Raw genomic sequence first — 144,179 nt, forward strand, 5'->3', positions numbered from 1 at the left:
TCTAAGAGCATACGTTTCAGAAATTGTATGATTACACTTCAGTGAAGACAGTTATATGAATAGCTATGGTCAGTGGTGTTGTTTAACCAAATCTTCCTGGATAACATGTATAGCCCACCATAATTTCTGCTTGAAATAGAAGGAGCCCCTCATCAGAACCATATAAAGTCCTGTGGACTCCATATCTACAGTCCTCGATTACGTAGGGTGCCTCCAAACCTAATTTAAAACATCCAGATTGGTTGGGTTTTTAAGCATCTGGTTTGTCCAGGTTCACCCTGAATGCTTGTCAGTGTGCAGCAGCAATTATGCATACATTTAAATAAATTAACATTTTCAAATGAGCTGTGGACAAGGGCAGATTAGCCATAAAGCACTCCAGGGCAACCTCCACCCCCTCTATTATTTTAAAGGCCCCCATCAGGGGGTCATTCTTTTAAACCAGATCATGCCTTATTGCAGGTAATGAGGACGAGATCTTTTCGGCTCAATTAGGAATCAGCTGAGTATTTATGAGCTTTCTCAATGAGTATTCAGAAAAACCTGTTTCTCCTCTGTTTCTGAGAGTGATCCCTCAGCTTCTGATGTTGACGCATGTGTGATGTTGATGCATGTTACCATGTTACCCCCAGTGCTCACCATGGTTGAGAACCAGGGCTTTTTTCTGGTGGAACGGAGTTCCGGAACTTCTTGAAAATGGCCACATGGCTGGTGGCCCCGCCCCCTGATCTCCAGACAGAGGGGAGTTAAGCTTGGCGGCGTGGAGGGCAATCTCAACTCCCCTCTGTCTGGAGATCAGGGGGCGGGGCCACCAGCCATGTGGCCATTTTCTCCGAGGGCAACCCACTGAGATCCACCACCTCTTTTCCCAGAAAAAAAGCCCTGTTGAGAACTGCCTGGAAAATTCAACTGTTCCTCCTGCAAAAGCAAACTTAGGTGAGAACAAGGAGGAGTTTAGAAGTGGATGGAGACAGCATCACATAAAAGCATTTGCAAGAAACTGAAGTGAGAAATGGTTTACGTCAAGGAGATGTTCCTCAAACTAAAGGCTTCATCGTGGGGTGGTCCGGCCATGCAGTTTGCAGCAGTCCACAGGAATTTCCTCAAAAGTAAGAGCTTCGTATTAAAGGACTTTTGGAGAGGACCTATAAAGATAACTCGTTCACCCTGACAGCTGACTGCATGTGCAGAATCTCAGGGCCAAGCTACAAGTGACGGATTACACTTGAATGGCAAGGGAACAGCTGCACGTGAACAGACCCCCTGTTCACTTGCGCTCCACTTGCAGTCCACTTGATCACAGTGATCGAGTGGAGTGCAAGTGGAGCGCAAGTGAACATGGAGGAATACACGTGAGTCTGTTCACTTGCCATTCAAGTGTTATTTGTCACTTGTGGCTTGGCCCTCATTCTATATCCCGAGCCAAGGGAGAACATCTGAGAGAAATGACCCTCAACTAATAATTCAGGCAAACATTAAGAAATGGACAAATGTGTGATTCCAAACCAGGTAGTTACAAATTTCAATGAACTCTTCATCAGAGAATGCAATTCCTTATTGCAGAAAAACAGCCTCTGCCTGTTGACATTTAAATAGCCACCCAATGCATTTCATTGCCTTTTGACTGGCACCTTGGAAACAGCCTTACCAGGGGATCAATTAGACCAAATGAAGATCACATATTCTGAACTGGTTATAATATTCAGATTGCACGCCTCAGGGCCTTCCTCGTGAGGAAGGTAAGGGATCTTCCATCTTCCAATCACTTTTGCTTACGAAAACTATCTTACTTGTGCTTCTATTTGCATTTTTTAAAAAGATATATCCTTTCAAACCACACATTTTCTTTCATTTAAAATGCAAATTACAAAGTATTTGTTATTTCACATACTGAAACCAAGTGGAGGATGAAGGGTTCAACCACCTCTTCCTACCTTGCATGGCCCCAACGCAAACTGAGGCTTTACACACCTGCAATTCGGATTTTATACTCAGAAGGAAATGTGTGATCATCCTGCCATCTGCGTAAGCCCTGACTTGCTCATAGCTACTAAATATGCCTTAGTGGTTGCTGCACAGACAAAGGGAACCCTGTGGGATGCTGGAACTTCAATATGAATATGATCCCCAGGGAAACTTACCTTGCTCAAGGTCCTCAGTTACACACAAGGAAAGCACTGGACTAGATTTCCTCAGTGATGGTTGTGGAAGTTCACTCTGAGCACCTTTGCATCTGCACAGTAATGTTTGTGTAGCCAGATCGTAAAGACTGGAGCTGTTTTTGCCCAGTTCAAAAAATCTTTTTCTCAGTGATGTTTGAGGCATGTATCCCCCCGCAGTTGATGTATGAGCCACTAAAGCAAACCTACTTGAACTGTAAAGCATTAAATGTCTTGCAGTCCATCCCTTCTTTATAACTGTACTAGCAACAAAGCCCATTGTGGGGAAAAATACAATGGGCTCTTGAAAGGCGAGGACGGGCAGGTGGGCATTGCCTCCTCCTCCGTGACTGATCCTGGCTGGGTGAAGCCAGTGGGGCAGGCATTGTCACCTGCTCTGCGCCTGATCCCAGCCGGGTGAAGGCAGGGGGTAGGCATTGCCACCTGCTCCGCACCTGACCCTGGCTGGGTGAAGGTGGGGCAAGCATTGCCACCTGTTCTGCTCCTCATCCCAGCCGGGTGAATGTGGGGGGAGGGAATTTCCACTTGCTCCCCTCCTCATCACGGCCTGGGCTTCTTGCCGCAGTGCACTCTTTGGAGGGACAGGGTGCCTCACCTGGGCTCCCTCCGCGGCATCATTCTCTGAACCCCATCCATGCCAATGCTAACACTGAACCAATGTTTCATACTGTAACTTGATGTCATATTGTTAATGCCATAACTGTTTCTTTCACAGACTTTGTGCAGGTGCTTATCGAACGGACTGTAGAAACTTTCAGTGTTCATGACCTTGCAGACTACTCACTCCCAGGCACTGCTATGTCTCGACTTTGATCTTTTGCTTTCTCAGTGACTCTACTTGATAGTATAAATATGTGAAACGTTCTCACCCAAAGCGCGCGCCAAAACTCTTGTTTATTGTTGGGAGGGGGAAGGAGCAAACGTGTGAGTTAAGAGGAGGGATTTTCACCCATGTTACTATTCCTGTCAATCTTGCTCTTACTGCTTAGATGCTTACCTTGCTTCTGAGTAATCCTATGGACATATATATGGAAATGATTTGATTTCTGAATAAAACCATTTAACCAAGAGCCTGGACTTCTTGTTGCAATAGGACAGGGATCTGTCTGCCATATCCTGTCACCCACAGCCTGACCCTGGAGGTGCGCCAGGATAAGAGGTGAGTTGTCAGGAATACGGCTTGCCTTTTATATAATAGGATGGTCAAATGCATCCTTTAATGACCAGTATCAGCACTCCTTGTTTTTTAGTTTTGTGTGGTCAAGGGATCTATTCAAGAAGTGATTGCAAGAAAGGATCACAAGATTCACTGGGATACCAAAGCCTCACAGAGATCACTCAGGGATATTTATCTACTTACTCCATTTATACTCCACCTATGTCTTCAATTGGGACCCAAAGCAGCTCACATCATTCTCCCCTCCTCCGTTTTAACCTCACAACAACCCTGAGAGGTAGGTTAGGCTGAGAGTGTGTGGACGGCTCATGGTCACCCAGTGGGCTTGCATGCTGCACAGAGTGGTGATTTGGACCTTGGTCCCCCAGATCTCAGTCCAGCACAGTGGTATAATGTAGTCTAATCTAATTTAATTAAGGCATCTAATTAATTTGACTCTTGTTGGGCGAGCTTCTGTAGCCATTGCTGTATTTTGTAAACCTGTCTTCTTTCCTCCCTCAGAGCTAATTGCAGCTGTTTAAATTATGGGGACTTGGGAAGGAAAGCATCCCTTCCCCCTCAACCTTTCCCCAGTCTTCAAAGCAGCTGCATGGAGATGCTAATTACCTTTTTTTAAAAAAAAACCACTAGAGATCCTAATTACAAATCTCTTGCTTGCCAGCTAGTCTGACCCAGAGTCCCACATGCTGGGGGGGAACAGGAGGGGGCATCTTCCTTTGCCCTGCTTGTGTGGCCCCCTCTCCCCTTGGAATCAGAGCGCTAGAATGGATGGACGGTTTGTCGAGTCCACCAGGGCTCTCTTGTGAACACAGCATGTGAAACTGAGTCAGACTATTGGCCCATCCAGCCCAATGTGATCTACTTGGGACAGCACAGTTCTTCAGACCCTTTTTCCGTCCCAGTTATGGAATTCCTATAACTGGAGATCCAGGGATTGGGACATTCTGCCGCCGAGTGACGGCCCCTTCTGCAGAAGGAGGACTGTTTTTTAAAGAAGTTGAAACCCTTTGAAACCCTTCGCAGTTTGGGACCCTCACATCTCATGGACAACATCTCCCATATGCCAGTCATGTGCCAATCAGATGGCACCGTCCTTGCTGTACAAATCGATCCACTTTTCAGCTCAGACGAGGGAATTTTCAGTTGTAAAACCGAGCCAGTTTGGTGTAGTGGTTAAGAGCGCGGGACTCTAATCTGGAGAACCGGGTTTGATTCCCCCTCCTCCACTTGAAGCCAGCTGGGGGACCTTGGGTCAGTCTCAGCTTCTAGGAGCTCTCTCAGTCCCACCCACCTCACAGGGTGTTTTGTTGTGGGGATGATAATGACATACTTTGTAAACCGCTCTGAGTGGGCATTAAGTTGTCCTGAAGGGCGGTATATAAATCGAATGTTGTTGTTGTTATTGTTATTGTTGTTGTTGTTATGGAACAGTCTTCCAGAAGAGGTGTGGAGGCCATTATCACTCCCTGGTTTTTGTACAGCATATGAAAGAGTCCTATGTTTTATTAACTGAAATTGTTTTTAATTACTTCGTTACCCTGTTTTATATTTTGATGTGATCTGCTCTGAGCCTATTTTATAGGGAGAGCAGAATAAAAATGCAACAAAATAAACAAACAAACAAACAAACAAATAAATAAATAAACAAACATTTCAGATAGCCTTTCAGAGAGGCTGGTGGATCTTTGATAGAGAGCTTACGGTGGTTGTATACAGGAGATTTAGCTTTTCTGTATCTGATGTTGGGACTACTAGTATCTGATTTTATTGTTCTACTGCAGCCTAGTGAGGCATTTGTAAGCTGTGTTGGGTCTTCAAAGAAAGGGAGCGGTATACTTATTTTAATTAATTAATTAATACATTGCATACATTAGGCTGCCGTACCGAGACATACCTCTAGCAGCCGTTCTCCATGGTCCCAGGCAGAAGAGCTTTTCTCAGCCCTGTGATCTGAGATCTTTTCACTGGAGTGGAAACGGAACTTCTACATGCAAAGCATGTGTTCCGTCACTGACGTTACAAAAAGTGTTCCAGCACCATCATTCATCACCAGCTCCCCTCTTCGTACATCAGATGCATGTGCATCAGTTCACTGTGTCATTCTTTGGCAACATACAATTGCAGAGTTGAATATTTCGCTTTCAGAGCAAATCTAATGCATCTAATCTTTACACTCATGCCAGAAAGTACATACGAAGCTTAAAGAAGGGGGAAGAAGTAAATCTATGCCATGGCGACGCAATGTAGAAAGAAGAGAAGAATTTCTCAGAAATCGAAGTCCTGAAAGGTTGAACTGCACATGCAGAACTGAAGAAGAAATTACTTCGGGTTGGAGTAGCAAGCATGTGGGCAGGAAACTAATTGGTGCCTGCACATATTAGGAATCACACAATTAAGGAGGGCTTCGATCGGCCCAGATCAGGCAGTGTGGCCCAGGGGGTTGGCTGCAGGGACGCAGCCAGCCACCCCACCCAGAGCCCCTCTATTCACTCCATTCTGAAAGAGCATCTATTTAGCTACCCAGGAGGTTTTCTGCACCTTCAGTGAATGTATTTTCACTTTGATGGTGATGCTCCGTTCTGCCACTGAGATTTGGGTAATTGCAGGGTGCCTCTTGCGGAATCAAGGTGTTCCATGCCTTTCCATGTAATCAAAATGTTAATGAGGAGCAGGGAAAACGGCTCCGTCCTAGCAGTCATTTGGCTTCTCAGGAATTTGTGCTAGTCAGTTTTTTCCTTTATGTTCTCATAATGAAGATTTGGGGTGCCGTGACAGAGGATGAGGAAGCAGCTGTCGTAGTCTTCATGAACAGACAAAGGGGGATGTTTTACATCCCCCATACTTTCTGACAATTGGAGTATGGAAAAGGGGAGCTTCAGCTTGAGAAACTCTTGGGTGGTATTACTTGGCCCAAGGGCTTTTTTTCTGGGAAAAGAGGTGGTGGAACTCAGTGGGTTGCCCTCGGAGAAAATGGTCACATGGCTGGTGGCTCCGCCCCCTGATCTCCAGACAGAGGGGAGTTGAGATGAGGGCAATCTGAACTCCCCTCTGTCTGGAGATCAGGGGGCGGGGCCACCAGCCATGTGACCATTTTCAAGAGGTTCCGGAACTCCGTTCCACCGTGTTCCTGCTGAAAAAAAGCCCTGCTTGGCCCTATGACCACCCAACATCTCCAACCTTCAAGGACTATAGAACTCCTTCAATGACTATAGAACAGCTATGTCTCTGCATTCCAAGGCTTAAAAGGATAAGAACGGTTAGAATACCCAGGTAAAATAAGCACATGTGATTTTATTGAGATCATTGAAGGCAACAGAAATAGGCACAATGTTAAATCACTAAAAGACATTTAAAAATGGGCATTGGCTGGGAAGTAAACTCTGGCAAGCCGTTGAAACAAACAGGCAATGAAAAGCTTCCTCGTCTGGAGTAGAGATCTGGGTCAGCAAGCTGGGGCTTCCAGGTCATCATATCATGGATGCAGGAGGCTTTGCCTTTCCAACTTAGACTCATCTCAGGCAGGGACAAGTTTGGAAACATTCTGACTGTGAGAGGGCGAAAGTGAGGAAGCAGGATGGTACACCTTGTGTGATGGGCCGCTGGAAGTCCATGCACTGCATGTATACATTTTTAAAGAAACAGATTGTGTATTCATGAAGAGGACTACAGAAGTTTCCACTGCACTCTCCTCCCAAAGAAACCAACCCGGCTGAGGCAATTCTCATGCCTCAGGAAAAAATACAATTATTTGCCACAGTGTTAAATAACAATCATTGGCAAGGCTGTAGTCCCACTGGGCTTGCTCATAAAGGGCAGCAAATATTCACCACATCAGGCCTATAATAAAGTGGTGTTAAGATGTTAGTTTGCCAGTTCGCTGTGTCTCAGGCCCTCATTTGTTCTAAGCTTAAGGCCAATGAAAATAGTTTAAGTCGTCCACTAATTGACCATCATAAGTGACAGTTTTAGAATCTTTCTGTCCCATAGAAATGTGAGACTCATTGAATACCTCAGAGAGAAAACTACTCCCTTGGCAATGGTAACAAGGCATCAACTCCCCTGTCTGGCAGCCAGTCCAGAGCTTTTATTGCAACTTTCCTCACAGAAATAAAATCACCTCACATTTACTTCATAACTTTACAGTCTCTTAATATTCAATATCATATTTTTATATAGAACTATTATTTCCACTCTTTATATATATTTCTTTATATAACTTTCTATGCAGGATTTTAGCTGTTTCTCTAAAGAATCAAGCTGGGTAGCCATGTTAGTCTGTCTGTAGCAGTAGAAAAGAGCAAGAGTCCAGTAGCACCTATAAGTCTAACAAAATTTGTGGTAGGGTATGAGCTTTCGTGAGTCACATCTCACTTCTTCAGCACAGCTCACTTCTTCAGCTACAGCTGAAGAAGTGAGCTGTGATTCACGAAAGCTCATACCCTACTACACATTTTGTTAGTCTTATAGGTGCTACTGGACTCTTGCTCATCTCCAAAGAATGTTTGCCCAGCTCTGATTTCTTTGTGTGTCAAAGGCGTTTATGGCATGAATAAAGAAGAGACCAAAAGGAGAGAGTTCCTAAAGCACCCAGTTTCTTGTTATCAAGGAGAACCTCAGAAAAGGAGCAGTTGTGAAAACAATGCGCCTGTTTTGTCTGTTCAAATGGACTTGTCTTCTCCACCTTGAACTTTGGGCTCAGGAGCTGCTTGCTGTTCATGTAGCTTCCAGAGCTCAAAGGGCCAGATGTGGCTCTTCATTTATTGCAAGCCTGGGACGTCTTTGCCAGTGATTTGTGGCTTTGCACTTATCTGTTCCTACGGCAGGAACTTTTTTTTAATAGCAAATACTGCTGCTTTCGATTCTAACCGCCTCAGGGGAGGAATTTCAGTTCAGCACGGCCATAACTACTCTGTGCAGCATAAAGTATATCTTTGCCGTGTGGAAGCTGTTGGTTTCCCTCAAAATCCTGGCCATCTCCTCATTTTTTTAGCTTCAGCTGATAAACTGCATGACTTAAAGGAATGGATGAAATAAGCAGTCTCTGCATGTGTTCATGCACACACGCCTAGTGAATGTTCAGAAGCAAGAAGTGAAGCACCTGAGACACCTCTCCTACACTCTCCTACACCTCTCCTACACCTCTCCTACACTCCAAAGCAGGGCTTTTTTTCTGGGAAAAGAGGTGGTGGAACTCAGTGGTGGAACTCAAGACCACACAATGATGTCACTTTGGGTCCGCTGGAACAAGGGGGGAGTTTTTTAAAGTTCAAATCGCCCTTGGCGAAAATGGTCACATGGCTGGTGGCCCCGCCCCCTGACCTCCAGACAGAGGGGAGTTGAGATTGCCCTCCGCGCCGCTCAGCGCGGAGGGCAATCTCAACTCCCCTCTGTCTGGAGGTCAGGGGGCGGGGCCACCAGCCATGTGACCATTTTCAAGAGGTTCCGGAACTCCGTTCCACCACGTTCCTGCTGAAAAAAAGCCCTGCTTGGCCCGATGACCACCCAACATCTCAAACCTTCAAGGACTATAGAACTCCTTCAATGACTATAGAACAGCTATGTCTCTGCATTCGAAGGCTTAAAAGGATCAGAATGGTTAGAATACCCAGGTAAAATAAGCATGTGTGATTTTATTGAGATCATTGAAGGCAACAGAAATAGGCACAATGTTAAATCACTAAAAGACATTTAAAAATGGGCATTGGCTGGGAAGTAAACTCTGGCAAGCCGTTGAAACAAACATGCAATGAAAAGCTTCCTCGTCTGGAGTAGAGATCTGGGTCAGCAAGCTGGGGCTTCCAGGTCATAACTAAAATGCATGTGTACGACTAAAAAAAATATCCCAGGCAGTAGACTTGCCTTTTCTAGACAGAGACCCGCTTTTCCTGAAAACATTGGTCTGCAGTCTGGGATTGTTCCTAGATGCCGCCTTTCCTATAGCATCAGCTGTAACCTGGAGCATTTTCAGATTTGCAGGGGTGCATGTGTTTGTTCATACCACATGCTGGCTGAAACCGTTTCCTTGGCTTATCAAGAACTGCTTCTCGATGCACTGCAGCTGCCTCTGAACCTGAACCGCTCGGCACCAAGAGCAGAAGAGTCTCTCAAGAAGGAAGGCACGTTCCCCGGAGACTGCCCCATGCCAACAGTGGGGAAATGATCTTGCGGGCTGTATGCCAGAGCCAGGGAGGGGCTGCCGCAAAACATGTTGCTGTTAGCAGCCTCCCTGCAGGCACGGAGTGCTTGGGGAGAAGGCCCAAGCCAACATGTCTGAGCAAAAACCTCTTCGTAAGGCCACAATGGAAAACAAACATTCTTGATGGAAATACTGGTGCCTAATTCCATGTTGCATGCTGGACTTAGACCATGGAGAGCTGGCATAAAATTCCTGCTCTGCTCAGAGTGTGGTCGTCAGCAAATCTCCTACCTCAAAGGGCTGTTGTGAGGGCAAAAGAGGATGTGCACAGGTGTTGCTCCAAGTTCCATGGGCACAGGAGTGATGGATGAGCACCAACACATTCTCTTCTGCTCCACTTTGTGCTGTTCTGGCAGTTTGTTGATTTCTGCCTCCCCCCATTTTGGTACTTCTGGAGATCCAGGCTTCTCTTTCCGCTTAGTGGGATCTTCGTGAGTGAGAAATAACTCCAAGAACACAAAGCATACCGGGAAGATTCACCAGGCCAGGCTTCCTCGGAGGAAATGAGGGTGTGAGGGAAGGCTCAGTAGCCTCTGTGCCCTGAGACATCCAGCAGAGAGAGGGGCACACGCTACAACCAATCATGCATCTGTCAGAATCTATAACCCTGTTTCTGTACCACCCGAGTCTTTCCATCAAGCATCAAGCCAGACACATATCCATATAAAATCTAGTAAAAACGTTCAGTGATTTTTTTTTATTGAGTGTTAAAGGTATGTTTTATTGGCATTTGATACTGCTATTTCCAGCTTCATGTCACGAGCCGCTGGACGGAGTGGCTGGGCAGAAAGGACAGCTACAACTAATATAATACATAAATAAAGGATGTGGATGCAGTCATGTGACCAAAGCCAAATTACAACCTGGCCAGTGACTGGCCCGATTGTTTTCTGAAGGAATGGATCCCATGCTAGATATGTGATCATTCAAAATTAAGTGAAAAATCTTGCCCTCCTAGAAGTAGTGCTGTTGGTACAATTGCCTAAATCATCCACCAGTTCAGCTCACCCTCTGATCACCAGTTGGGATCAGGGAGCCAATTTTTTAGATAGATTGTTGGGCTGTCTGTGCCTGTTCAGTATGATCAGGGATCTTCTGGCTACATCTCAGCCTTGCAGGGACTCAGGAAAAATTGGTGTTTGTGCGAGATTCCATGCCAATTGAATGAGTTACCAATGAGACACAGTGTCAGGGCTGGGGTTACAGTGTGGGCACAAACACAAAGAGAGAATTATTACAGTAAGAGAACTGGATGTGCAGTTTGCCCTGGGAAATCCATCCATTTCCATCTGAAATACCTGCGGGATGGAGGCAGCCTTGCTCCTGGCAACAACAAAAATGTCCCCATATGGTGGATGTGGTGCATGCTGTGAACCTGGCATTGACACGGCACCTGTGACCAGACCTGATTCCAGGCTATTTGCCCTAAATAAGGGCCTCATGTGCTTCCCCCAAGAGAGAGCTCACAACTTACATGTTTCAAAGTTCTTGTGGTGGACGAGATGTGACCCGAAGGTTTTGTAATGTACAGGCAGACCCTAAGAGGCAGGTGTGGATTGCCCAAGAAGACCCTCTTCCTGTATTCAGGATACAGGCTCAAGGGATTGCCCTGGTCAGATTCAGTGCTTCCTCTTAGAATGCATATGCCCACTACAGTCTTTCACCCCTGTGACTTTCTACCAACACTGGTTGTTTGGTGAACTGGCAATAAAAAAGCTGCCCACGTTTGTTTCGCAGGCAAAGTCTTGAGCACTGAACAACAGCAACAGGCGAGTCACTGTCGGTGCAAGCTTCAATGAAGGTGCTTCATCGCTCTGAATGATAACATACTGCAAAGAAATGCCAGCCCCTATGGATGTAAATAGGCAGCCTCGGGGCTTTTTTTCAGCTGGAGCGCAGTGGAACGGAGTTCCGGAACCTCTTGAAAATGGTCACATGGCTGGTGGCCCCGCCCCCTGATCTCCAGGCAGAGGGGAGCTTAGATTGCCCTCCCCGCCGCTGAGTGGCATTGAGGGCAGCTCCCCTCTGTCTGGAGATCAGGGGGCGGGGCCACCAGCCACGTGACCATTTTCTCCAAGGGCAACCCACTGAGTTCCACCACCTCTTTTCCCAGAAAAAAAGCCCTGCTCCCAAGTGTTTGGAAACACAGAACATTACTTCAGTGTATGGAATGCCATTTATCCCTGTGCTTAAGCGGACTGTATGTATCTTGCAGCAAAATAAAATAAAATTTCTGTCCTAGGGCTGCCCTGACTCACTACTCAGAGAACGTGCATTTGACACCCTGCATACCTTTTTGCAATTTGAGGAGGTGTGTGAATTTATTGCAGGAAGAGGAAAGAACAGGGAGAGCTGCAAAGCAATTAAGTCCTAACCTCTATTGGAAACATCTTTGAGGCTTCACCATGCATTTACCACACCAGCTCATCCTAGCTATTGTTACAGGGGGCCATTCTCTGCTCTTCAGAACTTGAAAAGATTCATAGAATAGACCAGGGTTGGACTGGCCCTTTCAGCTGGCAAGAACTCCCCCAGTAGTCTGCCGTTCTAAAGGGCCACCAGTTAGCAGGAGCAAGCTAGCAATGCCATCTGAATAGTAGAGTCCAGTAGCACCTTTAAGAATAACCAACTTCATTGTACCATAAGCTTTTGAGAACCACAGCTCTCTTCATCCGACGATGCACCTCACGAAGAGAGCTGTGGTGTCTTCACCTAATGTTTTCACGGGCAAGTTTCAATACAATTTTCTGTTACGGGTTCATGAGGTTCTCTTATTAGATGCAAACATTTCTAAGTGTCCACTACGATAATTTCTCCCAGGGGAAAAAAAAAACTGATTTAAACCCATGTCATACTGAAGTTGACCAAATTTTTTTTGCTCTGAATAATGTGATTTGGTGGAGGTGATATCAAAATGGGAACAATTTTATTGGAAGAAAGTGCTGGGAAGGCCAAAGGAGGGCTGGGGACTCTTTCTACAGGCAAAGGGCAGCCAAGGCCCAAGGCCCCGAGGAACTCCATGGCCGATTCCAGATGGCCAGAAATTGCGGTTTTTCTGTGGAAATAATCGCTTACCGGCCACACGTTCAGTTTCGTCTCCATCCGCTTTGTCTCGCAGCGTGCCGTGCCATCCCGCTTCCGGATGTTCGCACGGCCAACTGAGGTACCCGGGATTGGTTGTTTCCTCCCCGTCACAGTTGACGTCGGCGGCCTTCATTGGTTCGCATTTCAGTTTAAAAAAAAAAATTTTTTTTTACGTGTTTTGCGCAAATGCACAAATGTGCAGGTATGCAAATATGCAGCGTCAACTTTTGTGCATTTGTGCATTTGTACGCATTTGCGCAGTTCGATGTGCGCAAACGTGCAACTGCGCAAATGGTGCCCGGTTTAAAAAAAAAAATTAAGGGAATATTGTTGCCAGCCAGCCGGCAAAGGAAGGAGGGAAAGGGGAGGGCCTCTCCATGGCGACGAAGCGTCCAGAAGTGTGCAAACCCGCAATACGACGTTCACACCATCCGCTTCTGGAGCGCAACACAGCGCCATGAACCGGAGGTAAGCAGGGACGGGACATTACGGGTTTTTATGAGTGAGGTCGCTGAAAAAGCTAAAGCACTCGCTTTATTTGTGCCCGTCTGGAATCGGCCCATGACGGCAGCCTTGAGAAAGTTGAAGCCTCACAGCATTTCTTTCCAAACCCATTGCATTTCCAGTGCCATCTGACAGTATCAATAAAGTCAATGTTCAATTCAACATGGAACACTTTGGAGCTCACGTGGTATGTCCCAGGATAGTGGAAGTCTACAAGTATGTCCTATTCAACTGTCTTTCCTGTTAAAGCAAGCATTGCATTTATTAACTGCTTTGGTCAGCTTGTTTTTAAGTTCAGGCTACTAAGAAAGCTGTACCAGTGTCAGAGTAGGTTCACTGTGAGCCAAGCCTTAAGTGATGCCTGACACAGGTTGGACACTTGTCAGCTTCCCTCAATTTTTGATGGGAAATGTAGGCGTCCTGGTTTTACAGCTTGGCTCTCCATTACAGCTGCAAGACCAGGATGCCTACATTTCCCATCAAAACTTGAGGGAAGCTGACAAGTGTCCAACCTGTGTCAGGCATCACTTGTGGCTTGGCTCTAAATCTTTGGTGAATATGTGTTGTTCAGCTAACCAGTAACATATGCAGATGGGCCAGGCAAACTGGCACTATTACGTTACTGTTATCATTCTCGTGTTATAAAAAATGAAGAACTAAAAGGCTAGCACTGGCTCCTGACCTCCACAGACTTCGCTTACGAAGGCACGATAAAACAGTTTACCCCCTCGCCCCCCCCCCCCCCCCGGCTGCAATGTGAACCCTCTTAAAAGGCAAACCTCAAAAATCCTCGTGGAATGAACCAAAGTCTCCAAAAGCTCCCAAACCACTGCGTGCAACCACAATGGACAGAATAATAGAGGTGTAAACCATGACACAAAACATGCTTTCATTTTTATTCACAAAACAGCCTGAATTGCTAGAACATTACAAACAGCCTTTCAGTTTAGTGGTGGTGAGAAAGCAGGAGACGGACGAGGGCTTCGAACAGAAAGAGAAAGAAAAAAGACTCGTTGCAAATGTTTTTCAGCACAGGTCCTGCAATAGCTTGTTATCTGAATTCCAGTAACATTTTTCAAATGGTTTCTAAAAGAGAATCGTTGCAATTAGTTCCAGGGTTTGTTTTTAGTGTGTAGCTTTGTTTTTCTTGTTTCTAAACTTAATAGATATTTTTATTTTGCTTTAAAATCTTGCCTGTTTGGCAGTATGCTTCCACTTTTTAATACCAAACATCTTGCTGATTAAACCTTATCTTATGTGTATGGTTAGGGAAAGGGAAACTACTTTATTTTAAACATATTCTCATTTATAAACATGAAATTGAGGCATTCTAGAAACTATCCACGCTATTTTTCTTTAATGATGGAAATTAATCAAGTAAAAAAACGAATGAGTAAACAGCTGTGCTAATTACAGTAGTGCTTATTAGTAACTAGATTTTAAAAGGTTACTGTAAATTTACATTCTCTACACAAGAACTGCATCTTCCACATATAAACCACATCAACACCAAAACACAGGAAAATAAAATCGATTGATTGTCCATACTCTATTACGTCTCGGTACTTTATGGATTCCTTTTTTAAAAATTATTTGAAAAGCAGTTAATGTTTGTTTTACTAGTACTTGGAGATGTTAAAACAAATGCAAAAAAAAAATTATAAAAACAGGAATGAAATCTGCGAGAAAATATTTTTGGTTCTAAAGGAGACACAGGCGCATCCATTCATTTCCGCCAAAAAAATTCCTTGCCTGAGACAACACAAGCAAGCAGTGACGTGGCCCTGGGAGGCCAAGCTTTGGATTCTTGTTCCTACTGAAACCATCGGAAGGCCGCACCTGTAGGAAGCATCACTTTCTGTGGAGACAGAAGAGGACAGAAGAAGGACAAATGATGAGCAGGCCAGAGGAAACAGAAGAATCAGCCCTGAGCAGGGGACCGTCCAGAGCGACACGCAACAGCGATTTGCCAGCCTGGCACATTTGGAATTCCAAACGCAGCATATTCTCCCCTCCAAAACCAATCTTTCACTTCCCCTTTGTGCTGGAGATCTCTCTACTGCTCCTAACAGTCAGATCTTCTCTCCTAGCAACTTGCAGGGATTGGGTGACATCACTGGGCATTTGGGCTGTGGCCATAATCGCTCACCTCTCAGACCTTCTCCTGTCTCCTGTCCAGGTAAAGCCTGGAGGAGACTTGTTCTAATAGCCCAATGCTCAATAATGTGTCCATCCAGGGCTTTTTTGGGGGGAAAAGAGGTGGTGGAACTCAGTGGGTTGCCCTCGGAGAAAATGGTCATATGGCTGGTGGCCCTGCCCCCTGATCTCCAGACAGAGGGGAGTTGAGATTGCCCTCCGTGCCGCTCAGCAGCGCGGAGGGCAATCTCAACTCCCCTCTGTCTGGAGATCAGGGGGCGGGGCCACCAGCCATGTGACCATTTTCAAGAGGTTCCGGAACTCCGTTCCCCCGCGTTCCCCCTGAAAAAAAGCCCTGTGTCCATCGGCCATTTTGTCTCACAGGACCCATCAACTCCTTGCACAGACTCACAGACCCTTTGAGTAATGCTTTCTCTTGCAAGCGGTTTGAAATGTGCCCCTAAACTGCTCTTTCTACACTTTCGGAGGGAGGGAGGGCTGCAATTGGAAGTCTCTTCATATAAATCAAAATTTAAGTCCTAATGCAGTGACTGAGCTCAGGAACTTAAAACACAGCACTGGGCTTATGACTTTCTTTGCCTGGTAAGCTTGTGTCTTGAGGCCTGCCGCTTTAAATGGAGATACGTGGAGCTTATGCTTTGGACTGGAATCCCTCCATGGTTTGGCAAGACCATAGCAGAGAGGCTGCAGGATTAGACTGGAGAAGGTCCTTGGGAAATGGGCATTAAAGGTATGCAAGACACAAAGGTCCATTTCCCACGAAGTGTGCATTCCCAACCACATTGTCCGTATGGCTTTGACACAATGCAGGGTGCTGCTCTTGGGTCCCCTTAACAAGGATGGCATTTTGAGCAATCCAGCAGCATACCTGTGAAGATAGGGGGTGGCTCCAACCCTTCTCCCTCCAGCCTGAGAAGCCATCCTCCATCCTGAGCGGCTGTTCTTCCAAAGGAAGGGCCACTTTAAGTTGGAGGAAGGCTTCAAACTTAGCTGAGCTGAGAGTATGGAGAGGAACTTCTCACTAAGGAGACACATATATAAGATTAGAGGTTTACTGGGCTGGCATGCTTGCAGAGACACATATATACATACCCCTAGCTTTGGGAGAATGGGGGGCTTCTGGCAAGCTAAGCTCCTCCAGGAGTTGTGTAATAAAATGAGGGAAGGCGTTAAGAGTGGTGATTTAACAATACGGGAGGGGAAGTGGGAATGAGGGAGATGGGACGGAGTTAACCTGGTCTTCCACTCTTGACTACTTTAACCACACAACGCCAAAAAAACAAGTCAAAAGAGTTTCAAACTCCTGGAGTTTGGCTTCAGAAGAACAGGCTTTGCAAGGATGGACCGCTTTGCTCGTGTCAAATTACTCAAAGCATCTTTTTTAGAGGTCCACTTTCACTGGTTGCAATTTAAATTTTTAGTAGGGTGCATCTCATGACCAAAGCAGAGGGGGACTCCATCAAAGTCTAAGCAGGAACTTCTTCCAAGAGCAGTTGCCAAGCACCCTTCTGGAGTATCAGTTTTGGGATTTTAGCGGAGATTTGAACCTACCAATTTTTATTCTATTTTAAATGGGTTTTAAAGTGTAGCACTGGCTGATACATTGTCCCATTTGACTTCCCAACTTCCCAAAACCAAGCCGGCCTCCTGAGCATGGGTGCTCTTCCTTGGCTTGTTTCTATTCAATAATACTTCAGCAAGGGCTGATGAAACAGCCGACATCCCATAAAGCCATATCATGGTTTCAGCGTGCCAGGATTTTAAAGAGTTTGGTTCTACCGGTATGGCTTGTCAAAAGGGAAAGGAGTTTAGAGTTTCCATGAGCCCACAGCTCAGCCCAACCCTTCCCACAGTCATTCCAAAGGGCTTTGACAGTTATTTGTGTCTTCAGAACATTATAGAGAAGATTATAACATAGACTAGTAACTAGAGATGAGCACGAACTGAAATATGAACCAAAGTTCATCACGAACCAAGCTGGCCCATGGTTCACGAACCAGAGGTTTGTTGGAGTGCACGTCTGATGTCCTGTGACGAACTGCTATGATTTTTAGCCTGGTTCATTTGGTTTGTTTTTCAGTTCATCACTGCAGACAGCCCGGCACCGATTAATCAGTTTCCTAGGCAATAGGGGGGAGATGGGTTTTCTGCAGACCTTCTGCTGCCCCAGAAGAGACATTTTTACGAAACAACCAAACCGGGTTCATGGGGTTCGTGGTTTGTGAAACGTGACAAACCACGAACCGCAACGAAGGGCCATTTACCCGGTTCATGCCCATCTCTACTAGTCACTAATACTTGTTACTATTACTTGCTACACAGCCAAACTTTAAGCAAACTTCCAACAGAAATAACTTCTCGGGAGAACGTATCAGGTGCACCCTCAAAATCCCCGTTCTGCTTTATGGTGCATACTTTGCTTTTCTATCCCCCCCTTTTAAATAATTAGGATGGAAGAAAGTCTAAAAAATAAAAACAACCCCTTAAAGAGCAATCTTAAATATTTAGTATTTTAAAATTTACACATAATTGAAAATTTATTTATTTATTTATTTGATTTTCATACTGCCTCTCCCTCGAACGAGGCCCGAAGCAGTTTACCACCTTAAAAACAATAAATATTATATATTAAAACTAAAAACACTACAGTTAAGGGGTCCCGCAAAGACAATCAACAGTAAAAAAAAAACACCCGGTGGCAAAGATTTCAATAGTAATTTAGTCAATGAGGTATTGGGGGAGGGAAATAAAGGTATAAGAATTATCTGTTTCCCTCGGAAACATCAGTCAGTTTTAAGAAACTTCTACCTTGTGGGTTTTGAGGACCATGTTTCCAGTAAGAAGGGTGCTTTCCCCTGGTGGAAGGTGCCTCTGCCAGTGGAACAGATGCACAGGATTCAACCCATATGACATCCCAATTCCATGTGCAGCTATGTGATATCTATGAATTGTCACATGCAGCACAGTGGATAACATTTCAAAAATAAAATTAGGACAAAGACAGATGGACATTCTAAGTGGTGTAGACCGAACACACAAATATTCTCCTCTTTGAAAATAAATGCCTCAAAATGCAGATGTTGTGCGTTCAAATGACCTCCACCACATTTTAAAAGATGCTTGCTAAAGTGATAGGAAAACAACCATGGAAACGTTCATGTTATCATTGTGAGCATATTTCACAATCCCCTTTGGCTTGGGAAAGCCTGTAGCCTAATCCTGTGTAGGTTTACTTGGAAGCAAACTAAGCTAAAACCCACTTCTCTCAAGGACCTGATTGTCCAAAATCCACTTCTCTGTCACACATCTTAAATAGTAAAGAGTCCAGTAGCACTTTAAGACTAACCAACTTTATTGTAGCATAAGCTTTCGAGAACCACAGATCATCAGGTGCAGCTGTGCAGCTGTGACTGGCATCTTCAGAGGTGTAGCACTGGAAGTCTTTCAGTGCTACACCTCTGAAGATGCCAGCCACAGCTGCTGGCGAAATGTCAGGAACTACAATGTCAAGACCACGGCCAGACAGCCCGGAAAATCCACAACTACCAGAGCTGTGGTTCTCAAAAGCTTATGCTACAATAAAATTGTTTAGTCTGACGATGCATCTGACAAAGAGAGCTGTGGTTCTCAAAAGGTTATGCTACAATAAAGTTGGTTAGTCTTAAAGGTGCTACTGGACTCTTTACTATTTTGCAACTACAGACTAACATGGCTAACTCTTCTGGATCTATGACACACCTTAAAGAAGCCCCTAATAAGTGACATTCAAGTGATTATTTACTACGATAGTTCTGGTTGAAAACAGGCAGCTCTGCATCCCAACAGATCTAACTCAGAACTTTCCCCATAAACCTTTGCGGTGACGAGGAATTTATTTCTGGGGGAGAGCAGAAGAGGGCTTCCTGTTGCCCAAAGCCCTCAGGCAGGATTGCAATGTGGACATGCCTCTTGGATCATCACCTGAGACTCTACAAGCTCCTTCTGTCTCCCAGGGTTAGCCCATCCTGTGTCCGTGGTATTTTTTGCAACTGTATTAAAAAAGGATTGCAGTTCAATGTTTAAGCACTCGCCTTAGAGCGAAGGGGAGAGGAAGCAAAGCTGAGGTCACGCTAAAAAAAACTACCGAAAGCAATGTGGAAGAGGTACTCTTCTCCTTGTTCTCCTCATTCTCTCCCCCCCCCCCCCCGTTCCAGACACCATGCATCCTGCTTCCCCGCTCCTTCCCTGTCTGATGGAGATTACAATGTCTGACATCCACAGACTTGAACACAGGAGTGGCTGAGCCGTTTGACTGGCCGAGCAGTGCTGATTTCCTTGACAAAGATCCCTGGGCCTCCTGCTGCCTGTCCCTGTCCGCCCCCTCACTTCATCACCGGGCAAATGAACTAGGCCAGAGTGCTGCACAAACCACAATGTGACCAAATAAATAAAATCTGAGATCTGGCAACAGAAAGTGGGATCACCCACTGAGCACTTCCATTTATCTGTGGATCACAGATAAATGCAACATTTAACTTGGAGGGCTGCAAATACTTTTAATCTGTTTGCGTTGCTCTTAGCATGCTGGTTAACATCCGCTGTGTGTTTATGGAAACAGCCAGCCCCCCTCCAAGATGGCGCTAAAAGAGACAAAACGCATAAAAGGGAGGTCTAGCCACAGCTATTACCCCTCAAAGCGAAATGGAGCCTCCATGTACAGGGGCAATATACTTCAGTGGACCGGGTGCTGAATACCTCAATGCGCCGCTTGTGAGATCCCGGGGGCATCTGGCTGACTGGAAACAGAGTTCTGGGTTCGACGGACCTTGGGCTGATCCAACATGGCCATTCTTATGTTCTTGGGATCGGGAAGCAGGAGAAAGAGATTACAGGATGAAGAAATTCAGTGGCTGATTTATCACCCTCAGGCCTCAGCTCCTGGATACTCAGACCTCAGCAGCCGGGGCTCATGGCCTTCTTCCGGCATAGCAGGCCTCTGAAAGAGCATCACCTGCCCCTCCCAGCCGCCCTCCTCTAAAACCACTTAAATGTATCAAAAGGAACAGAACTGTTCAAAACCCCAACTCTGGTTCAGCCCCACCGATCTCAATGGGGTTACCCCAGGACATACTCTACAAAAGAGGGATTTGCTGCGATAGTGACTGGAAGAGAGGTGGCATAAGCGCTCCAGGCTGCTACACACAAGAAGACCCAGCAATGATAGCACCAGACGCAGTTGGTGAGGCATCACGATTTGTATTCGTCCTCCGCACTAAGCAGCGTCAATCCCCCCTGTGCACACTTGCACGACTGAACATCATGCAGCCTTGCACAGAACAGTGAGTATCATCCTCAGGCATCTTTTAAGTCACGTGCAGCCCTCTGAACTCTTCTCTATCGCTATCAATGTGCCTCCCACAGACTGCTTCTTCTGGAGATTTGGCCTGCCTGGGTGTCGTGCTTTGAGGAGTTCTGCTGATCTGTGGCCGCATCAAAAGCACCCTGTCTGCAATGACCCCCAAAGGGGATTCCAGACAGCCATGATAGATGGTGGCTGAAACAGGGGACAGTTCTGGTCCTGTGATTTGGTTCAGAAACAGCCTGTTAACTGGTCTCCGTTTTTGATTGACAGAGTTCTGCCAAAACACAACTGAATTCTGTGTGTAAGAAAACAAGAACCTTCTCCGCTCAATCATATCCAAGCCTAAAAACACTGTACAGCAGAGGTTTGCAAACAAAGTGCATAAGGCTTGGTTTTTAAAGTCCCATAGCAGCAGAAGTAGCAGCGTAATAATAATATATGTAATGATCAATTATAACAACATGGTCTCTTGCTACCCAATAATTGTCCACAAAGCCATGCAATATTGGGGTGAATGGAGGAGGACTGTAATTAGGTTTAGGAGGTTTGGGATGTTTTTCTGCCCAACAATCTAAAGACAAGATACCATTTTTCTGTTCAATTGGTCTGGCTGTCACAGGCCTTTTAAAAAAGAAGCATTTCAGATTCCACATGGCACAGAAAAAAAAGGTTCAGACAAAATTAAAGTCTGAAACTCTGACTTCTGTTTAAATGTGTTGACTTTTGAGAATCCTTTATACAAACACCTGCTTCTCGGCATTTGAATCTGACTCCTAAAAATGAGTTGTTTCATCTCACCGAGGGATACAGGGTGCTTTACACTCAAGGGTAGAGAATCGGATGAGGAGGAATGGGAAGGGAGAGTGAAGTCTCAATACAGGAATTAAGAAGAAGATTTGCAGGATAAAGTAAATACTTGCTCTTCTTGCATCTCTGGCTTATATAGCCGGCACATGCTACAACCGAGCCTAGTTGTCTCCCAATATTTTCTAGAATGTGCAATCCAGTCACTGCAATGCAAAAGAGGAGAAACTCTGGGAAGTGACCTTCTTGCCTCATCAGTAATGCAAACTCTGGAATGACCTCCCCAAGACTGTCAACCACACCAGCCGTTAACATAAAGCCTGCAAAACACAGAGGCAGCTGAAAGCCAGCTGCCCACTCCTGGCCACTGTCATCTTTTTGCTGCAAACGCTTGGGGGAAAGCCCTGCTCTAGCACTGTGGCCAAGATTTCCCCAGGGACTTCACCCCTTGTCATGGGCTGCAGCATTCTGAATCACGGACACTGGTCCAGGGAGAAACAGCCTAAGCCCACAAAATGGTGGCAGTTTTTGACACAGCATTCTCTAATAGGGAGAACACCGGCTAGCCTTCAACTCTACACAGCACAAGAAAAGCCACCAAATTCAGCATTTCTATCGCTCCCAGTTTCTAGCCCTGAAGGGTATGGAGATGGGCTTGGAAGGAGGGAGGTGAAGTCAGGGCAAGTCTCACCGCCATGTGATTTCCATGCCCTGCGCAGCGCTCTCCTCCCGGAGCAGAATAACTTATGCAAATAACCCCAATCAATGTGTACGTGCTAAATTTCCACAATTTATAATGGGGTCACAGAAATCAGCATTTTTTGTTCGCACAGAATACTGCTATTTCCTAACACATATCGGTAGGTCAGCAAGCTGAACAAAACTATTATTTTCACACTACCAGCCGATTCCTGTCTACAAGACTTAAGTTATTCCATGTGAATCTCGGTAAAAAACTGAAAAGAGGGATACTTTGGAAGAAGTATTGTCTGAAATGAGTGGCATGCATGAAATTCTAGATGTCTGAGAATACCATTATCACAATTATGACCAATTATTGATTTATTTAAAAGGCAGGCAGGCCCTGTTCCCCCTTGAGGAGTTTACAAGGAGAGAATGAGAAGATGACAGAGAGCAGGAAGAGAGAGAAAAGGTGTGCCCAAGGACGACAGCAAGCAAATTTAGTAAGATGTACTTGCATTTAATTACAATGGACATGACGATTAAGAGTTCAACCCACGGTGGAAAAGATGAGGTTTGAGGAAGAGTTCACTGGCACATTTGAGGGTGTGTTTATTTCAGTGATTTGAATGTCAGGCTTCCGAGGTTGTCAGCAGTATTAAATCTAATGCCAACACTTAAAAATAGCCAACAAACCAATTCAAACACAAGAACAAAACAAATCAGCAGCCATCAAAAATGGTGGAAGAGAAGCAAAACCATAATCCATTTCCCGAGGGAGAGCAGAAAGAAAGAAAAAAACTATTAAAACCCCACCATGAACAACGGAGGCCAAAAGAATCAGCACAGCACCAGGCTAAATTTTAAAAATGGCCTTACCTGGCACCTGATCAAGCATCAGGTGAGGGGCCATCCCAAACTGGAAGGAGGGAACAGAGAGTGGTAGGGTTGCCAGCCTCTAGATGCTGGCTGGAGATGTCCCAGAATTACAACTGATCACGCGACAGAGATCAGTTCCCTGGAGGGTGGACTCTATGGCATTATACCGTTCTGAGGCTCCTCCCTCCCCAAACCTCGCCGTCTCTGGGCTCCACCCCCCAAATCTCCAGAAGTTTCCCATCCTGGACCTGGCAACCCTATGCCCCACATACATGTCCTGGGCAGGACACAGAGGCCTACTGGACACAGGGGGGGTGGGCAGAGTTGTGATCAAGAAAGCTGGAGTCACAGAGGTCGTGAGGCAGGTATATGATGGGAAATAACAGCTGAGAGATGGTGGGAGAAGGACATGGAGAACCTCAAACAGAAAGCCAAGGAGCCTGCACAGGAAATGGGTTGGGAGAGGAAGCCAGTGAAGGTGTCGGTGAAGAGGGGCGTCACATGGCCTGACCAGCAAGGGAGATGATGACAATTAAAAGCAACTGAGATCTGGCTGGAGAAGGACCAAGGCACACCAGAGGATGTCCAGGAGGTTGCAGAAAGGCAGGGAACAGCCAGAGTACCGAGTGAAAGGCGCATATTATGTTTGTTTTGTATGAGAAGTGACAGACTCAACGTGGGGAGCAAAGGATCAAAGATAAGGCCAAGGCTGCACAGACTGTTGACAGGGGGTGAAACGGGATGATGTTGACAGGACAGGAGAGTGAGCGATCAAAGGACTGCTTGGGAGGAAAGGTAAGTAGGTGAGCCCTTGAGAAGTTGAAATGCTGGTGAGATATCCAAGTGGCCAGGGGAGGTAAGGGTCTGGACAGAGGGGAAGAGGTTTGGAGGAGGAGATTATGGCGGGGCGGGGTGGGGGAGTGTCATCTGCAGAAAGTCCTTCAGTTGCCTAAGGCTACCCAGGAGAGGCCCAAGAAGAGAATCTGGAGCAGCCCCACAAGGGGGCAGGGGCTGAGGAGCCATTTCCCTGGTAAAATGTTACAGAAGGGATCCGATAGGTACCAGCTGAAAAAATATCACAGAAACCATGGCTTTTTTTCAGCAGGAATGCGGTGGAACGGAATTCCAGAACTTCTTGAAAATGGTCACATGGCTGGTGGCCCCGCCCCCTGATCTCCCCTCTGTCTGGAGATCAGGGGGCGGGGCCACCAGCCATGTGACCATTTTCTCCGAGGGCGATTTAAACTTTAAAAAACTTCCCCCTTGTTCCAGCTGACCCAAAGTGACGTCATTGTGTGGTCCTGGGAGCATGTGTGCACTTTGCGCACATGCATGTGGTACCAGGGGTACTACCTCCCGCCAAGAGTTGCCCCCTGTGCTAGCAACCCACTGAGTTCCATCACCTCTTTTTCCAGAAAAAAAAGCCCTGACAGAAAGCCAAGACACCGAGCAGCTCAAGGGGAAAGAGATTTGACTGTATCAAAGTCATGGAGGACAAAGGCAGAGCGGAGGAGGCCTGTAGACTTGGCAGAGATTTTAGAGGAAACGGAGGGAAATGAAACCGCAGTCAATGGATGGTGGATTGCGGAGGGTCAAGGGTGGCGCTGGGACAGAAAAATCCAAGCACAGCACTCCTGGAACTGCACATTCCAGGTGTCTGCAGGCACAGGGGGGAATGAGACTGGCTGGTAATTCAGAGGGTGGAGATGAGTCCAGGGAAGATCTGGAGATGGAAAGAACACTGACAGTATTTGAACATAGTAGGGAAGGAGCCAGAGACACGTGGGCTGATGACGTGGTGGAAGGCAAAGGGGATAACAGCAGGGGAGATGCTGCCCGGCAGTTGGGCTCATTTAGCTCCTACGACATATATGGACGGGCGCAGGGAGCTGACCATTTCAGGAGGAAGGGATGAGCACCAGTTTTGACTAAAGCTCTGGAAAGTTCCAAGACTAGCCCTGTGCCAGCATAGATCCCATGCATGTGATTGCACAGAGATCATGAAGACCTCTGGTTGCAGAACAGAAGATAAGAGGAGCATTTTAAGCAAACAAAACTGAATGGGGTGGGGGGCGCTTAGCAAAATATCAAAGATTTTTTAAAAACTCCTTGGGCTGTTATTGGGTGTGCCACCAGAGCGGTGGAGTAATATTGCTCGTCCAGAGAGACAGCAAAAGAGGAGAACATGGATGTATTTTGGGTTCCTCAAAGGTGTTGAGCAGCCTGAGCATTAAGGACCAGAGGGGGAAAGCCAAGCCAGGTTCCACGTGCCGAACTGTCCACTGAGGCAGAAGTAGAAGTTGTGAGTTGTGGTCGCAGAAGAGTTGACGGCTGAAACGTCAGGGTCCGATTGGGAAGAAGTGACAGAGGAGGCAAAGACAGGTCAATGCTTTTGAGAAGCCACAACCACGAGCAGACAGCAAGTGGCACACGAACACTCATAAAGTATCAGACCTTTGGTCCATCCAGGTCTGTGTTGTCTACTCAGAATGACAACGGCTTCCCAGGGCCTCAGGCAGAGGTCTTTCACAGCACCTCCTACACAATCCTTTAAGCTGGAGATGATACACCTGGAACCTTCGGCATGCGAAGCCGAGGTTCTTTCCCTGAGCCACAGCCCTCCCCAAGTCGTGGAAGAAGTGAAACACACGGCTGAAGAGAAGGTGGGGAAAGAGGTTATGGATGGAGAGAAGGAATTCCATAGAGAACAGGGCCATTTCCACACACGTTAAATAATCCACTTTCAATACGCTTTAGTGCACATTTGTAACTGATTTTCCATGTGTGGAACAAAAAATCCACTTCTAAAGGATAACTAAAGTGCATTGAAAGTGCATTATTCAATGTGTGTGAAAACGGCCCCTGTCTGGTTTAGGATTAAGTGGGGGGGGGGCAGTGATGAGGGAGAGGACTCGATCCAAAGACACAGGCCAGAAGCAATCAGTGGTTATGAAGAGAATGGCCAAGACACCTGATAATCAGCAAGATTATCAACATGAATTTAAAGGAGAAAGAAGTTATGGAGAAAGGGGGAAGGCAGCTAGGGCAACCCTTTGAGAGAAGAGACATCTGCCAAGCCTTTGTCAACGTGAACTACAGCTGTGTACGAATTTTGCATTTGCCCAATTCTGCATAGCATGTGCAAAGCAACCATGTATCTTTTCACGGCTCTTTGCCCAAGCCCACTCTGAAAATTCACAGTTCTACAGATAAAAATACTCATGTCTGGAATTATGTCGATTTGCCTGGCTTATTGGTTGACCTTTGTTGGCTGACATTTTCTCTATTTTCAGATGAAGAAATGTGTGAGTCTGATAGCATCTTTGCAAAATCTCTCATAGGGTCTCCACTGCCAGCTGTAAGGGTATTTTTGTTCTACCTTCCTTCCAAAACTTATTCCATTTACAATTTCTTTTAACTTTGGCTATTTTTAAAAAGCAAAACAATGTCTAAAAATATGAGCAGATTTGGGGGGGGGGGGCTTTGCAACATGTAGTATTCATGCCTGTTGTGACATTAGCATTGCCAGCGTTTCTGGAAAAGGGAGCTTTGTGCAAAGACGGAGCTTGTGGCTTTGGGCTCAGAGCATACAACCGGCCCTGCTCAGCCTCCTGTCTCTGAAAACAGAACCACGTTCCTTCTGGAGTCCCTGCAAGAGTTCAGATATTCGAGGTGTGTATGTCAGGGGTGTACGTGTGTGTGAAAGAGCCGTTTCCAGTGGAAGGGATTCCCAAAAACGAGGGGCTGTGGCCACCAGGGCTTTTTTTCAGCGGGAGCACGGTGGAACGGAGTTCCGGAACCTCTTGAAAATGGTCACATGGCTGGTGGCCCCACCCCCTGATCTCCAGACAGAGGGGAGTTGAGATTGCCCTCGCAGAGGGCAATCTCAACTCCCCTCTGTCTGGAGATCAGGGGGCGGAGCCACCAGCCATGTGACCATTTTCTTCGAGGGCAACCCACTGAGCTCCACCACCTCTTTCCCCAGAAAAAAAAGCTCTGGTGGCCACCTTTCTCTTCCCTGCATATGAGGCAAGGAAGAAGTGGCCATGACCAAGCAAGCCGTCCCCGTTGTTCTCTCTTGACGTAGTGGCTCATTTGGTCAAAAAAGAGCTTCTAGCAAAACAGTATTGGCATCGTTGTGATCTTGTTCTATTTTAATTGCCTTGGAGAACAGGGAGCTTTCGCAAGGGCTCATGCCCCATGGTTTTATCAGCCAAAAAATCCTTTAGATTCCTTGAGAAACAGGTGGCCGCAGTGGACAAAAGACCTCTCCCATCCCCGCCTCACAGGAAGACACTTTCCTCTCCGGCAGGGCTGGGTCTCGTCATGCTGAACCATGTGCTGGGGGGCCTCCTGGGCACGACTGCTGCAATGCGCTCTGAGTGGGAGTGCAAAATGTAAGTGAGAAATGCAGCTGCCACCTTCTTTTTACAGCAGGGTGCTGGATTATATTCAGCCCATAGTACAGCAGTCGCATGAGCTACAAGCTTGCTTCTAGTTTCAAATTAAAGGGTTTGCCTTGAGACCTTTCCGCAGTCCGGGATCTCCCTAGGAAAAGGCCCGCTTCTCTGACAGAGAGATCCCACTGACGGCTACTAAGGAGGATTCTTTCCATCTCTGGACTAATCCAGTATTGTGAAGGAACTGGAGACTTTCTGTGGCTACAGCTACCATGTGAGACCACATGTCTACAGAGGGGGGAGGAGCAGGCTCTTTGGCAAGAGTGGTGGTAAAACCTCCTTTTCTAAATCAAGGTTTTAATCTTTGAAGTAGCTGTGGAGGTTTGCAGGGTGCAGGTTTCGCCTGAGGTGTGTACTTCTTACTATTGTTTTTACCTGCAAGATTATTTAAGTCACAATCGCCGTTTTTATTCCTGAAGGTACTCTTAGCTTAATAAACAAACAATTACGCACAAGTTGCACCGACAGCACTCCACGGGGGCCAGCATTTGTCTCTGCATCCTTTGCTGTAGATGTTGTGCACGCACACGCTCCGCAGGTAAGGGAAGGAGCAAGTGACCAGGCCAGGGGATCAACTCCAGGTCAGTTGCTAGGCAACACTGCAGAGGAGGATTACTGGAGCAGGAAGCAGCCACACCTGCAAAGAGGGCTGGAGGGGGGAGGCTGCTGGGAGCCTTCCTCTTCCCAGATGCCTTTGTCTCTCCTGGCCTTTTGTCTTAAGCCCTTTTTGTCACATTGCCAGAAAAGCCGGGCTCTTTTGCACCTCTGAAGCCTCAACGGCACGTACCGCACCCCACACTAAAGAGATGCAAAAAAAAAAATATATTCAGTCTGTCCCTAGCCCAGATGAACAGCTCTGCTGGCGCCTGTGCCCCCTCAGGCCCATCGTCCGTGGTTGGCACTCTTGCACCTCAACCCTACAAGCAGTGGCACTCCCCCCCCCCCCCCAAAAAAACCCTGAGACAACGGGAACGTCAAAAGCAATCTTGAGTTTGGAACGGAAGGGTTGCAGACTTCCAAAGACCTTTCCAAAAAAAACTCCTGACCGAGCAGAGCAAAAAGAGTGCTCCACTCGTCCCCCAGGTGCCCCCAGGCAGACACGGGCACAACATTTAGGCAGGAAGCGCAGTCCACCAGTGTTCTCTCTGCCTGGCCCCTTTGACACATAGCTGTAGGCCCCTGGCGTTTGCCGCCCTCCTGGAAGTTAGAGGGCTCTCCTAGCTCACACTGACGAAAGCAGAGTGGAAGGTCTGGGATGGAGTCCTTTCATCTAGCTCCTTTGCATCCTGGACCTTGGCAGCGGAAGAGGCGCTGCATGGATGTAGCACCCGGGAACGATTTATTTTAAATCGAGAGTTTTTAAAAACTCCATTTAAATCAAATTTTCTTTTTGCATATTTCATACTAAATGATGGCAACAATCACTTAAATATAACGCTTTGCCACAACGTAACGGTCTTCTTGTGACCTGGGAACATAACACAAAGCCCTGCATCATGCAGCCCGTTTCAACACAAAAAATGAAGCAACTGGCATCTTTTTGGTTCTCTGTACGCAAGCAAGGAGACAAAGGATGGGGTGTGTGTGTGTAACTAAATACCAGTTTTCCAGACACAGGAGGCAGAAGAGTGCATTGTTTTGAAGACTTTTCCCCTCACCAACAACTCATCAGGCACAGGGTAAGGAGCAGAGATGGGCATGGTGCAGGAAAATGGCACGGACTATTGGTCCATGGTGCATCGATTGTCACGGACCACGATCCACGAACTTTCCACGGACCAACCCAGTTCACGGACCAGTTTGTCTGTCCATGGTCTGTCACTCCCAGCAGCCCTGGCTCCACCCCCTTCACCCCCAGAGAGCCCAAACTTTCAGAGAATCTTCAGCAGCCTCTCCTCCAGCCACCTTCCAGGTTTCGTCAAGATTGCATTTTGGATGTCCGAGTTACAGGCCCCTAAAGCGGCTGCCCCCAGGAAACTTCCAGTAAATTCTAGGAGTCGCAAATGCCAACTGATTTGCACTGGCTAGCAGCACCCAAAAGTTGTAATGAAAACGTGGGATGGAGTAGGAGAATCTTCCTCTGAGAACAGAAGGTCAGTTCCCAATGTGGAATGATGCTTCCTGGAAGCAGAAAACCTGCTCTGCGGCTGGGATGGGGAGGAAGAGAAGTACTCTTAGAGGGGACAGTCAAGGAGATGTTTGGCGGGGGGCAGCAGAAGGAAGACTCTTTGAAAGGACGTGAGAACAGAGACCATCTAGGAGAGGAGGTTGAATTTGGGGGAGGGAGTGGATTTCTTTGGGCAGACAGGAATAGCCCTGGACAGGACAGGGGCGATCCTGGGAAGGAGGAGAGTCTCCTGGGGGAATAGAAGTCTCCCCATCGGGCTGCCCCGAGGGGAGGCCGGAAGTGACGACTCTGGGAGGGAGAACTATCATCTCGAGGAGGCAGACCTGGGCGTGGGGAGACTAAAAGACAGGAGGACTCTTGGGGGGGGCAGACATCTTGAGGGGACACACGTGGAAAGGAGGATGAAAGTGAGGATTTGGTGGGGGACAGACCACAATTGGCAGGAGGCAGATGTGGACAGCCAGGCATTGGAAGGTCTCCATTGTCACCTAAGTGACGGGTGGCCATGTAGTGTCCAAACCCGGCCGGAGTTTGACTTAGCAGTCCGAAGATCCCATCTGTCCAACACAGTGGAAAGGAACAGACAGACAGATGCCTTCCCCAAGTTTGGGGGAAGGCCACTGTGAGTCCCGCTTGGGGGGGCATTCCCCCCCCTGGGGAGCGGCAGAAGGGACAGAAACCAGAGAGAAAGTTGTCCCCAAAATGTTGTGCCACCAGACCCACAGACTGGAAGCAAGGGGATCCTTCCACACCCCTGGGGAAACAGAGTAAGAAGTACCTGCTGCCGCACTTTCAGGGATGTACCTGTTGGGTCCCCAGAACCAACCGCAACAAGGTGGGCAACCTGGAAGCCTTCCCCTGGCGGACCCAAGGGGGGTCCGCCCCCAGAGCTGAAATTGCTCTGGCTGTCCAGCAACTGCTGTAGCAGACCGCTGGAACCCATCTCCGCAACAGCTGCCTGCGACAGATTGCAACGGTCCCCTTCCCCACCTTGGGGTAAGGCGACTCCTCCGGGGGGCTTCACCTCCCAAACTGACTGGAAACCCCAAGATAGTTGTCCCCTCTGTCTGGCATTGGCAAAGAGACTGTCAAGGGGTCAGAGCAGCGTTCTGGACAAGCGACTGCCTCAGAAACCTGTCCACTTGGCTTTCAGTGGGATGTGGTCATGGACGACGGGCACTGCTGTAGCAGGGGAAGGGAGGACCCAGGGAGAAGGGACCTGGAATTGCCACCACTTTCCAAAGAACCCACCTCAACAAGACGATTGCTTCGACACAAAAGAAGGAAGCAAAAACTGCATGTTGAAGTGACAACCGATGAAATCTGTTGTCTGAAGGAGTGCAGCCTGACACCGTACGTGTTTACTGAGAAGGAAGTTGCACTGCACAAGACAGGATGTGTTTCTTAGCAAGCGTGTTCAGGATTGCAAGTGGCATCTTATCACCATCTATGGTACAAGTTCAAGGCTTCATTCCAGAACTGACTACATAGGACACCGCACTCAGGGCACGGTATGTTTGGTCCACGTTTCCTTTTGCCAATTAGAGACATAACAGTGCTAGGGGAGCATTATGGCTTGAGCCCTGACTCCAGCCATAAGATCCCAGGAAACTGGGGTACAGAGCCATGAGGGAGTCCTAGCAGGGGTGGGGTAAAGAGCTGTTCCCCACCGCATGAACCCCCATGCAGGAGAGATGAACAAAGCAGGGCCGTTTCCAGATGGCTTACCTGAAGCCGCTCCAGGCCGCAATGTTGTGGATCGTGCCGGGGAAAACGCGAAATATCATGTTTTCTCAAAACGTGATATTTCGCATTTTCCCCGGCACGATCCACAACATTGCAGCCTGGAGCGACTTCAGGTAAGCCATCTGGAAATGGCCCAGGACAAAAACAAATACATAAATTAAATAGAAGAAGGCGACAAAGAAGTCAGGAGCCCACAGAGCCTTTGGTTCCCCCAGAGCCTAATTGCTCAGGGAAAGCGCTTAAAACTCCTATTGGAAGGGGAGGGCAGGCGCCTCCCCCCAGAGAACATCATGGAGACGAGGAGCTGTCCCCTCCTGCCGAGGAGCAGTGAACTCTGTCAGATCCCAGCTCGCCAACAATAACAACATTCGATTTATATACTGCCCTTCAAGATGACTGAACACCCACTCAGAGCGAATGAGGGACAAGTGCTAAAAATAAGAAGCTTCCCCCCCGCCCCCCGTCCCGTGCACCAAAAGCCACCTCAGCAATGTGATGGGAAAGGGAATGGATGAATGCCTTCCACACCGATGTCTGTCCCTGACAGTCCCTGTGGCAGAGCCAACCTCTGGGGCCAAGCTTAGCATGTCTCTCCACTGGGGAAGGACACTTGTTAAAAATAAGGTTTCCCTCCTTACACCAGCCAAAACCGACCTCGGCAACGTGACGCCTGCAATGGAAAAGGGAAAGGATGGGGGCCTTCCCCACGTTCAGAGCAGGCGACTCAATGGCCACCCGATGGGAGATACGGAGTAGGGGAGGACGCCTCCCCGCCTGTTGAGAAAAGGCGGCCATTGTCAGACCCACCTCTTGGACAGTGTGGCTGCGATGGCCCGGAAAGGAAAGGATGGATGCCTTCCCTGCCACGAAAAGGCCCCATAGAGGAGGGAGACTGTTCCCACTCAGGAAACGAGATGGTGATGGATCTCCTCCTCCGGTTTGGAAGCGGTACCCGTTGACAGAACCCACCTGGATGACGGGGTGTCTGCAGAAGCAGCGGCACAAGACCCAGAAAAAGAAACGGTCTCACCCACAGGGTGGACACCAAAGATGCCTTTTCCCAGCAGACTCATGGACAAGGACATCAAAATGACCCTCAGATCATGGGCTCCTGCTCTTCTCTGCTGCTAGAGACCGGAGAACACGGCATTCGTCCTCAAGGAAGCGGGGGTGGCCCAGAGCCTGACTGTAGGCGACTGTGCCTGGCAGTGGCACAGATGCTGGGGTCGCTCAGAGCAAACCACCCCAAGGTCAAGGGAGGGGTAGCCCAGCAGGGGGAGGTTGATCATGAAGAAGGCCAACTGATCCACCAGGTCCAGGCACAAGCAGCGCAGACAAGAGGATGCCTCCCAGGTGGGAGAACACCCGCTCCCTCTGGACACTGGTGGGGGGGGGGGGGGAGAGGACATTCATGGCCACGGACGACAGGTCGGGCCAGATGGCAGCTTTACATGTCCAATACTCCAGGGGATTGGAATCAGGGGACTCGGGGGGTCGACAAGGTACTCTCACACCATCACTTCCGCTGAGTCCTCCGCGAGGGCAACCCTTTCCCTCCTGATGCTGGCAACCTCCCAGTTCAGCAGAGGACCAGTAGTGGGGGTGGTCCTTGTTGGGTGGGCTCTCAGAGGCTGGGCCACTGGTCTCACCAACCATCGCTGCTACCTCCTCCTCCTCCTCCAGCTCCTCCAGCAACAACCCCTGTTCTGTGCCCTCTTCCCTCTGGCCACATCTGTTGTCCTGAAACCTGTGGACCTCTCTGTGGAGCTCCTTCTACCAGCACTGGAGCTCACATTGGTGCATGAAGATGGTGCCCTCTACGCAGGGGTTGCACATGCAGGCCATTCTGTATGCCCGCAGCTTGCAGATGGGATGCAAGTGGGCGGCCATGCCTGCCTGCAACCTCTTCACCAACTCCCTGACACTGGGGAGAAGACCTTCCTCCCCATTCCAGCTCTTTGGCCAGCACCCGGTCCAGCCCATGGATCAAGGGAATGGCTTGCCCCAGGCTGGACTTGTAGGAGCAGAGGAGATTGTGGTGTCCTGAAATGGCTTCAAGACACAGGCCATTTGGGAGAGGGCTAGCCAGTCCATGGAGCTGATGCTGAGCACCCTTCCCACCTGAGGAATGGGTGTGGAGGTCATGATGTCCTCCAACACGTGTCTTTGCTCCGCCAGCTGCACTATCATGCCCACCCCTTCCAACGGGTGGACATGTCCTGGAACAGCTCGTGCTCTTGGGATCTCCCCGCTCCCTCCTGTGCAGCTGGTGGGAAGACTTAATGCTGCAGGAAAAGTGGGCTCTGAGACGACAAAAGCTGCCCAACAACTCAGTCCCATCCTGGCTTGATGACCCACTGCCCCCAAAGCAAAAAAGAATGGGAATGTTTTTTTTAAATCAGAACAGCCCTTGGCAGAGGAAGCTTGCCTTACACCCCGAGAGACTGAGTGCAGCTTAGTGACTGAAATGGAGCACAGCCCTACACTAGCCCACCGCCCCAAAAGCAAAGAAGAATGGAAAGGAAAATAATTTAAACAGAAGATTGGGCCCCCTCAGCTGAGGAAACCCTAGAACTAAGCTTGCTCCCCGGCCTTGCTGCAGCACAAGCCCCAAGCCTCCCTCCCTCTCATGCCGCACAATCCCAAAAGAGCTCCCGCAGCAAGCAGTTCATCACTCAGTAACTGCGAGCTGGAAGTGAAAGCACAGCTCCACAGCTCTGTCTTATATAGTAAACGCTCACATAGAGAATAATGGGAGCTCTCGGGTTGGCAGCCAGAGCTGTCTATTAAGGTTTTCAAGGCTAAGATTGGTGTGTTTCAAGGGTGGTTCTGATGTTGCCTAACGAATTGATTGCTCGGCGCAGAGATGTCTGGTTTCATGGACCGGCAGGCTGGCCAAATTTCGTTGCATTCATGAAAAACGGCATGTCCCATGATCCGCCGGCTTGCAAACACTGAACCAGAGCGCACCGTGCAAAATTTTGGTCCGTTTTCCAGACCATGCCCATCTCTAGTAAGGAGAGATATGCCATCTGAGGTGGGCCCGGATCACCTGAAGGAGTCTTTGCTGCATTCCAAAGCATTTGCTTCTACGACAGCAAAGGCGTTTGAACAACTTGCCCAGCATGCTGAATACTGCTCCGTCTTCACCTGCAAACGCCAGGAAAGGGGCTCCTACCGGGGGTGGCAAGGGGTGCAGAATGGAACCTTCTCTTTTCTCTCACCAGGCTGCAGCTTCTAATTTTATTCCCAGCCCTCCAGGGAAGCAGCCAGCCAAAATGCAAGACCCCATTTCACCCCATATTATGGTGGCAGTGACCAAAAGGAAAACAGCTGTGGTTTCCTCTGTGGGGCTGCCCCATTTTGTCCAAACTAGGGTTCCTGCACATTGCAGAGGGCATAGGAAGGGACCAAGCCGGGAGACGCAATGGCAAGAGACAAGGCCACTTGCCCTATCTTCTCTATCATGCCACTTTTTGAGGCCTGGGAACCCTGCAAGACTAAAGAAATGGCACTCCCCACTCCCCTGCAATGAACTCCCTCCTCAACAGGTACACCTACAACTGGTGAGACTGGGGTGGGGGGATGTTCTTTTTTTCATTTTGGAAATGAGAAAACAAGTTGCAATTATGCGTGAATTAACATCTATTCATGTAAATTAGCCTCATCTTGAGTGCCTTCCTTCCAGTGGTCACTGATGGTGGCCATTAGATCCAACAAGATGTAGGCTTATGTGTTCCTCCTCCTTCACTGAGCTAACTGGCTGGGCAGATGTGGCTTCTGGCTGTGGCTCCAGTCCCTTGCCTTGACAAATACCTCCCACTCCTGTATTGTCGAAGGCTTTCACGGCCGGAGAACGATGGTTGTTGTGGATTTTCCGGGCTGTATAGCCGTGGAAAGAAGAGACTTTATGAATGAATAGAGCATGGCTTCCAGCCCTGCAAAACACCAGGCTAACGAAATACTCCACATTCCACAATAGCCCGGCAGAGAAGATTAGCATATCAAGCACCAATCCATATGCAAAAGAACCTCCTCAGGATACAGTGACGCCTCCCTCCATTAGCATTCCACACTCTGGAAAACTCCTACAGGATGACTTAGCCCAAACCCACGTTCCTGAGTAGATATAAATTACCTGCCAACATCTTCTCCACACTGTGACACTGAGAGATCTCTGTCTTTTGGTGCTACACCTCTGAAGATGCCAGCCACAGCTGCTGGTGAAACGTCAGGAACTACAACGCCAAGACCACGGCTATACAGCCCGGAAAATCCACAACAACCTCCCACTCCCTTGCAAATCAGTTTTATGCAGCACAATCAACCTAACCAGCACGCAGCAAGGCTCCAGGCCTTCCCCTGGAAAGCCTTTGGGTTTCACCCTCCATGGAAGGCCTCTGACAGCAGAGAGGGCCATTGGCTGCTCCTGGGCATGTGCTTGCACACTGTGTGCATATATCTCAGTGTTTGTACTTTCTCAGGTGATGCTGTTGTGGGACTCCTGCTGTTGGGAGTGGCTGGGGCTTTCTATGCATGGCTAATGTTGACGGCCTCCTGACAAATGCTGGGGCTACCGAGGCTGCAAGCGTCTCTCGTTTCTACAGCTCTTGCTGTGCATTTTCTTTTGCTGCAGAGAATACATATTGATTGCAGCAGCAACCACTAGGACAGCTGGCCTGGAAGATGACCTAAGCTGCTTGCTTATTACTCATCCCATCTGAGGGCTTAAAATGAGGCTGGAAAATACAGAGAGATCTTGGCAATGGGAGAAGAGCCCACCATTAAGTCAGAGAACCTCCTTCCCATGTTCTACCTTGCAAAGTGGAAACAAAAATAACTGCAAGCTGAATGTGCATTTCTCCATTCAGCAAGAGCCACATGTATCTGCAGAGGAACAAGCCAGTCTAAGTACTCTAGTCTAAGCTCATTGACTTGAATGGGCTTGGAGTGGAGTAACTCTTCTCAGGATCACACAGTAAGTTCCTTTTTACATTATGAAATGCAGAAATGCAAGTCCAATTGTCCTTACTTGTTGCAATGCCATGAGAGGGCAAAGTGTGGCGCTCAGGATCATGACCACTGATCCGGGACATAAAGGCTGAAGCTAAATTGGTGGCCCTGATTAGGCAGAAAAATGGGATATAAAGATAGGATATAAAATCTCACTATATAATTGAGTAAGCGTGTTTCAGACGACTCACTTTATACCCTGGTGCACCACCAGAGGGCGCTGCCACAGAGGAAAGCCCAGGTAACTCACCAGATCACTCCAGAAAACATGCCATGGTAGAAAGCCCAGGCAGGGAACCGGAGGTGAGCAGGTGGCAATGCCCTCCCCGTGCCTTAACTCGGCTGATATTAGGTGTGGAGCAGGTGTCAATGCCCACCCCCATCTTAACCCAGGTGGTGTTAGGAGTAGAGCAGGTGGCAATGCCCATCCGACCCTTAAGCCAGCTAGGATCAGGAGCAGAGCAGGTGGCAATGCCCGCCCGTGCCTTCAACGAGCTGGGATCAGGAGCAGAGCAAGTAAATATGTCCACTCTCTGCCTTATCCTAGCCGGTATTAAGAGCGGAGCAGGTGCCAATGCCCACCCCGCTTCTCCCAGGTGGTTTCAGGAGCAGAGCAGATGGCAATGCCCACCCCCTTCACCGAGCTGGAATCAAGAGTGGAGCAGGTGCCAATGCCTGCCCAGCGTCTTCACCTGGGTGGGATCAGGCACAGAGCAGGAGGCAATTCCCTTCTTCCCTTCTCCCAGCCAGGACAAGAAGTGGAGCAGGTGGCAATGCCCACCCCCCTCCTTCACCGGCCGGGGTCAGTGACAGAAGAGGAGGGGATGCCGGCATGCCTGCTCTCCCCTTTCTAGAGCCTGTTGTATTTTTTCCTACAAGGGGCTTTGTTTTTAGTAAATATATACATCAGCAACTGGGCAGACACCGGCTGCTGCTGAAAATTGCAGGTTCGTATCAGCTGCCTTGCTGACAGTCGGTGATGCAAAATGGGTGACGCTGTCATCACCCCACCAATTTCTTCATCCTCACAAGCAGCACCCAGTGATACAGAGAAGGGTGAGGAATCTCAGAGCACGAAGACTTCACTCTGCCCTGCATTTTGCATCTATAAATGTCACAGGGGAGAGAGAGACCGGCTGTTCTAGGAAGCCCCAGGACTGCAGCAAGGTCTTACTTCAGCCTCAGAGATTAAAAAAAAAAAGAGGGCAAGGAAACTGGCACAAAATGTGATAGTGCCGTGTGTGTGGTGTGGTGTGGTGTGTGTGTGTGGTGCCAGAGCAGCTCCTGGGGACCTGTGATGAGCTTACCCACTAGGCCCTGAAGCCAACCTCTCTCTCTCTCTCAGCCTCAATTGCCCCTCTGAGTGGCCTTAAAGCTCCAAGAATCCCCAGTGATCCTGCCCCCACCCACCCTGCAGTGAAGGACAAACACCCATGTGCTTATTGGCCCCAAGGGAGCTAAGGAGACTAGTGATACCCTGGTGGGAACGGTCTAAAATTGGGCCGCTTCATCTTAAAAGCTGGCTGCCAGAGCATCTGTACAAGTTAAAAGCTGTCTCTAAAGCTCTCCTCTGCCGCTCCCTCTATTACCCAACTGAGCTTATTTTACAGCAAAAAAGGGGCTTTTCTTCCTCTTCTAACTTGCAACAAACCAAACTGAAAGTACTGGTTTTTCCTATCCACTGTAGCAATTATGGGACAGGGGAGCGCTTTCCATCAACTTAAGGAGCATCATCTTCAGCACACCGACCCAGAGGCGCCCCACTGCTTTGCACTGATACGTATACACAAGTTTGGAAGCTGTTATTTAATATATCCACGCCGATAAATTTATGTATGTATTTAAATATTTATATTCCAACTCAAAGCCTTCCTCCAAAGTAAGGTGCCTTCCTTCAACTTGTGGCTCTTCTACTGGAGGAAGAGCTGGGCCGATTCCAGACGACTAACCTGAAGGCGCTGCATGCCGCCATGTTCCGGATCGCGACGGGGAAAACGCGATTATTTCGCGTTTTCCCCGTCGCGATCCGGAACACGGCGGCATGCAGCGCCTTCAGGTTAGTCGTCTGGAATCGGCCCTGGTTAAGTTGGAGGAAAGCTACCAGGAAGATGACTGGATCTAGCAGAGTTTCTTATCTTCTTACATTTTTCACTTACGTTTTTTTTTTTTTTACAAAAACTTCTCTTACCTAAACACAGCAGCCCACTTCTTTTTAGCACACAGCGGTCCTTAGCCCCCGCCTCCTTTAACTGGCCGCCTGCCAGGAGGGGGCATTCCCTCCCCTCTGGTCAGTATAACATCTCATAGTTTGCTTCCCCCCTATGGGTTTCGGTTGTTGAGGGACTGCGCAATACGAATGTTGCCAAGTTTTAAAAGATGGAATTGTTTCATCTGTTTTGCTAACTTGTTTTTATACTCAGATGTGATCCACTCTGAGCCTGACTGCAGGGAGAGCGGAATATAAGTGCAATAATTAAATTAAATTAAATTAAATTAGAGAGACGCTTGTCTTAACACATGCTCACACCCAAATTATGGCAGGCCTGTTCCAACTGGGAATGACCCTTTGAATAATCCTTTTTGTCCAGTTTAAACCATTCCAGTTTCCCAGCCGAGGAAACCAATCAAAGGACAGAAACTTTCATGGCTTTGCAACGTCATTCAACTTCTCCCAAATTTCAATAATGCAGGGAGAAAACGAGAAATAATTTAGCCTAGCATGCATTGTGGAATCAATTTCCCTACTTTGGGCTTCTTTAGGAAAGATGGACTTTTCCCTTTCCCCTTTTCCAGATCACTGACTCAGCAAATTAGAACAAGAATATAATTTAGCAATACAGCAGTTTTTGAAAGCTACCAATCCCTCCTACTGCCACCCCCCCCCCCACAGATCGATTCCCCCCCTCCTAAAGTATTCATTCCAATCTGATGCTAATTGAAAAACTCTGAATGTGGCTAATAAGACAGCAAGTTATCTGATCCTTGGAGTAATGTATCGCTGTCTCCACCAGGACTGGGACTTTTATAAACTTCACCAACTTCACAGATAATATTTGAAGGAAGAAGGGGAAGCACAGGCAGGCAACACAAGGTTGTCCCTTCGACAATCAAATACAGATTAACTGGAATCAAGGGGACTTTTTCGGAAACTGCAGCTGCTTGGAAATTAGCCAGTTGGCCAAATTACAGACTAGTCACCCACAGCTCAATGGAGACTTCAGGTTGCAGACTAGCAGGGGGCCCGTGCCCTTCCTCCACAGTTGCTGCAGAGGCCCGTGTGGCACCTCAACATCATACCATGACTAGGAGAGAGGCCAGCCAAGATGTGCCCCCCCCCCTCCAGCAGAGAAGCTGGAACATGGCCGTTTTCACACGGCTTACCGGCCACGGAACATTACACGAAGCTCCCGAAATGACAGCGTCTTCCCGGCGCGAAATCGTGCCAGGAAGACGCTGTCGTTCCGGGAGCGTTGTGCCCTGTTCCGTGGCCGGTAAGCAGTGTGAAAACGGCCCATGTCTCTGCAGACTGCTAGATACACATTCTGGGTCCAAACGGCAATTCCCACTGAGCACTGGCAGGGGAGACATACAGCAGTAGGGCTGCCAGCTCCAAGTTGGGAAATTCCTGGAGATCTGGGAGGTGAAACCTGGAAAAAGTAGGATTTGGGGAGGGAAAGGATCTTGGCATGGCATAATTCCATAGCGTCTACCCCCCAAAGTACCCATTTTCTCCAGGTGAACTGATCTCCGTGGCCTGGAGACCAGTTGTAATTCCGGGAGATCTCCAGCCACCACCTGGAGGCTGGCAACCCTATACGACAGCCAACTCTATAACCACCAGCGAGCTCAGCTTTTGAAGGGTACAGGCCCCTTCTGAAGATCATGACTTCTTTGCAACTAAGAATTCATTAGTTGCCAACTCTAGCTTGGGAAATTCCTGGAGATTTGGGACAGAGCCTGGGGAGTGGAGAGTTTGGAGACAGGAAGGAGCTCAGCCGGGATGTGATTCCAGAGGGTCTGCCCTCCAAAGCTGCTGCTTTCTCCAGGAAGCCTGGAGATAACCTGTAATTCTGAGAGAACTTCAGGCTCCACTTGGAGAAGAGCAACTCTAGAAACCTAGTTGGCGTGGAGATTTAATCCATGACTACGCAACAATCTTAGCTCAAAGCTGCACTGCTTATATGCATGCACATTAAACACAAACGCATCAACCATACTGCAGCTTCTATGGAAAAGCAGGATGGTGGTGGTGGAACAATATGGAGTGGCGAAGTGACAGAGGAGGAAGTGTTTAACCTTCCACAGCTCGGTGCACCTCCCTTGGCTTCCAGATGCATGTTTACCCTTGCAAACAGGAATCCAGAATCCAGGGTTGGAAAAAAAAACGGAGACTTTGCAAGGTCCTCAGTTCCATCCCCAACATGGCCAATTTAAAAATCTTAAGATCCAGGAGTTAGCTGCATTTGTCTGTAGTTGCAAAACAGTAAAGAGTCCAGTAGCACTTTTAAGATTAACCAACTTTATTGTAGCATAAGCTTTCGAGAACCACAGCTCTCTTCATCAGATGCATCTCATGATGCATCTGACGAAGAGAGCTGTGGTTCTCGAAAGCTTATGCTACAATAAAGTTGGTTAATCTTAAAAGTGCTGCTGGACTCTTTACTATTTAAAAATCTTAAGAAAGACCCCTTCTTGACTCCTGCTTGCAGCAGACAGCAACCCTGCTCACATTACAGTGAACGCACGTACATCTTTAAACTTCTTATTTGGGTGGTATTCTTGCGTACTGACTACTGGCACCTTTGGGGGGGTGGGCTCTCCCAATTCCTGGGGAGGGAATTGGTGGGAAGCACTGCACTTTCTATATGAGTACCAGCACCTTTTTTAATTTACAAAAATTGCCACTGTGCTTAGTACTCCTGAACGTTTGTGTATACATTTGTTTGTAAGAAAAGAGCCAATGCACTTCCACGTCACTAATGAAACCTGGCACCAGTTTCTGGATAAATGCAGAGTTTAAACCGTCCATTCAGCTGTACATGCAAACAATCTAACACACAAATCAAAACAGTGCACGGACCGTATGTGAGTTCACTGTAACTTGTGAACAGGGCAAATGTAGGGCGTTCTCGCATGCTCAGATGCTAAGCCTAAAAAGCTGGACTTCATAATTGATCTGTGGAGGTCACTAGAAAGATCCACTGTGTTCAGTGTGATTCTGGGGAGAGGCCAATGGAGGCTGCATTTTGCTTCTAATACTCAGCAGTTGTCGTCTCCTACATCAAGCTGACAAATAATTTGGAAAGATTAATATATTTTTAAATAAATGATCCTTGCTCACAAGAAGAGACTGAAGTAAAGGAGGGGCAAGTATCTAGTAAGGAGAGACGTTTCCTCTCCCACGTTATAACCGCATGAGCATTAATGAGACCAGATAAGGTGCTAGATCTATATCTGAGCCATACCACTTCAGACTGGACTGTACCACTTCTTTTTTTTTTGAAGTGGACTGTACCACTTCAGAGTGCAGGTGGAGTCTCACATGATGTGATCTTGCCCTGCCTTGAGACTTGGGGGTGGGGAAGTTCCAGAACATTTCTACACATTACAAGCTGGTGCATCACTGTGGCAGAGACTGAGCTATGAGCTGAGAAATTCTCCAGGTCAGATACTACCACAGCTACAAACTCAGTGGCTGAATCTGCAATAACAGCACTGATTGACCTTACAGGATTAAAACAAACCAATGTTTGGGAAGCGCTCTCCTTGCTCTAAATACAAAATAAAAGTACTACATATGATTTGTTATTATGTAGAAAGCCAGCATTTTCATTCAGGGAGACAGCTAGGCTAGAGCCCTTTGTCCTAGTATGCTATTTTCTTTGGGGGGGGGGGATATTATTTACGTGTAGGAGCACTCCATCATATGACACCCCCTCCCATCAACTGTCTGAAGCAGCATCACCCAAAGCCGTTCTCACAAATATTGTCTGGTGGTTGTGAGAACCAGGTCTAAGTCTCAAAAGATTGAAGAGAAGTCATGAAAAGGGTAAAGAGAACCCGCCCCCCCCTCTGCTGTCTCAAGGAAGGCAGGCCCCTCTAGAGATGGCTTCCCTTCAGGTGACCAGTCAGACGAGCATGCATATGTAATGGGTGAGAAGACTGGAGTACCATGTGCAATGCCAAACATAAGAACTGCTAACAGCTACGAACCCCCGGCCACTCCACTTCCATTCCTCATCAACGGGTATTCTGGTTCCATACAGAGGGCTGAGGGAGACCTAGAAAGCTGCTCGACCACACCCAATTACCTCCAGTGCAGCAGAAGGCTTCTTTTTAAGTTCCTCACATTTTCGGAATTTGCAAATCTGGTGCCCAGTTTTACGGTTCCTACAACTGCTGCACTGCTCACAGTTTATCCGTCTTCTGCACGGAGGGCACATGCCACATCGTTTCCGTTTCTTTTTCCCTGAATTGATGGCAGATGTCAATTCATTCTGCATTGGGTACTCTGCTAAGCCAGCCATATGGAGCGCGCTTTCTGCCAGAAACACACCAGCAGGGGTCATAATGAAAAGGCCGGGGTTGATCGGGAAAGCCCCCAGGTAAGGAAAATCTGACGGGCTGTTCATCGCCTCCACTGCCGAGACGGCTTCCATGTCGGAGATGCCCGTCCCGTGGTCGTTAGGAAGAGGGATGTGCTCCTGGACCACTCTCTTGAGCAGCTCCGTCGACTGAGCAAACTGCTGCAAGATGCTCTGTCCTTCTGAAGAAAGATCTGATTTGCTCAGCAGGTCGGCGATGTTTTTGTGCTTTGAGGTAGAATTGCTTTTATCCAGAACGGCTTCGTTGCCATTGGCCAGGGGGGCACCTTTCTCGGAATGTTCGCTTAACGAGCTGGTGCTCCCAAAAGTGGAGTAGTGGGAAAGCGGGCGGGACTTCTTAAGACTTTTGTTCAAAGGTTCGCTGATTATACCACTTTTATTCCTCCTTTCTGAATTGACCAAGGGTTGAGAGTCATCCAGGCTGTTTTCTTCCAAAGCGCCTGGCTTGATCCCAGGGGACTGATGAGAGCTAGGATCAGCCATCTTTTCAACAAAGGGAGAGACCAGCGAAAGTTACAACCCCCACTGGCTGCGTTAAAACAACCAAGCAACAGAGTAATAATCCTAAAACACAAAAAGTTTTGGAAGGAACCAGGTCTGTCTTCAGTGCAATTCCAGGGCCATAATTGTATCTTGCAGGTGTCCTATATAACCCACACGGCTCTGGAAGTAAAAAAGGGGGAAAGTTAGTCAATGGCATCTGTGAAAGCAAAGAAGCTCTTGGCCGTGGGTATTCACAGCCTCTCTTCTAGCAAATGACATCAGGTCTGCTCCCCCACACCCACACCCACTCCCAAAGTAAGAGGCTTAAATGCAGATAGTTGTTTATGACTGGGGGGGGGGGATCAGCTGACTTAATCATGTGGTTGGCCACGGCCTGGGCAGGCAACCACGTGGGGAGAGCAGCTACTACACACAAACAACTACAAAGGCAGGGATCGAAGCCGTGGGGCCAGGCAGCTTCCTGGGCTACAGACTTCCCCCTCCTCCCCTTACAGAGAGACCCCTCTTTCCCCATTTCCTTTGTCAATATTTGCATACCTGGTTAGGACAATAAGCAGGCCTCATCCTGAAGCAATGTGAAGCAGCTGCTTTAGACAGCCTGTTCCTGGAAGGGCTTTTCTTGTCTCCCACCTCCTTTTCTATGTATCATTACAAAGAGAAAATCTAATGCACAGGGCAGGCCGGGGGGGGGGGGGATGGCACGGAAATGCCCAAGGACCACTGCTGAATTAAACTGATTTTTAATTCCATGGGCATACTATTTATTAAGGTTCATTTATTATTTAAGTGACAAACACTTGCTACGGCTGCTACAGAAAGGAAAGGATCACGTCACACACCGTGTGGTGGACAAAATGCAGAAACAAAAACGTGCCACCAGCCACAACGCCAGCTCCTAATGTTCAAACAGTTCGTTCTCTGACATTAACAGGTATGAAAGAGCAGCAAAATCTTACATAAACCCTTTGAGGGTCCTAGGCAGGGATGGAGGCCATTAAAATTTGCGAGTTTCCCTTCCTTAAGGAAAGACAAGATAATTGCTATTGTGGCTAACTGGTCCAAACCATCAGCGGGTTTGTGAATAATGTTGTTGGATCCATGCAAAAGGGGGGCATGCCACGATGACAGAGGTTTGCATTCATTTTTTTCTCCCATCCGTCCTTCAGAACTTGGAACAGGATGTGCAATGGAGTGAAATGTTCTTGCAACGAGCAGCAATTCAGCTCTGGACTAGCCCCTGAACAAGTTTCCAGACTGTGGAGAGTCTGTTATTGGGTATATCCAAGAAGGAACACACTAGGCAACACGATTCCCCCCAAGTAACATGGGTTGTGGCTGCACATGACATACCTTCTGATCCAGTGGTGGTTGCCATGCCAATGCAAGGATCCTACTCCAAGATGCTCAGATTTGTTTGATTTAATTATGTAAATGCCTCCATTTAAAGTCCATTTTATGGAGTTCAAAAATGTCAAGCTATGCAGAAACTGTCCTGAAATTCAGTTATCTCTCTAGCCACTTGCAGAACTGGTGTCCAAAGACCGAGTGGTTATGGAGATAAAGCCATTTTAAAAATGTTCATTTCAAATCTTTTACTCGCCCTGTGGACAAATGACAAGGGCCTGTCTCCCCGTTCCTCCATCTCTTCTGCCCATGCTGGCACTCAGGAAGCCATAAAACAGGCTGGGGGGAGGGGGAGAGCGGATCTGAGTAAGCCTCGGAGGCTGCTTGGCACCTGAGCGGACTCTGTGATCATGCAGATAATGACAGGTTGGCAGGCTGGCCCATACTGACGCTTCCCCTTCGTGTGGCTCGCTCACCCAGCCGCCTGCCTATGCCAGTTTGCAGCCCTGCTGGCACACTCTGCTCAAACACTTTAGAGAGGACTGAAAAAGCAAACCAGCTAGACTGACGTGGAGAAGAATCGCCATGTTGGATTTTTGTTTTGATGCCTGGAACTAAGAAGGTGCTGCAGCAGCAGCTTTGAGTGGGCAGCTTTCAAGCCATAGCCAGTGGCCGCCTGCTCTTTTCCTTCTTCTTGATCAAGACCCTCCCCTGCTCCCACAGGTATCTCCCCTAGAAAGGCTTCCTTGGGGAAGGAATGGCAACAGAGACACAGACAGTGAACACACCCAGTGCAACTGGCTCAGCGGAAAGACTCTTTGCTCTCTTCAAATATTCTAAGCCAATGATTTGAAGGGCCACGCCAGCCTCACTGGGGGCAAACCTCTCTGGTGCCCTAGTGAAGGCTTCTAGTCCAGCTCAACAGAGAGGCGCTCTGATTTGTGGTAGGGTGGAAGGGTTTCTCCTGTCACTCTGCTGAGCTTTGGAGTGATTCTGGTCTCCCAGGGTATGATAAATGCCCCTTCCCCACAATTATCTGGGCTTGAAAAATAGATGGCCAGTGACGACTAGAGATGGGTACGAACCGAATTACGACCCAAAAAAACACATGAACCAGGCCGGTTCATGGTTCGCAAACCAGTGGTTCGTGGAAGCTCCTTTCCACGAATTTCCACGAACGGGTCTACTGGTTCATTTGGGTCGTAAAGGGGCATTTTAAATGGCCATTTCCCCAACAAAATGGCCATATAAACTTTTCCTGCAGCTTGCAAGGGACAGGTCCCTTTAAACTATCAGCTGGCAAGCAGCAGAGGGGGATCCGCTGTGGTGGCCATTTGAGGGACGGGAAGGCTGTTTTCGGCATCCTCTGCCACCGAAAATGGCCTCCCTGCCCCTCAAATGGCAGCTGCAGCAGCCATTTGAGGGGCAGGGAGGCCGTTTTTGGCTTCCTCTGCCACCGCATGAGCCCACGCAATGGCAGAAGAGGCCAAAAACGGCCTTCCCACCCCTCGGGGAAGGAGGGGGAGAATGCTGCGGTCCTGCAGGGCAAGGTAAGTATAGGGCTGGGGCTGGGCAGTTTAAAGGGCCCTGTGGCTTGCAAGCAGCAGGTCCCTTTAAACTATCAACTGGCAGGCGGCAAGGGGGGGATCCCCCTTGCCATCTGCCAGCTGATAGTTTAAAGGGACCTGCCACTTACAAGGCAGGAAAGGGCCCGTTAAACTGTCAAATGCTCCTTTCCCTGCCACTGCTAAGCAGCTGGAAAGGGGCATTTAAACCCCACAAACCATGAACCACGAACTGGTTCATAAACTGGCCCCAGTTCGTGCCAGTTCGTGCCAGTTCGTGGTTCGTGAAAATCCACGAACCATAAACCTCATGGTTCAGTTTTTTTGTGGTTCGTGCCCATCTCTAGGGACGACTGCAAATTATAGCTTGATTAGGAAGGGAAGGGGAAACATGCAGACGTCTCCTCTAGTCTATCAAAAAATCTCACCTGAATTATGATACTGGGCCTCTCTCTGACCAGCTCATCCCCCTCCCCCCTCCTCTTCTGCAAAAAAGCAAAGTAAAGGAGTCTCTTCCCATTGCACCTAAAGAAGTGAACTCTTTCACATGGAAACTTATACTGAGATAAATATTAGACTTTTAAGGGTTTTTCTTTTGTTTCGCAATGACAGATCAATAGCCGCCCCACTGGAATTGTCATATGAGTCCCGCACACCGTCCTTCCTCACCGTACATGGCCCAGAGCAACCTGCAGGCTCTACCTTTTGGCCCAAATCAGAGTCAAAGCCAGAAATCTAGTGGGCTGGATCTCAGAGATCCATTTTGTATGTTTGTGTGGGTGGATCCTCTGGCAGAAGGAGCCATTGCCTGATGCCACACACTTGGAAGCTGGCAAAGGAAAAAGCCTCTGCAAGAGAAATGAGTCTATTGGATCCAACCCATTTGATTTAACAGGCACTACGAAGGAAGTTTTAATGTAGTTCCCCAACAGACAATCTTGCTAATCCCAAAAGATGTCTCAGAGACATCCAAAAACAACTAGCTATTACAGAGCTGCTGCAGCAGAGTGGTTACGTGGTTGGGTTGCAAGTCAGCACTCTGCCGGTTCAAGCCCCACTACTGCCATGAGCTCAGGAGGTGAGGCCATCTCAGGTCAGGAAAACAGGTGAATGTTGCATTTCCTGCTCCACGTGCTGTAGTACAGTGGTTAAGTGGTTGGGTTGGGAATCAGCACTCTGCTGGTTTGACTCCCACTACTGCCACACGCTCAGCAGGTGGCCTTGGGTCAGCCACTCCTCTCAGCCCCAGCTGTATTGCAGGTATAATAACAAAAATGACTTTGTTCACTGCTCTGAACGGGGCACTCATCTGTCTAAAACAGTGGTATATAAGCATACTATAGATACACTTTTGCTTAGATTAATGGATAATCCTTGGCCATGGGATTCCTGATTACCTGGTGGTGGAGACTGCCCTCAAGTCACAGCTGACTTATGGTGACTCCTGGTGGGGTTTTCATGGGAAGAGACTAACAAGGGTGGTTTGCCATTGCCTGTCTCTGTAACCCTGGCCTTCACTGGAGTTCTCCCATCCAATTACGAACCAAGGCCGACCCTGCTTAGCTTCCGAGATCTAATGATAGCAAGCTTGTCTGGGCTCTCCAGGCCAGGGCTACTGGTTACATAGCTGTTATTTATTTGTTTTAGAGTCACACAGGAAGCTGCCTTATACTGAATCAGGCCATCAGCACTGCCTATGTGGACTAGCAGTGGCTCTCCAGGTCTCAGACAGAGACGTCGTTACCTGATCTTCTTAACTGGAGATACTAAGGACTGAACCTAGGTCTTTCTGCAAACGAAGCAAAGACGTTTCCACTGAGGAATCGCCTCTCTCCTAGCCACAGCCCTCAACATATACAAACAGGACAGTGTGGCACTTTTGCCTCTCGCCATCTGGAATGATACCGGAACGTTCCGTATGTCAGCGGCCGAAAGAGGTTTGCAGCTAAGCAACAGGACTGGCTCCACAGCCAACATTTACGGCCACGGTCACAGACTCTTCCTTGAAGAGGGGAGCGAACAGACAGCCTTCTCCTCACGCCTGGCTGTTCAGCAGCTTCCTTCCATCAAGCTTGACAGGGAAATGTCAATACTCAAATCACAGCAACTCCACTGGATTTGCTGCAAATGCCATGAAAAAGAAATAGGGCAGAACAGGGGGTGCGTTTGGGGTGAGGGGACATCCAAAATTTCCTAGGAATAACGCGTGTACCAACTTCATCCCGATGCTTCGGGAAGAAGGGTCGCCTGCAGGATGTAGGACAGTGACTTGGGGGTTTAAGTGCTTCCTATAACTAAAGCCAAAGTTCGTTCTTACAAAGGCCTCTACAGACATGGTAAGTGGATGATCCACCAACATCTGAACACAAGAACAACTGCTGGGTCACACCTCTGGTCCATCTAGTTAAGAGCGTTTGACTGAGACACAGATTCAAAGCCAGGAAGCTCGCTGGGCGACCCTGAGCCAATCGCTTGGATCTAACCTGTCATGAGGACAAAATGAAAGCTGGAAAACCTTATACTCTTAAGGTCCTCCTTGGACAAAGGAGTGGATATGCCTCAGACCAGGGCTTTTTTTCTGGGAAAAGAGGTGGTGGAACTCAGAGGGTTGCCCTCGGAGAAAATGGTCACATGGCTGGTGGCCCCGCCCCCTGATCTCCAGACAGAGGGGAGTTTAGAATCTAAACTCCCCTCTGCCTGGAAATCAGGGGGCGGAGCCACCAGCCATGTGACCATTTCCAAGAGGTTCCAGAACTCCGTTCCACTGCGTTCCAGCTGAAAAAAAGCCCTGCCTTAGACAAAAGAATGGATAAAAATATCTACTTATAAACATATCCTGTTTCTCACTGGCCCCAGAAATCCCACAAGAAAGGCACAGAGACTAAAGCAGCCCTCAGAATTAGTATCCAGAGGGTTGCTACTTTCCATGATTTCCTATGGGTGGTAGGGAGGCCAGGCATAGCTTTCCTCTGGCACCTGAAACCGGAAGCTCTCCTGAAACTGCAGGAGATAAATTTTCAGCACTTGGGAGTGTTTGGGTATCCCTGCGCCAACATAAAACAGCTAACTCCAGGTTTATTTCCAGTTTGGGTATATCTAAGTACCCCCCGCCCACTTGTTACTATTTTGAATAATCCGGAGTCATCTGCAAACCTGGCCCCCTCCCCCACCTTAGCAGCCTTCCTATACTCCAGCAGAGAGCCCAGTTTTAGTGCCAGGACACATATCTTTGTTCAGAGATCAACCATTTTCTATTGGGGGCTCTTAAGGACCCCCAGGTATGTGCCCACCCGATCTGGTCACCTGTTCATTTTTAACTTGTCCTTTGGTACGGATTTCATCTTTCCTCACCTCTGTTTTTCCAATTCCCTTCTTGAAAACAGAAGCCCCGGTGTGGGCAACTATCCCAAATTTTCCCAGAGTGAAAACCAATGCAAAGAATGCCTTCGTTTTTCCTGCAAACAGCCCATCTTGCATTAGCAAGAAGATGTCGTGCAAAGTTCCCATTACCTCATTGGCCAGTTTTCTGCTTTGGGTGCATATAAAGACATTCTTACTGCCTTAAAAGTGTGTAGCACTATGCTCCTCATAATCGGTTTTCATCTACCTGATCAACTTGCATTTGGTTTGTTCATGCTCCTTCATGCCCACCTCATTTCAGCAAGACTTCCACTTTTTAAAGGACCGTTCCTGACTTTGCTCATTAGTCATGCTGGCCTCCTCTTAGATTTGGGGGCGCCCTTCCTAATCTGCAGCATGCGTTTCATCTGAACCGCCCCAATGTGTATTAAAACAACCTGCAACCTGAATGGACGTGACCCTCTTTAACCCCATCATTTTAGAAGCATTTCCTTTTCTGAAACCCAAGAGTCATATAAATGTGGAATGTGGCATCACCATGCTCAACGTTTCCAACTGGTGCAGAGGCGCCTGTTTCCCACACTAGATCCTGAGCATCACTTAGAACCCTGGCCAGGGCCACCTTTTCAGACAGAATTTGTGGGCCTCAGATGAAATACTGGGAAGTTGCACGACGCTGACATTTCACTTCACTGTTCCAAAGTAGAAGCCATGTGGAGCGCCACAAAATGCAGTGCTGGGATCTGCTGCGCTGCCAAGCGAGAACAGCCAGAAACCCCCAAAGCATACCCTTTCCCCCAGCAAAGCTTCTGGACAACAAAACTGTGATTCCATTTTTGGCCTTCCACTCCTCTTCCCGAGGCAGGCATCCCAAAAGCCGTTCTCCTGGGATTTCCCATGCACCTTCTACAACTTATCATCTGAACCACCTTGTGACCTTCAGCCGTGGCAGCTGCGGAGCTCCAAGCGGCTCAGCCACACTCCTGGAGCCAGCCGTTTGAAAAGCTGCCACTGGAAAGGAAAGACAGCGCCCCATCATTCTTCCTGTCCAGGAGGAACCACGCACACACAGGAAAACATGCCTTGTATTCTACTGGCAGGGCCCGGCCTGCTCCCTGCCTCTCAAGTGCTGCTTTCTGCATTGAGAGAGGAATTAAATCTTGAAACACACCCACACAGACCATGGCAAGAGAGCCTGCGTTTGATCAGACAAGACAGAGTGCAGCTCCCTGGAGGTGCACTTGGCTCAGAGGCACAATGACACCATGCTAGCCCGTACCCACAGTGCGCTGGAAATCAAAGGACAAGGAGAAAGGGAAAGGGGCCTGTAAGGTTAGAGGCAACTGGCCCATTCTCCACCGCTGCCAGCGAGACAAAATCTCACCAGTTCCATCAGCTACCAGCGTATGGATCTACATGCTGGGGTCAAACTGGGAATTAGATACAAGATGCGATCTGTTTAGGGATATTTATTGTTGTGAGCTGCCTCAAGCTCTTTGGAGGAACAGCAGTCTACAAATATGATAAGCAAACAATAACTGTGATGAAAGCTGGGATAGCTGATGTCCTGGAAGGGGTAAGCTTATCAGAACATGCAAAGCTTTATGGGGTACTTCTGGATCTGCTAAAGAGAAAGCAGGTGGGCCCTGTTGCTAAGAGCACTTCCTTTCCATTACATCTTCCGTATAAATTGCCTCCTTATACAATTTAGCTGTATTGACCCAGGCTCCTGTAACTCCTAGACTAGACTACCCCAGTATGCTTTACATGGAGCTGCCCTTGGTGGTGGAGAGTGCCCTCAAGTCATAGCTGACTTTGTAAACAGAAGATGTTGCCATTATCTATGTCTATACTACAGAGAAAGCAAGTTCAGTTTGAAAACTGCGATAACATCCAGTTATCCACTACATAGTTAACCTCTCCCTTCATCCACGAAACTTAAGAGTAGTGTACATGGTCTCTCTGTTCCCTCTTTTCATTCTAACAACCCTGAGAGGGGTACATAAAGTCACAGTGACAGAAACAAGGGCACCGGCTTCCAAGTGCAGGTCTTCTTAGTTGGACCAGTAATGACCACCAACCAGCAGTGACTATCAGCCAAGGATGTAAAAGGGCCAGGTTTGGAATTCTAGTTCTGCCATGGAAGCTTGTTGGCTGATTGCGGGCCAATCACGCACTCTCAGCCCAGCCTACCTCACAAGGTTGTTGCAAGGATAAAGCAGAGGGAAAGTGATGGCTGACAAGAGGAGCTCAGCTCATGTACCGCGCTATGGGAGAAGTGGGTTTCCAGTTGTGAATGGCTTGAAAGCCAAGAGGCAACTCCTTAAATTGACTCTGGAAGCAAGTAGGACAGCCAGTGAGTTAGTTCCAAAACAGGTGTTACATGTTCAAAGGGATTTACCAGTCAAAAAGTGGATGCTGTACTACTTGAATATTTTAGTTGTCCTTAAGGGCAGCTCTGCCCTGACCTGGATGGCCCAGGTGAGCCTGATCTCGTCAGATCTCAGAAGCTAAGCAGGGTTGGCCTTGGTTAGTAATTGGATGGGAGACCTCCGAGGAAGACCAGGGTTGCAGAGCCAGGCAATGGCAAACCACCTCTGTTAGCCTCTTGCCATGAAAACCCCACCAGGGGTTGCCAAAAGTGCCCTCCCATAGATCTGAGCACAGCCAACCTGCTTGGATGAACCCTGCAGAACAAGTTTGCCAGAGAGACCTCATCGTTTTAAAAAGGTACGCAAAGCCATTCTACTGCAGAGGGATTTTAGCTGAGGTGGTGTGTTCTATGAGGTCTGCTTGAGGACATTAGTAGGATTCAAAAGAATTTGTACTCATCGGCCGTTTTCACACTGCTTACCGGCCACAGAATATCGCGCCAAGCTCCCAGAACAACAGTGTCTTCCTGGTGCGATTTTATGCGAGAACCGCTGTCGTTCCAGGAGCTTGCTGTGATGTTCCATGGCCGGTAAGCAGTGTGAAAATGGTCATCATTTGTTACAAATTGTTTTAAACCGTGCAATTTTATTATTTTTTTCTTGGCATTCTGTTATCCACCCTGAATCTTTAGGGAAAGGCAGGCTAGAAATATTTTAATGTGATTAAGTAAACTGTAAATTTATCTGCAAGATTTGAGGATTTTTTGCAGCGTTTTGTGGTGCTGGGTGCAAATCTTGATTTCCTTCTACAGAAATCTCGACCCCAGCCTTCTCTATTTCGCTCCCCTCCCCCAATCATTATATAGATATCACTATATAATTTTTTTAGCATGTGTGTTCAAGTCGCAGGGTTCTACTTGTGCACAAAAATTATCATGTTTGGTGATGCAATTTGAGCTTTGTGCATTTTCACAGCTGGATATTCTTGTCGCTGGAATCCATGCATCTTCCTCAACGTAAATTCTGCTAAGCTCAGTGGAACTTACTCCAAAGGCTGTCAGGCACAGGACTGCCACTAGAATCCACTAATGCCACAAATACGACTATATTTATTTTACTTCAATTATACCCCGTTGGGATTGCCTGCACAATCTGCTCCTCCCAGCCCAGCACCGCTGCCCCAGCAGCTACCAGAAGGGCTGATGCCGGTGGGATTTCCTGCTTTTATGTGGGCACTGAAAGTGCAATATGAAGATCCTTGGGAGCAGGAAAGGGCAAGAACTAAATTGAAGTGCATACGGCAGGGGAAGCGGCCTGTACGCGAGAACGCCACCGAGTTTAGCGCATACGCTGCTAAAGTCCCGGAATGGTCTGAATCAGTGAAAGTGGAATTCTTTTGTGCTGGAATAAACCTGGACTTAGTAGCTAAAGCAATGATCCAGGATGATCCACGAATCCTGCTAGGGTGGATCCAGTAGGCTTGTGAGATCGAGAATCAGGAGCAAGCGGTGAAGCTGCTCCGACTTCAGCATCAAGCCGGGCAGCCTCAGGGAGCAGCAGAGACCCAAAAGAGTTACAATCCAGGAGGGAGAGAATTGCTCCGCTCAGCCGAGAGGGAGAGGAGGCTGGAACAAGGGCACTGTTTAAGATGTGGTGGGTCTGGCCACTTCGCTACAGAATACTCTAGCAGGAGAAAGGCACCCAGGGAAGCAGCTCCGGTGCCCAGGGGCAGGAGTAGGAGTGAGATGAGCCATCCCAAACGGAGGGGGTAGCACCATCGGCTAATGAGCCTGGGATCTCCAGGTATGGCAGCAGCGAGGAGGAAGAGAAGCAGCATTGGTGCCAACGGCTATGGTGAGATCAAAAGGAGCCTTATTTTTTATCCTCATCACCCTAATGCATGCCAGGTGGAGCTATCAGTGTTCGAGTCCTAATTGACTCTGGATGCAGTCATGATCTACTCTCCCCTGCCCTAGCCGCTGGACTGGGTTTGGATCTGGTGAAATTATCAGAGCCAGTCCAGTTTGAGCAAATGGACGGTTCCCCCACGAAAGGAACTCGGTGTATCTATGAGACTGACTTAACCCCAATGGGTATGGGAAGCCATTGGGAGGAGAGAACTTTTATTATCAGCCCCACTGCCAAGTTTCCAATGGTGTTGGGCGTGAGACGGCTCTGGGACCATGATCCATATATGCGATGGAAAGCAGGGCAGTTATGCTTTCCAGCAGAAGAATGCCACACTCATGTAGGGAATACTCATTGAGGCCCCACTCCACCTTCCATGCCGGAGGTGATGTGTCTAACCCAGGAGGAGCCTGCAGAAATCCCAAGTGAGTACTATGATTTAAGTCAAGTCTTTGAAGAGGAGAAGGAGGCTAATGAGCTTCCGCCACACCATCCTACGGACTGTGCAATTGAACTGATCCCAGAGCAAAGCCTGCCAAAGGGGAAGTTGTATTCTACGAGCCCCGCGGAGTGGAAAGAACTCAGAAAATTTATTGACAAGAACTTGCAAAGAGGCTTCATTTACCCGCCAGCTCCCCCTATGCTGTTCCAGTATTGTTTTGCAAAAAGAAAGATGGGGGGGGGGGAGTTAAGGCTTTGTATGGATTATAGAGGACTAAATGCAGTGTCCATGTCGAATGCATACCCCGTTCCCCTCATTCAAGATCTGTTGGGAGTGGTTTCCAAAGGGAAAATCTTCACCAAACTGGACTTACAGGACGCTTATTATCGAGTGAGGATCAGAGAAGGCGATGAGTGGAAAACAGCCTTCAATACCCCTTTGGGTCAATTTGAGTATCTGGTCATGCCCTTTGGGCTTCAAGGGGTACCAGGAGTCTTCATGAATTTAATTAACAAAGTGTTACACAAGCATCTTTACAAAGGGATAGTAGTCTTTCTTGATGATGTATTGATTTATAATGAAGACTAGGAATCACATGACAAACTAGACAGAGAAGTGCTGACCACCCTTCACCAGAACCAGTTGTATGCCAAGCTGTCTAAATGTGAATTTCATAAGACAGAACTGAACTTTTTGGGGTACAGGGTGTCAGACAATGAGCTAGGAATGCACCCCGCTTAAGGTACAAGCTGTCAAAGGGTGGGAGGCCACAAAGAAAAGGCGCCAATTGCAATCCTTCCTGAGTTTTGCCAATTTCTATAGACCCTTGATTAAGAATTTTGCCCAAAGTGCCCTTCCTCTAACTGAATTGTTAAAAACCAAGGGGAGAAGGGCAGGGGATACAAGAACAGGAGCTAAACTACACTGGGATGTGGAGTGCCAACGGGGCCTTTGAGAAATTGAAAGAATTATCTACCTCTGAGCCAGGACTGCATCATCCTGATGAGAATAAAAAATTCGTTGTGCAGGTGGATTCCAGCGACGCGGCCATGGAGGGAGTGATTTCGCAAGAGGGCTCTGATGGGAAACTACATCCTTGTGCTTATGTCTCAAAGAAATTCTCGGATACGGAGAGGAATTGGTTGGTGTGGGGAAAAGAAGCTGTTGCTGTAAAATTGGCACTTTCGACATGGAGGCATTTGCTAATGGGGGGGGGGAATACCCTCTGAGGTATGGTCAGATCATAAAAATCGGGAAACTCTTCGTACACCCAGAAAATTGGGAGCAAAGCAGCTTAGGTGGACAGAGTTTTTTCTCTAAGTTTCGGCTCACCCTTAAGCATCTCCCTTCTTGGCTGACGCCTTATCTTGCCTCTCTCAACAAGACAGAGGAAGGAAATCATTGGCTCTATGTTTACACCCAGCCAGCTGGGAGGAGTTATGTAACATGATCCCAAGCCCATCAGTCCCCTCTGCCCCAACCTGATTCTTGCTTAAACAGAGTGAAGGCAGAAACTGAAAAGGAGGGGGGGCTACCGTTACAGGAATTATTGGTGAAAGGGGAAGATGGATGCTGGTATTGACAAGGGCATTTATATATTCCAGAAACTCTGAGGGGGGAAATACTGAAATGGCGCCATGATGCCAAAACAGCTGGCCACTTTGGGTTCGTTAAAACCCTTCACTTAACACAGAGACAATTCTGGTGGCCAGGAATGAGAAGGGATGTGTCTCAGTATGTGTCTACCTGTCAAGCCTGTGTAATGGGAAAGAAAAGAGATGGAAAGCCGCCTGGACTTCTTCAGCTTTTGGAAGCTCCCTCTAGACCTTGGGCTACCATTTCCATGGATTTCATCACAGACCTTCCCCCATCCAAAGGGAAGACAGTAATTCTGGTAATTGTGGATCTATTTTCTAAGCAAGCCCATTTTGTTGCCTGCTCTAAAATCCCCACTGCAAAAAAGCTAGCCCACTTTTTTATACAATATGTAGTACATTTACATTCCTTTCCAAACAAGGTAATTTCTGGCAGGGGGCCCTAGTTCATTGCCACCTTCTGGCGGGAGTTGCTAAAAGAAACCGGAATCGAGCAGGGACTGAGCTCCTCCCATCATCCAGAGACTGATGGACAAAGTGAAAGATTAAATCAGATTTTGGAACAATTTTTAAGATGTTACGTCAATTACCAACAGGATAATTGGGTGGACTTTCTTCCGTTTGCAGAATACTGTTACAACAACAGTGTACACAGCTCTACTGGAGCCACCCCCTTTAAAGTTATGAAAGGGTTTGAAGGGAAACCCGTGCCCTTATTAGAGCCTGATTCAGCAGGGAGGGGAGTAATTTACAGCAATAGTGGACAGATATCGTAAAGCAATAGGATGTGATCAAGCAAACCTTGGAACAAGCTAAACTGGACTATAAACATCAAGCAGACAAGAAGAAGTCTCCCCCCTGGGACATAAAGGTAGGGGAATGTGTACATTTCTACCAAGCATCTGAGAAGCAATCAACCAAGCAAGAAATTGGGGTGGAAGTTTGTGGGCCCATTCAAAATAATTTGTCTAATTAATTATGTTACCATGGAGCTATAGTTACCTAAAAGTTTGAGTTCAAGCCAACCCTGCAGCCTAATCACTTAGCAGAGAAGGAATTTCCCACTAAAGCAAGTTTTGTCCTCCTTGGATGTCTTGCTTGAATAATGCTCACATATGGATTCTAGAAGATAGGTCCAAGAAAAAAATCCCTTAACAATTACTTTGTATTTGAGTACTGCAGCGTGGTTAAAGGGTGTTCAAGAAATAACAAGTAATGCGGAGCATACTCTTTTAGGTGGTTATAAGAAACTAGAGTTGCCAAATCCAGATTGCGAAATTCCTGGAGATTTGGGGGTAGGGCAGATTTTGGGGAGGGGTGGGAGAGCAGCAAGTATGTGATGCCATAGAGTCCCCCCACCCTCCCAAAGCAGCCGTTTCATCCAAATGAACTAATCTCTAATGTCTGGAGATCAACTGTAATAATCTCTATAAATAATATAAATATTTCTCTATAAATAATATTTTCTATAAATAACAAGAAGAAAAAAGTAACGACTACTGAGGAATTACACAATTTTAAAGATGACAATGAGGAAATTGAAATTGTTCAAGATTTTCTACTCCTTGGCTCAATCATCATCTAAAAGGGAGACTGTAACCAAGAAATCAGAAGATTGACACTTGGAAGAGCAGCTGTGAGGAAGCTAGAGAAGATCCTTAAAGATAAAGATGTCTCTCCGGGAACCAAGATCAAGATACTCCAAACTGTGGTATTCCCCATTACTACGTATGGATGTGAAAGTTGGACAGTGAAGAAAGCTGACAGGAAGAAAACTGATTCATTTGAAATGTGGTGCTGTAGGAGAGTTTTGCCAATACCATGGACAGCTAAAAAGACCAGTAAGTGGGTTCTAGATGAAATCAAGCCTGAATTCTCCCTAGAAGCTAAAATGACAAAACTGAGGCTATCGTACTTTGGTCACATCATGAGAAGACAAGATTCTCTGGAAAAGTCAATAATGCTAGGAAAAGTAGAAGGCAGTAGGAAAAGAGGAAGACCTAAAACAAGATGGCTGGACTCAATAAAAGAAGCCACGTCCTCCAGTTTGCAGGATCTGAGCAAGTCTGTTAATGATAGGACATTTTGGAGGTCTTTCATTCATAGGGTTGCCATAGGTTGGAGGCAACTTGATGGCACAAAACACACACACATCTATGTAGCAATTAGGCTGGCACACCCATGATGATGTCACACGTGATGTCATCACGCAGGCCAGTGCGTGTGTGCATGTGTGTGCATGGGGCGCCCGGCCCACCAGCCGGCTGCAAGCACTGAAAATCCTGGCGCCGCTGCTGCATACACTTTTCTAGACAGGTTAGTCCCCCACTCTGAGCAGTGAACAAAGTCAGTGTTATGATGATCCCCTCCCCCATTACAGCTAGGGAGCTGGGGCTGAGAGGAGTGGCTGACCCAAGGCCACCTGTTGTGCTTATGGCGAGAGCGGGATTCAAACCATCAGAGTGCTGGTTCACAACCCAACCACTTAACCACTACTCTACAGCAACTCTAGGCCTCATGCTCTAAGAAACCATTCCTTCCTGAACCCTCTGAAAATTCAGGTCATGCACCTTTATTTATCCAATTGCTTTCCAAAGGAATTCTAAAACAATTGTGGAATTTATATTCCTGCTTGAAATAATACTTAACTTTGATTTCCAAGGTGTTCTTACAACAGCACAAGTCATCATCTAAAATTAATAGCCCACATCCTTAGAGTTCTCCATCAATCACTTGACTCTACTTCACCTTTCATTGCCAAGGCAATCAGGAGGTTTGCTGGATTACAGAACCAAGACCGTGCAAGTAATACAACCAGAACATTATTGAGAAGAAATCCTGCCACCTCTTTGGGTGCCAACAACACACCCAGACTTTTGCACATTATCACCCTCCCTCTAACAAAAAGAACTTTAAAAATATTGTGTATAAGAAATTGCAGGGATCTTAAGTGCTTTAAAAAAAAAATTAAAGATCTCTTAGGGCTAGGGCTCCCAAGTGCCTACTGGTGGCAGACAATCTCCCTGGGATTCCTGCCTCTGTCCCTCAATCACAACCTGTTTGGCAGGAGGAGGCCAGCCCGGGAGAAGTACCCATACCAGAGGCAGGTTGGAGAAATGGGTGTGTGTGCATCTATTATTCCAGTTGAAGATGCCACTTATGTCACAACCTGAAAATGATGGTGTTGTGCCAGGGCCAATTCTTTAAGAGTCGTGCATGGCATAACTCTTTTAATTAATTAATTACAGCAATATCAGTGCTGCAAAGTGGGGGGATATTTGTAAGAGAAATACTTGCTACCTATCAAGCAGGGCACAATAGGACCCATTCTCAGTTTTAAGAAATTATGAGAAACTTCCTTCTTTAGGGCTGCTAACTTTTGAACTGAGCCCCCTTCAAATCTGTCCATTTAAGAGCCATTCTTGCACGGAGATATTTGCACATATAGCCACGAGGAGACCTGTAGAAGGCATGAAGGAAGGATATGTGGAGGCAGGGGGGAACAGCAGAACAGGGGTGTCTGAAGAGACTGGGGTGAGAAGAAAGCTGCCTGCCTGAAGGCCAGTCTACCCCTGACTTTCACCAGTATTATCTATAGCATCGGCCTCCTTAGTTCCTCTTCATGCACAAAGTCTTCACACCACATGATATAAAAAGCAAGCGAAGAAGCTCAGGCTCTCAGCATCCTGGGCTGCTATGATGAACTTTTTGGAGGAAACCCTAGGTGAGGAGGTCTTAAGGTCGACCAAGGAGAATAACATTTCAGCAAATGTTTGTGGGCTTTCCACATCTTCCCCCTCTCTTTGCAAGAACTGCGGCTTGTAGCTGAAATTACTTGTGACAACTGGGATTTTTGCAAACTCCTTCAACTCCAGAGCCCAAATGACTAAAAATAATATACTGAAGTATGGAACTTTGAAAGGGCAGCTCTTCAGAAATGTATCTGGAGGGGCAGAACTGCTCCAGGAGGCACAGCGAGTGGGAGCACTTGATGGTGCCACACGTATGCTGCTGAACTCTCATGCAATGCAATCGTATGTTCAGGGGAATCTGTAGAGATGGTCCCTTAACAGGCATCCCAGGTTAAAGGGCCCCCTCCATTTCAGATGCATTGAGAAGTGTCATATTCCAACACCCACACATGTGCTATTGCTAACCACGTCCATGACGTCCAGATAAGTCTGTAAGCAGAATATATGAGTGCACTCTGCATACTACAGTTGAATGAGGGATGCCAAAATTAGATCCAAAGAATGATCGTTCTCAATCCACTCGATGTTCCAGGAATACTCTCTCAAGGAAAAGCAGGCCAATTGGGCTCAATTATAGCAATTTATTGGTGGAGAGCACGTAATTCTCAAAGCTGCAATACGGCTTAGAACCACATAGCCCATATCAACCTAACTGACCACTCCAGTCATCTTCGGGGCCCTTTTTGGGGGTGCCGTCGTAATCTGTAGCCTGATACGTGGCAACCCAAGAAAGGGCCTTCCTGATCATGCCCCCCCCAATGATGCAATTTCCTCCCCAAGAAGATTCATTTGCCCCCTTTATTGTTTTCTCCTAGAAGGGGAAGTCTTACCTGCTTGGGCTGCTGTTCCCTCACTGACCCTTCCTGCGTATGCCCTTGAACACGTCGTCCAAAAGCCTGTTGTAATGGTTTTGATTGTTGGGGACCCGAAGCTGGGTGCAAAGCTGACATTAAAATGTTTTAAATAAATAAATAAATAGCCCTCTGCTTCCCCCCACAGCAGGCAAACGGGCAACTCTTGCGGCATCGGCACTGGCCTGCACAGAGAGCCCTTCCAAATTCCTGGGCTCGAGAATTACAGGGAGTTTTTAAAGGTACAGCAAAGGCTTTTGTTTCTTGTTTCAACACTGGGCTGATGCCCCCCGCTATGCTTGCGCAGAGGCAGATGAGGGTGATCTAGCAGGTGGAGCTGCCCCAAATACAAGACGTCTCCTCCCAATAAGACCCAGTGGAAAACCTCTCCTGGGGCCAAGAGGTATTGGCTGTTGTTGGAAAGGGGGCTGCTGTGTCACACAGCACGCAAGACGTGGATCCTGCAGAGCCTGGCACTGCGGAGGAAACGTTCATGTTACTGTCACCTTGGAGGAGAAGGTGGCTGCTTTCCCACTCTGTAATCTGGGACTGCATCCAAACTGCAGTGTTCTGGATCAATGCAGAGAGGCAGCGACTCCTCCCATTTTCCCAAATGGAAATCGGGGAGAAGGCTCAAAATTGCTCTGGCTAGAAGGGACTAACGTGCAGCTGTGTTCTAAGGAGCACACAGCTGCATCGCAATTGCGTTATCCACGCCCCCATCTGCAGTGTCGTAACTCGCCAATTTCAACAGCCGGGGCAGATTCCCAGTCCTGCATGCCTTACCCCAAGACCTCGCCATTACAAGCCATTATCTGGGAGATTGTATGTAACACCAGGCAGTTCAAAGAGATAAAAACACACGTCACCTGTAGACTGAGCCCGGTAGAGAGTTACTGACAACATTTGGAGCAAGTTGCAGATGACTGGAGGGCCCAACGAGACTTGCCTCTGAAATTCTAAGTTCTCACCACGCGATTGGACTGGTTCTGCCCTTCTAAGGCAAATCTTCTTGCCAGCCATTTTGAAAAGCCTGCAGGTCCCAAACACAGCAGACTTTCTTCACCAGTAGCATGAAGTGATTAAGTGTGCTTTACTGTGTTAAGTTACTGGCAGAGTATCAGTAGTAAGCTATTTTACTTATTTTCCTTGAGCCTGTGGAACTCTAGGCAGGATCCAGTCCCCTGGTCCCAAGTGGGTAAGCTGCAAATTCAGGGACTTCTTTCACCCAGCCACACTTTGGATGCAGAAGTCCCCAGGTTCAGTCCCTGCTATCACCATTCAAAGGGTCTCAGGCAGCAGTCTGGTAAGGAGAGATGGCACTGAGTTTCAGAGCCCTTCTGTTCTGATCTGGAAAATCCCTGTTCTGATTTAATTTCTACCTTGCCCAGATCACACCCATGGCTTCTATTCTGCCACTCCGCACAGCTGACTTTGAAGCTTTCCTCCAGCCTACAGAACCCTCCAACAGTCAAGAGTAGAAGAATACTGGCCCATGATGGGTCTTAATTTCTATGACATTTTCTGTTTCCTTGTGTTGAATTTCCCCCCATAAAACATTATTTATATTGTCTCCTACTTTATTTGAAAATCAATGCACACAACAGCAACAAAAACTGGTGTACCAAAACTGTTTATATCAACTAGAGATGGGTATGAACCGAAATACGAACCAAAGTTCATCTCGAAGAGAGCTGTTTTTTGGTTCGCAAACCGGCGGTTCATCAGAGCTCATTTGCTTTGTTTTTCAGTTTGTCACTACAGACAGCCTGACACCAATCAATCAGTTTCCTAGGCAACAGGGAGAGGGGAGGGGCTTTCTGCACACCTTCTGCTACCCCAGAAGTGACATTTTCATGAACCAACCAAACCAGCTTGCTAACCGGGCAATTTTATGCTAGTTCGTGAAATGCAACGAACCACGAACTGCACCGAAGCACCATTTTTCCAGTTCATTTCCATTTCTAATAGCAACATATGGAAACAACAAAAAACAGTTTCTCCATTCCTTGTAAAGACTCGTCTCTGAGGTCTTGGAGATCTGCCACCAGTCAAAGTAGACTGTAGTGATTCTACAGAGTAGTGATTCTCAGGTGCCTACCAGAGCACCATTCAACTGGTGGGGCCATGTTTTATAAGCAACTGCTACCGGGGTCTGGAAACCCCCCCAGTAACCTACAGAGGAAGCCCAACAAGGATGTTCTCTGCCCAATGCAACCTGCACCTGTGACTGAACAGGTTCCACCCTAGGTCTACTCGTGGCATGTTCAATAGCCAAGCTCTGCCTTCAGCCTCTTCTTACTCACTTCCCTTGTCTACTCTGACCCTACATCTTGCCTTCAGCAACAAATGGCTCATCATAACAATCCTGCAGCACAGAAAAATAAAGGCGGCTGGTTTTTTAATGGTCAATTAAATTATTTATTTATCAGTATCTTAATTTACATCCTGGCCTAACATGCAAGCTCTTGGCGTAATATATATATATAAGTAAATAAAACCAGCATAAAATATATATACACACATACATATACATAAAGTAAGTACATAAAGGCCCACAGTTCTAGTCTATTAGATTGAATGTTTTAAAATTATATTAAAAGTCTAGAATTAAAACAGGAGTGTTAAACAATCTTGCAAATAGATACACAAATAATGTTTAAGGCTATGGGGTTGGATCTTGGCAGCATTTTCACTCAGTCTTGCTCAATTTCTTTCTTTTTACTCTGTCCCAAAGGGTTTTTGTTTACGCACGTGGTTTTATGTCCTGCAACTCAGCCTTTTTGGTGGTCAAAGGGGGCTCCCTCCTCCCTTTTTCATCAGCAGAGAAGCTGATTGGATCCAACTCACTATCTCTGCCCACCTGATAATATGGACTGGCAACTCATAAGTTGCTAGTGAAATATAAGTGTTAGCAGTATAAGGCCGCTGCTTGAAAAGAAAGCAGAAGAATTCATCAGGCATGAGAAGGGACTATGGGAAATTTTATAAGGACAGCATTTGTTGAAGAGAGCTCTATTTTAAACAAATAGTTGGTGGTTTCCCATTACTAGATCAAATGCTCAAAGACAGGTCATTACATCACAGCAGCCCAACCAATGGTCAAGAGAGAGAGGAACCGAGGGCAGCAATTATTTTTAGACTGTTTAATAGATATAATCAGGGCTTTTTTCTGGGAAAAGAGGTGGTGGAACTCAGTGGGTTGCCCTCAGAGAAAATGGTTACATGGCTGGTGGCCCCGCCCCCTGATCTCCAGACAGAGGGGAGTTGAGATCGCCCTCCGCACCATGGTGTGGAGGGCAATCTAAACTCCCCTCTGTCTGGAAATCAGGGGGCGGGGCCACCAGCCATGTGACCATTTTCAAGAGGTGCCGGAACTCCGTTCCACCGCATTCCAACTGAAAAAAAGCCCTGGATATAATGGTGGTAGAGACTGCTGTCAAGTCATAGCTGACTTACGGCTACCCTTCACTGTTAACTGTTCACAAAACCTTGCTATTCTTTTTAATGAAATATTTGAGTCTACAAGTAACCAAAATGAAAGCTCTTTCAGACGAGAAAGGGGAATAGAATGGAGTTAAATGTCTGAGATTCTTGTATCAACTGCTGTGCGCACGCACACTGCCCGGGAAAGTCTTAGGAAAATTCTGGGAAGAAATAAAAGACAAACACCCAAGCTGCATTAGCTGGCCACTGGACATACCATGCCAGAAGGTGCTGACAGAATGGCTGCAGTCTATCAGACTGATAATCCACAAACTAAGACGGATTTATTGTACATGGCAGATCTTACCAGCTCCAAAGAAACCATCACTATCTATCACATTTAAAAATCATTTTATTTTCTTTTGAAGAGGACTAGAACGTGGATTTCAAAGATAAATTGGCACATATAAGTTCTAATCTCCCACAGAAGTAGCCCTGTCAAGATCATACGCGTATGGGAGTCATTCCAATCCAAAAGAAGCAGGATTATATTTTAGGTGTTCTGTTCCAGAAACTCAGAGGAGTTAGCCATGTTAGTCTGTGGTTGCAAAATAGTAAAGAGTCCAGTAGCATCTTTAAGACTAACCAACTTATTTGTAGCATAAGCTTTCGAGAACCACAGCTCTCTTCGTCAGATGCATCATCAGAATAAGCAACAAAGTTAGTCTTTGTTGGTTAGTCTGAAAGTTAGGCACAACTTTCGTGTCTTCTCTCTTGCACTGGTGGAAATGCTGGTCGGGATCCAACTCCATGCTTTAGCAGAGAGTGTGGATATCTTTCTGCTAACCAGAAGGATTTCCAAATCCATCATTTCTTCCATGACATTACCTCGAAATAAATGAGATTTTTTTTAAAAAAAAATCAATCTGTCCAACACTTTCTACAAATATGGCACAGGCTTCAATTTCTTCAATCAGTAAAAAAAAACCAAATTTATTCTGTTAAAAAAACAGAGGTCAGAGTTCAGAGGTCAGATGCTATCTAGCACCCACAAAGAGAGTTTCATGACTATAAACTCCATTCAGGACTGTCACTTAGCAGAATTAGGTTAAAGGGTTTATTTAAAAACGCACTACTTTTTATTTTTTGAAATTTATTCCTGACAGGCACAGTGCAGGCAGTGGCTAGATAAAAGATGTTGCCAGACTACAGCGAGAACAATTCCACAGTCTGCTCAAGTCATAATTTAAGGCTAAAAATTCCCCGATCAGGTTTCATGAAGAACTTGTCTGAGTCCATGTAATTGTGGAAGGGAGATATGCTCCATTTTTGGTCGCACGAAAGGAGAAGATTAATCACCCTGAATAGTGTAACTATCAGGAATAATTCCTAGAGGTGACCGGGTACAAGGAGAGAAGATTTTGTCGATGTGTCCCTTAAAGTTCTACAACGTTCCTCCATCCCCAAATAAGGAGTAGCTGTTGTGAAGGAGTAGCTGCTACCAAAATTATAAAACCCATACTGGGACCTGGATATTCCTTCAGAGGTGAAAACTACTGGACAGTCCCATAGAACCCACCAACAGAATAGATCTCCAGGCATAATCCCACAACCATTAGTCACAGGCCGTTTACACGTCTTAAACATCATGGAAAACCATGCAAAACTTACGGAAGGAGGCGTCATCATGGCACGATTTCTGACGTCATCACGATGACATCAGAAATCGCGCCATGATGACGCCTCCTTCCGTGAGTTTTGCACGGTTTTCCATGATGTTTAAGACGTGTGTAAACGGCCACAGTGTGGAGGAACTGAATAAAAGAGAGCAAAGGATCAGAGTTATTCTAGACTAATTTATCCAAGGCGCATAGGTTTGATTATAGCTGATGCTAGCTGTAATGCTTAGAGAAAACTTAATTGTTAAGATTCCTGGAAAACACCATGATCAGTTTCAGCCACCGGGCAAGTGGCATACTTAAGAGAACAGAAGCATTAACCATTAAGGGAGAATTCCTGTAGGTTTCCACCATATTGTTCGGTGAGCAGCTACACAAACCTAGAGTCATCCCCATAGTGTTTTGCTGTCAATTTCAGTGTATCTAGATGATCCACCTCACCCAAGGAAGTCTGTACGAACACCACCCATGTTTGCAAAGTATGTTATAAACCCTTGGAATATCCCCCTCACACGGCCCAGTAAAGAAGGCCAAACAACTGTAGTCTAGGATCATAAGACATGTTTTCTCATTTGGAAGATCATTGTTCTTCACACTGGTTCCAGTACCAATTCAACCTGTGCATGGGTGGTGCAACGGTAAGGAAAGACTAGGACTGGAGAAATCTCCGCTGAAATCTTCACTCAGCCAGCAAAGTGGGGACCAATAATTCTAATCTGACGTGACGAGAAAATGGACTGGGACACTGGCCCTGAAATCGTTGGATGAAGGTTCTTCTGGACACAAATGGCCACAGATTTGGACATGGGACCCTGACACAGAACTTTTGTTTAAGGGTACATAGGGTATTACAAGAGATACTCATTAAAGTCCCATAGGAATGCTAACAGGGTTTCAAGATTGTAACAGATGACCTTTTCTTACAAGAAATGCAATTTTTTTCTCCCCTCTTCCTTTTTATCCTAACGTCAACCCTGTGAAGTGGTTGAGAGAGCCAGTTTGGTGTAGCGGTTAAGAGCACGGGACTCTAATCTGGAGAACCGGGTTCCACTTGAAGCCAGCTGGGTGACCTTGGGTCAGTCACAGCTCTCTCAGAGCTCTCTCAGCCCCACCTACCTCACAGGGTGTTTTCTTGTGGGGATAATAATGACATACTTTGTAAACCGCTATGAGTGGGTCCTCCTGAAGGGCGGTATATAAATCGAATGTTATTGTTGTTATTATTATTATTACTACTACTACTACCACCACCACCACCACCACCACCCTGGGACAGTGAGTGGCCCAAGATCACTCAGCAAGCTTCCATGGCAGGGGGGGATTCAAACCTGGAGTTTCTCAGACTCTAGTTCAATACTCTGACCACCACTGTCTCTCTCCTTCATGCTCTCCATCTTTCTGCCTGCCTGTTCCTGGATGACTCAAATACTCTGTTTCAGCCAATTATCTTTTAGCTTACTATTTCCCAAGTGTTAAAAACGGTAAATACATGCTAAATTCTTAATTCCTTGTCCACAGGGCTTTTTTTCAGCAGGAACACGGTGGAACGGAGTTCTGGCACCTCTTGAAAATGGTCACATGGCTGGTGGACCCGCCCCCTGATCTCCAGACAGAGGGGAGTTGAGATTGCCCTCTGCGCCGCTGAGCGGCGCGGAGGGCGATCTAAACTCCCCTCTGTCTGGAGATCAGGGGGCGGGGCCACCAGCCATGTGACCATTTTCTCCGAGGGCAACCCACTGAGTTCCACCACCTCTTTTCCCAGAAAAAAAGCCCTGCTTGTCCATATCATGCACGTATGCAATTTGACCTGTAGTAGGTAGCTTGGCTCACTTTCCTATTCTGTATAGAAGTAGTTTTCTGCCATGGATCCTTGATTACCCATTTGCCTTACAGTTTAAGTTCAATCTGAGCGATGGTTGTTGTGGGTTTTCCGGGCTGTATTGCCGTGGTCTTGGCATTGTAGTTCCTGACATTTCGCCAGCAGCTGTGGCTGGCATCTTCAGAGGTGTAGCAGCAAAAGACAAAGATCTCTCAGTGTCACAGTGTGGAAAAGATGTAGGTCACAAATTCACAAGCATAAGCAAATTCACAATCATAAGCAAAACTTCAACAGGAAAGAAGAAACCTTAAGAATGAACAGAGCATGGTTTCCAGTTCTGAAAAACACCAGGCTAACAAAACATTCTATCCCCGACAATAGCCCTGCAGAGAAGATTAGCACATCAAGTACCAATCCATATGCAAAAGAACCTCCTCAGGATACAGTGAAGCCTCCCGCCATTAGCATTCCACACCCTGAGAAACTCTTACAGGATGACTCAGCTCAACCCCACCCCTCCTGAGTAGATACAAATGACCTACATCTTTTCCACACTGTGACACTGAGAGATCTCTGTCTTTTGGTGCTACACCTCTGAAGATGCCAGCCACAGCTGCTGGCGAAATGTCAGGAACTACAATGCCAAGACCACGGCAATACAGCCCGGAAAACCCACAACAACCATCGTTCTCCGGCCGTGAAAGCCTTCGACAATACTTCAATCTGAGCATTTATCATTTGTAAAAAGGCAAATGTTCTCTAGAATGTCTCCTAAATGATTAAACTCTTACTATGCTACATAAATGAGCATTGTACATATGACTGACCTATAGAGAGCCAGGCCGTTTTTCACACTGCTTACCGGCCAAGGAACACCGCACTGCTTACCGTTCTCATGCAAAATTTTGCCAGGAAGACGCTGTCATTCCGGGAGCTTGGCGCGATGCTCCATGGCCGGTAAGCAGTGTGAAAACGGCCCCAGTTTGGTGTAGTGGTTAAGAGCAGTGGGACTCTAATCTGGAGAACTGGGTTTGATTCCCTACTCCTCCACTTGTCACCAGCTGTGTGACCTTCGGTCAGTCACAGCTTCTAGGTGCTCTCTCAGCCCCACCCACCTCACAGGGTGATTGTTGTGGGGATAATAATGGCATACTTTGTAAACCGCTGAGTGGGCGTTAAGTTGTCCTGAAGGGCGGTATATACAACTAATGTTATTATTATTATTATAGTCTGTGGATGGACTCACTCACTTGAGTTATCAGCACACACTTTTGTTCCTTCTTGCTTATGACACAGTGGCAGTCTGAATGTGGTCAGGCTAAACTGTGGTGCCCAGATAGATTGTAATGGATGGTATTGCCAGGCAGCAGGGGGTATTACAGCTGTTCACCTTAGAAGAACATAATCGAGGGAATCTAACCATTCTCCAAGGAGTCTTCCTCCAACTGAACAGCCACTTAATTGACAGAAAGGTTCCTGAAACTGGAGGAAGAGTTTAAACTTGAGCCAAAAGGGAAGGCGGGGTACAAATATTTTGATTTTGGTGAGACAGGGGTAGGATCCCCCCCCAATGATTTCTATAGGCTGCGCTGGTGTCACAAAATTACCTGAGCTTCTAAGATCTCATCTATCTGCCTGTTGCATCCAGGGATGGAAGAGTTACAAAAAATGGCATCACAAAAAACATATCGTAGGCAGGCAAGCTAGTAACCTTATTTCGAGGAATAGTAATTGTGCTGGACCTGTTTGCAAAGCTGCCTTGTTGCTTGGTGTCAGGGCAACCTGGAACAGGAATGGCATAATTACACTGGGGAAAGCCAAGGACAAACAGAAAGGGAAGGGGCAGAGTGACCTGGCAGGTCTCTGGGAGAGTCAGGGCACAGCATGGCTCCACCAATACGTTAGGCTCAGAGTCTGCAAATTCTCAGATACAAGTCCTTAATGAATGAGCACATCAGCCCAAAGAGAACATCGTCTGATACGTTCAACCATGCAAGAAAGAGATTCAAACAACCCTTCTGGGCAGATGGACCAAAGTAGGGTTTCTGCTACACGTTTACTGATCTTCCATTTGCCCTCAGGAGGAATTTCAGTCCCCGTGCTCTCCACCCAGAAGGTTTTCATATTTTAGCTGATGTTTTTATGGTCTGCTTTTAGACCGAGGGCTGTTTTATTAATACTTTCTATGCTGCTGAACACAGCCCGTAGGCTGTTTTTAGGTCTGCGGCAGCTCCTTGTTTTATTGCTGCAGGTGTACATAGTGGTTATTTTTTTATGCTTCTGGTTTTATTGTTTTATTACTGTCCCTTTTTTGTACCTTGCGAGCTGCCTCAAGTAGGCACATGGAGTGATGGTATGTGCATTTTCTAAATTAATAAATGTTTTTAAAAAACCCACCTTAAAGCATTCCCCAAGATGCATTGGAATTAATGACAAAAAGGGATGTAGATGGAACTCCCAGCAATGATGCGGAAACACAACAGAGAGGGGCCGAGCTAACCTTCACTGTGTCGTAACCCAAACAGCTGATCTTGGAGCATGTGCCCAAGATCAAATACCACGGAGGAAGTCAACTCATTAGTGCAGGCCTTAGAAAGCAGTAGGAGTAGGTAGCACTGAAAGAGAGAGTCCAATGGGTCTGACTCTGGACTGGAGAGATTCACGGGACCAGCCTTCCCATAGGTTTCTCAAATCTGTTATAAAATCTTTGTGTACGCTAAAATCTTTGATTTCTGGTTATTAATTTTAAAACCTGTCCCAAATTCTTTTAATTTATGCATGGATCTTCTACATTTAACTCCATTCTATTCTCCTTTCTCGTCTAAAAGAGCTTTCATTTTGGTTACTTGTAGACTCGAATATTTCATTAAAAAGAATAGCAAGGTTTTGTGAACAGTTAACAGTGAAGGGTTGCCGTAAGTCAGCTATGACTTGACAGCAGTCTCTACCACCATTATATCCAGGGCTTTTTTTCAGCTGGAATGCGGTGGAACAGAGTTCCGGAACCTCTTGAAAATGGTCACATGGCTGGTGGCCCTGCCCCCTGATCTCCAGACAGAGGGGAGTTTAGACTGAAGCGGCGCAGAGGGCAATCTCAACTCCCCTCTGTCTGGAGATCAGGGGGCGGGGCCACCAGCCATGTGACCATTTTCTCCGTGGGCAACCCACTGAGTTCCCCCACCTCTTTTCCCAGAAAAAAAGCCCTGGTCTTCTCAAATTAAAACTAAGTCGTCTGCCAAAACAAACAAACAAACATGTATGCTGATACTACCACTGCAGAATGTTCTGTTGCGCAGAAATCGACTGGCCTTGCACAGCAAAGAGAAACAATATTAATGAAAACTCGATCCCAAACACACCTTGGACTAAAGCTTCTGGACAGGGCGGGAGTTAGAGGATGGGCTCTCCGTGCAGATGAAAGGGCCCAACGTCCCGCAGGCAGATGAGCAACCACCGGGATGCAGAGATGCTGCTAGGACATCTGCCTGCCAGCGGGGAGGGGCGGAGCCTGCTGGGTCCAGAGGGGGGAGGACAGGCAAGTAAGTCCTGCTGCTTCTCACCACCGTTGCCTGTGTGCCCATCAGCTCTCAGGGTGAACAAGGAGTGAGCCAGCAGTGGGAAGGAAGAGCTGACACCTCCCATTCATCCTCCAAGCAGGCAAACAAAGGAGGAGAAGTGGGTGGGGGCACCACCTTCCCCTCCAAATCTGGAGCTCCTCCTGCTTCCTGGGACGCAGGGAGAAGATGTTCTCATCTCAGGACTCTTGCTTGACCCCCAGTCCTGCAGCAGGCCAACAGCAAGCCGTCTCCAACAGAAACCAAGTGCCACTGGCAGACTGGCGCACCGGTTATGAGCTGCCAGTTGGCATTATGTCTCCTTGGGGTTGAGTGTAGGTGTTGAAAACAACAGTCAGCACATCTCACAGTGGCACGGAAGGAAAACAGGCCCCTGCTTCTGCAGAATCATTTTCTGCTTTTCGAAAACCGTCCTGTTGCTCAAATATACCCCCACTCAGATATTCCCACCCATGGCACCCTGCTCCATACACCAGGGGCATCTGACGCTCCCAAGAGATAAGCAGACATGGAGGATCCTGTTTAAATGGACCATCCCTAAAAGATGGATTCGCCAGACATGACAACAAGCACGTTCGCATGGCTGTAGCAGCCTTTGCACATGAGAGACTGAAAAGCAATAAGCCACCAGCTGAGCCTAAGCAAACACAACTGCAGCACGGCCCCTTCGTTGGCTCCTGCCCTCAGGCCCACCCCTTCCCCATCTCCAGGCTGGGAAACACCAACCTCACCCCTGCATTTTCAGATCTACGCGCCCTTTTGTGGAGCGACTTCTGAGAACGTACCTGAAGCTTCGCCGGATGCCCCCAATTTTCCTTCTTCATTATTATTGGCACTACCACCCTACTCCCGACAGCTTAGGCTTCTCTACAGCACGGCTGTTTTCACACTACTTACCAGCCACAGAACATCGCGCCAAGCTCCCGGAACGACAGTGTCTTCCTGGTGCGAGAACTGCCGTTCTCACGTGAAATTGCACCAGGAAGACGATGTCATTCCGGGAGCTTGGCGCAATGTTCCGTGGCCGGTAAGCAGTGTGAAAATGGCCCAGCTGGCCTTTTCTCACCCCCCCGCCCCGCCCCCGTGCACCTACCTATGTCGCCCACAGCTGATCTGTCTCCAGACCCACTTTGCCTCTCAGCCCTCCCTTATGTGAGAACAATGCAGATGACCCTTTTTTCAGAGGATGTACATTTGCTCCAGTCAGGCCCCATGCTTTGCCCACACCATTCGTAGGTGAAACAACAGACAACTGACAGTCTGGAGTGATTTTTCATGACATTAATGAGCAAGTGTGAGAGAAAGGGCTGGACTAGGCACGTCAGCTCTGGCTGACAGCTAGACGTGTGTTATGTTAGAAAAAGCAACTACACGATAACATGGGATTAATGCACACAAGTCCATTCCATTCCATGAGCACTTGGCATGTTCCAAGCACAGGACTTCCTGTGACATGCAGCAAAAGACAGAGCATGTGTGATTATTGATTATTACTGTGATTATTACTTACATCATTCTCCTCCATTTTATCCTCACAACCAGTTTGGTGTAGTGGTTAAGAGCGGCAGGACTGTAATCTGGAGAACCGGGTTTGATTCCCCACTCCTCTACTTGAAGTCAGCTGGGGGGTGGGGTCAGTCACAGCTTCTAGGAGCTCTCTCAGCCCCACCCAACTTACAGGGTGATTGTTGTTGTGGGGATAATAACAACATACTTTGTAAACCGCTCTGAGTGTTAAGTCGTCCTGAAAGGCAGTACTTAAAACAACAACCCTGTGAGGCAGATTAAGCTGAGATCATGTGACTGTCCCAAGGTCATCCTCCAAACTCCATGGCAGAGTGGGGATCCCTAGTCTAACACTCTAAACACACCATCACACTGGGACGGACACACACACACACACACACACCATGGAAGCGATGACCATTTTGGAAGCTGCTCTTGCCCAAAAATTATGACCCTTCCTTCATTTTGACTTTAATCGCTCCTGCACCCGATTCTACATTTGCACTTTATGGAAACAGGACTAGTTGCCTAAGAACAATCCGTGCCAAGGGCTCACTCTCCCCGTTATCCTGGCCCAAAATATTTTGTAGTTCTCCTAAATACACCGCAGAGAGAGAGAGAGAGATCCTGCAGAATAAAAGAGGAGGTTCAGCTGCCAGAGGTGCGGGGGGGGAGGGGGGCGGTGAGAGAAGGAAGGCCTTAGCATGAATATTCAGCTGAAACTTCAGGCCCCCCAGCTAATCCTGAACATTCTTCACCCTGGGGGGATCATAAGAGTTCAAAATAGAAAAGGCCGTATTACTAAGGATTAGCAGACAGAATTTGCCCCTTTTGCTAGGACAAGAAGGGTCTCAATGGCGGCAGTGAGTTTGTTAGCCAAATACTATTATTTGACACACTTCTCCAGTATTCCCTGTAGATGAGTATCTTCACATTTTAGCAGCCGTGATATTTCAGCTATTTGTTTGTTTGGACTACTTACCATCAAGGATGCCGGGTATCCCTTCCGCTGCTGGCTGATGCCCCGAAGGCCAATATGGGAGAAATGTTGTGGCTGTGCCAGCATCGCGCCAGCTTACAACATCATTTATTCCGAAAACTGGAAGGGATGTCATGACATTGGGGGAAATGCTCTACAATTTGCCCAAACCTCTATGGTTTAACCATAGAGATCTGGTGAAACCTAGAACATTATCTCCAATGTCATATCATCCCAGACGTGATGTTGAATGCCGGCGTTACGCTGGCACACTTGTCCCCACACAATTACAATTATTAAGACATTTGGGGTAGACTGAATAACCGTACTCAAGCTCTTTTATTTGCCAGAACCAAGGACCTAGATCCTATGTTCTACTCTGCCCGTGAACAGCTTTTCTCCTGCACAAAGCGCCTTTCTCCAGTAGAAGAGGCATGGCTTGCTGGTTGAAGGCTCCACCGCTCATAGAATGGGTTCACAGGATCCAACCCCAGCTGTATTTTAAATCTCAGGAGAGTCCACAGCCTGAGCCTGTCTTTACGAACAGCTGGCAAATGAAACCAGTGGGATATTCCTGATTATTTTGCAGCAAACACAACCAAGCTCCCATAAAATCCAACAGGCAGCTGTCCCTTTTTTTATAGCACGCCGACCATTTAAAGAAGTTATAAACTGGACTGAAGCACCCCACATGTGCACTGAATTTCAGAAGAAATGGAAACGTTTAAACAGTTACATACATTTGAATGGCTCTTACGCTAGGAGGAAATCTGAAATTCAAATCTGCATTAAGCTGAGACGTTCCAATAATCTTGAGGTTTCAACTTTGGTATGAAAATTCATTTTCCCTTAATTAATAACTACATTTCAAAACTGTCTGCTATTAAGAAAATGCCGTGAACATATTCAGTTTTGCCGTTCCTGCCAATGTAACCTTTGTTTCTTCCGGTAAAATCATTTACATGCTGCTTCAAGGCAGAGCAAAACATCTGTAAGAAAACTAGCTGGGAAACCCTGAGGGCTAAATGGTAAAGGGGGACAAGTTGGGCCCCTGAGGCTGTATTTCAGAAAGAGAAAGGTAAGCCCCCTATCTCGGCACCAGCTGCCAAATGTGGAGAGGTTGGAAGGGAAGGCGACTGCTTTGGGGTTTGTAGACTAAGCAATCCGATGGAGTAGCACTCCCATGTTAAGCTCCGTTATCGCACAGACTGGCAGATGGCAGCCAGATTTTCGGGCCAAGAGTCCCTTAGGCTTAAAGTGAATTTCAGATTTCTGCTTCTTCCCGTTGAAAATAGTGGTAACCCTCGTGTCAGCTTCAAGCAGAGTGAGGCTAAGCTGAGGCTGCCAGAGGCCTGAGCGCCCAAGTGCCCTGATAATAAGCCACGCGACTCTTTGGGTATTTGAAGTAACCAGGGCTTTTTTTCAGGGGGAAAGCCGGGGAACGGAGTTCCGGAACCTCTTGAAAATGGTCACATGGCCGGTGGCCCCGCCCCCTGATCTCCAGACAGAGGGGAGTTGAGATTGCCCTGGAGGGCAATCTCAACTCCCCTCTGTCTGGAGATCAGGGGGCGGGGCCACCGGCCATGTGACCATTTTCTCTGAGGGCAACCCATTGAGTTCCACCACCTCTTTCCCCAGAAAAAAAGCCCTGGAAGTAACACATAAGAGCAAAAACAATGCTTACCACACTGGATGAATAGCCTTTCTTAACTAAAGGTCTTCTTACGCAGGTTATCTGTTCTGGCTTTTCTCCATAGATTGGGTAAAGCTAAGCTGAAACAAAATTTCAAAGACATTTGAAAAAATTTCAGAATTCAGGCTACAGAATTTCAGGTTTCAGTTTTGAAATTGTGACCAAGGGGTTAGCCGTTCCCCCCCCCCAAAGTTACGGCACTGTTAAATATCAAGTTGCCACCACCTTCTTTTCTAAAATCCTTAAACCCAGCAGAGTAATAGATAATGTTGACAAAATACAAATTACAATTGCGTTTCTGCAATATAAATCATGAAAATTTGACTGACGATATCCCACTCACCCCCAAAGAATTAATTCCAACTGTTAAGTAACATGTACACCATCTCCTCCCCTGGAATGATTTCTTCCTTTCTACTGCAGAGAATGAAAGAAGGACACGTTTTTTTCCAAGGGAGTTTTTCTGTCTGCTACATGAACCAGGCCATTTCCAGACAGGTTATCTACCCCCATTCAAAGCTGTTGGGAAGTGGGGCTTTGCAGCTTTCCCATAGCAGCATTCACTTCCTGGGGGTTCCCTAGCTTTCCCTTGAGCTTTCTCAAACCTGCTTTCCTACAAAGTTTTGAGACAGGTCACAGCAAAGCATGGACGGTTGCCAAATGGGCAGGAAAGTTAAATTTTCCCAATCCAGCCCGGAGATACTCCCGCCCGGAAGGAGATAGTGGCCATATCCTTCCCCTGACATTTGGGGTCTTTATATTACTTTTCAAATTGTTATAACAATATGTGTAATAGGTTCTCTGAATTCCCAGCTTTCATTTTTTAGAAAAGTCTATAGCACCACTTGTTCTGAAGATATACCTTTCTCTCTATATCTTCACAATGAAATGAGCTAGAGATTTAGTTTTCTTTTAAATGAAAGAGGGAAATTCAGAGAACCTGTTACATACTGTTACAACACTGTATCACTGTAACTTTATTTAATACCTTGCTGCAGGTCCCCATTAAAAAGATGGGGTATAAATGAAGTAAATAAATAATTGCCAAACATTTATTAAAAGCCTTTGTGTGTGTGTGTGTTGGGGTGGGGGATGAGCCACTATCAGGTATGCAAGACAGAGAAAATATGGGAAAACCTGCCAGGTAGGAGCCCTGTTTCCCACAGTGCTTGCTGAAAGCTACATCAGCAACGAGGAAAGGCTACATCCTTGTCCCCATGTGTAAAACATCCTAATGTTGCTGTCGTGTCAGGTGATCCGCAATGTAGCACCACCTACTGACAATAGATGCACTGGAAGCATCACACTGCAGCACGTTTAAAACAACAGAGGAGAGGGGCAGAATTGTTATTTATTTTTATCTCATGTATTTTTATCCAGCCTCTTCTCTAAGGAGCTCAGGGCAACATCATTGTTTCTCTTTGCCCCCACTTACCCTCACAACAATCCTGTGAGGCTGAGAGAGTGTCAGGCCCAAAGTTTCATGGCAAGCAGGGATTCGAACCTGGACCTTCTAGTTCAGCGTCCTGACCTAAGGGTAGGCATTGCTTAGCACGCATGCCACCAGCAGTACCCCAGACCCTGCTGCTTGGCACTCAAGGCCAGATCTCAGCCCAAGAGGTGACACCACCAGGGCTGGCTTGTTCTGAGCATGTCTGCCCAAAACAACCCTCCCCCGCCCCCAATTTTGTTTGCTAGCACACCAAACTCATCTCAGAGGGCAACATTGCAATGGGGGGGGGGGCGCTTGAGCCAAAGACAGTTGCCACCCCTGCTTTAATCTCCACACTACAAAAAGCACATTTGGGAGAGAAATCCGCCCCCACAGAGAAGCATTTTCCAGCACATATGCTGGAAAATTCACCCCAGGACGACGCTCCAGCACGACAGCACTTCCTAGGCTTAATGAGCACAAGATCATGGCCAGATACAACTTTCTTTCCTCCTCCTTTCCCTTTAACGTCCAGCCTGATGAGGCATTCTGCAGACCTCAAACGCTTGCATGCTGACTGAGTAACTTGGTAAGTCGGTCTTCCAAAAGGATATTATGCTTTGGGGTTTCTGTTTGGACTATGGGGCCTACTTGGAGCTTCTGTCCCACACCATTATTTGCACCAGCTGGCGTTTGCTGGGTGACCTACACAGTACAGGGTGACCTATGGGCCCGAGGCATAACTGAGCTTGCAGCAGCCTCGGCCTTGCTTAGAATAAGGAAGCTGCATCCGGTTGATCCGGACCCATTTGGCGACTGGCTCTGGAAAAGCAGGCCACAAGAACTGTGGGCACATCTCAGCCGTCTAGGATCTGAGAAGGAGCAGGAAAGAGAGCCGCTGGAGCGGTTCATCTTTCTGTTGCCTTCCTTAACTGCTGGGGGAATTCGCTGAGGTTACTGTGTGGGAGGACAATGTTCGGGGGGGGGGGTTTGAGTGCGTAGAGCCTGCTGCAAAGTGGTGCCAGTTGGTTCTGCCAACCTTTCACAAGTAGTCTTCATTGCCCTCAGAACCTTGAAAGAAATTTCTCAGGCCCCTGTGGCTGAGAGGACTCGAGCTTCCATTCCTCAGTATCGGAAAAGGCGTGTGCTGGTAATTGGGGGACTCCCTAGCATCTCTTGCTAGCCTTTTGAGGGCAATGAAGATGGTGAGGGGTCTGAAGACCAAGTCCTGTGAGGAACGGTTGAAGGAGCTCAGAAAGTTTAGCCTGGAGAGACGACGACTGAGAGATGATATGATAACCATCTTCAAGTACTTGAAGGGCTGCCATATAGAGGATGGTGCAGAGTTGTTTTCCACTGCCCCAGAACCTCTAACCAGAACCAAATGGTTGAAATTAAATCAAAAGAGCTTTCGGCTAAACATTAGGAAGAACTTCCTGACAGTTTGAGCAGTCCCTCAGCGGAACAGGCTTCCTTGGGAGGTGGTGGGCTCTGCGGTCACTGGGGCAGTTGGGGGGGGGGGTAGTTGTGAAGTTCCTGCACTGTGCAGGGAGTTGGACTAGATGACCCTAGAGGTCCCTTCCAATCCTATGATTCTATAAGAACCAAACTAGGAACACGGACGGTGCTTGGTGTGAAGGTGTGGATCTTGTATTGAGGATGAAGGGCAGATGGGGGATTCTGCTGGTGTACCCACTGACAGGTGAGTAAGCTCCTTTTAAAAAAAATCACTGGCCCTTTAAGATCTAAGGATTCATTGCATCATACCGGGCTATAAGATACAGTCATCTCTACTTTATTCATTTCACTGCTCAAGGTGAAACCTGAAAAACTCCATAGAAGGTATGTTATCATGTTGGTTCTTAGCACTCAATTTTGAATTACGTATGTAAATATTTTTGAGTTCTTTCAGTTTTGGAAATAACAAATTGTTGTGGTTCTGGATATTGCTAAAGAAACATTTAAAGGCAAATGTGCAACATCCTCAGGTGGGTGTCTGGTGGGGAGTGCCCTCAAGTCATAGCTGACTTATGGCGACCCCTGGTGGGGCTTTCATGGCAAGAGACTACCAGAGGTGGTTGGCCATTGCCTGCCTCTGCAACCCTGGTCTTCGTTGGAGGTCTCCCATCTAATTACTAACCAAGACCGACCCTGCTTAGCTTCTGAGATCTTAACGAGATCAGGCTCACCTGGGCTATCCAGGTCAGGGCAGTTAGATGAGTATTTATGTATTTTAATGTTTTCAATTTTATTAATTGTTCTATTCTGACATCATGTTTTTATGTTATTTTATGGCAGATTCCTAGATGAAGCCTGGAGTAAAACACAGAGGGTTCTAAAAAACTTCAGTAAATCCTTTCACCTTGCACCTCGTTCCCCGTTTTTTCTGCTTACTGGTGTGGCCATTGTTTCTCCAGGGGTGTCAACCGACCAGAAAAGAGCTAACTTGGCTTACTTTTCTGCCTCTAACAGATACTCACAAGGCTGTTATAAGGATAACATAGAGGAGGGAAGGATGTCGTAATCCACTTCAGGACCCCACGAAGAGAAAAGTGGAGCATAAATGAAGTAAATAAATACCAGCCCGGCAGAAATCAGGAAGTGAAACCTTTCACTTCAAAGAGATGAATGTCTACCAACATCTACAGCTCAAACAAAGGCAGAAGGGCCAGGGAAAATGTTGGCTGGACGTGAGGTCAGGGGATATTCTTAGGTTCCAATTTACTGTGAAAGATAATCTAATACCCAAACAAACAGGATCTGGTCCCCCTGATCTGCATGCTTTTGGCGTAGAAAATGACCAGCAGTCACATCACGGGAGGGGGCATGCTGGCCTCAAACTGCATGTTGCAAGACATCCAACTGCTGAGATGATAATAGCACGGCTCTCGGACCCGAAGCAGACAATGCCATCTGTGAGTTTCTTTACAGCAGGGGTCCCAAACCTTTTTGAGCCTGCAGGTACATTTGGAACTCTGACACAGCGTGGTCAGTGCAGCAACAAAATGGCTGCCACAAAATGACTGCTGCAGGAGGCGGAGCCAGCCACAAAACCACTGTTACCGTTTACTTTCTGGGACACAGTAAAGATCCGTGGAAGCAGCTTCTGCCAATGTTTTTAAAAATCTGCACCGCCAATCAATACTTCAATGGCCGATCAGAAGCCATGCTTGGCAAAAAGCCCCACCTGGCCCCACTTATTTTCTAAAAACACTTAGCAGGCACCACGAAAAGTGTCAGTGGGCACAGTTTGGTGTAGTGGTTAAGAGCGGCAGGACTCTAATTTGGAAAACCAGCTTTGATTCCCCACTTCTCCGGCTGAAGCCAGCTGGGTGACCTTGAGTCAGTCACAGCTTCTTGGCTCTTTCTCAGCCTCACCTACCTCACAGGGTGATTGTTGTGTGAGTATAATAACAACACACTTTGTAAACTGCTTTGAGGGGCATTAAGTTGTTCTGAAGAGCAGTGTATAAACGGAATGTTATTAACTGTGCCCACAGGCACCACATTGGGGTCCCGTTTTACAGCAACAGCCATTAAGAATGAGGAAACAGTATGCGGCACTGGCCAGGTTCAGACGCTTACCGGACCACAAGTGTAGCCTGTGTTGCAGAGGCACAAGCAAGCACTTCATCACACACGCAACACAGAGGCCCATTTGCACAATGCAATCTCCCCCCACCCCCTTTAGGGAAAGGAAAATAGATCATACAGATCAGGTCTCCACACATGGAGTGCCCGTGGGATTGAGCATACCCACCACATGTGGTAGAGCTAGTCTTGCTTAAACAGGGCCACAGAGTCTATATTTCTCTCTGACCTTGGGGTCTGATTTCTTAGAAAATAATGTTTCTGGCTGGACTGGGCCTCAGTACTCTTACTCATAACACCTTATGATCATTATGGATTAAGTTACAGGGGGAATGGTACAGGCTGGGGTGCCTGCCAGAATCAAGTTCCTCTTAACAGTCCCTACACATCTCTCTACAAATGCCGAGCTAGAAGTTAAAGCTTGGTGCAGAGGGACACGGTGTCTGAGGCTTGTGGTAAAATGGCGGTAACAAGGGCTTGTTCTCAGCCAAGAGGCGATGGGTGCTGAAAAGAAGATTAAGGGATAAGGCCACTATGCACATCTCGGTCACGTCCATCTCAAGGCCAGTCTGAAATTTCCCATTTGGGGAGAAAATAGAGAGAGCAAGTGACAGCCATCCAACTCCACACATTTCTAGATGAGTCATTCTGCAGCTTTCAAGACAGCTTCTGATTTCAGGTACAAAACAGAAATTGCTTGGACTGTCCTAGCGGACTCTTCTTTACAGCTAACAATTGTCACAAGGAACGCCTCATTCCCGATTCTTCTGAGCTTCTTAGTGGCCATCAACACCATGCACCAGGGAGGGAACCTGGGCTGGATCCAGGGGAACGGACCTATGTTGGTCCAGTCCATTTTTACCAGGTCATCTTTAGAATAACAGTTCAGCCAGGTTTAGCACAACAGCATTCCAAGATGACCTGGTGTCAAAAAACATCCCATGGGTCACCCACAGCAGAGAAAGGAAAAGGATGGAGAAAACTTTGGGGGGGAGGGGAGACTGACAAGGGGAGAGAAAGCATGTGGGTGCCTTTTACATAAGAGAGGCCATGGATGTGTGCATAAATATATTCAGAGGTCGGAAAAGGGTCTCCCTCTGTGTCTCCCTCAATTGCCCCAACTTCCACTTAGAATCTGACTGGTTTCTTTCATTCCCAGTTCTCATCCAAAGCTGTGCTTCACCTTCTTACCCAGCTTTCGCTTCACCTTCCCAAATGCCACAGAACAACAACTTATTTCCTGGCTGTGCAAATCCACCACCTCCCTTTGGGCTTTCCCCATGATATAAAGCTCTTCCCCCCGTCCCCCCACCCAAAGAGAGCTGATTCATCTTAATCGTTACCTGAGGTCCTGTTTGCTTATCTTTTCCTTCATCCCCCGGCTCCCCCCTCCCAGTGCCTTTAGAAATCCTGCTAGCAGACCGAATGCAAAAAGGCCTTAAGAGGGGAGAGGGACGCTACATCTCACAGGATCAGGCCCTGACCTGTCAACAAGACTTTTTTAAAAAAAACCCTCAAGGCATTGAAAAATTCATCAAAGCAATCCACGGTCAGCGGGAACATTTGTACGTAGACTTAAACGCAGAATAATTTCTCTCCACCACGATAGTTTAAAAGAATCCCAAGATCTTATTAATAAAAGAAAGCATATGCAAGAGGGGGAAACCAAATACCACAAGTATACCATGCCTCGCACTGTCTTCCTTAGAAGTGGGGGAAAGACGTAAACAGCCATATTGGCCCACGTGCAAAATCCAGAACAAGAAACAAAATCCATGCAACACCTATTATTGGGGCCAACTAAACTGACACAAAATATTGTGCAAGCTTTTTCACTTATCAGAACTCTTCTTGAGGCTGGACATTACACAAATTTAAAAAATGAGGAAGGAAAAAAGCAAATTCTCCAGGTCTTTAGAAAAGGTCACTGACACCCAACCCAAATGGATACTCACAAAGCCACATCTTCAAAACCACTCTGAGCAAAACAGGAGGACTGCTTTGCTTCTCTTTGACCCCATTCAGATATAAGATTAACTCTCTGATTAGGTGTTTCAACTCTCATCATTAACTGTTAAGTTGGTAAAAAACTGGAAACAGTATGGATCACTGTTATTCTAGAGGCCAATGAGATAAATCAAGATGGGTAGCCATGTTAGTCTGTCTGTAACAACTGAAAACAGCAAGATTCCAGTAGCACCTATACAAATTTGTGGTAGGGTATGAGCTTTTGGGAGTCACAGCTCACTTCTTCAGATATAGCTAGAATGGACTCACATTCTAGCTATATCTGAAGAAGTGAGCTGTGATTCCCAAAAGCTCATACCGTACCACAAATTTTGTTAGTCTTACAGGTACTACTTGACTCTTGCTCTTTTCTGCTGCTAAGAGGCCAACTGTGAGTTTCAGATCATTGCAGGTTGCCAAACCGAAAACTTGGGCTGCTTCTGCCCAGGTTCTGAGGATCGCCACAGCAAATGCCAAAGCATTTACAGCTGCCTGGCATTTACTCTGAGCTGCCCCCTCCCACCTACCATTCCCCCCACCACAACCATCAGCCAGCATGGTGTACTGGTTGGAGTGTTGGACCAGAACCTAGGAGAAGCAGGTTTCAATCCCCCCTCTACCACGGAAGCTTGTTGGGTTACCTTGGGTCTGTTGTACATTCTCGGCCTAGCCTACCTCACAGGGTTGCTGTGAGGATAAAATGAAAGTGAGAATTATGTAAGCTACCTTGGATCTCCATTGTGGAGCAATAAATAATGAGTGCACTTCTTGCCCTGTTTTTAAATTATCATCAATTTGTTACTATATTGTTTTGTCAACACAGCAAAAAAAAAATGACACAAAACCCATCAGCGATGAGGTTGGGAATGGTTGGTGGGAGATTAAGTAAGATCTTTCCTTCCTCACTGTCCCAAATCTGTTTTCATTCTTCCAGGAAAGAACTACGAAAGTAGGTTTAAGAAAAAAAAATCACAGCAGAGCCAGGGAAATCCCAGAAGGCTGGTAGAAGAATCAGTGGTGTTGTTCGGAAGCCAAAATTAAATCCCCTGTGATTTGGGGTGGTAGTGGAAGACGTGGAGCAAGAGTTCCATGCAGAAGCAAAGTTGGACAAATATGTACTGTGAACTGGCAAGGAGGGAAGGGGGACGTGTTTACAAGTCTCACCAAGAAATACACCCATAGATGTTAACATGGCAACGCAGGTAAACCGATTTGTCTAGATTGTGACACAAGCACAAAGCAAGGGCATATAGCTCAGAGTGAGAGTGCGTCTCGTTTCCTCCCACGTGAAACACACAGGTGTGCCGCACATTATTAAGAAACCAAGTATTTAGCATCAAGGGATGAGGACTTCTGAAAACCCGTCCATCCATTTTAAGACCAGAAACACCAAGGTTGAGAATCTCTACTTCAAAAGGCAAACGCGTTCCTGTGTGAGGGTAGATCTCTCAAGAAAGCGAGCCATGTCGTACAATGTCTGGATCTTGGCGGAGTAAGAGGATGACCCTGCTGGCTGCAAAACCAATAGCAGCTGAGCTCTCCTCTCCTTGCCACCTGGGCACAAGCCCCTGAGTACAACCCAGAGAACCCAAGATCTCAGGGAGGGGGGCAGGCGCTGCACTAGGCAGCCGCATCAATCCAGACCAGCCCATGATGCGTTTGTTGGGTTTCACTGCATTATTTGTTTATATTGGGAACTTCTTTGGGGGTCATTCTGCCAACTGCTATGGGCTCCTTCCAGGAGAAAGACGGCATAAATATTTGTAAGTAAAAATCCACAACAGAGCATTCAAAACAGCTGATCAATCAAGCCAAAGCGAATTCACAACAAAGAGCTCTCAAAGTCCACGCACAGATCCGGAGGAGTTAACCGTGTTAGTCTGTAGTTGCAAAATAGTATAGAGTCCAGTAGCACCTTTAAGACTAACCAACTTTATTGTAGCATAAGTTTTCGAGAACCACAGGTCGCTTCGTCAGATGCACCATTGCATCTGACAAAGAGACTTGTGGTTCTCGAAAGCTTATGCTACAATAAAGTTGGTTAGTCTTAAAGGTGCTACTGGACTCTACTAAAATCTACACAGTAAGCAAACATACACATGCAACACACATAGTCTCGCTCTTTCCCCTTTACCCTCTGAAAGACTTGCCCTACTGGCCTTGGCACCTGGGGTTGGCAGAGTGGGCAGAAGGCAGCTTAGCTGGAGGGGAGGACAGAATGGCTGCCTATACCTATCACACTCTCTATTGGGGAGGAATCATATCTCCCCGCCCTAAAGTCTAGTATGGTCCACTGTGTCTGCCCAGCACCACGATGTTTGTCACCAGGGGCCAGCGAGGGAGGCAGGGCTTGGTAGTTAACTGGTAGCCAGCTCTAAACCCAATCTTGCCCTAGTATTACCTTACACTAGCTGTGTTAAAAGGGAAAGAAGAACTTTTAAAAAAACTTAAGAGAATTAGACCCATTATCTTCAATGGTAGTGATATTCTCTTTCATCTAAATTAATGGACGTGAAATTGTTTTTACTTCCAAGCCACTGGATTCCCATTTACTTTAGTTGCACCAGACTAACAATGCAAAATCTTCAGAATTATTACTTGTTTACCTCATTTATATTCCACTTTTCTCCCCACTGGGGACACAAAGCAGCTTACATCATTCTCCTTCCTCCATTTTATCCACACAACAACCCTGTGAGGTAGGCTTGGCAGAGCAAGCATCCAGGGCAGATTGCGGATTCCATCCAAGCTTGCCCACTGGTTCTTTCAAGCTATCAATAATTGTGTATCTTTTTGACTGTTTTGCCCTTTCAATTTTACCCCTCCCCCCCAGTAAACACATACCTTTTATAAGATGTGCAATTAATTGAGCCTCCATGAGAAAAGACTACTATATGAATTAAATAAATAAAGCCATAAAATGTCAAGCAAAGCATGCCAAACAAAGCCAGAAAGGATCTTTCAAGATAGAAACGAAGAATTATCTTCCAGGAACTGCACACCATCCAAAAAGTATTTTGAACCACATAGAAGAGCAGAAATATAAACAATACACCAGAAATCTGAGCCAAGGGGTCCTCAAATGGATTTAGAAAGGTGGGAAGGGAAGGCCAATGCATTGCAGAGATTCAATGTTTTGTACTTATTTTGCACACCAGGCAAGGGTGGTGCCGGCTAAGGGCACAGATGAGCGGCTCAAGGATCGATTCTGAGCACTTCAACAAGCAGGAGGAGCCAGCGGGCAGGCTTAAATGGCAACGCAGGGCAGAAAAACAAGAGCTGGAGCAGCAAAGAGCTGGAGCTTAAAAAAAAACAGGGCTATGCATCCAAACATTCACGGTTTGCAACCCACCTCTGCAAGCCCTCACTCTCCAACCCTCATCTGCAATACGGGGATAATAATACCCTTCTTAAAAGGAAGGACTAAAGATCATATGCAGAACACCTGAAAGCACTATACAAATGCTAATTATTATTATTGGCACAAACAGCAATACTGTAGAAAGCAATAGACTTAAGCTACTCAGACCTGTCAAAAGCAGTACATTACAAGAAACAGGAATGAGGGCGGGGGGGGGGGGGGTCTGCAGCTTTCTCTCGAAGGAAACAGTTATGGATCCTCCTCCTACCAAGCCGACTCAAGCTAAACACTCTTATGCCTCAGTCTTCTGTCTCTATAATGGGCATCAAGAGCCAGGAAGTTTGGCTCACCTGCGGACATTCCACTGTCTCCGTGTACTGTCATGGCCCTGGCTGACCAGAGAACTGACCTAAAGCTCCGCCTGAACCTCAGAAGCGTGCAAAGGCACGCAAGTCAGTCCTCCAAGTTAATTCTCTCACAGTGCCATTCTAAACAGAGTCAGACCTTCCTAAGTCCATTGACTGGTGCAATTCTGCAGCTGCAAAGTTAGCAGTGCTCAGAATTATTTCACCAGCCGGCCCGTCCACACACATCTTAACTATCTATCACCCACGAGAAACTAAAAGATCAGCTATTAGGAAGCACCCCTGCCTATTTCCCTGGAGGAGTCTTTCCCACTCCACGGGTGACCAGCTATTTTTTTGTTCCTGGTTGGGAGACCAGGAGAGGCAAAACTTTTAAAAGCCCTGTAGAGCTGCAGGCTACTGCTGCAGAGATAATAAATTACACATCATCATCATCATCAACATTTGATTTATACACCACCTTCAGGGCAACTTAACACCCACTCAGAGGAGTATACAAAGTATGTTCAGAGCATGCATTTTGCCCGATATGAATGGCAAAAGCCATGGCCACTGACTGACTGCTTGAAAGCACAGAGCTCGCCAAGATGAGCCTCCGTTCTCTAAGTCACAGAGCCACAAATATAAATAGCCACGTGAAGGAAACTTTCCCCCCAGAAGCCAAGTTTGTGAGCCTGAATTGGGAATGCTTTGCATACCTCCGGTTATCAGATTATAGCCAAAGAAAGTAACGCCGAGGGCGACCAGAACTGATACTCGGGGCCAGCAGCTGCCGTCATTCACCGCAGTGACACGAACTAGGTCAAAGGTTTCCAAAAGGCAGGGCGGGAACACCAGGGGATTCTGCTCCTCGAACTCAGCGATGTTCTGTCTCTCTCTGTCGACACAGCACAGCACGAGGGGGACGCTCCCCCCCCGCCCCATCCACCTTATCAGGCTGATGCAAGAACAAGGCCAGGCCGGCGGCTGGAGATCGTCCCCTGCAACATGCTTTGTCCTCCACGGCCGCCAAGGTTGTTGGGAAGACAAGAGTGACTGAGTCACGGAGAAGGAAACTTAAAAATAGAAAGCAGGGGCCTGAATCTCTCCCTCGAGAAAGGCCACACAGTTGAGAAGAAAAAGAATATGGGTGGGCCTCAACATTCCCGCCCCAAAGACTGGACGAGGCCAAGCAAGCCAGTTCTGCATCTTAAGCGAAACACTCTCTGTAAGAATCAGGGTCACTGTGGGCCGCTCACATCAAGCTCAAAAGAGGCAAACGCGCGAAAGTCGCAGGGTACAATCGTTCACACACCCTTGCCTTTGCCAGGCTCTGTTTCCACAACTACCTCAGCACACAGCACTGCTGAGGCACCATTCTATGTTGACCGAGTCACTCCTGGGCTGAGGCAGCCATGTATCCACCACAAGACGCGCATCAAGGTTTGGCATTTGATCGCAACCACCTCACAAATCTTCCACTTCAGGCCAGGGTCACACGACCCAGTCTGCACTTGCGCCAAGCAGTGCAGCCGCATGAAAGACACAGCCTGGGACAGCCCAGTGAAATAGCAGCTTGGGTAGATTAAAAGCCATGGCGCCCACCAGCTGATCAAGTATGCCATGGCACCACATGATCCAACTGCCAGACTGCAGCAACCAATCATGGCTCAGTTGTCTTTCAAATGTGGGTCCACCATTTTTGGTCTCCTCAGACAGCTCTCTCATTTAGCAGATGCCTAAGAGAATTTTCTTTTGCAAAGTTCGTTCTTTTTGGAGGGATTCAGGCCACTGGCATAATTAAATTGGACTTCATAGACTGCAGATATTTCAGTTCGGCTCTAATGACAAACAGCCTGCCATTATCCTATAGAAGATTCAAGTCCAGTAACACTTTAGACCAACAAAGTTTCTAGGGTATAAGCTTTCACAATTCAAAGCTTCCTTCATTAGACAGCTTTGCTTCTTGAAGGCTTATATGCTGGAAATCTTGTTGGTCTCTTCAGTTGCCACTTAGATAACATTACACTGGTGCGGGCAGGGATTCCCCACCCCCAGCTGCTGCCCCCTGCCTGTCAAGGCAAACAGAATGATACCGTAGGGTTCATGTATCTAGACCCTAAAAAACCAGGGAACACCACTTGCCTTAAGGGCTCCTGGAAAGACTGGATATGCACAATCTAATAAATAAATATGAAATAATTTTATGAATATGCAAATTATCCAGAAACTGGATGCTCTAATTTGTGCTACCTCCAACATGTCCTTCAGGGCTGCCACCCCATATCCCCTACCCCATCGCTTTCTGGTCTGATCCAGATGTTCCACTCCCTTGCAGCTACCTTTGGAGCACTGGTGTGACTGCGAAGGCGCTGGTAACATGTTCAGGAACAGAAAATCACACCAGGACTCAGTCCTGTTGCCCATATGGCCCCAGAAGACCCACACTGGGGCAGCTACTGGTCCCATGTCAGGTGGAGTGAGTGAGTACCTTAGCTGAGATTTACAGGCTTTTCCCATTCTGAGATCCAGAGAGGGTAGTGATGTACACTTCTGATGTGCGCTTATAGAGTGTGGGACTGGGGATGGTAATTCATCTTCCTGAGAATCTCAGCATTTTATCTTTTTGATTTTGAACGCTTCTAGCCCTCAGCTAGAAAGTTTCTAGCCCTCAGCTAGAAACTTGATAAAAGCTGAGATTCTCAGGAAGCTGCAAAGTTTGCTTGGCAGAGAGAGCAACACCTGTTGAACTGTCACACGCCTGAACATTTGGGCTGAGTATTTAGATGTTCAGCTTCCCGTTGGTGGGGGCAGTTTCACCATTCAGCACAACCTGTTGTTCCTCCTCATAATTAGCTTAACCCAGAAAAATTATTTGAAATGGTTAAAAGGCAGAATAAATAATATGTTTTTGGGCACCGATTTGGATGTCCTGGGCACCGCGCTGAGTCTTTTTAAATCTCCTTTGCACCACAATCCAAACTTCCCCAAACGCAAACGGTTGCTCACCCAACCACAGCCCCTCAGTTAATGCAAGCAGGGCCCAATACAAAATAGATACTGTCAAGGACTATTGAGAAACAAAGTCGAACAATAACTTTGAAACGTTTACAGCATGAATTCCAAAAGGAATATGGCTAGAACAAGGGAGGCAAACAACAAACACAAATAACTGGTCCAAAGGGTAAAGAGGCCACCATAATCCACCATGAAGTTAGGCATGGTTAAGACAACTGAATGGAGATGTTTTGAGGCGTGCTTTGCTTTAAGATTGGCTGATAGCCACAAATTTGTGGAACAAAAGGAAAGTTATTTCCTCATAGCAGTCAAGCAACCACAGTTACAGAAGCAATGCCTTCTAACCAGGCCAGCTAACATTTACAAAAAAGTGAGACACCCCCTTCCAGCACGTAAAAGCATAATAATAAAAAGAAAAGAGAATTAGAATTGAGGACAGCTGTCTTGTTAGTAGTATTTTGTATACTACATAACCATACAAAGAATCATAGAATGGAACGTGTTATTTTATTTATTTGTTTATTTATTTATGTCATTTATAGCCTGCCTTTCTCACTGAGACTCAAGGCAGATTACACAGTGTGAGATTAGTACAGTCAATATCCAGAACATTTCCATAAACAATGTCATAGGGTTAATAAATACAAGTTTACAAAGACACAGCATTAGCAGGAATCCAATACAACATAGTGGCAAAGTCTATGGTTCCTATCTCATTAGCAGATCATCTGAGATCCCCTCCCTGCAATACAGTAAGTAGAAAGCCTTTTTGAATAATTCAGTTTTGCATTGTTTGCGGAAAGCCAGGAGCATGGGGGCTCTCCTGACCTCTTCAGGCAGGTCGTTCCACAGGGTAGGGGCCACCACAGAGAAGGCCTGCTGTCTGTCGATTTTGCCAATGTACAGGGTGGCACATGCAGGAGACCCCGTTCAGACGAGCAAAGCTACCATGGAGGAACATAGGGAGGCAGCCCCATAGGAATGCTGGACCAAGGCCATGAAGAGCTTTGTGTGTGATAACCAATACCTTGAACTGAGCACGGTAACACACAGGTAGTCAATGGAGTGATTGCAGGATTTGTCAGATGACAAATTTCAAATTATCTAAAATCAGAGGATCATGACAAAGAAATATTTTCAAAAATTGCAGCTCCTCTCCAGAACCAGATATACATTATCAAAATATAGAAAAAATGATAGATTCACAAGATAGGTATATCTTAAATAATAATAATATTTGATTTACAGACAGCCCTTCGGGGCAACTTAACACCCACTCAGAATGGTTTGCAAAGTATGCTATTATTATCCCCACAACAATCACCCTGCGAGGTGGGTGGGGCTGAGAGAGCTCTGAGAGAGCTGTGACTGAACCAAGGTCGCCCAGCTGGCTTCAAGTGGGGAATCAAGCCTGGCTCTCCAGAATAGAGTCCTGCCACTCTTAACCACTAGACCAACTGGCTCTCAGCATGTTTGTCTCCACCCAAAGAGCAAGCCAAAAATGGGATATTTTGCCTAGACTGATTAGAAATGCTTCCGTTTCAGTAAGGGGAAGGAAAAGTCAACACCGCCTATCGGGAGGAATCGAGAAGGTGTACAGAAATTTTCCTGGGGTCAGTTTGTATGCGGCAGACACCTGGATGAGGAGCTTTTCCTTTAAGGTTTGGTGAAAAGATATCCTTTCGAGGTTCTCAGGCAAGAATTAAGGGCAGGTGTCTCCTGGGATATTAGGAACTCATTTTCAAAAACATACATCTTGTATTGTAGAGAAGATTTGAATATGACATACAGGGAATACAACACCGCAATACTGTGAATGTGGATACCGAAGAGCATGCCGTGTTGGGTCCCAGAGATCAGTTCTACTGATGGAGGCTCCTTCCTCCAGAGGAAGAGCCTTCCTGTGACACAAAACTTTCTTGGGTCCAAGGCTCCTTCCACAGGAAGAACGCATCGCCGCTAGCGGAAGTGATTTACAGGACACAATCCACTATATCATTTTATAAGGAAGATCTCTGTGTGTCACTACTACGGCTGCGAGGGTGCCTTGGTTCAGGGTTCATATGGCATGCAGCAGAGTCCAAGTCCAAGCTCCAACTCAGATTAATCTGCCTGCATTTCTTTATTTAGTCTCTTGCTGTTGGACTCAACTGCTCCACACAATACTTCTGCTTCATCCGGCGTACATGCTGCCCCTGTGAACAATCTTGCTTCCTCTTTCAGGCTTCCTAAGATACTGACTGACAAACTGTCCTAGACAGGGCTTTTTTTCAGCTGGAACGCGGGAGAACGGAGTTCCGGAACCTCTTGAAAATGGTCACATGGCTGGTGGCCCCGCCCCCTGATCTCCAGACAGAGGGGAGTTGAGATTGCCCTCCGAGGGCAATCAGGGGCAGGGCCCCCAGCCATGTGACCATTTTCTCCGAGGGCAACCCACTGAGTTCCACCACCTCTTTTCCCAGAAAAAAAGCCCTGGTCCTAGATCCCAACTATGTAGGGGACAAAGATGAGTTTAGAAATAAAACAATATGAATAAATCCCTCGGTATATGTGCATCATGCCAGTGCGAGGCTGCTCAACTTTTGGAATCGGCTGACATAAGATGTGGCAGAGGGCTTAAAAGCGCATGCAAAGCATATTTAGGAAGCCCTGAGAACTAACTGGAACCTCTGTGTTCAATGTGCCCATAAGGACCAGTTGCCAGTAGGAGAAGGTTTCTGGCCTTCAGTCTTGCGGTCTTCACAAAAGAATCTCACCCTCTTCTTAGCGGTTACTGGAATCCAGGGCAGATCTTACATTAGCCAGGCAAGGGCCAAAGTCTAGCTAATCTGGAAAATCTCGGAAGCCCTGGAGTTCCAGCAATAGGAGATGCTAGTTCCATACTGACAATAGGTTTCCCCCCCACCCTTTTCCCTCCATCAACATGGGACATGTTAACTGGGAATGAGGAACAGCTCACGTACGGCTAATGCTCACTTTCGGCCTCTTGCAATGCTCTGGCCAGACTACTTGTCCTTCTGACGTCTCCATGTTGTCTCTTGGCTGCTTTTTAACTATTTACTGCGTTGTTTGCATCACTCCAGAATGTGAGGCAGTTTCGCAAGTCTTTCTCTGCCCTCTGGCAAACTTCCGGGAGCCTTGGGCCACAGAGGCCCAAGCTCACTGGCTGCCCTGCTGCCTCAGGGACAAAGGGAGACCCGGCAGCAAAAACGCCGCAACAAAACCCAGCTGAAGATAAGCACTTGTTTGTTGACTCGTTGCAGAGCTGCAAAGATTAGGCCCGGAACCTTCCAGAGAGCTGGGAAAGTTTCTCAAGAAACCTGAGGCAAGTTTTTCCACTTTTTTCTTAGGGCTCGGATGGAAATAATGGAAGTTTGGATGGGGAAATTACAAAGGCTCCTTATGAAACAATTCAGTGAAAATAAGAAAACTACGTTATCACTCTAGCCTGTAAATAGAGTTGCCGGGTCCCCTACCCTGCAGGTGGGAGGTCTGGCACTTGCCAGTGCAATCCCAGCCTACACGATGACATCACTTCCAGGAAGTGAAATCATTGCACAGGGCACGTGCCTCCCCGGGAGCACTCCTGCGCTCCACAGGGGGCCGATCCGGGCCTCATCCAGACCAATTCAGGCCTGGAGCAGACCAAATTGGCCTGGGTTGGGCCACTACAGAGAGCAGGAGCACTGCTGTGCTCCACAGTGGCCCAATTCAGGCTCATATTGGGCTGGTGCTCGATTGGGCTCGTATCTGGGAGCTTGCCATCTCCTGCTGACCACGGGCGGGTTGGCGGGCAAGGTGGCAAATCCCCAGGACTTTGACTGGCGGACACGTGGGAACCCTAGCCAGACAGCTACACAGGCTTGCTGCTCCATCTTTATCACTGGGTATAATTTTGTAATTATTGTTTGAAGCTTTTAAAAAAATTCTTTAATTTTATAAATAAACAGAAGTGCTGATTGCTTTGTTGAGTTATTCATAATGGGCACAGTCTAGCTACGGTTGCCAGCTTCAGGTTGGGAAATTCCTGGAGATTTTGGGGGTACAGCCTGGAGAGGGTGGGGTCTAGGGAGGGACTGGAGCCCAGCAGGGTATAATGCCATAGAGTCCACCCTCCAAAGCAGCCATTTTCTCCAGGGGAACTGATCTCTGTCGGCTGGAGATCTCCAGCTACCACCTGAAGGCTGGCAACCCTAAATCTAGCCCAAGTTAACACTAAAGTCTAAATAACTGGATTTGGCTCGTTGAAACTGATGGCATGTTTCAGACATGCTGGCGGGTGAGGCATGAGCACACCTCTGTGGCATTTTGCTTGCACACAGACAGCATGTTGTTTTATCTGGGCTGCCAGTCAGGCAAAAAGAGTTGCACAACACATACAGCTGCTTTTTTTCTTTTTTTTTTGCACAAGTGGCAAACAAAATGCTGTCTGTGCCTGTGCAGAGTCCCACAGAGATGTGGTTTTGCCTCACCCACCATCAAATCTAAACTAAGCTCAAAAGATCTTCCTCGTCACAAGACCCTGTAGGGTTGCCAAGTGCCTCTCACCTCTCACTGGGAGGGTGGAGTCCCTGGTACTTACCCTGTGTGCCGCGCAAGCACTCCCGCGCTCCGCACAGGGCCAATTTGGTCTGTTTGGGGCCCAGATCAGCCCCAAACGCAGGAATGCTCCCTCACGGGCAGCATGATGACATCACTTCTAGAAGTGATTTTGTTGCCTCAGTTGGGAGCATGTGCGCAGCACGCATTCCTGAGGTGCCTGCTGGTGGCAGGCAGCCTCCAGGAACTTTCCCCCTCCCGCTGATTGCTGGGCAATCGGTGGGTAAGGGGGCAAATCCCCGGGGGTTTGCCCGCCACCGGCGGGCACCTGGGAACCCTAAATTAGTGGCAGATAACATGTGATGCTGGAGGAGAGTTTCGCAGATACCACGGATGGCCAAAAAGACAAATAAGTGGGTACCAGATCAAACCAAGCCTGAATTCTCCCTAGAAGCTAAAACAACATTATAGTTTCATGAGCCAGTCAGTACTGCATAGGTTTTAACTTCTCCCCAAATCTTCCTTTTTCCTGAATGGGTACCAGGGACAGACTACTACATGACAGGCCCCGAAGTGCTAGACCACCCCTGGTTGTCACCTACAGTTCCCAGCAGAAACCAATGCAGACAAAACTTGCTCCGTACATGGGCTTCAAGGAAACAGGCTTTCGCTTGCTTACCCCCAGCCTCCTGACCGCCATCCTACGCTCACCAGGAACGATGCACTAGCCAACCAAAAATTCTGAAACCGACTCCAGACCAGAATCCAACTCTGTTCCCACTTCCACTCACCCCAGTACTATTACAGGACCTTGTTAACCACTGCTGTTCCATGCTTACCCATCATCATATGCTCTGCCAACAATAGCTTTCCGCATTGGGCAACCTGGGCCGATTCCAGACGACTAACCTGAAGGCGCTGCATGCCGCCATGTTCCGGATCGCGACAGGGAAAATGCGAAATATCGCGTTTTGTTGCGCCAAACTCACGCGAGAAAATGCGATATTTCGCGTTTTCCCCGTCGCGATCCGGAACATGACGGCATGCAGCGCCTTCAGGTTAGTCGTCTGGAATTGGCCCTGGTCAGTTACTACTTAAAAGAATAAGTGGACACAAGCTTGCCATAAACAATGGCAACAGCCAGAATCTGGGGGGAGAACGTTTCAGGCTGTCACAAACCTGAACGTCTGCATTCTTCAAAGCAACTTCAAAAGGCCACTAGCAGGAAATTGCCGAGATAGAACTCAGCAATAGGTTTGACAGTATTAGCCAGGGACTCCACAAATCTAGCCGTTTTCTCAGCCTCTACATGTGTTAAATTGCTTGACATACCCTAAAGAGTCTGTTTTATCACCAATTACAGCAGCCCCGAATGATCAATGTGCTTATCTGTATACTTTTCAGTATTAAGGATTTACACCCTGCTTTCCTCCTCAGCAGTGACCCAAAGCAGCTGACAAAGTACAAAAATAAAATCTGAACAAACGGAAAGAGAAAACAAACAGTACGTTAACCACATTCTGTGTTAGTCCGAGATCCAGTGAGCAGTATCCCTCAGGACAAGCCATGCGCTCTAGCCCTTCAGGCTCCGATTTCTGGCTCTGCCGAGGCTAGACACCCACAACTAGCGCGCAGGAGATGGGGGCAGGGGAGACGCAGACAGGGAGGGGCATATAGGAAAACCATTGTTTCGATTCCTAGAGAGGACTAAAGTCACTTAAAAAGGTTTTTTTCTGGAAGTGGCATCGCATCATCAACTTGAAAAAACACACACTAATCTTTCTGCACCAGCTGCATCAGTGGGGCAAAAAAGGGGAGCTGGGGTGGGGGATTTCCCCTTCTCACCCACCCCCATCTGCAAAAGAGAAGGAGCAGAAGCTCAGCCCAGATTACTTTTAGGTGCCACAGAGGCGTTTCCCACCTTCCTTTCCCGCATAGAAATGTCACAAACTCCCTGTTGTTCATAATTTTATCTTTGCTCTTTCTTTCTGTATGTTTATATATGTTAGGCTTGCCGCTTGCCTACATGTGGTGGATAAACCCTCAGATCTCAGCCTCAGTCCCTCACCCTTGAGGAACTGAGGAGGGGTGGCCAGAAAATGGCCTCCATAGTTACACTCTAGGAATTTCCTCATATCTCAGTGGTCTTTACCACAGAGATTAAGGGAAATTCCTAGCACATCACATTCTCCCTGAACTTTATCCTCCCTGGGCACCACCCTCTAACTCTCTCTATCTAAGAATTCAGTTCAAAGTGGACTCAAGTCTACAAAAGCTGCGGCAACAACAGATGTATTAGCCTTGAAGATATCACAAGACTCTTCTCTTTAGCTTTTCTGCAAGACAGACACATACTGTAGAAGAACTTCTCTCTGTATAGTCCTGCTTCATCTACAATTACCCATACACACAACTATTCCTATATTGCAATTCTAAACGAAGAAGTCACTTGCAGAAATATTCTTGTGATTTAAAAACCATTGTCAGGCTATGGATGACAGGATATGGCAGACAGATCCCTGTACCATTGCAGCAAGAAGTCCAGGCTCTTGGTTAAATGGTTTTATTCAGAAATCAAGTCATTTCCATATATATGTCCATAGGATTACTCAGAAGCAAGGTAAGCATCTAAGCAGTAAGAGCAAGAAATTGACAGGAATGGGAACCTGTGGAAAAACCCTTCCTCTTAACACACGCGTTTGCTCCTCCCCCTCCCAACAATAAACATGATTTTGGCAGGCACTTCATGTGAGAACTTCTCGCATATTTGTACTATCAAGTTCAGTCACTGGAAAGCAAGACAGCAATGAACAAGAGTGAGTAGTATACAAGGGCCGTTTCCAGACAGCTTACCGGCCCCCAGAACGTCGCGCCACATTGCGGGGAAAACGCAAAATATCACGTTTTCTCGTGCGAGTTTTGCGCGACGTCACATGATGTCGCACAAAACTCGCGCGAGAAAACACGGTATTTCGCGTTTTCCCCACAACGTGGTGCGACGTTCCGGGGGCCAGTAAGCCATCTGGAAACGGCCAAGGTCATGAGGATTGAAAGTTTCTACAGTTTGTTAGATATGCACCTGCAATCATTCTGTGAAAGAATTGAAGAAACATTTATGGCACTGGTAATAAGATATCAAGGTACAGCATGAACCAGCATTAACATTGGCATGGATGGGGCTCAGACATGATACTCTGCCCCCTCAAAGATGGGCTCCCCCTCCTACAGGCCAGGTTTGTCAGGATAACGTTTGTGGAAGTTTGAAACAAGTTTAGGTGCATTCATATGGGATTGTTCTACCCATTCTTTGTAAGATTCATCAAAGTCTTTCCACCTGACCAGGTAGAAAAGCTTGTTGTATTTTATTTTAGAACCCAGGATTTCTTCCACTTCATAATGAATCTGTCCATCTACTAGTATGGGGTGAGGGGCTCCCTGTTCTGGATGCCACTGGTCAGGGGGAGCAGCTTTTTTCAGAAGACTGAAGTGGAATACGGGGCGGATTTGTTTTAAATTCTTTGGGAGTTCAACTTCTACAGTTACTTCGTTAATTTCTTTACAGGAAAAGGTCCTAAGAATCTCCACCCTAGTTTTTTACTAGGTTGCTCCCCCTTAATATTTTTGGTGGAAATGTATACAAAGTCCCCTGGGCGTAGTTCCCACTGTTCAGAATGTTTTCTGTCAGCAAATTTTTTATAGTTCTTCTTTGCTTTGTCCAAAGTCTTTTGGATGATTCCCCATTGGGAAGTTAAATTAGTCCACCATTCCTCTAGATCTCCTGGCTGTTGGGATCCAGGGGTTGCAGCAAAAGGCAAGGCGTTTCCCTCATATCCATGTACTATGTTCAAAGGGGTGGCTCCCGTAGAGCTGTGTATTGAGTTGTTATATGCATATTCGGCAAAATCGAGAAAATCAATCCAATCATCCTGTTGATAGTTAATGTAGCATCTTAGGAACTGTTCTAGCACTTGATTTGTGCGTTCTGATTGTCCGTCGCTCTCAGGATGGTAGGCGGAGCTAATTCCTTGTTCAATTCCAGCAACTTTGAGAAGCTCCCGCCAGAAGTTGGCAAGGAACTGTGGACCTCGGTCGGATATTACCTTATTAGGAGAGGAGAGCAGTTTGACCACGTTTTATGAACGAGCTGGCTAGTTTCTTGGCTGTAGGGATTGTAGTACAGGGAATAAAATGAGCCTGTTTTGAAAATAGATTCACCACCACTAAAATGACTGTGTGTCCTTTCGAGGGGGGAAGGTCAGTGATGAAGTCCATTGAAATTGCAGCCCACGGTCTAGGAGGGGTTTCTAAGGGTTGCAATAGTCCAGGGGTTTTTCCCCTCCTAGATTTTCCCATTATACACACAGGAGGATACATACTGAGAAACATCTTTTCTCATTGCTGGCCACCAAAACTGTCTTTGTACTAAGTGTAGGGTTTTAAGGTACCCAAATGTCCAGCTGTCTTGACATCATGACATTATTGTAAGATTTCTTTCCTTAAACTGGTTGGGATGTAAAATTTGCCCCTTCTGTACCAGTGCCCATCTCCCTCCTGTTTCATTTTGGCTTTGGGCACACTTTCCCCTTCCCTTTCTGTTTCAGCTTTTATTCTTTCTCCCCATTCTGAGAGATCAGGTTTCGTGCTGTTTTGTGTTTTTGCAGCTTGGCTGCGTGTTGTCACAGCTCCTCCCAACTGATCTGGTGAGAAAACCGTATCATTTATCTCTTCCTTCTGGCGGTCACGTTGGGGCATGTGCTAAAGTGCATCCACTAGGATATTTGATCAGCCAGGGAGGTACTTCAACTTGAAGTTGAATTTGGAAAAGAATTCCGCCCACCTTAACTGTTTAGCATTCAGTCTACGGGGAGTGCGTAACGCTTCTAAGTTTTTGTGATCAGTCCATACTTCAAAAGGAACTGTAGCCCCCTCTAATCAATACCACCAGTAGTGAGTGCAAATTTTACCTCTGCTTCTTTTTCTGTGGGTTCCTCAGTATTTCCGGGACTTTCATTGGCATCCAAGCCAGTCTCTGGCTTCCCACGCTTTGGAGGCAATCTCTGACCCAGCGGTTTAGGGGGGCGGGGTTTTTGGTGTGCCCTGGCCCCTTCTCCCCTGCGCCAGCCTTATGGGGAATTGTGCAGCAAAACGTCCAACTCCCTCACATTGTAAGCATAGTCCTTGTCTCCGTCGTAACTCTCTCTCAATCCCAGGTATGAGGGACCGTGGCCCCTGTGGAGTGCGTCCCTGTCTGTGGTGGCTGGCCTCCTCGGTCCTGCATGTTGTTGCATTCTTGCGAGCTTTACCACTTGGGTTCTGTTTTCGACCTCGCATGCTAATTGGATCCAACCTAACAAAATCTGTGGGCCGTCCTGCATTAATACTCAGATAGAGTATTAATGCAGGACGGCATTAATAGGTCAGCATTCAATCCGTTTCAGAAAAGTTCAATTTTAACTCCTTCATGATAGCTCTGACATTTGGTGGCTAATTGCCTAAATTCAGCAGCATATTCTCTTATGGGTCTGGACCCTTGTTTTATGGTTCTGAGCTTTGTTCGAGCCCTTTCTCCCTCCAATGGGTCTTCAAATTGGGCTTTTAGCGCATATACAAAAGCATTCAAGTCATACAGCTCAGGTGCTCCCATGTTATGCAAAGTCACATACCATTCGGCTGCCGCTCCTTCCAGTCGAGACCCTAAGTGGCTCACTCAGCTGTGTTCCAAAGGAAACAAATGTCCGCAATCTTGGAAAAATTCCATGGCTTGTACTATAAAAAATCCCAAGTTCCCGGGCTTCCCATCAAATGTGGCTTCCAATCTGAACCATCCTTGCGGCAGTCCCGTCATGGGAGCTCCTGCTCCTTGATGCTCTGCTGACTGCTGGATTGGGGCCACTCCGGGGGGTGGCTGAATATGTCCCTGTGACATAAAGGGTATTTGATAGGTTCCATTTGCTCCGTATACCATCGGAGCGGCTTGAGGCACCCCTCCATATTCTGGGTGAAAGGCTTGCATTTGAACCCTTGGGGTACCCTGAGGGGGGTATATTGTGGGACCCCCGGTTGCAGGGGGCCCATTTGTACTCCTGCCCCCATTGGAGCAACGATAGGGGTCCCTTGTGGTTGACCCATTATTCTTCGAGAGGGTTATACTGTGGGACCCCCCAGTTGCAGATGGCCCATTTGTACTCCTGTCCCCATTGGAATAATGACAGGGGTTCCCTGTGGTTGGCTACTTTGGGGCACCCTCATCCCTACAGCGGCAACCGATGCCCCTCTGCTTGCTGTAGCAGGCAGGACCCTCAATGGCTGGGTTCCCCCTTGTTGAGGCCCCCCCTCCCCTCTGGGGTGGTAAAGTGGGAATTGTCAACACTGGTAGGGGAGCTAGAGTCTGTAAGTTTGTTGGCCCTCTCATCCCCATTGTGGCAACTGCGCTGCCCACGATCGGAGGAATGGTCAATGGTTGTACTCTCCCATATGGACCCATCCCTACTCCCTGGGAGGGTATATTCAGTGCAGACACTAGGGGGGAAGGCGGGATGAGACGCCTTCCCTCTATTCCTGTTGCTACTACTGGAAACTGTGCAATTGAGGGAACTACTTGGTCATCCATGAACTGCACGGGAGTCATTAAAAGCACTCTTCCCCTTTCCGGCAGCGCTATCCCTATACAGTTTATTGGATCTTGGCCAATTTGCAGAGCTCCCCCCTCTGCAGCAGGATAGGGGGTTTCCCCGATTCCCCGTGTACTCCCGTCACTCTCCTCACCGGTGCCTCCAGTGAACTTTTGTTCTCTTGCCCTTTGAGGAGGTTTCGTTCCCATTCTTTTTGTATCCTCAAGGCATGGGCTAGCTCCTCCTGAGCCAGATGCATTCCATCTCTCACAGTTTGTGGTGTCCAGCCACAGCCTTTGAGTCGGTCGATTCCATGGAGTCCCTCTCATCCTCGACGGTATAATCCACCAAAGCGTGCTCATTACCAGGGGTTAATCCGCAGTCCCCCTACATTTGTAAATCTGACAACACCAATTGTGTTGCTTTATCCTGCAGCGCGGGTAGCCGCGGCGTCCAGCCCCAAACTTGGTGCGTCGGCCCAGCCGCAGCCCCCAACTCACCGATATCCAAAGGACATATTCCTGTTTCAACTGCAACTCCACGATATTCCACAGCGTTGCCGGGGGGTAATCCAGGGCCCCTGATATTTGTAAATCCTCCACTATGTCTCGCAAGAAGCAGTACTTGCTGGTCTCAGCCATCCACGGTGGCTTCACACTCCACCCCGCATAGCCCGCTAGAGCGGTTGCTCTCCTTGCCATCGGCTCACCAACATACCCCTCCATTTCAATAGAACATCAAAAATGCATTGTCCCACGGCGTTGCATCCTCTCCTCTGCTGTTATGGATCTGCGAGGGCCCCACTCACACGTAGGTGGCAGATTCCATTGTTGGTAGGTAGACCCAGCTTGGGGGATCGCTTCCATTTCAGGATACATCGGGAGGGTTCGTGCGGCACTGAGTCCCCTCATCACACAGATATTACAGTCCATAAGGTAATCCAGTTGATTGATGGGATCCTCTGGCGCTGTTGGCCCCAGATCAGGCTCTGACGACGTGAAGCCGGTAGCCATTCTCCAAGGGTTGCAGGTGCAGAGGAAAATAAAGGGGATTCCTGTCAAAATGTCAGGCTGTGGGTGACAGGATATGGCAGACAGATCCCTGTACCGTTGCAACAAGAAGTCCAGGCTCTTGGTTAAATGGTTTTTATTCAGAAATCAGAGCATTTCCATATATATGTCCATAGGGTTACTTAGAAGCAAGGTAAGCATCTAAGCAGTAAGAGCAAGAAATTGACAGGAATGGGAACCTGTGGAAAAACGCTTCTTCTTAACACACACGTACGTATGCTCCTTCCCCCTCCCAACAATAAACATGATTTTGGCAGGCACTTTGTGTGAGAACATCTCGCATATTTGTACTATCAAGTTCAGTCACTGGAAAGCAAGACATAGCAATGAACAGGAGTGAGAAGTCTACAAGGTCATGAGGACAAAGTTTTTACAGTTTGTTAGATAAACGCCTGCAATCATTCTGTGAAAGAATTGAACGGAAGAAACAGGTATGGCACTGGTAATAAGGTATCAAGATACAGCATGAACCAGCATTAACATTGGCATGGATGGGGCTCAGACACGACAGCCGTAACATGGAAAGTAGCCATAAAGATGACAGAAATTTCCCACCAGATCCTCTCTCAATTGTCTATTAAAATCCTTCCAACAGGTCAATATTGCTGAGGGTCCACTGGCTACTCCAAACATGTGCAAGTACTTCCTTTTACTTTTGACTGCTCAACCACAGATTTCTGCCCTCAAAGACTTCTGTTTGCATTTAAAAAAATGCAAGACAGAAAAATATCCATTTCTAGGGGTGGGGGTGGAGAGGAAGAAGAGGATTCTTCTCACTGGAAAAAGGCAACTGTTATTTTCTTTTCCTGAACTATCTCCCAACCTCAAAGTGAAGAGTTCTTTAAAGGGAGATTAGGCAGCTCCACAGAGGTCCGTTCATGGCTGTTAGCCATAGTAACTCAAGGGAACCTCCTTGTCTAGAGGCAGTAAACCTCCGAATACCAGTGGCAGAAGACAGCAGAAGAAGGAGGGCTCTCACCTGGCCAGAATGGAGGGAGGGGTGTGGGAATGGGGCTGGGTGTGTCAGGGTGCCCCACCTATGACCCTCCACCCCCAGCCCAAAGTCAACTCCTCTCCTCATAACCTCTTCCACGAGGGTTGCCAGCCTCCAGGGGGTGGCTGGAGGTCTCCTGGAATTAGAACTAATCTCCAGGTGACAGAAATCAGTTCCCCTGGAGAAAATGGCTGCCTTGGAAGGTGGACTCTATGGCATTAGAGCCAGCTGAAGTCCCTCCCTCCCCCCACCCCCACCCCCTCCAGGCTCCACTCCCCAAAATCTCCAAGCATTTCCCAACCAGGAGTTGGCAACCCTATCTCCAGCACACAAAGCATCCCCAACTTTTCACTTAGCCCAAGTCTATATTTCACCTCTCTACAGAGCCAGGTTTATTTCCTCTTTGCCTCTTAGAAGGGGAGGTGAAACTGACAGCACCTTGGAGAGGCAAAGAGGAAATTAACAAACCTGAGCAGTGATCTCCCTGGCTCAGCAGCGAGGGGAAACTGACAAAGCCTTCTGATCTCTTTTAAAACTCCACTTCCCAGCTAACGCTGCGACTCCTTTCACACGCTCCTCCTCATGTAATTCATCTCTTGTAGTTTGGCTCTGAGAGAGCAAAATGAAAATGTAGTACTCACATTCAGGACACAAATTTATGTTTTGAGTTCAAACAATGGGATGGCAAAGGAAAACACAAAATACAGCACAGTGCACTTTCTCCGTTGAAAACCAAGATTTCAGAATGGACCTTAGTACACCCAATTCAGGATACAGCTCAACATATTACCAGGGCCGATTCCAGACGGCCCTCCCCATGCCGAAACATTGCGCAACGTCGCACAAAACTCGCGCAAGAAAACGCGATTTTTTGCGTTTTCCGCGCGACGACGCACGACATTTCGGCATGGGGAGGGCTGTCTGGAATCGGCCCAGTTAAGCCTTCCCTCCCATTTTCAAGTGGGGCAGCAGACTACACTACATCTCTCTCCCTTGAGCAGACCGCAATAATATTTGGTGCATCTGTATTCTTACAGCAGAATTCCCAATGTGAAATGCAAACACCCCCAGGCTTCCCAACATAACCCACATCGTAATGCAACACCCAAAGCAAGGCCTCTGTATCCAGCCTACTTTCCTTCATAAACACCTTGGACAGGCCAAAAGGGCACATTTAAATCAGCCATTCTAAAAAAAGATAAAAAGGACAGCCCAAAAAATCCACAAATGTTACTCACCACCCACATTTATACTCGTCTACCTGTCCACATTCTTCAAGTTGGTGACCTGAATGGATTTTTTTAAAAAAAAAACACTGATTCCCTCCCAATTCACACAGAGCCCTGGGGCATAGAGCCGATTTTTACCTGGCAAGCGGACTACTGACAAGTTTCAAAGAGACACGTGTTTCAACAGATTTTATATTCTTATAGCATCCCTAACCCCACAACTGCCACCTTCTGCTTCCTGTATTTTAAGAAGGCTTACAGCACAAGGCGAAATGAAATGTGATAAAAATGCACAGTTGCCACAGAAAATGGCAGCATGCCACGGGACAGGGGGGGGAGGGGGGGTTGACTAGTGAAAACTTACCTTACACTGGGACATCACAATGCTCTCTGAATCCCCTCCCCCACTCTACCCCCCACTGGTCAAGAACTGAGGACTGCTGTGGGGTCATGACAGGGGGCTCCATCAGAAGACCCCCCCCCGCCTTTGTATTCCTCAAAGGAGAAAATGTTGTCAGCACCCCTATCAGAACATGCGCACTTGAATGCCACTGCATCAGTATTGCGCTTCGCCTGCACTTACATCCTGAAACAGCAGCCTCAATATGATTCCTTATAGGGTAGGGTTTCAGCTCAACCAAGGAAGACGTTTAGTTCCTGCCCATGTGAAGAAAGCCTGTGCTTCTCAGAAAAGAATACGAAGAAAGAGCTAAAGAGAGGGCTGCCTGAAGCGCCCGGCCATTAAATCTACTTCTCAGAAGTTCAGGCATCCAAAAAAACACCTCTGAAGTTGAGGCAGGAGGGGGGGGGGAAACTCTTCGGCATTATATTCTAGCCGAGCAACGGAGCATGAGTAAGTAATGGAGGCTTTTCGTGGTCTGGTGAGTTTAAGCTATGAGCTGAAAGTTTAACCGTTAATGTACTTAGGGTGTGCACAAACCTACATGAAAAGAGCAGTCAGCACCTTCTTTCCTCCCACAGGGCAATCCCTTCTTCCTTCCACTTCTGCCATTTTGAAGATAGTCTTACATATGGACAACTGCTGCCACTGACTTATTCTCGCCACCACCGCCCTTCCCATTTTAAAGTACAACCTGCAGGTTTCAGTGGCACCTTTTGGAAAGGGAAAAGAAAGCACAATCCATTGCAAAAAGACTGAAGAGATGGTCTTGGGTGGTCAGAAGGGGTATAATTGGAGAAGGACAACCACTAGCCAGTAGAAAAGAGCAAAGAGTCCGTAGCACCTACAAGACTAACAAAATTTGTGACAGAGTATGAGTTTCGTGAGCTGTACGGTCAAACATGGCTACCCATCTTGATCAACCACTAGCCAATCAGCGATGAGCACAGCCCGGCTTCTGCTCAGGCCCACAGAGGCAGCCTGCCCTGAGCCCAGCTCTGGAGAGGGGATCAGAAGGCCAAGTCCTACGAGGAAAGGTTGAAGGAGCTGGGTACGTTTAAGCTTGGAGAGGAGAGGAGACGACTGGGAGGTGATATGAGAGCCCTCTTCGAGTATCTGAAGGGCTGTCACACAGAGGATGCAGCAGAGTTGCTTTCTGTGGCCCCGGAGGGCCAATGGGTTACAATGAAAGCAAAAGGACTTCCGGCTAAACGTTTGGAAGAACTTCCTGACAGAGCAGTTCCTCAGTGGAAAGGCTTCCTCGGGAGGTGGTGGTGGGCTCTCCTTCCTTGGAGGTTATTTAAGAAGTGGCTAGGTGGCCATTTGACAGCAATACTGATTTTATGACTCAGTATGAAGGATCGGGGAAGCAAGGGCTAGGCTCTCTTACACACCCAGGAAAATGCTGATATCCACTTTGGAGTTAGAAAGGGATTTTCCTCCAGGCCAAAGTGGCCAGGAATCCTGGAGGTTTTATGCCATACTCTGGACATACAGCAGGGGCCACTGAGGGAGATGAGGGGGGAAGATAGCTGCGAATTTCCTGCATGGTGCAGGGAGGTGGACTAGATTACCCTTGGGGGTACCTTCCAGCTCTATGTGGACTGACAGGGGTGAGTGCACTTCCAGAGAACTGCCGGCAGAACACACACTTGTGTGAATCCACAAACAACGGGGTGCTCCGGACCCCAGGTTTGTTGAAACAAGCTGCCCATTAGCAAAGGGCAGGAGAGGGAGCAGACAGATAAAGACAAGATCAACAGCCACCGGGTAACAAAGCAGACTAACTGACCACACCACCCTGGCGAGGTGGCGGCTGCACAGCCCCCGGGGATTGAGGAGGGAGGGGGGCGGCTCCAGCTTACTTGTCGTAAGCCTGGCTGTGGCGATTAAAGCATGTGACGAAGTGGCGGCCAGACAAAGCGTGGAAACTACGGCTGACAGGAAATTCAGATTCTTCCCAGCACAGAAGGCATTTGAATAGCAACGGCAGGAGAATGCTGAAGGGAATCCATGCTAGAGGCCAAAAAGGCAGAGCAGAAATGCGGGGCAACCCTCAAGTGCCAAGCACGGCTGCGAAGGAGCGCACGGGGCCTTCCAAACAAAGCCATTTTAAGATGCAAACAGGATTTTCAGTTCCAAATGCCAGAGTCCTAAAGGGTGCACACAGAGCTTGTACTGCAGACAGGTTGCATCCAGGGCCATTTATTCTTTCTGAAAAGAAAAGAAAAAAATCTTCCCTCCCAAAACTTGAATGCTGTGCTCCAAAGTTATGCAAATCTACTAATTTTGCCGACGCTTTTTTGTTATGGATATGCAAAGCCTTGCATAACTTGGAACTTTTTCCCCAGAAAGAGAAGTGGCAGAAGGACCAGCGGAATGGGTAAGAGGGGACACATAATGGCCAAGATCCAGAAAAGTCAACCGCGCAGGAGCGAGAAAGAGACACACAATGTACAGGATGTTGTTTGGGGTTTCCTCGGTATTTTCACTGCAGCAGCTCCTAGCCATGAATCACCAGACTCTTTTTTTTAAAAAAAAAATTTCCTAAGCATAAAAAGTAGTTAGACTAACTCCAGACTTCCTTAGCTTCAATAACATTGCACCATTACATGTTCCCAGACCATGCCCTAACCCTGGCTGTTTTCACATGCCTGTAACCACCAGAAAATCGCACAAAACTCACAGCACAAAGCATCTTCCTAGCGCGATTTCCTGTCATGATCCTGTTTAATGGCGCAATTTCTGACATCATTGCGCTAGGAATACGCTTCATGCCGTGAGTTTTGCGCAGTTTTCTGGAGCATTACAGGGGCGTGTGAAAATGGCCCCTGTTTCACCTTCTCTCTCTCATTGCCCTTCACCCACACCTTTTCCTGAGAGTAGGAATCTTGGTCTTGGAATGAAGCTGGGAGTAAAACAGGCAAAGCAGAGGACAAGGTTCTGCACTCCCTCGCTACCCACGGCTTCTTCCATGCAAATGTGGTGTACACACACTTTGTAGGTTAGAAGTAAACACAGGGCTGGGAACCCCCACTCGCCCTTCAACAACCCATTTTGCCTTGCGATGACCAAAAATGCAAATTATAGCAAAGTCCGAATTGTAAATGGAATTTGGTGCACAAGAAGGAAACAGAAGACGACTTTTCATCCCTAATCAGAGTCCTCCATCTTTCCCCCATCTCCACAACCTATCTGGCCTACAGACACACAAGCACACCAGCGTCAAAGGCCTGTGATGCCTTAGAGGGGTTCTTGCGTGGACTCACAGTTCCAGCTTGGGGGTAAGCCATGCCGGAAACAACTTGTGAGTCACGCTTCTCCTTCTGCTATCAAGTCAATCAGTACGAACGCAACTGAGCTCTCACACTGCCCAATGCAAACTTAAAGTGCCTCTGAACACACCACATCTCCGGCCATGTGGAAGAACAACCTGGAGCATGCTTCCAGCTCCTGTCGAACGTGGGAGATGTCATGCACAGGCATGCTCCTGCATCTGGTCTTTCCAGCACCCTGTGAATGCTGAACCTGAAAACATTCCCCAGAATTCACGGTCACATCAGAAAGCTTTCTTTGGCCTCCTCTGTCTTTAGAAACAATGCCACGAACCACATGCATAATCACATACAGGCTTTGTATGCTAACCCTACCGCCTGATTTTAGCTTCTACTGTTTAGAAACAATTGCCAAAATTGCTCTTATGTCTGTGATTATATTACACTGTATGTCTGAAATTTGATGAACGTCTATATTCATATGTGAATATAGCTGAATCCCCCGTTTTTCAAACATACGCTGGGAAACACTAACAGTCACCTAAATCAGCGGTTCTCGAACTATAGGTCAGGCTCCACCAGCAGTCACATTTCTCTCCCATGCAGGTCACAGAAGGAAGGAGGTGGAAAAGGAGACAACTGTGAGAGGCTCGATGGCAAATGCAGATTTACCTCTGCATAACATTCATATTGGCTAGGAGAGAAAGCCAAAGGCTCAAAAATGCTGTATATTTATAAACACTGCACACGGGGGGGGGGGATTAACTTGTTCTGTAGCAACTGATGTGAGACTCTTGCATTTAATTCATGACAAGGATACTAGCATGGGGTCCGTGCAGTTTTCGAGACCAACTCGGAAGGTAAGTTCACAAGTGAGAATCACTGACTTAAACACATCTTTTGAGTTTCAATAACTCCCTTTGGATTGTCAGCCTCTGCATGTGAATTCATCAGATTACAGACAGCCACCGAAACATGTATAAGGAACTTTGCAGCACTATCACTTGTTACACAAACTTCACAACGAAACTTAGAAATCACTGAAAATCATGGAAGTCAAAAAATTCCACCTGTGCGCTACTTCAGCCCCCACACTCTGTCCTCAATTCATCTGCCCTCTATAAACAGCAGTAACATGACAGAAAGAGGCCAAGTTACTATTCCGCAGCACCCAAATATAAGAATATCATGTAATCCAGGAAACAGCACGGTGCAGTACATTTGACAGTAAGCACCCAAAAGGTTAGGCCATACTCGCTGGCACCTTCAACGGCAAGAATACATTTTTGCATATTGTCCCAGTGTGGTAGGTTTTGAGACAGCAGGCTGTTACCACGCCAGAAATCGGCATATGAGGTAGGACTGCCTCTTTGACTGCCCCTGCAACACATGGTGATGTTACAGAATTGGAATCCCAGCAAGCAGGTAGGGATCGGACCAGGTACTCTTCATAGCGACAGTCCTACTCTCTGGCTATCTTGCTTCTACCATTCACTTTTCCATTAGTACCCCAGCCCCAAACTCTCTACCAATATTTTATTGTGTTTCCAAAAGACTTGTTCACATAACTAGAGGCCCTGAATGTGTCCTATGCAACTCATCTTTTCTCTCACTCATCTACTGCACCCAACTCTAGAGACCAAGTAGGTTCTCAAATGCCAACTTACTTCCCTTCCCCCACTCCCCAGGGTGGGGGAAGCCAGGAGAAAAGGTGGAATATAGCCAGGGCTTTTTTTCAGCTGGAACGCGGTGGAACGGAGTTCCAGAACCTCTTGGAGGGCAATCTCAACTCCCCTCTGTCTGGAGATCAGGGGGCAGGGCCACCAGCCATGTGACCATTTTCTCCGAGGGCGATCCGCTGAGTTCCACCACCTCTTTACCCAGAAAAAAAGCCCTGAATATAGCTATTTGGATAAATATACAAACAGTGCTTGTTGGTTGTTGTGGGTTTTCCGGGCTGTATTGCCGTGGTCTTGGCATTGTTGCACTGTAAAATCTGAAGGCTCGTTCCATCCAGACTTAAGGTCACTTGCAATTCCGTATCGATCAACTCTGATTTTCCCTGGATTTTAATGGCTAAAGTTTAGAGCAGTAGGTTTCCTCCTTAAAGACAAAACATCGGTTTTGTTCTTTGAATATCTGGCTGAAAAACTTTCTTTGGGTTTTCAAAGGTAACATCTTTACAAAAGCAAACCAGCACCCTAAATCTTTCATTCAATAATAAACTACAGTCCGTGTTTTACTATCACACCTCCAGAAGCTCAACATATCCCCACTTTTCTAACATGTTTCAGCACTTTCAAAGGGGAAGACCTTAAAAACCCTGCCCAATGAAGGCTGCAAACACAAATAGGCTCCATCATGATCCATTCTGAAATTCAAAAGGTTATACTGCAGTAAATCTCAACTGATATCCATTAAACATTGTTGAAAATGAGCATTTTGTTTGGATCTCTAAGTTTAGGGGTGGTTGTAATTGAATGTTTTATTCAATGCGGGGGGGATCACCCTCAGGTGAACTTTTAGTGCAGGCCTTGGAGCCAACCCCAAAATATAGAAACCAGACTTTCCAAAGCTCCATTTATCTGAATATTGGAGCTAGTATATTCTGACCTGGATAGACCAGGAGAGGCTGATCTTATTAGATCTCAGAAGCTAAGCAGGGTTGGGCTTGGTTAGTAATTGGAAGGGAGACCTCCAATGGAGCTATGGCCTGAGGGCAGGTTTTCATTTTTTTTTCATAGAAAGCGACCGGTTAAGAAATTAATTCATTCACCCATCACTGAACGGTGTAAAGTTAACATATTTTTAAAAATGGTAACTTCATACACATGTATATTTATGCCATACAACAAAACATATTCTGATGTGAAATGATAAATAAGCTTTCTCGTTCAGAAACACTACAATAAAATGATTGCTAAAAGTACAAAGTGTCACAGTGAAATTTCTAGGCACTATGGTGACCTGGCACCTGAGATTTGTCAAGCCTTGTTTTACTCTACTTGTCAAAAGCAGATGCAGTATCTAGATTATTGCCAACCTTCTGCATTTGCAAACTGTTGGTCCTCCAGAACAGAGATATATTTTTTCTGCCACTGAGGGGGGAGCCCCAAAGAAAGCAGCAGCCACACCTCCAAACCCTGCCCTTGATGCTTCCTAACATTGCCTGCCTCTCACACCACGTACCCATCACCAATACAGCACTGGCAGATTCTTGGAAGCGTGGTCTCCTGCCTCCGTGGTTTGTTCATCTTACCCATTAGGCTGCCAAGCTACAGTCAGGTCAGCACTGAGGCGTCCGTCATCATCTCATGGCTGCCGTTTCTTGCCGAATGAGCACATCTGGCCCCAACTGCACCTGGATCTACAAAGTAGGTCACACAAACGTTCCAGCCAGACTGATGACCACTTTATTGCCACAGCCTTTCAGGGAGGACAGCAGCAAGATGGGCTGAGAGCATCTCAGGGTGTCAGAACCATTCCACCCCCTCAATTCTGTCCCCAGCTTTCCTCGAGGGCATAGATGTCCAGGCAGAACAGCCCAGACTAGCCTGAGCTCATCAGAACTTGGACCTAAAGCACAGTTTGCCCTGGCTAGCTCTTGGATGGGAGACCACCATCGAAGGCCAGGGCTGCTACACCGAGGTAGGCAATGGCAAGCCATCTCTGCTCATCTCTTGCCTTGAGAACTCCATGAGGGGTTGCCGTAGATTAGTTGTGACTTGGGTGGCACTTAATTATTATAATATATTTCCTGCTCATAAGTAGTCACCTCTCCAGACCAAAGGCACACAGAAACTGAACACATCACGTGCGCGCGCACATACCAGTAACTGCTAGAGTATGCAAAAAGTGGGGGGAGGCAGAACAGCTAGGGAAGTCCAAGGTCACAGGCACAGCTGTACAAAGCAAGGGGGAGGGAGAGATACACGAAGAATTACATTTCCGATGCCGCGAACTACTCGGTATAATCAGATTCGTGTTTTTAAAAGTTCCACCCAATATTGTCAAAGGAGACGCCAGAACGCAATTGCCAAGTTGAGGACATTCCACAATGTTTGTCCAGGCACTGTGGTGACAGATACCACGGGAAAGTTATTACTTGTTATTGACGTTCACTCCAAGAAACCCAAAAGTGAAGCAGTAATCAAAGGCAGGACACCAAATGAAATACGGGCTGCCGTGGCTCCCTCAGGAGACAACAGCCCAAGGGCAGAGCGCTCCACATGCATCTCAAAAGACCCCAGTTCATACACACACCCATCCTCCCATTCTGCTAGAAACTCCCAAGAGCTGGTAGGGAAGACAGCAGTGGGACCAACGGGTCATCAGTTTGGCCCAGCCGAAACAGGGACTTTCATCAAACTCACAATACAGCCAAGCAGCGATCAGCTCCAAATAATGGGCTCTCTTCCTGCTATAAAGCTTCAGACAGAAAACACGTTTGGACATAAAGTATTCTGTCTAGAGGAGGCTTCCTCATTTTCAATACTATCTGTGAATTTGAAACATGTTTAGCACAAACGCAACTACTTAACTGCTTGCGTTTTGCCACGTGCACCTTATATTTACAGAACAGCGGCTACGCTCCGAGACAACTTCATTCATTCAAAGTGCTTTTTTTCATTCACGTGACTAGCTACTATGTTTAAATCATTCTTCCCATTTGCTACATTGATTTCATTCATCCCGTGCTCTGAACTTTCATTTTCTCATGCAATGCACTGTACCAGCTTTACTGTACAGAAGTACTTGCCTGGAACGTGGAATAAATACATGGACAAACTTCCTTGCAAACGGATTACAAGCAGTTTTTCCCTCCCTTTGTAACTGTAACTTTATAGTATTGCAGACCACCCGAGTTAAACATCATCCCAAAGATTTTTAAATCACGTCTTCTTGGTAAGAAAAACAGCTTTCTTTCTGTAACAAGGACACTAATCACTCCCAGGAAATTGCTAAGTAAAGTTTATGGTAAATTCACATTTTGGCTAGAATAAAGGAGGGAGAGAAGGGCAGGCAGCTTCACTCTTTGCTGCTGTGGCCAACGGCCAACGCTGCATTTTGCAACCTTTGATGAAGAAGCTGTTTGTTTGGAGCAACCAAATGTCCCATGAGATCAAATTTCATTCACACCTCTCTGTTTTCGGGGGAACACCTGGGGCCTTTTTTTCTTTAGCAAATTATTCTAGTTTGGTAAATCCCCTGGAAAAAAGGGAGAGGCTGCATAATCCCCCATATGCACAGAATGGTTTCCTCTAAGAGAGGCATTCACTCTTGGAGAAAGAAAAAGCGAGGTTACGCAGAGACCTGCTTCCCGCGGCCCCTTGAAGGTTACTCTACAATCAGCAGCAGGCAGGGAGGACCTCTTAGGACTCTCTTTTATGTTTCGTATGTCTTGAATTTTTTTCAAAGTATACATTCAAAAACAAAGAGTTCAATGCTTGGAGACTCCTCAGAGCACAAAAGGAAAGAGGGGCAGGAATCGCACTTCTAGCTTGGATGGCTTTCAGTCCAGCCGTGCACTTCCGGCTCCCAAAGCCACGCTAGGCCAAATTTCCAGCTCTGCAAGAACATACAAGCAGCAGCCAACAGAAGAATCCCTGAACTTCTAGCATCCCAAATCTACAGCTCAATAAAGGCCACAATCCTTTAGGGACCATAGGGAAACCTGGCAAGGAACATACTTGAAGAAAGAAGCCACTGGTGACACACATGGGCACATGCATTTTGTATTCTAGGCCCGATCTTGCATTAAGTGGCCTGAATTAGCATATGCCAATGCTTCTTACAGCTGCGGAATTCAGGAGGCCCCCAAAGCGCTGAGCCTGCCCTATCTGCATTTCCTAGGGCACACACAGATGTCAGTTTCCTGCGTGCACAATTTAGAACAGCAGCCCCAGGAAAAAGTGAGGTGCCTGTTCTTTTCAAGACGCTCCAGAGAAGCCAAGGCCACCTACATGGACTCTGAAGTGCCCTCGGGAGGAAACAACAAAACCCCAAAGCACGTTGCTTGCGTGGTGTCCAACAATCAGAAAACGGGCACTGAGAGCTGATCTTCTCCAGGAGGGGCTTCTAGTCCCAATAAAGTGATGCTCGTTTTGTATTCCCCTATGTAAATATCACGGGTATCCTTCAGGATAAAGGTTTTTAAAAAGGAACATAACTTGTGTCGTCGTCCCCCCAAAATGACACACCCACCCCATACAACATTCCTGAGCAACTGCAGAAGACGTCACACAACCCACTTGGACACGTTGACCTGGCGAGCTTTCAGATACCTCTGGGCCAGTCTGAAAAACAGTATTTGCTACTATGCTTTGTTTAAAACCTCAAGATTTGAGTCCAGTGGTACCTTAGAAGTCAACACGATTCCCAGGGCATAAGCTTTCAAGAGTCAAAGCTCCTTCTTTAGATGCCATTGGACTCAAATCCTGCAGTTTTACTGCAGACCAACATGGCTACCTAACCTGAAACTGTTTAAAACTTGTAGCCGCTGCGTTGTGGGAATGTCACCTAGATTAAGATTTTAAGAGCATGGAGATTCAAAAGAAGCCATCAAACCATTTAAAAGAGAGGCCCCTGCAGTATGTTTCACACTTGCAGCTTAGCCCAAAGAACAGCAATTCTTTAAAGGCACCTGAGTGTAAAAGCAACAGGTGTTTAAGTAGATTCACTCTGAAGGAGGCCACCCGTAACTGCTGAAGGCATCAAGAACTTCTGGCTTCCATGAAGATCTACTCTGACTTCTGTCCCAAAATTTGCTGGTTTCCAAATCCTACCATGCTTTGTTCCCATAATTAGGACAGATTGCCTTGAATTCCAGAAATCACCTGGAAAAAAACAACCTCCCAATCTATATGTGTATACAGTTTTGTTTACGGGAAGGATCCAAAACGAGAACCACATTTTTTAAAAAAACTCATCACCTGAGAAAAGCCGCAACAACAACAAACGCACCCAGCAAAACAAGCTCGAAAGGCCAACACAAGCCTCAGGTTCCAAGAGCAGGGATCCGAGTTGCTATTTCGATACCTTAGGGATGAAAGGACATACACACAAGGCAGCTCCCAATATTCGGGCACAGTCCAGCGTGGCCAAAAAACCCCACCCAGGACCCAGGACTTGGCCTTGCAGATAAAGAAGCAAATAAAACAGGCCTGATTATCAATTGCTGGAGTCCCCAGGGACAGCCCGGAAGCAGATCCTGAACCGGGCCAACGTCACTCCCAAGTGTCCCCCCCCCTTTTTTTTTTACTTACCCTACGGGAGCAAACGAGAACCCTTCACTTCTTCCTATGACCGAAAGCAGAGGGCTGCACCAGGGCAAGCCCCTCCACCCCAGACAAGATTCTGGACATTCAGAGGCACTGAAAGCCCCCCCCCCCCCGCCCCCCGCCCCAATATCCCTTCTCCTACATACACACAACAGTCATCAAAAACATGGGCTTCCTTCCGGCACACAATATTTATTACACCCAAGTGTTTTTCCCCCCCAAAGCTGCACCCTCCCATTTCTTTGTTTCCAAAAAAGACCATTTTAGACTCTGCCTCTCATCAGTGTCCAGTTGGAGTTTCCCATGAGTCGCTGCAGGCTGTGGGACTCCAGCAAACCCCACATCACAGAGCCAAAGGGGAGCTGGTGAGAGCACAGCCGGCCCCGGGAACGACTGGGGGTCGGATCGGGCCCACATCTGGTGTTCTGGACCCACATCTGGGGTTCTGGCCTGCCTCCCTCCCTCGGGGGCCCTGGCCGTGCAGTTGCACAGGTGCCCGAGAGGGGTCGCCCTGGCGCCCCGTGCCCGTGCCCGGCTGCACCTGGAGCCCCTTCCCAGGTGTGCGGAAGGGGGGAGACGCCGGGGGGGGCACCCGGGCTCTGGGGAAAGGCTGGCCGCGGTGCAGCAGGAGCCGCCTCGCCGCCCGCACAGCCCCGGGAAAGCAAGACCGCATTCCATGGAGTCCGACCCGCAGCAGTCGGGCTGCCCGGGCGCCCCAAAGCTGCCAGGCCAAGCCGCCTCGCCCTCCAAAAGTCCCCCGAGCGCCCGTCTGGACGGGAAGGTCCGTCCGCCCCTTCCCCGCTCCGGGCGCCGCGGCGGCAAGGCGGGGAAGCGCCAGCGCGGCTCGGCTCGGCTCGAGGTGGCTGACAGCCCCCGCGGTGGCGGCGGCGGCGGTGGCGGCGGCTCCCCTTGGCGGGCCGGGCGCCGCTCTAATCCGCCGCCCAGGGTCAGCCGCGCCAAGCCGCGCCACCGCCTCCGCCGCCCGCCTCCCTGCAGCCGCCGCGGCCGTAACCCCGGAAACGCAGCGGCCGGCCCGGGGAGGGCGGCGGGGCTGGGGGGCGAGGGGGCGCCGCCGCCACCTGCCCCGCCAAACTTTGCTCCGCCGCCGCGCAACTTCGCCCGCGCCCCGAACCCGCAGCGGCGCCGAGCGAGCGAGCGAGATCGAGCTCGGCGCCGGGCTCCACTTACGGGCTGGCGGCCGGTCCGGAGGGGCAGCGTCCCCCGCCGCGGGCTCTCCGCCGAGGCCGCCCAGCCCAGCCGAGCCCAGCCGAGCCTCGCACGCGGCGCGCAGCCCGGGCCGCTCGGCTTTTTGTCTGGAGCCACTGAGCTGAGACCAGCGTGGCTGCAGCGGCGGCGGCGGCGGCAACACCTCCCCGGAAGGAAGGCGGGCAGGGAGGCGCCGGCCGAGCCAGGCGGGCAGGAAGCCGCGGCGGGGGAGGCAGCGCGCCCGGGACCCCCGAAGGCGCCCCGCGCCCGGCCACGGCCCTCACCCGCCGCAAACTTTTCCGCCAGACTTTCTCCCGGCACTTACCGGAGGCAGCGCAGCGCGGTCCGCAGCCGAGGCCAGCGGGAGCTCCGGGCAGTGCGCGTCGGGGGCGCGCCGCGGCCAGCCGGATTAGAGCGCAGCCGGAGCAGCGCCGCAGTGGAGGAGACGCCGCCGCCGCCGCCGCTCTCAGCACCTGCCCCGGAGGGAGCCCCGCGCAGAAAGGGACCCCGCGGGCGGCCGCCGCCCCGCCGAGCACATCCGGGAGGGGGAGGGCGCGGGCAGGGGGCGGGCGGCGGGCCGAGAAGTTGAGCGGCTCAGGCGGCAGCAGGAGCAGCAGCGGCGGCGGCTCTTCCGCTCGCCTCGCCAGCGCAGCCGCCTCTACAGCCTCGCGCGGCCAGGACCAGACGGGCGGACCGCAGCGCCGAGCGCGGCCGGGCTGCAGGCAAAACCCGGACCGGACTGCAGTCCGGCGCTGGCGGCCACTCGGCGCCCCCGCGGACGCCGCTCTTCCTCCCGCTCCGTCCGGGGCGCTTCCCGCGTGGCTCCCTCGCCCCGAAAGAGCCGCTCGCTCAGTCAATGCCGCGCTCGCTTCTCCCAGCCTGGCGCCCTCCACACGTGCCCCGAGAGACTCGTGTTCGGCGCCCCCCCTCACCGCACGTCTGGGAGTTCTGGGCAGCCCCCCCCCCCCGTTGGCGGCGTATCTCTGGCCTGTGGATCGTCGCAATGCTCCCCCACACTCGCACCCCCACGCACCCCCCCCCCGGTCTCCCGCCTCCCTTCCCCTTTAAGCGCCCCCCCCATCGTGAGCTGCAAAACTTGAACGCGGAGCGAGTCGCCCAAGCGCGGAGTTTGGGGGTCTCCGAGCCGTCGGGGAGAACATGCGGGCGCGGGGCGCACGTGAGAAACAAGCCTTCGCGGGGAGGGAGAAGCCCCACGGGGCCAAGCGGGGCATCCGCTGCCGCGCCGGGGCGGCCTTTCTTCTCAGCGCCCGGAGGGGGCGCCGGGACACGCCGAGCCCCCCGCCCTCTCCGAAGGCGCTCCGGGCGGCCCACAGCTGCCCCTGCGCAGCACTTCCGCCCCCAGTCCTGCCGGTAGTCCCAAGAGCCCCCCCTCTGCCCCTTCTCCCGGGCGCGCGTGTTGGGACGCGGGTCGGACTCCCGGGAGGCCGCAAGCAGCGCGCTGCAACCCGGTTGGCCGCGACGCGCAGCGCCGAGGGGGAGCCGTGCTCACGCCGCTCCGGTTCTGGGGCAGCCTCCGGCGCTGCGGCTTTTTCGCGGGACTCCCGGGGTGCTCGAGAACGCACCGACGGCGAGCCCCTTAACATACTGAACTGCGCCTTGCAAAAAGACGGGAGCGGCGCGCCAAGTTTTTAAGAGGCGCTGCCCCGCAGGGGGTTACAGTGTAGTTTAAGGAGGCATCGTTAAATCCAAGGAAAGGATAACCCGGGCTGTTGGGTCGGCATGCAAGTTCCCAGGAAGAGCGTTCCAGGTGGGTGGCCGTGTTGGTCTGCACCAAAGGAGCAAGATTCGGGTCCAGGAGCACCTTAGAGGCGAGCAAGATTTCCAGCGCTCACGCCCTGGAAATCTAGTCGGTCTCCAAGGTGCTCTTGGACCCGAATCTTGCTCATGAATGGGAACTGCGGGGCTCCATCCTTGGTGCTCCCCCTTCCTGCCCCTCTTGGAATTGCAATTCGGACCATATTTTCCTTTTTAAAAATCCGTAGCGTTGTTTTTCATCTCTGTCTCCCTTGCTTTCTCCTCCACTCCCTCCTAATCCTGTAACAATATTTGGGGCCGTGGCATGAAAAATCAAGTTCAGCACAGAGTCATTTGAACAAAAGGAAACCCCGAACAAGGTCACCTTCGGTCTGTCACCCAAATAAGCAGCAGCCCAAGCAGGTGTTACTAGTAACCAACATATCCTGTTGAAATGAAATGTAATGTTGGTGTCTGGCTGTGAATTTTTGGAGAGAGATGTAATTTTAGACATTTTAAAATTTTAGAGCTGTAAATATGTTTTTAACTTGTAAAGGCCAGTGGCCACATACAATATATTAATCTGTCTGTCTAGTCCCCATCATATGCCTCTGTACTGTTTAGCCATTACAAAGCAATTGAAGAATGTATCCTTAATTTTTTAAAAAACAATCTTAATCCTTCTCCCCCCATCCATCTCCAAATCTTGGGGCAGTGATACGGTGGGTGGACTTCCTTTGTCCTGAACCTGCTGCCAGTCAAATTCCTTGGTTGCCTCCAAGTTTGAGTGTAATGAGATGTTTCACCTGGTCCCACAATCCTTCTGTTTTCCTCCTAGTGCCACATTTCCGTCCCTCTCTTCTGTTTTAGGTCAAAAGGTCACATGAGCCCCCCCCAAGGAAATGTGTAGCCAGTCAATAATTGCTGGTGCCAGAAATTATCGACTTGGTTGCAAAAGGCCAGTGGGAGAAATTCTTTCCAGGCCATACAAACCTCTCTCTGTTGTCCAGTTACCTCCTTTGTGGGAAAGAGAAGGTCATAGGTCCAAAACAATGAGAAGAACTCCTGGCCAGATGGGAGCGCCAGGAATACATCTAGAAGTTACCTGCAGTGCACAGGCACACCTGGGTGTGGTTCTCTGGACAGGCTCATGGACGGTGACCCTTGAAGCTGTGAATCCGACGTGCCCCCAATTGCACAAGAAGGAGCTCAGATTCTTGCAAATCACAAGGAAAGGAATCTGAGGAGCAATTTCCTTTAAAAAGTTATCAAACTTAATAGAACAAATTCTTTAAGTAGATCAGAAACTGGAAACAGGCCAGAGACCATGAAACGACAACGGTAAAAAGGGGGCAGCTACGTGAAGAAGGGGAAATGTGAAGTGACAAAACATTCATTGCTGAAGATGTTAAGGAAACTACGGACTATGAACTGGGGGACATTTTTGAACTGTGTGAAGGAGAGATGTTAAGAGTTTTAAAAGTGACTTCAGAAAAACATCCTCAGGGCCAGACGGTGTTCAGCTGAGAAGTCCAATATAAAATTGTTGACCTTTTAACAAAAATATCCGATATCATAAAAATCTGCCGCTCCAACATAGATGATTATTTACACCAGTAGGCTAGAGTGATGGACTAGGATCTGGGCTCCCAGGTTCAAATCCCCACTCTGTCATGGAAACGTCTGGGTAATCTTGGACCACGCACACACACTCAGCCAAACCTACCTCACAGGGTTGCTGTGAAGACAAAACGGAGGAGAGGCACAACATAAGTTGTTCTGAGTACTCATTGGGGGGAAAGGCAGAGTATAAACATAGCAAAATTAAAAATAAAAAAAGCAATACATTTGATTTTAATAATATGTTTGTCTTGCTTCCTCCAAAGGCTACTGACAAACAGTGAAAAATAATAAATTAATTCAGCCCCTAAGAATGCCATTTTCCAAATAATTGAAATAGCAGCAATATACAAAACACAAAATAAGAAAAGCATTTGTCGTCATCTCTCCCCCCCCCCCCGACCCCCAGCCAAGATCAAAATACAAAGAAGTGGCTTTCTTCCCCGCCCCCAACCAGCCTAAAAAAACTTTGCGCTTTTCCTTTGAAGCGAAACAAGGAATGTGCAATGACATGCTTCTTAGGGAGACACTCATTCCACACCTTCTGGGCAGCAAAGGAAATGGCCCGGTTTCTCCCTGAAAGGAATCCAATTTCTTATATGGATGGGTTCAGCCTTCCCTCCCTGCTGATTCTAGTAAGAAGGGTCAGAGAGAGAGAGTGTTTGATATATGCAAGTAGAGCTCTAAGGATTTTTTTAAAGAAGTGCCTTGAATTGGGGCAGAATCGGGGCCATTGCAAGATATTTTGACACCCAAAGATCCTTCCCTTAATTCCAGAACTGCACAAAATGAGCCTGTGAAAGACACAATTGTTTTCTGTGATATCAAGTCTCTATTATAGACTCTCTTGTGAGTTCACAGGGAATGCAAGATTTAAGTCACAGTTTCCCCAAATTGCTGAAGAAGTGAGCTGTGGCTCATGAAAGCTCACACCATAGCAAGAATTTTGTTAGTCTTGTAGGTGCTACTGGGCCCTTGCTCTGTTGTATTCCCCAAATTACGTACAGCTTCTACAGCAGGCAGGCTTTGTAGATCACCAGAGTCCAACCATTTTAGAGGTGTATTGGTTAGGGTTCAGACCCCCCCCCCTCTGCCATGGAAGCTTGCTGGGTGACTTTGGGCCAGTCACATACTCTCCACGTAACCTTTCTCATGTGGTTGTTGTCAGGGCTTTTTTTCTGGGGAAAGAGGTGGTGGAACTCAGTGGGTTGCCCTCGGAGAAAATGGTCACATGGCTGGTGGCCCCGCCCCCTGATCTCCAGACAGAGGGGAGTTGAGATTGCCCTCTGCGAGGGCAATCTCAACTCCCCTCTGTCTGGAGATCAGGGGGCGGGGCCACCAGCCATGTGACCATTTTCAAGAGGTTCCAGAACTCCGTTCCCCCGCGTTCCCGCTGAAAAAAAGCCCTGGTTGTTGTGAAGATAAAATGGAAGAGAGGAGAATGTAAGCCACTTTGGTCCCTATTGGGAAGAAAGGAGGAGCATAAATAAAGTTAAATTGAGGCAACAAGGATGTGTGTGTGCTGTATAGCACAAAGCTAGATTCAAATTGATTTTGAACCCGGGCGAGCAAGCTAAGGAAGACTCGAACCTTCACAGGATCCTTTCTGCAAAATTAATCATCACCTCAGATTTGCTTACATGTTCCAAAAATTAACTTTGTAAAGCTGAAAGTCAGCGACTTGGCCTTGCCCTCCGTTTCATCCCAGGACAAATGATCACATAAAAGGGAATTTCTATCCCCAATGAGAAGAGTTCATAGTTCTACGGGGAAATACAGTGAGCTTCCTAAGAAAGTTTGCTGTGGTGAACAAAAAGTTGGACTCGCCTGAATATTTCTGAGAATGTGCAGAATGTCTTTGCCTCGTCACTCAATGACTGCAGGCTTCTGCCTCCCCGCGCATCTGGAATGCAGAAATAGGTGGCTTTGGAGCACAGGGGTAAGCCGCCTGATTCCAAAGGTGTGATGCAGTCAGTAGAGTTCTGCTTTCAAAGCATTAATGAATGATTATCTAAAGGCAGCAGAGGTGGAGAAATCAGCCCTATGAGATGAATTCAGAATGCACTGAAATGTGTAGCTTTTTCAGATACCATCACCAGAGAGGGGAATGCTTCCAAAACATCTCTTTCCAATCTTTTGCTTTTGATTAGAAAATATCAAATAAATGCTGTAAAACCCTGTAAGATATCCTCCATACTGGTTATTTGTGTGAGTACGTATGCAACGGGGAAACTTTCTTTAAATGCTAGAAAGCAGGTGAGAAAATGAAGAGTTCTTTTATTCAGCCCCAAGCCACGTTCCTGGAATCCCAGAATTCCATGGGGTTATTCTTAATTTACTCCAGTGTAATGAGATCAGAAGCTGGTTCAAACTGGGCTTGTTTCCCTGCTCCATTACCCCCATTTCACATGGGGAGGGATTACACTGAAGTGTCGTTCATTGGAAGCAACGCATCCAGTTTTCGTATGTACCAATAACATTAAGAACTTGGTTCTGAAGTGGTTATTTATGCAATGCACTGTTTACATCAAAATCTGGCCCAGTGTAGCTTAACTCTAAATATGTATGTGGTTCAAAACATTTCCATTCTGTAAAAAGGCACACAAGAAACGGTTAATTTTTCATCCCAGCTTCCTGCCTCCAACATGGAAAGCACAAAACTGCAGCCGCACGTTCTGGCTAGACTGAAGGGGGACATGCACAGGTCAAACAGCAGCCTCCCCTGGAACCAGCTCTCCTTTACTGTAAATCATTGTGAGGGTGGAAGAATCCAGCAGTGATCATGCTCCCAATATCTTCATCCTATATGGACTAGAGAATATCCAGGGCTTTTTTTCAGTTGGAACGCAGCGGAACGGAGTTCCGGCACCTCTTGAAAATGGTCACATGGCTGGTGGCCCCGCCCCCTGATCTCCAGACAGAGGGGAGTCGAGATTGCCCTCTGCGAGGGCAATCTCAACCCCCTCTGTCTGGAGATCAGGGGGCGGGGCCACCAGCCATGTGACCGTTTTCTCCAAGGGCAACCCACTGAGTTCCACCACCTCTTTCCCCAGAAAAAAAGCCCTGAGTGTATCTATATGCTGAAGATAGTGTGGGCTGAATTCTCAATCATGCACAGGAACACAGGGAGATCTAGCCATTGTTTTCAGTGTCTCGTGAGCTAACAACAGGAAATATGCAACACTTTAAAGATTGTATTGGTTCCCTGCCCCCATCTTTTGTTCCGGAATTTTCAACTTCCCAAGAATCAAGGAAGACTTTTTTTTTTTTTTTACTGTTGGTTCCTAAACACACATTGGCCACCAAGGCAACTTAAACTGTATCTGTCTCATAACCATACTCCGCAGCAGAACAGTTCCAAAATGGCTGTGTGCCATTCAAGTGTAATTCGTCACTTCTAGCTTGGCCCTGAGTGTAATTTTCTGCGTCTACCTGCTGCCCCAGAACTTGGGGGCAGGATGGAGGAGTGGGGGGGGGCAACTGTTTTTCCCTTTCATGGATCCCTCTAAGATTGATCTAAGCTACACCAGGGCATTTCTCAGAGGTATATCTAGGGCTGGAGGAAGTAGGCCTCCTCAGAACCAGTATAACAGTTCTACCAGTGCCGCACTGGCAGGGCTCACTGCCAGCATATATCCAGGATAGGCCAGCATAGGGCTTAATCCTCATTCTTTGGAGGTGAGACAGAGTATATGAGATGCCTCAGTGTGTGTTTGTCAAGTGCAGGGAAACACAATGTTAGTCGGAAAGCAGTTTAAAAAGACAGAGCCTGCAGAGATCACCCCTCAGAAGGTTTGTTAATTTCATCTTCACCTCTTAGAAGGCTCGGTCAATTTCACCTCTTCAGTCTAAAACTGTGTGGGATTGCAACCAGAGGGCAGCCAGGAATGGAAATGGGCAAAGCTTCTGGCTCTGTCTTTTTAAACTACCCTTCCCAGCTAACATTGTGTCTCCCAACATGTGTTCTTCACGTGTCAGATGTCTCGTATAGAGAGACTCTTAGAATGGGACTCTTGAGGGATTAAGTAGGTAAAACTGTATAATATAAATGCATAAAATAAAGAGCCACCTGAATTTCTTAATAAGCGAAATGTTTTTGCTTCGAGCTTGTTTTGTCAGAAAATAAATTTCTTCACATTAAAACAAATGCTATCAAAAGAAATAAGCCCAACAAGATGGATCCTATTGACCTGTCAGCACCACCTGTGAGCATCGACAGAATGAAATGGCTGGACTGAACCAAGTAATTTCAATGAATTAGGGAGAAGTGGCAGTAAGCTCTGTCAGCTAGCCCCCCAGGTGTCCTGTCGTGTCTACTGTCATCTCTAGATGGGCTCAAGTTCTTCAGGCCTCTTTTGCCTGGCATTTTCTTCTCACATCTGTAGAAGTTTTTCTTATTGTAGCGAGCCCTCCTGGCCAGACCCAGCTCGTACTGAGCTTTGGCCTCTCTGATGGCTGCAGTGCCTAGTAACCCTCATATACTCCTCTTTAGAGGTCTGTCCTTCTCTCCATTCCCTGAACATTTCCTTTTTCTCCCTTAGCTTATGCTGGAGCTCTCTGTTCATCCACATCGGTTTCTTGGAGACTTTACCATGTTTCCGTCTTGCTGGAATAGTGAGGGCTTGAGCTTGCAAAAGCTCATGTTTGAGAAGAGCCCACCCTTCACTCGCTCCTTTCCCTTCCAGCACACTCCCCCACGGAATGACTCTCATCAAGCCTCTGAGTTCATCGAAGTTGGCCCTACGAAAATCTAACCTACGAGTCTGGCTACGAACTTCCTTGGCCTCCCACAGCAACTGGAATTCAAGGAGGACATGGTCACTTCCCCCCTAAGGTCCCCACCACCTTCACCCCATCTACCAATTCTTCCCTGTTGGTTAATATCAAGTCTATTATGGCCGAGCCCCTTGTAGCTTCCTCCACCATTTGAAAAGGGAAGTTATCGGCCAGGCAGGTCAGGAAGTTGCATGAGTCTTGTCGCTTTCCTGAGCTCGTCTCCCAGCACACATTGGGGAAGTTGAAGTCACCCGTAATTATAAGGTTCTGATGTCTGGAAACTCTAACAATCTGTTCAAGGAGGGCAGCATCCATTTCCCCTCCCTGGTCAGCTGGTCTGTAGCAGACTCCAACAACAATACCCTTTGTCTTTCCTCCCCTTATTTCCACCATATACTTTCCACCGGGCTGTCAACCACATTCTCCAGAACTTGCTGACAATCAAACCCTCTCCTCACATACAATGCCACTCCACCTCCTTTTCTACCCTTCCAGTTTTTCTTGAACAACTTGTACCCATCCAGTAGCACATTCCAGTCATGGGAATCATCCCACCAAGTCTCAGTAATTCCTACTATATCGTAGCCCTCTGTTTGCAATAGAAGCTCAAGCTCTTCTTTCTTATTACCCATACTTTCGGCATTGGTATATAGGCACTTGTAGCCTTGTACCTTTGTTTGATCTGTCCTACCCAGGTGGGCCCCCGCTGTTATCACTTCTTCATTGAAATCCCCATGTTGATCGTCCCCTTCCCCTTTGAGTTTAAAGCTCTCCTAATGAAGCTCTCCAGGTTCTTTCCAAACATTTTCTTCCCTGATCTTGAGAGGCAAAGCCCATCATGTGCTAGAAGGCCTTCTCTAAGGAAACTTATCCCGTGGTCCCAGAACCCAAAGCGCTCCTGCCGGCACCACCACCTCAGCCACCGTTGGTTGGCAATAATCTAGATACTGCATCTGCTTTTGACAAGTAGAGTAAAACAAGGCTTGACAAATCTCAGGTGCCAGGTCACCATAGTGCCTAGAAATTTCACTTCGACACTTTGTACTTTTAGCAATCATTTTATTGTAGTGTTTCTGAACGAGAAAGCTTATTTATCATTTCACATCAGAATATGTTTTGTTGTATGGCATAAATATACATGTGTATGAAGTTATCATTTTTTAAAATATGTTAACTTTACACTGTTCAGTGGTGATGAATGAATGAATTTCTTAACTGGTTGCTTTCTATGGAAAAAAAATGAAAATCTGCCCTCAGGCCATAGCTTCATTGGCTTCACCTTCCAATTACTAACTAAGCCCAACCCTGATTAGCTTCTGAGAGCTAATAAGATCAGCCTCTTCTGGTCTATACAGGTCAGAATATACTAGCTCCAATATTCAGATAAATGGAGCTTTGAAAGTCTGGTTTCTATATTTTGGGGTTGGCTCCTAGAGTTAAAGAAAAATTGTCAAGGTCTGCACTAAAAGTTCACCTGAGGGTGATCCGCCCACCCTTGAATAAAACATTCACCGCCTAGGGAGGTGGTGAGCTCCCCCTCACTGGCAGTTTTCAAGAAGAGGCTGGATGAATACTTGCCAGAGATGCTTTAGGCTGATCCTGCACTGGGCAGGGGGGTTGGACTGCCCTCTGACGGACTGATCTTCTGGCTCTCGACCTTGGCTTGTTCTGCACTCTCTCTCGTCATTCGTGCCTGTGCCTGCTCTAAGGAACTGACAAGCCATGACTTACAAAGACTTTTAAAACATCGACTAAATGGATAACAAATAGTGAAGTGGGGGTGGGGGCTGCTGCTGGATGTAACCATGCCAAAGTAACAAAGTTCGGCACGTATTTTTTGTAATCAACCCATTCATTCCAGACCCAGCATTGTGGGCAGATGGAACTTTGTTTCAACTTTGGACAATCTGCAGTGGGGCAAACCAAACCATCTACTCTTTTATAGGATGAATGCTACACCGATGTGTGTGTTTTGTGCCATCAAGTTGCCTCCAACCTATGGCGATCCTAGGAATGAAAGACTTCCAGAATGTCCTATCATTAACAGACTTGCTCAGATCCTGCAAACTGGAGGACGTGGCTTCTTTTATTGAGTCCAGCCATCTTGTTTTAGGTCTTCCTCTTTTCCTACTGCCTTCTACTTTTCCTAGCATTATTGACTTTTCCAGAGAATCTTGTCTTCTCATGATGTGACCAAAGTACGATAGCCTCAGTTTTGTCATTTTAGCTTCTAGGGAGAATTCAGGCTTGATTTCATCTAGAACCCACTTACTGGTCTTTTTAGCTGTCCATGGTATTGGCAAAACTCTCCTACAGCACCACATTTCAAATGAATCAGTTTTCTTCCTGTCAGCTTTCTTCACTGTCCAACTTTCACATCCATACGTAGTAATGGGGAATACCACAGTTTGGAGTATCTTGCTCTTGGTTCCCGGAGAGACATCTTTATCTTTAAGGATCTTCTCTAGCTCCCTCACAGCTGCTCTTCCAAGTGTCAATCTTCTGATTTCTTGGTTACAGTCTCCCTTTTTGATGATGATTGAGCCAAGGAGTAGAAAATCTTGAACAGTTTCAATTTTCTCATTGTCTGCTTTAAAAATATGTAATTCCTCAATAATCATTATTTTTGTCTTCTTGATGTTCAACTATAATCCTGCTTCGGTGCTTTCTCCTTTAACCTTCCTCAGTAGTCATTTCAAGCCTTCGTTATTTTCTGCCAGTAACGTGGTGTCATCTGCATATCTCAAATTTCACTCCACCCTCATCTAAATCTAGTCCAGCTTTCCTTATGATATATTCTGCATATAGATTGAACAGATAGGGAGACAATATACATTCTTGTCTGCAGGGGCAGCGCAAGGGTTTGCGGCCCTCGCAGCTGGCCGGCTGGGCGCACCCCCCCCCCCGTGCGTGCAAGCTCGCGTGCACACACTGGCCTGCGTGATGACGTCACGTGTGACATCATCATGGGAGCACACGTGCCACTGCTAGCCTGATCGCTGCAGCGGGCAGCCTCCGAGCTCTCCCGCTCGGTTGCCTGCACCGCCGCAGATGCCTGCCCGCGGCGGCTGTGCCCAGGCGGGGGCTTGTGCTGGTGGCGGCGGTGGCGCAGGGTGGGAGAGATAGGAGGCTGCTGCTTTGTGGCACGCGGTCCTGCCCCCCACGCCTCCTCCAGCGCTCCCTCCTGCACCCCGTGGCTGAGGCCACCGCCTACCTGGCCTCAATGGGTGCGCCGGCCCTGCTTGTCTGACACCTTTGCCAATTGGAATCCTTTCTCTTTCCCCGTATTATGTTCTAATAGAAGCCTCTTGTCTGGAGTACAGGTTGCACATCAACTCAGTCAGATGTTGTGGCACCCCCCCTTTTTTTTAACACTCTCCATAGCTTTTCATGATCCACACAGTCAAAAGCTTTGCAGTAATCTGTAAAACACAGTCTGATTTGTAAAGAGTAAATACTAGAACTTGGGGGGCACCCAGGAATTTTTTTCAGGGGGAGTTCTGGAACCTCTTGAAAATGGTCACATGGCTGGTGGCCCTGCCCCCTGATCTCCAGACAGAGGGGAGTTGAGATTGCCTTCCGTGCGGAGGGCAATCTAAACTCCCCTCTGTCTGGAGATCAGGGGGCGGGGCCACCAGCCATGTGACCATTTTCTCCAAGGGCCAAGCGGCGCAGAGGCCAATCTCAACTCCCCTCTGTCTGGAGATCAGGGGGCGGGGCCACCAGCCATGTGACCATTTTCTCCGAGGGCAACCCACTGAGTTCCACCACCTCTTTTCCCAGAAAAAAAGCCCTGGGGGCACCCAATGAAATTGTTGGGAAATAGGTTCAGAACAGACAAAAGGAAACACTTGTACTCCATGAGTCATTAAACTGTGGAATTCACTGCCAGGAGAGGCAGCGGTGGCCGCAGGCATAAGACGGCTTTAAAAGAGGGTTAGACAAATTCATGGAGAAGTTCATCCGTAGCTATTAGCCATGGAAACTGAAGGGAGCCTCCAATCTTGAGAGGCAGCAAACTTCCAAATCCTAGTGCTGGGGAAAAGCAGCAACTCCGGAGGGCTTTGGACTCTGTGGGCTCTTATTTGTCTAGCTTTCCTGGGCTGGCTGCTGTGTGAAACAGGATGCTGGACCCGACGGTCTTCTGTTCTGATCAGCAGGCTACTCTTATGTTCTTAATAGTTGTTACAATCTGCCAGGGCCTGGGCAGGCTTTGAAAGATCAGACTTTGAAAGGTTCGGCTGCGGTCAGGTAGGTAATACTATAAATCAGGCTGTCAAGTCAAGCGCCATACTGGGAAATGCAAAAGCAATGTGAAGGGTATTGATAACGACACAACAGAAATGTTACCTCAGATTGTAATAATCCACACACTCAACTGGATGGCAAAAAAAGATGAGAAAGGCTGGAAATTGGAGATTTAAGAGACACAGATAGGATGTCAAAGAATGCTTTCAATAACAACAACAACGTTTTATTTATATACTACCCTTCAGGACAACTTAATGCCCACTCACAGCGGTTTACAAAGTGTGTTCTTATTATCATCACAACAATCACTCTGTGAGGTGGGTAGGGCTGAGAGAGCTCTGAAAGAGCTGTGACTGACTCAAGGTCACTCAAGCGGAGGAATGGGGAATCAAACCCCGTTCTCCAAATTAGAGTCCTGCCGCTCTTAACCACTACACCAAACTGGCTCTCAATAAGCTAGATGTTACGGCAGACACAGGGCTGCTGCTGAAAATGGCAGCTTCGTGTCTAGTTCTCATTCCAGTAACATTTAGAGAAACTCATCATGTGATGCGATTTCTCCCAAATCGTAATCTGCTGCTGTCAGGGATAAGAAAACTCAAACAATGATACAGCAGCTGCCCCAGAAGAGACGGGGCACTGGTCCTTTCATGTGTGTGCACTTTTGACCTTATAGTAAGGCTAAGTACTTGCAGGCAAAGGTCATGGATTAGGATCCCAAGACAGAAAGGAACACAAGAAAGATCATGCATATCTGTCTGCCTGTAAAATGGAAACCGTAGCCCCAGTTTGCCTTGGGGGAAGGAGCAGCCTCTTCTTAGTTTCACTAATCAAAATTTGCTCCCACACACTGCCACGGATGTTTTAAAGGACAAAAAGATGATCCCTGTCAGTCTATGGATGACAGGCTCTGGCAGGTAGACCCCTGTACCCTCACATCAAGAAATCCACGATCTTGGTTGAAAGGCTTTATTCAGGAATCCAATCAATTCCACAGATATGCCCATAGGATTGCGCAGAAGAAAAGCAAGCAGACAAGCAAGTTGACAGGAATACCTCAATGTGTGAAAACCATTCTTCTTATCGAGCACAATTAACTCATCCCCCCTCCCAACAGTAAAACATAACTTTTGGCGCGAAGCAGTTTTGAGTACTCCTTGCATAGTTTACATATCAAGTCTAGACACTAGGAAGGCATAAGATTAAAGCTGAAACACATTGATTCATGAGAACGAACAGTTGACAAGGTCAGAAGTCCTGGGAGCTTCAAAGCAGTTAGATAAGGCACCTGCGGCTTCAGTAGGTCTGTGAAAGCAAGGCAATTTATGGCATTGGCAATATGACATCAAGGCACAGCATCAATAATGGTTCACATTATAACAGCAGTGGCTCACTGTCACAGACCAGCTTAAAATAATGACATGGATGAGGTGCAGACATGACAATCCCTTTAAAAAACATGATCTTCATTTTTTCCTTCCACCCTCATCTTATTGTCTGTCTGTCTGTTTGTCTGTTTATGTTATGTATAGTCCACCTTTCTCATTGAGACTCAAGGCACAGTATGAGATTAGTACAATCAGTATCAAGTACATTTCTGTACAGTATCATTTCCATAAACAGTGCCATAGGGTAAATAGATAAAAGTTTTAAAAGACATAACATTAGCAAGAATCCAATACAGAGTCGAAGAAATACGGAAACAGGACATAATCAGTTCTAGGACTGACATTAGACAACATGGTGGTACATAGGAGTACATATTTAAAACAGCGGATAATGTGTAAGGCGACATAGTGGTGAAGTCTATGGTCCCTAACTCATTAGCGAAGCACCTGAGATCCCCTTCCCTACAATACAGCTTTCCATTTGAATAGTTCAGTTTTGCATCGTTTACGAAAAGCCAGGAGAGTGGGGGCTCTTCTGACTTCCTCCAGCTGGCCGTTCTAGGGAGGATTCTCAAGTCCCACTCACTGGACTACAGAAGGAAGGTGGAGCTTATCCTATAGCTCTCTGTTGAGGACTAGCTTATGAACAAGCCTCAGCTCTGTGAGAAAGAGAGAGCTCTGTGGCATAGTGATTAGTGTCAGACTAAGGCCTGGAAAGCCCAGGCTTAAATCTCCGCTCTGCCGTGGAAGTTTTCTGGGTGACTTTAGGCCATGGGAATGGGGCACATCAGTACCATCAGCTGTTGGGAAGTGCAGCTGTGCAAAATTTAGAGTGTTGGGCAGGAGGTGAAATCCCAAGGTCTCTGATGTCAGGTCCAGAATGCTTTCTTGTATGCCTTTGCTTAACCGACTCCATTTTTAATCCTTCCAGTGTTTAAGTGCTCTCTTCACAGGTGCCAAGGTTCCCAGGCAGCTATCTCACAGAAAAGGATTGTTTTGGCTACCGATGTTCCACCATGAACCGGCCTTGAAGAACTTTCGCTTTCCTAACTTCAAAGGGGTTGTTTTGAGAACTGTGGGGGGAGGTTGGGCCTGCTGTGATCTGTTACTTTGTACCTCATGCTTTGCCTATCATTCTCCTTGCCCACTCCAACGCAGTGGGGCGCGAGACCAAGGGAGACGAGGGAACGGAGGGCCAGTACGATGTTCACGCAAATGCAGCTGGATAGCCGGCGCAGTTTGGAATCTATACCCGAGCATGCCAGTAGCCGACCGTGGCTGTACTGGAACAGGACGACCGAACAAACGGAATGGGAGACGTCCCGCCGTGGCGCCCTGAGCTGGGATTATTCAGAAGTCACCCCGTGGTCGGGGCAACAAGAAGTAAGTGAGCACCAATGGGTGCAGCTTCAAAGCCGAACGATTGCAATTAACTCGGGAATATCGGCAATCACTGGTCTAACAAAAGGGATTTTAGCCGCGAGATCTCAAGAAGAACAAGGAGTAGAAGCACCCTTGCCGTGGCACCAGACGGAAACCACGAGACCTCAGGCCGAAACTGTGCAGACCTCGCAGACTACTGGGGCTATGGGGTACACAGAACAGGAGGAGGAAACCCCGGATAGAGTGCAAGTGTTGGAGACCAGACTAGCAAGCATGGAAGAAAGTTTAGCACACGCTGTCCACCTGCTTTCCGTACTCGTGGCGGGGGACAGAGGCCGTGAACCGCCCGCTGGTCTACCAGACATCAGCCAAAGTTTGTCTAACCTGCAAGGTCTTCTGCCCCGTCCGGAGGGCCCTAACCAACTGTGGCCGCAACAGCCACCAGAAACGGGGGATGCGGATTCTGTCACCGGGGAAGGACCCTGCCCAGAAGATCCGTGTCCAGGAGAACCCCGTCCTGAACAACTGGTCATACCGGATGACGACGGAGCCGGCGGGTGAGGTGGCGAACCGAGTCCAGAAGACCCCTGCCCCGATCGTCCAACCACTCCCGCGGGCAGCGGGATCGGAGGAGGAGGAGGGGAACCAGGACAACCGCTGGAGCCTGCTTCCCCTATAGTGCCTCTACCCACGACCCAAGCGAACCAGCCTCCAAGCCTCCCGAGAGGAACTACACCACAAGTCATCCCCGGGACGGGCAGGCCTCATCAAACGCCGGGGCCGCGGGGGGCTACGGCTCCTCTCCAACCCATCTCTCCTCACCCATCTCCGTTGCGGCCGGCACCCCAAGGGCCGACTCCCGCTCCTCTTGTACCAGCGCCTCGAGGCCCACCGCAGGGGCGGCCGGCACCTTTACGGCCAGCGCTGCTACAACCTGCACCTAGAGGACCTCCCCAGCCGATTCCGGGAGCGCCCCCACCGCAACAACCTCAACCTTACCCTCAGTAGCCTCCGCCGCAGCTACCACCAACACCGCGACAGCCTCCTTTACAACTCGCCCCGCTCGATGTCTACCCAATGCCAGCACCAGCCCCCACACAAGATCTTCCCATGGGTTGGGTCAAGCTGGACGCTACATTTGATGGAGATCCTTCCAAATTGGGATTCTTCCTTGTTCAAGTAGTACAATTTTTCAATCGATGGGGACATCTATTCGGGAGTGAAGTCAGTCAAATCGAGCACCTGGGATCACGTCTCCAAGGCAAAGCAGCTGACTGGTATGTAGGACTTTATGAGATTGGGGCCCCTGAGTTGGATACACTTCAAGGGCTAGTGGATGCACTTCGAGCCCAATATGAGGACCCCCTGGAAGAAACTAGAGCCCGAACTGAATTGCAGGCTATTAGGCAAGGCAGCATGTCGGCTAGAGACTATGCCACAAAATTCCGACAGCTCGCTGCCAAATGCCCAAGGTGCGAAGAATCCACCAAAATCATTTTATTCAAACAGGGTTTAAACCCTAAATTGTTGGACAGAGCTCTCATGCAAGATAATCCTCCTACGCTGTTAGGTTGGATCCAATTAACTTGCGAAGTAGAAAATCGCTTACTAGAAGTTCGTTTGGTGGAACAACACCAACAACCCACGGGCCAAAGACGCTCCTCCACTCTTGTCCGAGGAAGCCGGGGGGCTGGATATGCTACTCGTGGAGCAAGAGATGCTAGATGGCAACAAGGGTTGTGTCTGCAGTGTGGCCAAAGTGGTCATTTTGCGGCGCAATGCCCATATCGGCCTGTGCAAAGACCTCTGCTCCAACTAAGACGCCCAGCCCCCGCAGCCTACCCGGCGCCACCGCGCCCTACTCCAGCTCCCAGAACAATGAGAGGTAGAGGAGCTTCTCGGAGAAACCCTTCCGAAAGAGGATTAGAACTGGAAGAAGTTATGGAATATGATCCAACAGCCCTAACCGGGGGGGGGGGGAGAATCCAGAGAGTCCCTCCTCGGGAAACGAAATGGATCTGTCGTAAAAGGACCCAAACGGCAGATCAAACCTCAGTCAGTTCCGGCTTCAAACCGACCTCACGGGTCCATACTCTTCATACCAGTAACTTTGGTGAATCCTGACAAGAAAATGCACATCCGCGTGCAAGCCCTAATAGACTCGGGCTGCTCCAGAGACATTATTGCCCCAGCCCTAGTAAATGGGCTAGTACTTCCTGTGAAAGAATTGGAAATACCTGTCATTTTTGAGCAAATGGATGGCACTAACATGAATCCAGTCACCACTGAAACCACTCCGGTCATAACAGGCATGGGACAGCATTGGGAAGTAAGATCATTCGTTATTAGTGCCACTGCCAAATACCCCTTGATCCTGGGAAGCCGGTGGTTGTGCGATCATAACCCCTACATCAACTGGGCAGAGGGAAGCATCACGTTCACCCATGAGTCTTGCAAAAATCATCGTTGGAACCAAAATTGGGGTAACAACCCTACCATCACTGAGCCTGCTCTCCTCACCCAGGAAGAAATCAACCAAATACCCAAGCAATACAGAGCGTACACCCAAGCCTTCACAGAGGAAGAAGCCAATACTTTACCTCCTCACAGAAGGACGGACTGTGCCGTGGAAATCTTACCGGGCGCCTCGCTGCCCAAAGGCCGTCTATATCCCATGAGTCCTAACGAAAGGGAAGAGCTCCGCAAGTTCATTGACCTCAATCTTCAAAGAGGATTCATTCGACCCGCTAACAGCCCCCATGCCGCGCCGGTCCTTTTCGTCAAAAAGAAGGACGGGGGCTTAAGACTGTGCACAGATTTTCGGGGACTCAACGCGGTCTCTTCCAGCAACGCCTACCCCATCCCGCTCATCAGAGATCTACTCAACGTCGTGGCTCAAGGTAAGGTCTTTACGAAATTAGATTTAAAAGACGCTTACTTCCATGTTCGTATCAGAGCGGGGGATGAATGGAAAACCGCTTTTAACACGCCCCTCGGCCAGTATGAATATCTGGTTATGCCATTCGGTCTGGCGGGGGCCCCCTCGGTTTTCATGTCCATGATCAACGAAGTACTGCATGAATTCCTATACAAAGGTGTTGTGGTGTACCTAGATAATGTTTTAATCTATTCGGAGACTGAAGAAGAACACGTGGACCTTGTAAAAAGGGTCTTAACCACTCTCATGAATAACAAACTGCCCATTAAGCTCTCTAAATGTGAGTTCCACAAAACAGAACTCACTTACTTAGGCTACTGCATTTCCCAAGAGGGCTTGAAAATGGATCCAGGTAAAATACAAGCAGTACAAAATTGGCAAACCCCGGCGACCCGCAAAGAACTACAATCCTTTTTGGGCTTTGCCAACTTTTATAGAGAATTCATTGCGAATTTTGCTCAAATTACACTCCCCCTAACCGAACTGTTAAAAACCAAAGACAAGGGGGACCAAGCCAAAAAACCAAGTGCAAGATTGTCTTGGACGCCAGAATGCCAAATAGCATTCGATCACCTTAAAACGTAGTTTGTTTCGGAACCAGTTCTACAACACCCCGATGAAAACCGCCCCTTCATAGTGCAGGTCGACACCAGCGACACTGCAATTGGGGGCGTCCTGCTGCAGCGGGGGGAGGACGGGAAGCTCAAACCCTGCGCCTTCCTTTCCAGAAAGTTTTCAGACGCGGAAAGGAATTGGAATGTTTGGGAAAAGGAGGCCTTTGCCGTAAAAGCTGCTCTCACAACATGGAGACATTGGTTAGAAGGAGCCCGTCATCCTTTCGAGGTTTGGACGGATCATAAAAATTTAGAGGCCCTACGCAGCCCCCGTAGACTAAACGCCAAGCAACTGCGGTGGGCGGAATACTTCTCCAAGTTCAATTTCACATTAAACTTTCTACCAGGCAAAACTAACTTTTTGGCCGACGCTCTATCACGCATGCCCCAGCACAAAAGCAAAAGGGAGGAGACAATTGACACAGTCTTTTCGCCTACGCAATTAGGGGGCGTGGTGACCACACGCAGCCGCACAACCCAACCCCCTCAACCCGAGCAGGGGTGGAGACAAAAACTGAAAGCTGAAGTGGAAAAGGAGGGGGGGAACATGCCCAAAGACAAACTGCAACAATCCGATCAAGGGGAATGGCTTTGGGGAGATCGCTTCTATGTACCCAAAAGTCTAAGAAAAGAAGTTTTACAACGCTGTCACGATGCTCCCACGGCAGGGCACTATGGGTACTTAAAAACGCTTCACTTAGTGCAACGGCAATTTTGGTGGCCGGGCATGCGCAAGGACATTTCCCAATATGTAGCGTCTTGCCCCATTTGTCTCAGCGCCAAATCCCGAAAGGGCAAACCTCCAGGACTATTGCAGCCTTTAGAAACACCAAGTCGACCGTGGGAAATAATTTCTATGGACTTTATCACTGACTTACCCCCCTCAAAGGAGCACAATTGCATTTTAGTCGTAGTTGATTTGTTCTCCAAGCAAGCTCATTTTATACCTTGCACCACCATTCCTTCTGCTAGAAAACTGGCCGACATTTTTATAAAAAACATTGTAAAAATACATTCTTTTCCATCAAAGGTGATTTCGGATCGCGGCGGACAATTCGTTGCCAACTTCTGGCGGGAGCTTTTACAACTGCTGGGCATTGAACAAGGTTTAAGTTCAAGCCATCATCCGGAAACCGACGGACAGTCAGAAAAAACTAATCAGATATTGGAACAATTTCTGCGCTGTTACATTAATTTCCAGCAGGATAACTGGCTTGATTTGCTCCCCTTGGCAGAGTTCTCGTACAACAACAGCGTACATGCTTCCACAGGAGAAACTCCCTTCAAAGTTGTCTATGGCTTCCACTTCAAACCATTCCCGTTTGAAGCGCTCCCCCCTCCTACTGCAGTTTCCAAGGACGTCTCCGAATGGTGGGGGGAAGCAGCTCAACAATGGACTCAAATAAGAAAACACCTCATCAAAGCCAAACAGGATTACAAAAAGTACGCCGACCGCCATCGTGCGGCGGAATGGGATTTACAACCTGGTGATCTTGTCTTTCTACAAAGAATCTGAAAGTAACCCAAACCAGCCGCAAGCTAGCATTAAAGTTCTTAGGACCTTTTCCTGTTCGCAAAGTAATCAACAAAGTGACTGTTGCCTTAGACTTACCAAAGAACTTACGCCACGTGCATGATACCTTCCATGTCAGCTTGCTGAAAAAAGCTCCCTCTGCAGACCAGTGGCACACCCATGCCCCTCCAATCCCAACCTTAATTGATGATCAAACCCACTATGAAGTTCAACAAATATTGGACTCTAAAATAAAAAGAAATCAGATGTTTTACCTCATCAGATGGAAGGACTTTGATTCTGGGTTTGATGAGTGGGTGAATTCTGTACATGTTCATGCTCCTAGATTAGTTAAAGCATTCCACTCTCGCTACCCACATAAACCTGGGGGGGAAGCATCTTAGAGGGGGCAGAATGTCAGGTCCAGAATGCTTTCTTGTATGCCTTTGCTTAACCGACTCCATTTTTAATCCTTCCAGTGTTTAAGTGCTCTCTTCACAGGTGCCAAGGTTCCCAGGCAGCTATCTCACAGAAAAGGATTGTTTTGGCTACTGATGTTCCACCATGAACCGGCCTTGAAGAACTTTCGCTTTCCTAACTTCAAAGGGGTTGTTTTGAGAACTATGGGGGGAGGTTGGGCCTGCTGTGATCTGTTACTTTGTACCTCATGCTTTGCCTGTCATTGGTAACAATGCATATGTACCATCCTGAATATTGTATTCAGGCCAGTGGACTATAATGAACTAATTCTTCAGTAAAAACCTTTTGGAAACAATGGACTGTTGTCTAATTGCAGAAGGTAGTCTGGAGTAGGGACATTATCTAGCCACAGTTCTGACATCTGAAAGCGTATTCTCAGAAATCTCCACCTAGGGCCAACTATAGCAGGTGGAGATTAGGAGTCCCAATGTGTGAAGAAGACTGTGGTGCTGGGAGGAAAGCCTCAGATTTGAAATGAACTAGCGACCATTTTGGAGCCAGCCAACCCAGCAGAAGAAACAGAACCAAAATGGAAGCAGGCTGCTGGCGCGTAAGATCAAAAGGATCAGAGAGCTGCTTTAAAACTAACTCCTCGGGGAAAGCCCACAGGCACAGGAGGGCATCTAATTTGGGATTATCCATCCCTAAAGGATGATGTGTTAACTGGTCTGGATCAACTAGATGGAAATGGGCAACAGCTTGACAGTGTGTCAAGAAACAACAGCCATTTAAGGAGCCCCAGTGGCTGTAAAAGGAAATATGCATACCAAGGGCATACGCAAATGCTAAAAGCCTCCTAGCTAAAATGGGAGAGCCGGAATGCTTGGTGGTAAATGAGAACACAGATATAGTGGGCATTTTAGAAACCTGGCGGGATCATTGATTTACACCTATCCTAGAGCTACACAAGGAAGTCAGAGCAGACCATATCGAGGGTGGGCAGGCTCTGGGTATCAGAGAGGGCAAAGAGTCCAATAAACTAGGCAACCTGAGAGCAATCGCCTTCTTCACTGCATTGCTATGTGTGGAAATACCAGGCCCCAAAAGTAACTTAATTCAGGAGACGTACTATTGTCCACCTGAACACAATTCAGAGGGAAATCTTGAAATGGAGAAAGAAATAAGGAAGGCAACCAGAGGAGAAAGCTGTGAAATAATGGGTTATTATTGTCCTCACGTTAACTGCATAAATGTGCATTCAGATCAAGAGAAAGACTCAGTGTTCCAAGATACCATGAGAGATTGTGCCTTGGAACAAGGTTCGAGTCCAGTAGCACCTTAAAGACCCACACGGTTTTCAGGGAATAAGCTTTCAAGAGTCAAGCTCTCAAGGAAGGTTCTCCAAAATTTCAACATGACCACATTTGATTTCAGACTCTTAAAAGCTTATACCCTGGAAATCTTGTGGGTCTTTAAGGTACTAGTGGACTTGAATCTTGCTCTTCCAGGGCACACCTACATGGCTCGCCACCTGAAACTGCCTTGGAGCAGTTTGCCATGAAGCCAACTGGAAACCTTGTTGCACCAATTATGATCAGAGATCTATTAAGTCCAGCATTTATGTTCATAAAAGGTTGCCCCCAAAGTCCAGCACAACTACCTTCAATTTCAGAAGGAGAAATGTCTAAACGATGAGGCAGCTCTTCAAAAGAAAGATGAAAAAGGGCAGAGATTCCTTCAGGACATTTGGAATCATTTAATCGACAATAATGGAGAAGCAGGTGTAAATGGGTAGGTTTTGCAGGGAGGGAAATCAGTACTGAAGTTGAACAGAGACCAGTCTTGGGAGCAGCACTTCTGAAAATCCACTTGAAAACCTGGAATCGGAGGTGAGCTGCAAAGTAACAAGCTTGCAGATGAGACCAAATCATACAGGGGCCGATTCCACACGACTTACCTGAACCCGGGACGTTGTGCTACGTTGCGGATCATGCCGGGGAAAACACGAAATATTGCGTTTTCTCGCGTGAGTTTTGAGCGACGTCACGCAAAACTCGCACGAGAAAACACGATATTTCGTGTTTTCCCCGGCATGATCCACAACGTAGCGCAACGTCCCGGGTTCAGGTAAGTTGTGTGGAATCGGCCAGGATGTGAGAAAGTGGAATGTGAAGAGATCCAAAAGGATTTCTCTGTGTGACTAGGCAATAGAGGGACTTTAAGATGCAATAGTGCCATTTTTAAAAACCCAAGACCCAAAATAGCTGATAAAGTATTACAAATGACCAGGGCTTTTTTCTGGGAAAAGAGATGGTGGAACTCAGTGGGTTGCACTTGGAAAAAATGATCATATGGCTGGGGGCCCCACTCCCTGATCTCCAGGCAGAGGGGAGCTTAGATTGCTGTCTGCGCCGTTGGCGCAGAGGGCAATCTCAACTCCCCTCTGTCTGGAGATCAGGGGGCGGGGCCACCAGCCATGTGACCATTTTCAAGAGGTTCCGGAACTTCGTTCCCCTGCGTTCCCGCTGAAAAAAAGCCCTGCAAATGACTGTTGAAAAGAAAGATGCAAAATGCAAGTCTGCTAATTGGTTATTGGCTAGTTCTTTCTTTCTTTCCTGGAGAATTACTTGACCTTTGAGGAGATCTTCAGTGCAGGGACATTCACAAGCTGGGTGGCTTTTGAGGGCATGCAAAGGTTTCCCCCAAGGAACCCCGACGCAACAAAGGAAAGGACGTGTGCAAACCACCTCACTGTTATCACATTCATGCTATAGATTGTTAAGACCTGTTAGCCTGGGGCAGCAGCAGCAAAGATCCCCCATGCTTCAGATTTCCTTCTTAAAGGAGGAATTATACGTTACTCGAGCGAACAGGGGAGCTCAGCCCTGTGTTTACTAAGCACGAGACTTTCAGGAGAGCTGGCAGACTGGGGAAAGATGCAGGCCCCTCCACCAGATCACCCCCCAGGGCTTATTAAAAGCCCAGCTGGAGAAAAACTTTCCTGGGGGGGCAGCAGTAAGGGTAAGAAGAAAACAGTGGCCATCAGGCACCTCCTGCTAAATCTCCTGTACAGCTCCTCCCCTCCTGTCCCTGTTACTCAGCTGGAAATACGCGGAGAGAAGATCAGTAGGCTGTGAAGACCCCGGTGTAGAGCTGGGGTGCAACTCTGCAGACACAGGGCCAAGCTAGAAGTGACGGATTACACCTGAATGGCGAGTGAACAGACTCGCATGTATTCCTCCCTGTTCACTACGTGATCCAGTGGAGCGCAAGTGGAGCGCAAGTGAACAGGGAGGAATACATGTGAGAGCGGGACCACAAGCGACGCCTGACACAGGTTGGACACTAGTCAGCTTCCCTCAAGTTTTGATGGGAAATGTAGGCGTCCTGGTCTTGCAGCTTGGCTCTCCGACTGCTGTCCCATGGACTTTTCAACTGTCACTTGTCCAACATTCCGCCAAGCTGCCTACATTTCCCATCAAAACTTGAGGGAAGCAGACAAGTGTCCAACCTGTGTCAGGCGTCACTTGTGGTCCCGCTCTGAGTCTGTTCACTTGCCATTCAAGTGTAATTCTAGCTTGGCCCATAGTTGCACGGCAAACCCTGCTGGACCCCTGTAAATGAAGATCGCAAGGTTAGGCTAGCATGTTGGGAACATTTTTAATATATGCATAGATTTTCTTTAAACAATCAGGTTCTTGAAATATATACTTGTATCAATAGTAATAAACTTCCCACTTCTCTTCTTGGGCCCTTTATCACAGAGTCCACAATCCTTACCTGTGAGCCAAGATACCCCCAGTCCCTGCTACACACACACACACCCTGAATTCCAAGGAGCTGAATCAGCTGTGCCTGTGATCAATGTTATTGGGACGGCTGATAGATCTAATCTTGCCAGCACAGAAAGCTGTCTGCCCCTCATTCCCTGAGAGTCATCCATCACCGAAGTCGTTGCTGTTTCCACAAAATGGATTGGAATGTTCCAGTGAGTTTGGTGAGCGTCACATCTCGCTAGTCCTGCTCTGTTACCACCTGCCCACAGAGGGAAAGTTTAAAGCGAACAGAGAGAAATCCACAGTACCAGGAGGACCGATGTCTTAAATACTTAAGCAAAACCACAGGACAACTCATCTGTCACTGGAAAGAATGGCTCAATAGTGGGACGGCACTTCAGTGTACGGCACTTCTCAGAAGGAAAGAGCAGAATGACTCACACTGTAATATGTCCTGCAAGATCTCTTCTCTCCCCTAGTGTCACACAAGCCATAAAGTGACAAATGGCTCCATGGCAGAGCATCTGCTTGGTAGGCAGAAGGCCCCAGGATCAATCCCCGGCATCTCCAGTTAGAAAGATCAGGTGGTAGGTGACGTGAAAGATCTCTGCCTGAGGCCCTGGACTGACCTTGCTGACCCAATGGTCTGGGTCAGCTTCCTGTGTGCCATGAGCCACAAATACTTCTTGCCAGGGGTCATTTCATAGAAAAAGAGCTGGAGGAACTCATTAGCATAATTCATTAGCATTGCTCATTAGCATATGCCATGCCCGTTGCCATAGCCGGAAGTGGTTCATTAGCTAACTGATTTGCATAGGTGACATCACCTATCCTGGCTGTTTTGGATCCAATCCTGGCCATTCAGGGCCAAAACTGGGCCCAAAATGGCAAAAAGTGGTTGAAAATGGCCAAAAAGGGGCCCAGAATGGTCAGGATCAGGCCGCTGCTGAGTGGGAGAGTGATCCACCACCAATCAGAGGCCCGATACGGGCCATTTCAGCCTCAATCCAGGCTGAAATGAGCCCAAAATGGCTGAGAGTCAAGTGGGTGGGGTCACCTGACATGTGACCTCTTTGGGGAACTGCCGGAACTGCATTCCTGCGCGGTCCCCCTCGAAACGAGGCCTGGTCCGAGCACATGCGCAAACACATCACTTCTGGCAGTGACGTCATTGCACCGACCACATGAATTCTCCCGCGCTCCATGTGAGGCTGAATCACACTTCGAAATGAGCCCTGCTTCTTGCCTGTCCTTTCGAAATGAGCCCTGCTTCTTGCCAATCTCACGGCTGTTTTAGATCTAAAAAAGTGTTCTTGAACCAAGAGATTTTGTGTTTTCCCTTTCTAAATGAGTGCTGAAATCATCTCTATTGGTTTTATGATGGCATTTTAGAAAACAACACACTTTTCATAACACAGAATGAAGGGCAGTTCTTGCCTGCAGACTCACATTCTAAAACAAGATGGAAGTGCGGGCCGGGAGGGGGGATGGAGAAGGAGTGGATCAAGGAGGGTATGATGGAATAAGCAGATAGCTAGATAAAGAGTGACCAGGACTGGTCAGGTGCCCTCTGCTGTACCTTCTACATCAGTGCATATTTTTCACTCAGATGGAGGGCCTAACTAGCCACATGACACCTTTTGTCTAGCAACAGACAGAACCAATTCAAGCTCTTTTGTCTCCCCAAGCAAGGTATAATGATCCTCTCTTGGGCCCGCACCACAGCCAGCTGTTCAGGAGGAGATGTCAGTATTAGAGGTGAGCACAAACTGGGAAAATTGCGGTTTGTGGTCTGTCACATTTCACAAACCACAAACCATGAACCGCCATGAACTTCTCTGGTTCGTGAACTAGTTCATTTGATTTGTCGGTTCGTCACTTCCGGGGCTGCAGAAGGTCTGCAGAAAGCCCATCCCCCCGTTGCCTAGGTAACAGATTGATTGGCACCAGGCTGTCTGTAGTGACGAACTGAAAAACGAACCAAAATAACCACTCTAATAATCATAGCAGTTCATCACGGTTTGTCAGAAATGAACTCCAACGAACCACCAGTTCGTGACCCAAATACTGTCCCAGTTTGTGACAAACTTTGGTTCGTGTTTTGGTTCGTGCCCAACTCTAGTCAGTACCCTTCTGAGCCTCTGAGGGCCAGGAACTGGATGAGCCTCTGTGGAGCATCAGTGGTCTCCTTCTTGTGGTATCTCAAGCAGTCAGTGATAGCAAAACATGGAGCACTATGGATTGACCAGGTAGATCAGGGACAATTTTAAGTGAGGACCATTCTCCTGCCTTACCTTTCCCTCATTCACTTTTCTCCAAGACTTCAAAAACAGGAGAAAAGCAGATGCAGGGCAGGGAGACAACTGGGAGACATAGTATAGGCAGGTGAAGCATTCAGCCTCCCCTTGGCTACTAGCACCAGCCACTTCTCTAGTTTAAATGCTGCCCTGCTGCATACCTTTTTGTGACAACCCTGAAAAAGGTTAAGTGAACCTTCCCCATGGCAGGAATGAAGGCAGCAGCCAGCCAAACATCCGGAGGGTATTCCAAGGCTGTGGAGCCCCTTTACTTCGCTGGGTGGTCCGAACACTTGCTGGACCTGATGCTCCACAGTCAGCTTAGTTTAGCTCAGCTCCAACACTCCTCCTTTTATGACATGAAACTGAACCCAGACATTTCCTCCATCCCTTGTTTGGGTGCTTGTCTCCTTTGTTTCTCCAATCACGATACTGCAGCTTGGACGTCCTTTTGGCTGCTATCCTGCCCTCTGACAAAACCCACCTGGAATAAGTAGGACAGCGCTTGAGACTTTGCACCCATAACAGCAACAACAGCAGCAACATTCAATGTATATACCACCAGGATGACTTAACACCCACTCAGTGTGGTTTACAAAGGATGCCATTACTATCCCCACAACAAAACACCCTGTGAGGTGGGTGGGGCTGAGAGAGCTCTGAGAGAGCTGTGACTGGCCCAAGGTCACCCAGCTGGCTTCAAGTGGAGGAGTGGGGAATCAAACCCGGTTCTCCAGCTTAGAGTCCTGCGCTCTTAACCACCACACCAAACATGCCACCGGACAGCCTGCTCCCTGCACCAGCCCAAGAAGTTTAGCTGCACCGGCCATTTTGTGACCTACAAAGAGGCCCTTCAGCCAATCGAATGCTCCGCCCAGAAATACGGGCTGGCTAAACTGACTTGGCAACTGACAGAACTTTTGCTCCTTGCTTAGTTTGTCCTTCCCTGCCTGTACACCAAGCTGATGAAGGGCTGCTTGAAGTTTCCTCTTGTTGCATTGCAAATGAATGAAACAAGCTATGGCAGCACATTGGTGAGCAAGACCAGGGCTTATTGGTGAGTTCCCAGAAGACAGAGATCTTCTCAATACAGTCTGTTGGGACTGAGATGAAGACTCTCTTGAGATTGTCTTGGAGTCCCAGAGCTATATGATTTGTGCCTGGGCCCCTTTGGCATCTCCATCTGGGGACACGGCTGGGACGCATTACAGGAGCATTATGGTTTGCTCTCATCTATAAGCCAGGGTGGGATCGTTCGTGCTGAGAGGATGCAAAGACCAGAGCTGGTTTCCACCCTTCCCAGAAAGGGATGGCTGCCTTTGACATAGTGAATCATGAAGGTCTTTGGAAACTTCTCCATAAATCTGCCTGACTACACTAGATGATTTCAGTCATTTGCTCATTTCATAATTGGCCAGAGTCATGCCGTGCTGTGATTTCTTGTGAGCATTTCCTGTCAACAATAAAACTAAGTCAAGCGGTTGCATTATAGTGCTGGTTCTCTTTGCTGTAGTCCGCTCTAGGATGTTCCAAAGGACTTGTATGCAGGGCTTTTTTTCAGCTGGAACGAGGTGGAACGAGCCCAAAATGGCCGAGTCAGGTGGGTGGGGCCACCTGAGACCTCGTTGGGGAACTGCCGGAACTGCGTTCCGGCACGTTTCCCCTCGAAATGAGCCCTGGTCCCAGCACATGTGCAAACACATCACTTCTGGCAGTGACATCATTGCACTGACCACACAAATTCTCCCAAGCTCCATGTGAGGCCG

The 144,179-nt window shown here is 47.8% G+C and overlaps 1 protein-coding gene across 6 annotated transcripts; it reads right to left on the reverse strand.

The window, feature by feature from the left end:
- Positions 1 to 14,016: 14,016 nt before the first annotated feature.
- Positions 14,017 to 116,132, reverse strand: CXXC5 (CXXC finger protein 5). Of its 6 annotated transcripts, none has more exons than XM_054985279.1 (5): positions 116,008 to 116,132; positions 75,317 to 75,405; positions 42,662 to 43,618; positions 20,033 to 20,135; positions 14,017 to 14,999 (listed from the first exon to the last, which is right to left on the reverse strand). In XM_054985279.1, the coding sequence occupies exons 3-4, from the start codon at positions 43,436 to 43,438 to the stop codon at positions 20,034 to 20,036; spliced, it is 879 nt and encodes a 292-aa protein (XP_054841254.1). In that variant the 5' UTR covers positions 43,439 to 43,618; positions 75,317 to 75,405; positions 116,008 to 116,132; the 3' UTR covers positions 14,017 to 14,999; position 20,033. The 6 variants fall into 6 exon arrangements, with proteins under 6 accessions (XP_054841254.1, XP_054841255.1, XP_054841253.1 ...); XM_054985280.1 differs by lacking the exon at positions 116,008 to 116,132 and adding an exon at positions 111,570 to 111,595; XM_054985278.1 differs by lacking the exon at positions 116,008 to 116,132 and adding an exon at positions 86,780 to 86,947.
- Positions 116,133 to 144,179: the final 28,047 nt, after the last annotated feature.

Source organism: Eublepharis macularius, chromosome 7 (genome assembly GCF_028583425.1).
Source record: "Eublepharis macularius isolate TG4126 chromosome 7, MPM_Emac_v1.0, whole genome shotgun sequence".
Lineage (NCBI taxonomy): Eukaryota > Metazoa > Chordata > Lepidosauria > Squamata > Eublepharidae > Eublepharis > Eublepharis macularius.

Coding starts and splice junctions, on each gene's coding strand:
- CXXC5 (XM_054985279.1), bottom strand. CDS start 43,438: ATGGCTGATCCTAGCTCTCATCAGTCCCCTGGGATCAAGCCAGGCGCT. Junction 20,136..42,661: donor AGCCTTCTGCTGCACTGGAG/GTAATTGGGTGT, acceptor CCCGATCCCAAG/AACATAAGAATGGCCATGTT.